At 39.6% G+C, this 135,936-nt stretch overlaps 1 protein-coding gene across 4 annotated transcripts; it reads right to left on the bottom strand.

The window, feature by feature from the left end:
* Nucleotides 1-16,251: 16,251 nt before the first annotated feature.
* Nucleotides 16,252-121,820, bottom strand: CHN1 (chimerin 1). 4 transcript variants are annotated; one of them, XM_067299028.1, is made up of 14 exons: nt 121,791-121,820; nt 121,484-121,599; nt 99,911-99,949; nt 95,828-95,883; nt 88,613-88,644; nt 87,453-87,566; nt 70,055-70,343; nt 48,022-48,099; nt 34,347-34,431; nt 23,476-23,649; nt 22,618-22,695; nt 21,305-21,442; nt 20,145-20,250; nt 16,252-17,187 (listed from the first exon to the last, which is right to left on the bottom strand). In XM_067299028.1, the coding sequence occupies exons 2-14, from the start codon at nt 121,500-121,502 to the stop codon at nt 17,016-17,018; spliced, it is 1,380 nt and encodes a 459-aa protein (XP_067155129.1). In that variant the 5' UTR covers nt 121,503-121,599; nt 121,791-121,820; the 3' UTR covers nt 16,252-17,015. The 4 variants fall into 4 exon arrangements, with proteins under 4 accessions (XP_067155129.1, XP_067155131.1, XP_067155130.1 ...); XM_067299030.1 differs by lacking the exon at nt 21,305-21,442; XM_067299029.1 differs by lacking the exon at nt 22,618-22,695.
* Between the last annotated feature and the right edge of the window lie 14,116 nt (nt 121,821-135,936).

The following is a 135,936-nucleotide window of genomic DNA, read 5'->3' as shown; positions in this document are numbered from 1 at the left end:
TCCTGGGGAAAACTGATCACAGGCAGTTATTGCTCTGATGCATTCTCACCGTTGTATGGGCTGCACTCTGGGAATCAAGATGCTGTAGAAGAAGAGCATGAGACAGTTCCCTGTACTTCCCAGATTTATGAGAAGTCTCTGAAAAAGTCAACAAATGTGTCAAAAAGATCTGTTTTCTTAAATCTACTTGGATTTTCATAAGGTACTCAGTAGAACCCTCCCTTGAAGGCCATTAGCAAAACTAAGGTGCCATGGAGTAAGAAGGAAAACCCTCCCTTAGACAGCTATGGACTTACTGAACTAAAGGTGGCAAATGGCGGGAATAAGTGATCGATTTCTGTAGCAGTGGATTACCACAGGACATGCTAGTGCCTACTCATTATAGTCATAAATCATCTGGAAAAGGGATGAAGAGTGAGGTGCTTGCTGATGATGCTAAGTTACTTGGGCTAGCAAAGAAAAGGACCAACTGTGAGGAATTATTTATATGAGCATACTGATACCAGTCAGGAGCAAAATCGTTAGGTATAGTAGATAGTTCTGTGCAAGGGTCAGCTCAGTGCTCAGTAGCAGTAGGGGGAAAAAAAAAAAAAAAGCAAGTCATTTAGTTGCTAGGAAAAGCGACCAAACAAAGAGGAAAGCTGATGTCACTGTAAATCCAGGGTATCTGCGTACTATTTGCAGTTCTGGTCCTTTGATTTCAAAAGACTTGGAGAAGACACAGAAGAAAGTGACAAGGACAAAGGTATGGATTGACTCCCGCACCTGGAACAATTAGGTAGAGTATGACCCTTCAGTCTGGAGGAGAAACCAGGGAGAGAAAGGGCTCTGATGGGGTCTGTAAGATCTTGAATGGTCTGGAAAAGGTAGATTTTGGATTCACTCACTGTTCCAATATGAAAAGTAGACGTAGAGTTGCCAGGCTTAAATCAAGCCACTTCTTCATGCAGTACTTATTTAAGTTGTGGTACAGGAATTTATGGTTGCTAGAAATTTGTGTGTATTCAAAAAAAATCAGTCTGATAAATTCATCTCATGCTATTTAATACAAAACCAAAAACTATCACAGAAATCCCTGAGTCACAAGTCAGAGGAGGCTGGAATAGTGTCCTGAGGAAATATTGCTAAATGCTTGCCCTGCTCTTGCACTTTTCCCTAGGCATCTGCTGTTTGGAGATGGGACATTGGACTAGATGCCCTGACACAACCATTCTTACATAATGTTCCAAACTTCTTCTTCCAGAAAACATTCTCCACAAAAAGCTTTGCCTCTGGTTGACACCAGATGTACTTTCTTCTGAGAATCCTTTGTGCTTTCTGCGAGTTTCTTGGTGTTTTTTGCTGGATAACTTTGTTTGTTTGTTTTTTGGTCAGCCCCTTCACTAACTTAGCATCTAGCCTCTACATTTACATTTATCCTTCAGTAAAAACTCTCTATCCATGTATAACTCTGTCCTTATTTCTGACTGGCCTTGTTTGTGGCTTGTGTTTTAGTCAGTGGCTCCTATTGTTCCAGCTATCTTATTTCAAAAAAACTGCTTGACTGCTTTCAACCTTTATCCCAGTGACGGGCAGCTGTTGTGCCCACTATAGCTACAATTGCAGGGAGTCATTGCGGGAACGCTGAAAATGCAGCTTTGGATCCTCACGAGGTCTGTCAAGCGTTCTTTGCACACCCAAGGCAGGACTGGCAACTTCAGTCCTAAACAGATGTAGGAGAAGTTTTACCATAGTCTTAGGAAAACTGTAGCTCTTGGGAAACATAAATTTATATCATTTCAAAGGTCTAGCTGTTTGGAATCAGCAGGATGTTGAGTGTGTAAGAGCCCCAGAAAATCTGTACAATCAACACGGGTTAATTCTCCTGTAGCTGGGCTGACCTAGAACAGACCCCTTAACCTGAGAGCCAGCTACATTTTACTGGCAGCAAGTTGGAGGTCTACATTCAAAGAGGCAGGAGTAGATATTTGGAGAAGGCCTTTGGGGAGCTACAAACCAACTGCAAGGAATGTTTGCTGGTGGAGATGCAAGACTATTTCCCTCAGAGAGGAAAAAAAAACCCCAAAAAACAACAAAAAAAATCAAGGCAACCTGAAATCCTGTGGTTAAATATGGACAGAGAAATGAATGCTGCTTGTTATTAACAGGGCAATGTGACCAGTCATGACCTAGGTGAAAAAGCAAAGGAAGGGATGATCTATGCTGTGAGCGTCTGGATTTCATGCATTGCTAAGAAGGGTATTTTTACCTTCAAAGCATTCAGAGATTTTAAAAAACTTTCATTCCCAAGTGGAAAAACTTTTTCTCATCTATCTCAACTCAAAGCTTTTCTGGCCTAGTTTGTGAGGGCCTCCCCAGATCTCAGACAAATCCACTTCCCAGAGTTGTAAAGGCAGCAGTTTTATACAATACAGTCAAGAAAGTGAACAAGAGGGCAGAACAGGTCTCATTCATATAGATGGGAAAGAAACATAGTTCTGTGCTGTCTGAGTTTAGAATACCACTTCTTTAATTCATTAAGAGTGTCAGGACCAAGTTCTGCAAGGGATTTCCCTTGCCCACTCCTAACCTGAAGGAAGTCATCCACAAACAAATATTACTGCAGATAAGCCCCTTTGGCAGGGTGACATCATACAGCCGAATTACAGGTGAACTGAATACCAGAGGCTTTGGACAGAGTGAGGAATAGAGAATTTGCAACACAGTATTTTTCATAGAATCGCCTGCATAGGTGCAGTTCCTGACCACAGTGGGGAAAGAACAGAGGCAGGAGGCTATAACGGCTGCTGGGACTACATAGGGCCACACGTGGGAAGCAGAAATGGAATAAAAAGAATAAATATCACCTCAAACAGAGTCAATAGCAGGGCAAGTTTCCCCCCTCTATTCTCTGAGCTACTCACACTATTGCTGGTGACTTAATTGAGTTACCAAATGCAAAGAGATCCGCACCTCAGTCCATCCTCTAAAGAGTGCACACAGGTCTGCACAGGTATTTTAAGTTACTTACTACTTAAAATTAACACTTTAAATTCCTCTTGGTAGATACTATGTCAGGGAAATTAAAGGCATAAGAGCTGAAAAATAGCAGCAGTGCTCCTTCATTTGTTTTTGGCTTCTAAATGCACTATTTCTCTGTAGTAGTTGCAATTTTTAGTGCAGTTTGGTATCAGAAAAAATGGCATTGCTGGTGACAGTACATTATGGCAGTATTGGATAACAGAAGGCAGATGGTTAGACAAGTATTGTGCAAATTTGTCATGTGTTTGTTACCAGATTGCCCCTAGTTATATACAGTATGGCATACATTTTCCACTGGACGCCATCTCACACTAGTCTGGCGACTCAACGCTATTGCCAGCAGATGGCAACAGATGGTTAGAAAAGATGCAGCGGGCACATGAGCTGCATTTAAGAGATAACTACCACAAACAATCACTTGGAAGAGCAAAACAGAGGGAGTAAATATTTTCAAGACGAAATGCATTCAAGGCATTAACAACAGTCTTGAGATCCTATTGGAGTGTACTTCTGTTTGTTCAAGAGCACATAAGAACATGCCAAGCATTAATACAGACATTAATTTTAAAGCAGTATAAACTGACAGATAAGATTTTAATTCCACAAACTTCAGGAACTTCTAAATTGCAGTTTTCCTACTGAGACACTTCTCAGCTGTCCTGCAAATGTATTTCATCCCCACTGATGTTTGTAGCAAATTTGTTTCCTATGCATCTTTTCTTTGGTTTCTATCATGCAAGCCAAAGGAACTAAACTACCAAAAACCTATTTCAAAAATGGTGATCTTAACCTCTGCAGTTATGAAGTTTGCATATTATAGCTTAGACACAGTGCACATTTGTCTAATCAGAAGCATGCTTCCAAAAAAAAGGACTGTAGTCTAAAAAGGAAGAAAAGAAGAAGGGAAAGGTCCCCATTCAAATGGAGGAACCATGGTTGCAAAATACCTAGTTACATCAGCAGCACAAATGTTAATCTATTGCAGGTGAGGAGAAACACTGATCTCCTTTAAATGGCATCAATCATCCCAGTTGAGCTGCTCTCAGATAAAAATGACACTAATCCTGGACACTTGTTGGCCCAGCTTGAGTAAGGCAGGATAACATTTTGCCTGAATTATGCAGTCAAACACTGAACACAGGTGCAGCAGTGAGAATGGAGACCAACAATAACTGAAGATACAAGCAAGTCAGATGACAGTCTTGAGCTGAGCAGCGACCAAATGTGAAAGGAATCTATAGGGGGGTTGCAGCTTCACGTTGCCTTACCATTAGGAAGCCAGCCTGGAAGATGCGTGTAGCATGTCTGACTTGCTGAATAAGCTACTAGTAAACTCATCAATTTACTACTCACTTGCTGCTCAACCTCTTGTCTTTGATCAGGCTGCTTCTAGAGCTCCTACCTGAGGATGAGGGCTTAAATCTGGGACCTGCATGAACCATGCTGGAGAGCCAAAGAAGACAGTGGAAAAGGACAAAGCCCTTAGATGTGAGGTTTGCTCTGCTTTGTTCCTGAAAGCCACTTCATCAGCACAGGAGTTTGCATGAATTCACCATGCTACAGAGTGGCAAGGACATCAAAGGACCTGCTACATTGATGCATCCCCTCATGAAGATTTTCCTGCCTGGGAGGACTCCTCAAATATTCTGCTTCTATGGCCAGGGAAATCTCACTTATACCTGGATGGGGTAAGAAGACACCTACATTACAGTTATTAATAACTCAGCCCTTTCCCAACAGCACAAATTGCCAGCTAGCAGCCTTCTATATCTATGGAAAATGTGCTCATCTCAGGACAGACTACTATTACTACTTGTTATACAGAAAAATCCCATGTAAGAGATTTATTCCCAAGGTCATTAATACAGGGGAGAGGAGCAATTTGATCTAAGTTGTTATTCCATAACTGACACAGGAAATCCATCATCTCTATGCCTGGAAGTGCTGTTCAACCAATGCCCAGTCTAAGTGGCATATTGCTGCACAGGCCCGTTAGAGAGTTAGAAAATACACCCAGGCCTCACTAGATTAAAATGTATTTGGATCACTGTGACAAGGTGGTGCCAAGATGTGTGTATATTCAGCATCTGCAAAACCATTCCTGCAGTTTGTTCTGAGCTTTGTCTGCAACCTCCAGGTAGGACTTTTCTCTCTGCAGATGCAGAGGTGCTTTGCAAGGCACAAGAGTCCGACAACCAAAAGGAAGATTGACCAGGCAGGGTGGTCCAAGTGTCAGAGCTGCAATTCCCATAAACACCTCCAGCTCTTCTACATGCTGACAGTGGAGTCATCTAGGGCAATGTTTAAGCAAGCCTCAGTCACCTCAGGGCTCTCGTAGAAGTGTCTGCCTCTGGGGATGGTATTATGTCATCATACTGTATTTTGGGTACATATCCTGATTCTAATTTGCTTTTGTAAGTATACAGTTGAGTTACTACAAGTCTAGAAAGTAGAGCTTGGCCTTGCCTGACTTTTGGCACTGTAGCTATATCCTCTCTTACCAGTATTGCATTTCATACACTGGACAAGGTCTGACACTGGCAGTCTTTGTGCTTTCATCAGTGGGACCATGGACAGCATTAAGGCTGAAGTGTGTCTCTGGATCCTGACATTTACATGTTTAAATGCATGTATTTGTTAAGAAGTGGATTGATTCTCCGTTGGAGTAATTTCAGCACAGGCTGTTCAATTTCAGCTTTCCTGAAAGCTAAGCTAGTTGTTCAGCTCCTATGAGGTCTGAGAGAATTTGGCCAATATTCTGTATTTCAGAGTTTCCCTGAAGACATTTTGTGGGTGGTTCCACTGTATAACCAGAGAAAAGAAGAATCGGCAATGTGTGAAGTATGTTTCATCACTTAAAAGCTGCTGCACTGATTACCTTCTTCTCTTATCCAGTTTGCGTAGAAAAAAGTTATCACATCATTTTAGCTCTTAACTGACATAAGCTCTTCTCCAATTGTTGGTTCTTAAGGATGCAATTGACTACAACCCTCGTGCAAAGTCATCACTACTAAACACAGAAGCAATTAGCTCCTGGCACCCAGAGCACCACTGGCACATTCCCCACATAGCCCAGGCTACGGATTAGGAACACATCTGGAGGTCATCTGCTTCCAGCCAAGTTCTCTCATCACAGTAAGAGACAGATGTGCTAAATCATCTTACATCACACCTGGAATAAGTGCAACTAGCATAAACTTTTGTGACCTTGGGAAGGCCTCTGTAACCCTGCAAGAGCCCCAGGATATCTAGTCTTGTGGTCCAGATTCTTTCATGGCTGGTATTTCCTGGATAAACATGTAGAAACAAGTTTATTTTATTTTTAATTCTGAGACTACCCAGAATGGCAGAACACTCTTTCCCTTCACACACAGTGCTTCCCCTCTCTAAGCACTTGCTGATCCCAGAAAACACTTAACAGTGATCTCTGCAAAGCATCCATCTCACCTAGAGCTGCGGTTTTGCCTTTAAAAAGTCAACATTTACCTCATCGTGCTGAGACACCACAGTATTTTAGAGCAGGAAATACCATTTTCTAACCATGCTGTCCATTGGCTCCCAGGGACTGATTTCTGTTCTTTCACATGACATACCTGAATTTGTTGATACATACTTCAGCAGTGACTGACTTCATGCCAAAATATGCACTTTTATTACTTATTTTGGGATGTTTGCCAGTACCTGAACAGCATTTTGTTGGTAATTAATGAAAAATATTGACTTCTGTGGTTTCTGTTGTGTAGCTCTCACCTGTCACATTCTAAACTTATTTTGCCTGCCTCTTTACCAGGCTGTAAGCGCTTTGCCACAATGCATCTCCTACATTAGACAACAATGAATTTATAAACTTGTGTTTATAACTGATCAAACAGAAAAACAAAAACACCCCCGCAACTCAAGAAACATTTTCAAAGTGGTAACCAAAACATTAAAAAAAAAAAAAAATCTGCTGGAGTATACTTTGCAAACAGTGGAGACTAAGTTCCCATAGCCCTAGAGGAGCAGGCACAGGGGCTGCAGAGACAAGGTGCATTTGGGTAGAACTGAATGTGAGCCAGAAGTCAGGAGGCCATTTCCACTCCCTTGTCAGGCCATGCTAACTTTGTATTCAGGAACGCACATGAAATCAAATTCCAGATTTCCCTGCTTGCTAATATTTGGGATTTGATAGAAGTTCAAAGCACTACATTCAAGACAGTTGGGGAATATCTTAGTAAACACACAATATAGCAAGGGGACCACTATAAGGCTAATATAAACAAGTAAGAGCAAAAGCAATATGAGTCATAAGCAACAAGAGAAATTGGTATTGGAACAAGGAGTAGGAGTCCAGCTTAATGGTTCTTAACAACATCTACTTTTCCGATTAGCCTAATTATGAAATTCATCTTAGCAGATAAAGGCCACATTTACACAGACATGTCACACAACTCCCGCTCTTGCTTTCTGTTTTCAAGAAAACAGTCCATGTGTAGATATAGCAGTTTACAGTGCACCAGAAGTACTGTATGGCAAGTGGTTTTGTGGTGCTAACAAATGTTTTGTGTCGAGACAACACGTATAATGCTATACAAAGTCCAGCCAATCAATATCGCCTTCAACAAGAAGCAAGAGAAAAATCCACATGACTGTTTTGCTCGGCGGGTTTTCCTGGCCATCAATTCTGAGAACTTTGTGATATCTTTCCTTTCCTCATGTGCCCTTTGCACATGGAGATTACCGGTGATGTACTGTGATGGGTATTGGAAAGGACATTGCACTGGCAGCTGTCACTCCGGGAAGGCAGCAAGACCCTCATTTCTCCCGTCACCTTTGGTGTATTATGGGGGAGGTTGGGGGAATCAGCATGTCACTGTCTATTATACAGATGATTGGGGCCATTCAAAAGAGCTAGGCTGGGAGAAGACAGCATTTTCACTCTTAAGGTTCTTCTTAATATCTCTTTAAGTAGATATAAGCAAGCTAAAGTAAAGAAATGAAGCTGGAGCTTTGGGCCATTTAAAGCTTATTATGATGCTGAGGATAAGACTTCAGTTACATTGCAAACATTGACTAGCACACAGATTAGATAGTTTTGGTTCTGTTACGGTAGAATTAATATAGCTACAAGAACTGGGCAGGTGTATGGCAGGAGGCCACAGTGACACTGTGCTAGCACAACTGTGCGGGCGGTTTTCAGAACACAGAAGGGAGACAGTAATGAAGCATGCCGATATATATGCCTACATGATTTCTGATCCCTGCCTACAAGTAGTAATGCTCTCTTGTGAAGCTATAAGCCCACACTTATGTGAAGCAGTGTTCAATTTGTTGCCTTCACCTCCCGAAGCATATTTACCTCTTAACTTGTGATACTGAAAAGAGGCTCTGACTAGAGCCAAAGGAAATTTTAGGAGGAGCCTTTTAGTTAGGTCAAAGTTTGCTATTGAAGTTATTTGTAACAGAAGGAGACTTGCCTGTAGATGCAGTGGCAGAATAGTTTTCCATCTTTAATTAACACCATTAGCAAACTGACATGATGGTTTAGCAGTGAGACTAAATCTGGTAACAGAGCTGCAGATGGGAAGAGGGAACATTAGTGGGGGTTTCCTCCCACCAGCATGAGAGAACAGGAATGCCAGATCCCTTTTAATGCCGAAAGAGATTTCCAAGCCGAAGCTTGGAAGCCAGCACAGCACGTGGCACAAGCTAGCCCACACGTCCCACAGCAACGTCTCCCGCGCCTTCAGCAGCCTTTGCCACTGGCACTATTCTCCCCAGGCAATGTCAAGCCATTCCTTTGCTGCAGCTGAACCAAACTTCAGACCAGCACTTCTTGACTTACATTATCCAGGAAGAACTTTGACTAAGCTGTGGCCAGACTCAGCTCTTCCTCCAGTGCAAGGCACACGGGAGCCGTAGCGACACCACATTGCGCCCTGTTTGAAAATCAGTGGTTAAAAAGGAAGGGGGGCAGGGAGGGAAATGGCACTGAGATTGCTGCACACGGACTAGTTTTACAGGATTGAAAACCAATGTATCCACTGTATTTACTGTAATACATTTGAAAATTCTGCTTTTCCTCTGAAAGGCAAGATCCATGGGTGTGCCGGGAAGTAGTGTGAGGAAAGGTCCACAGTTATCCGGGAGGAACAGATTTGCAAGTGACACAGCACTGCAACCCATCTAGGCAGCACAGTCTGCTGCAGAGGCTACGACGCCTCCAGGTACATTTGATTACTAGCCTGTGCTGACTTTTAACAACGGTGCTGAGCTGGGCTTTGAACCTCTTTTTTTCTGAGCTATGTTGTAGCTCATGCAAAACATTGATGTTTAACCCACTCAGCAGCACTCTGAGTGGATTAAAATAAAATATTGGAATTGCAGTGGTTTACGGGAAAAACATCATGCAAGTAACTAGACAGTATGAACAATATGTATAAACAATCATGATGCTGGAGAACATGAAAGAGGATAAATGGACAAAAGTAATCAAAGGAATCTCTCCCCTTCCCCCTGCAGAATAGGTGCTGCAGACAAGCAGTGAGCAACAACGCTGGGCTGTGCTAAACTCTTCTAGTTTCAATGAAGGATCTTTCAAGTAAGCTTTAGGAGACACCAGCATATTAATACTAATCTAATCTACAAAATGAGCAACTGTAATTGTTTGGACAATCCTGTTTGTGTTACTGACACAGTTACTTAGTAATAAGGTATCAAAAAAATTAGGTAAAGAGAAAAAGCTCAAAATTCAAACTCGAGAATTCAAGGGAAGTGAAAAAAATTAGAGCCAACACAATGTTTGAAAATGAATCCTGGTTGGCTGCCAAATGTATTTTTCAAAACAATTCCTAATTGCCTCAGGAAATACATTAATCAAAGGATCCCGGAGGCCTAAAGACCATTTGCTCCAATCCGCTGAGACAGAATAGTGGTGGAGACCTGAGTAACACAAGGAGCTACATTTGTCCTTGAGACAAAACGCATACATGAGAACTAGGAAGGATATCTAACTAAAAGCTCTTAAACAAATTCCTTGAGCAGCTTACTGACGTCACTCTTGGGAGAAATCAAGTAAGAAGAAAAGCAATCCTCTGACCACAAAATTGGCAATAGGAGTTAGAGCTGTTCATGAGCCTGCTGTCTAAATGGTTATACAGAAGGTGGCAACAGGAAAATATCTCTCTGCAGCATAGCCCAGATCTCATAGAGGGAAAAACAAGCCAGTGTTAAGAACTAGTCAGACTACATAAGGACTTTGGAAGAGGGTATAATCTGAAATTCCCATGATCAGAAGCAGGCTGTGCCTTGGCTAGTAGTATCTGAGCAGTGAAGCCATTAAACCCTCATTTCAGTTTTAACTTTCTTTACAAACTGAAGCGAATTGGATCTGGGATGTCAATATTGCTGCAAATAGCGCATGCTCCCACCTTCTCTGCCCACAGCGAGAGGGAGCGGGAGCAGTGGCCGAGCAGCTCGGGAGCGGGGCACGCCGCGGCCAGCTCGGCACTCGCCGGCGTACCGATTTCCTTCGTTTCCTCTGGGCTCGGGCAGGGCCGCAGGCAGAAAACCCTATGAACACCCCCGGTTCAGCCACAGACTGTGCCTGCCGTGGCCATGGAAGCAGAGTAAGGGTTTGCTAAGAGCTGAGTAAGAATTAGACCGTTCGATATGCGTATACACTTCCAGGCTGCGCTTAAGCATGGCATAGTCACGTTTCATTGAACACCACATCAGCAGCGCTAGCAAACACCGTGCTGCAGAGGGAAGACGCTGCCCTTCGGCAAAACTTCCCGGTAACAGGCGCCGGGGCCAGCGTTCCAGTGCCGCGCTCGGGCCCGTCCCTGCCGCCGCGCTGCTCCGTCACCCCGGGAGCACGTGAGCGGAGCGTGAGGAACTCTTGCCTCTCCCGGTTTGCTCAGCAATCATTTAATCCTCAGCCTAGAGCCTAACCCTCATTCTCTGTCATTACATAAGCTTTCTGGGTCTGATGTGCAGTTGCTAAGCAGTAATTTTGCATGACTAAAAAAGAAATCCGTGATTGCTAGGTTCACTAGATGATTTTTTTTTCCTTGTTGCAATATAATTATAGCTATAATAAAAACATTTCAGAATGGTCATCAGCATGCAAAAACCGGGTCAAGAACAGAGAGGAGATATCATATATACCTTTAGGAGATGTTACTTTGTCTTTTGCCAGTGTGTGTGTTTGTGTGTGCACTTGTGCGTGGGCGGTGGGAAACCGGACAAATTTGGTATTGCGCAAAATCCTGCATAACAGGGTTCCACTTCCACCAGCTTTGTGAGGCATAAGCAGAAGTTCAGAGTCTTGCTTCAGAAGGCAGCTTGCTTGAGTTTTTCTTGGTGTGCTCCCTTCTCTCCCGCCTCCTGACCCGGGCTGTGACCTAACTGCCTTTTTACTGACATGCTCTCAGCGAGGTGGTGCCCGCGCCTCTGCACCGCCACGCATTGAGCTGCAGGCAGATGCCCTGGGGCCCGGGAAACGACGAGGTTAAGTCATAAACTACCAATAACTCTTGTTTATCGTGAGAGATCAATTAGTTTAGAAAACAAATCAATTTAGCGATAACATTTACTTCTTACAGACCTAGGATATTTATTGTACTTTCATTTTGCTCATACAAATATTAAAGATACTAGCTTTCTGCACTTTAATTAAAAAACTTAATACATGTAAGTCAAATCATGTAATTGCTTATAGATGTAATTGCTTCCCAGTTCGTGAAAAACAGCATCAAATTTACTGTAAATACAACATTTATCTGTGTGCTACTTGCTTTAATGGTTACCAAGCAGTAAAGATCAAAATTTCTTTAGAATAATAACTAAAATGAAAACAAGATTGAACCAGAGGCTTTGAGTACATGATTCTTAATGTAAAAATCACAAATCAAGGATATTTACAAGGAAAAGTCGCCTCATACAGGACTCCAGGAATTCAAAGCCAAGCAAGTATTTAATTGGCTGTTGTGGTCCTTCATCCCATGTACATTGTCTCTAGCGTAAAACACGACCTGAGTATTTGAATCTGAGATGCAGATTCCTAAATGAAATAGTACAAAGATGTGAGAAGCAGGTCAGGGTCCAGTCTGTGTGCACACAACACACTGACAAAACTTACTATTAAGTTATCACCTCAATGAGTGATTTTAGTTTTATTATTACAACATAGGCAAAACACTCTAAACTAAAGAATGAAGCAGATAAAAATTAAATCAAATACCCTCTGCTTCACTAGAGAGCACTGCACATCCTGCAGTGGGCAGTTTTTGTCCATGTTAGGGCAAGCAGCATGGTTACTAGACATTTTCAGACCATCTTAATTATTCAAATATGATCACCCTGAGATTATTTGGTGTTAAACATATTTTGAAGTTTTATCATCACTACTTGGCATGCAGTTTCCTTCATATCTCATCAGAATTTGTGATCCAGGGAAAATAAAGTATGCTTATTATAGCAGAGACTCAGCCACCTGACCTCCAAGCTCCCATGCCTAGTGGCTGCAGTACCTGTTCCTTAGCTTGCTCTCAGGGGAGGGTGTGTATCAGCATTAAGGCAAAATTATGTTTGTTCAGCAGTTTTTCAGAGCTGATCAGTGAACTGACTGCTCTTCTCTCAGCAGTGGGTCCCCATTTAGCTTTTCTCCTTTCCACCAGGAACTTTCATGATCGTAAGTTACTTATTAAACTTTGCTATGGGCTGTGGAACAAGTTGCACTGAACTAAATTTAACCATACCTGTGATGCTGCGAGACAGCCCTGGCAGCGCAGCCTACAGAGACTGTCCATTTAAAATCGTGCTTACGGAGAAGAGGCATCTCCAGCAGGATGCAGGCACTCAGTAGTAGCTAACAAACCTGTTTGCCCTGCGTACATTGGAAATATTGACCATCTCCAGAGTGACCCTAGGCTTGCTATTTTAGGTGCTTTTTCTCTGACTCACTTTGGACCTGATCCAGTTTTGCACCTATAAGTGGCCATTGTTGCTCCTAAGGGCAGTCAGAAGCATCTGCAACATGAGCCAAGCAGACGTTACTATCAACTGCACCCATCTGCTGGTGCACTGAGATGGAGGGGGTAGGTATTTCATACAGTTAGACAATGTGATTATCCTAATTACTTCTGTTTATGAGTTTACTACATGTTTCCTGCTATACACTTTAAAAGAGGGTTTCAACTAAACAATTCAGGTTTGCTCACACAGGAATACAGGGCAGTGAATGCCTTTTACTGTTGCTCCTGAGGTGGGCCAAGTGCTGCTCAAACTTATTCTGGCTGCCAAAGGATGCAACGTGTCATCACAGCAGCCAGAACTGCTAATGCAAAGCCATCCCCTTTTCTGGCTGTGCCGTCATATCAGCTGCAAAGTGCTACTGAAAGGTGCTTTGACAAAAGGATGCTTTTGCCATGGCTGGCTGCAATGGTGTTAAGTGTCAAGGACAAGCATGCAACGAGTAACGCAATCTCTAACAGCATGTAAACACAGCAGTGTAACAAGTGAGTCAAACGTGCATGCAAAATCCTGTAAGCATTATTTAAAACAAAAAACAAAAACGCAGCTACTGATCACAGCCCTGATGATGTAGGAGCACATCCGTGGGAGGGTGCTGCACCAAGAAGTTGAGAGCAGAGCACTTGGCAGAGCACTGTGGGAGCAGCATGTTAGGACATTGTAAAAGGCCAGACAGAGCCACAGAGGCATTGGAAGGTAACCTGGAAGGGACTCAGGATACATAAGGCCACCAGGCAGTACAGAAGGGAGGAAATGCATCACACGCTGGTGAGACAGCATGAGGAAATGCAGTGTGCCTAGGAGCTGGCTTGGAAACAGGGTGGCCAAAACCATATGTGGTTGTTGGAGAGTGCAAGGCAGATGTGACTTGGGAGCATATGGACCATAGCTCTCGGACTAGGGAGGCAGCTCTCCAGCTGTATCAGCTCACTGAGGTAAATAAGGTAATAAATGTGCACTAATTAATACATGAGTTATAGCAGTAAGTCATTTTTAGTACTGCAGAAGATGAAAAAGGATCATGCTTTAGATCCCTCCAAACCTCTCCCAGCACAGCCTCTCCATCAGCCCCCACACCAGCCTCCTAGTCCGGCAGCAGCTCTCCCCACATGCTTACTGCTTGCACACACCCAGCTTCACTCATTTTCTTCCTGGGCTTCTTCACTCCCCACATCCAGGGCAACTGCAGTAGAGCAGCCTTCCCCACTCACCTCCCATCCCTGGCTGGGCAGGTAAGGAAGGGGTGGGATGCAGAGCAGCACCTTACTGCTCAGAGCAGGCAGAGCAGCTGGTTGTAATTGCCAGGTAATTCCTCTCCCCCTGCCCCTCCTCCTCCTCCTCCTCCAACTGCTGTTGGCTCCCTGAGGGGTGAATGGTGACACCTCCTAGCTCCCTGAGCAACCTGCTCTCCCTCAGGGCAGGTGTTGGGGACAGGAGCCCAGTCGAAGGGATGTTGCTGCTTCCCCTTTTTGGCCCACAGGTTTCATACCACAACTTCCAATGGCTTCAGACCCCACTGGAGTCTCATTCCTTGGCAAGGAAGTCAAGTAGAAACATTGCATTTACAGAGAAAGATGCCCCATCCCTGGCTTTAGTGACTGTGCCCGTACCTATTGTATGCAATACACAAATGCAAAGGCAGCACAAGTTCTTCAAGGGACCATGATTTTTCAGTGCTCTCATTCACTGTGTTCACTGAATATATCAGGGCTCCCTGCACCCATGTTTCCTCCATCTCTGCTGTGCCACTTGCCATTTCCCTGTGTTTTTCAGGAATTCCTTGTGAAGCCTCTAATCTCCTCCCTTACATGAAGGGAGCTTACATCTCCGTGACCGCTGTCGCGCCTCCGCAGTGCTGTCCCATGTTCTCCTTATCAGCATCTTCTGGTATCTCCCTAAGGCTTTCTTCCCTGCAGGTCCCTGCTTATGTGCCCCACACTCAATCACTCCTTTCCCTGTTTCCTTCTTCTATTGACAAACCTTGAAGCTGGGCCTTATGCCAGTCATCGGTTCCCCTATTACAGCTACACCATTTTTACAGGACCTGTTGCTTCATTCTCACACCTAATCTTCCAACAGAGTTCACCCCACTTCCTCCATTCTAGCTTGTGTTACAGGTTTCCACACTTGTTTTCTTGTTTTATAGGTGTCCACTTTCCTTGATGATTAGACATTTCCAGTGTTCCACTATTTATCAATATAAATAGGCTCCAAAACATTCCTTGAAAGTTTTGAATTGAATCAGTGTGCCCCTTGCAATTGATCCAATATTAATATTTCATATATACAAGACAATGAAGAATCAGAGCTGAGTGGGTAAAATGGAAAGATAATTCAGTCACAGGGAATGCAACTTTGTCTACCATTCCCAGCTGCAGTAGTAGAGCCAGAAACCCTAAGATGAGATGGTTTTTAGAGCTAGGATGAATACAGCACAAAAGATTCTAATAATGTCAAACAAAATTCAGTTATAATACCATTTTTTGTCAGAAATTGTAGACACATTTGTAAAGACTGCAAACCATCTCAGTGTAGCACTCCATATGAACCCACAAAGCAATGTCTACTGTTTCTGCCACACTAAGAAGCATTTCTGAAAATACAGTGACTGTATGGCATGTCTAGCTCATAGAGGCTGCAGAAAGGTTGATAAGTGATTTGTATGCGTTGCTTTATCAGAGAGAATGAATAAATTATTTATTATTTTGGGTCATTTTCCTTTCATTTGGAAGATACAGGATTGCAAGGCAGGCAAAAGTGCTCAGATCAGTGTTGAACAATGTAAGCATAAAGTCTGTGATACATTTGCATTTGAAATTCAGTGGTGTGTTCATCTTCTCTGGGCATCTGCAATTGTGTAATGGTAAACTGCAATACTAGTTTGTATATAAGTAATTATAACTGCATATATCGTCTATGAAGTAGTGGATGCCCTGACAGTATTTTTTTGGTTTATTTAAGAGTTCTGAGGCATTCCAGAGAAGCATTCTGGAGAATGAAGAAAGTTTTCAAATAAAATAAGGAGAAATTAATGAGAACCTTAACAAAGTTGTCAGGCTCCAAAGTACTTAGATTAGAATGGTCTTGTCAAGAAACAGTAAAATTACCTTTTCCTTTTTAGACAGAGGTTGTTCAGCACTAAGAAAGTACTAATGTAAACAATGAAGCAAACAGTATTTTAGAAAGACATTCATTAAGTAAAAATAAATAACAATGTTAGAGTTCTAAAAGCAAGATTTAATAAATTAATATATGCATGCCAGAAAAATACAAAATTACAATTGAAATAGCAATAATAATAAAGGAACACTGCTCAGCATTGCAGATTCACTGCAACCACCATAAACATCATGGAGAATTACTTAAAATAACATTTAAAGTACACATTTTGTTTCTGTTAAAAACAAATTACTATATGATGAAAGAACAAAAAAAAAAAAAAAGAAACCCAGGAAGAAATCAGACCAAAAAATGGCAGAGAATGATATGAAATGTCAATGAACTGCCAGATGCTCCATTTCACATAAGCTGGCGTTCTTTTTAGTATCAGAAACCAATTACATAGAACATAAAAGCAAATTCACAACAGGTTTACACGGAGAAACATGCTGAATTACAATCACAAACTATCCAGAACAAAGATGCTGCACCAGTTCAGTTGTTTCCTTCATGGAATGATTCTCACCAGAACAGGGAGAACAGGGAGCCAATCATGCAATAGGTTTAGGTTTTTTTTGTTTTATATTTTAAACATGATAAACACCCAGGATTACTAGTACTGGAAAGTATGTGTTAACTTTTTTCAACATCAGCTGAATGGCACTACAGAAACGACAAAGAGTTCCTTCATTTTTATCCTGAATACATCAAAAGCTCTAGCAAATACGGAATTCAGCTACAAGAGCCATTAAATTACTTAAAATATTCCTTCATCCATAGAACACTGTTGCTTCCTTTTTATTACAAAACCCCCAAAATATTCAAAATAAAATGTCTTCATTTTTTATAAGCATCTCCACCACAAGTCTCTGATAACGGATGTCATTCAATGCAGCCATTGCATCCAGTTCTGGTGCCCTCATAAGAGTTGGTCCAAAAACTATGCCCAGATTCTCTGCACTCATGAGATTTTCCTTTTCATGAAGCGTTACTCTGCAAAAAAGACAGTGTTTTACTGAATGCAAGATTCCTTCCATGCCAAATAATGCCAGCGTATGCTTGAAAAATCTAGGGAAGGAAGAACTAGCAACCAATTTTTGCCTTTCCCAAAAGTCTAGGAGAGGCTGCCCTTTGTAATAGGATATATACTGAGGTGTTCTGTGAAACATCCAGACACTAGTGAGTGCAACCACTGTGCAGTGGTTTATGGTGAGTCAGATGTCTCTGTCCTTATACCATGCATACAGATTAGGTTTACTTCCAGAAGGAGTAATTTGTGGTAAGGAAGGGGGCCAATGATTTGATCTGGACAAATTTGGACAATTTTGCTTTTGCTCTTTTAAGTCTACACCATTCAGAGGCTATACCTATGGGACAGCGGACTGTACTCTTAAATATCCTCTGCAAGTTTGTTACTACATTAGTAGTTTCATGGTCACTAGAGACATACTACTGTTGCTGCATACACAGGATTCTGCTTAGACTCCCTTGATTACATGACTCCGCACGATAAAACTATTTCTCTCGCACGCATGCTACTGCAATGCAGGTGAAGCATATGTGAATCATGGCTTTACACATTACCAACTAACCATGATAAGTTGGACTGAATGTCCCTGATTCCTCTTCAATACAAATTACATCTTGTGGCATATACTAAAGCAGCTCAAGAAATCATCACTTTGGGGCAGCTTTGAAACCATCAGGATCTCACTGGAACCTCATTTTCAACGCAGTCCGAGCAGGTTATTAAACCTGTGCTCTGACAGACCTACGTCTACCCTGTCTTCTTCCATGGTCCTTAGCAGCTGCCCAGCACCTGCGGTGGCCTTCCATTGCTGGTAGCCTGGAACCTGTTTTCCACCTGCAAAGATCGGGGAGCAAGGGAGGCAGCATTTTGTTTCACTGCCGAAATCCAACCTTTTCAAAGCTGTGGGCTGAGGCTCTGTTTTGGGGCATGTTTGCAGGCTACCTGCAGAAATATAACTCTTGACCAAGAATCATACCCACAGCAGAAACTCCTCTGCTGGGGCTATTGCAAAAACATTGTCCACTCCACAAATACCAGGAGGGTCACTGTTGCCCAACCACAACAGTCTCCAGTGTCACAGATGGTATTTCTTATGTGAGTATGCAGCAATTTATGCTGTCCTGCGCTCCTTTGTCACCATATGGGCAACAGAGCATGCAGTACCACCCAGGGGGAGCAGATGGAGGGACTTTGCACAAACAGCATGGTTGGGGTGTCACGACGTTGGTTGTGCCCATTACTGCTGTCTACTGCAATGAATGGAGGATACAAACGTGTCTCAAAGCCTACGCTTCTGCTTTGATTTATGCTGGTGAATTGCCTCACTCAAGGAAACAAATTTGGATTATGCAAAAGTTTCAATACACACTATTGCTTTACAAAAAAAACAAATCCCCATAAGGATTCTCAGAAACAATGTAGTATCCAGGGACAGTAACTGCAAGAGTTAGATTATTTCTCCTTGCACCACTGTGGTATCTTGTGTTACATTAAAAACAAAACCCCCCACACCTTTGACAAATTTATCAAGATTCTTCTCCCTTTTTTCTTTCTGCCTTAATTTTTATTTTAAAGCAAGCTGAACTGCTGCTTTTTAGTTTATAATTATTCCAGATAAGGGAGCAGTGTCTGATTACCCGAGTTCAGCAACAAGACAACAGCTTATCCTGCACTACAGCTCTTTTTAGCAAGGGTGTTAAAATAAAGTTTAAAAATCAGTGAATTATGTCACCCTTCTAATTTATCATTCACCTATACCAGAAATAAGATGTACAAAAGCAACTTGCTAATTGGGTCAGCAATGGCAACTCTTGAACAACAGTTTAAAAAGCAAACAAACAAAAAAAAACAAACTTCACTTGCACTTCACAAACAGTAAGTTTCTTTGGGTGTTTTCCCCTCCCCCTCCTTTAAGTACTTTGTCACTGAGTCTCTCATCCCTGTGTCTGTTCTAAAACATTAATTAGAAACATCACTGAAATAAATGAACAAATCAGACAGAAACCCTGTGGCTGAATTTTGCCTGAGGTGCTCAAAAGAATCAACATATTCCTACTGTAGAACTACAAAGGAAAAAGAAAAAAAAAAGAGAAAGAGAGCTTAAAATAAAGCCCTTTTCTAAAGAAAAGGAGTGATTCTTATATATTGACAATAGGCTTATATCACTTGAGAAACTAAAATGGACATGCTAACAAGCCTCATTCAATTTTTCACCCTACTTTCCTAAAAGAAATAGAACTTGTGTAGTTGTGCTCAATATTCATCTGTCAGTCTCTCTCTAACAACTTTTGAGCCTACTGACCAATTTCAACCATATCCAAGGGAGAAGGAGAAGTCTCAGACAGATGTTATTTTCCTATGGTTTTGAGGAAGTGGCAGGTGGAATAAGGGAATCCAAGTTAATGAGGAATGGCTGGCAGACCATACAGCAGGTGTGACTGAATGGCCAATTAACACACTGTGGCTAATCAGCATCAGCTCAAGTCTAGACATCTTTTTTAGGGTGTCAGAGATGACCAGGGTAGAAGAGGCTTAGAGGGAAAGACATCAGTCTGTAGCAATTAAGTTTTATTAGTTCCTTGCTCAGGTAATGATTTGTTACTCCTAGAAGTACTAAAGGCAATTCCTATTTACTGTAAATATTTATAGGGCAAATTTGTTAGGCAGACAACTTTTTACTTCAGAATTGTGGGTTTTGGCTTATGTTCTTCAAGTAATTTGTGAGTGCTCTAAGTGGGAGAAAAAACAGTGTCTACACATCTATTATTGTGCAGTCTAACATTCCCTCCACAGCCTCCAAAAGCAACTCAGAATTTGCTTTGCAGAATTTTGTGGGTCTTGCCTAGACTTGTCTGGAGGTCCTAACGTGAATTTTGTTAAAAATAAGTTCAGCTCAGTTCTTTCCAAATAGTCCACCTACCTCTTCAAATGCGCCATTAGATACCTTAAAGTTTCACAGTGTGCAGGCGGCAGTAGTTTCAGTGCCTCATGGAGAATTTCCAGCTGTTCATCCGGATCGGTGGTTTCTGAAACACAGATGTTTAATTGTCACCACATATACAGCCAAAATTCAGACACAGAAGGCCAAGAACGGTGGCCTGTAGAGGAGATGAGGACCTTGCAGCTGAACTGGATTATTTATTGCCAGAACCTATCCAAATCTCAGTATGGAAAATTCAACCACCTAAAGAGGTGCTTAAAGCACGGTCAGGAATAGCATGATGGGTTTTTGACAGAGAAAACTCCCTACTACAAATTGAACTCTAACAAAAGATTCTCTGCAGCCTACTTAAAAATAAAAATAAAATAAAAAATAAATCCCCTGGTAGTCATTGATGGCCAGGCTAGTGTTGCATAAATAATCTACAGGTGCAATCCTGGAACAGCAGAAAGTACTGGGAAGTTTGCCATCAACTTCTTTAGCTGTGTCTATACTACTTGGAAAGAGCCTTCTCCAGAGCAGCAGGAAGCCCATCTTTTGTACCCATGGCTACCTCGCACCTTTCCAGGTGTGGCTGATGTGTGCTAAATTGCAGCGCATGCTTCAGGCTGATATGATTTTTGGGAGAAACGTTCCAGCTAGGCCTACAGCCACACTTGGAGGCTGACTGTCTACAGGGTTAGTCTTGAGGGTGGCCTTATGGTAAATGCTTCTCAGCATGTAAAGACACAGCCAACGGGACACTGAAAATGGTTACCTCTAGAAACAAATCACTTTTTATTTTATTTTTAAACACTTTCATAGATGACCTTGTTTCTGGCAACACAAAAAAAGAGACTTTAATTACCACTATCAAGTACTAAGGATTCATGCAACACATGCAAAGCAGTACGTTCTATAATGTGATGAAAAGGAAGCGTTCCTGATGACGAAGCAGAAAAAAAATGTGACCGTGATCATATAGTGCCACAGAGTCATGTCAGAATGTGCAGTGCATATTTAGTCCTGCAATACTCATTAAATAGGGCATGCAGGGGAAGAGTTGATGGGACAGCTATTAAATCCATAGGCAAGTCATGCACAAAAAGGAAAGGAAAGAGACTAGGATGAAGAGCAGGAGGAAAATGCTTTATACATACTTGCAGACTCTATAAACTTTGGGTAGGCGTCATACGTGATAAGTGGAATTGGCAAATCCCTGAAGTACAGTTTAAGTGCACCAGTGATAATATTGATATCTTCATACATATTCACAGAAATATCTGCTTTTTCCCCATCTGTGTGGAGAAGGCACTAACATTAAAGCATTGGAAATGTAAACAGATGTAAAATAGCATTCAAATGAAAGACTGTAAGTTGCTTAAGCATTAAAATGGGCACAACTACAGATTTGGGCTTTTATATGCAAAACAGGTAATTTTTTTGGTTGTGGGTTTCATTGTTTCAGGATGAAGATCTCAAGCCTTTTACACAGAATCCTATCCTTCCTTCATTTCAAATGATTACAAAAAATGCTGCGGAAAAAAACTGCCTGCCTGTTCTAACAGTATCTATCTTCGAGAAACGTGTGGAAGTTTAGCTATTTCTGTACACATCACATTGCCAAACAACACATTTGTCAGCAGTGAATGAGAAATTAGGGGAGTCTGGGAAAAAAAGAAAAAGGAAAGGAAACCAACTTAGTACATAGCCTTCTCACTTTATAGGAAAAACATGTGTTCACCATTTAGCTTCAGCTTCCTACCTACTCCTGACCACAATGGACACAGCTCCAGAGCTTGGCTTCTGCAGCACATCCCACCCTGCTCGTGTTGCAGAGGGGGCAGATGTTCTGTGAAGAGGTCCCGTCCTCCGCAGCAAAGGAAGGTGGATAGCTTCCAGCACAGATTTTGGCCTTAATTTCTACTGGGATGGGGGAACTGCAGCTGGAAAGCCTTTGCTTCTCCCACTGCCTTTTGTCAGGGAGGAGAAGAGTTTGCTCTCACTGACTTTTTTTTTTGACCATAAATACTCACAGTAACTACAAATAATTCAAACTTCATTTGCACTCTCATGTTTCTCTTACTATTTTGGAGTTTTCATCCAGAAAGACAGGATTTAAATTGCACGACCCTTTTCAGGCACTTCACCTATTGCCCTATCCTTCCCACACCCCCCTGGGTGTAGTTTTACTTGTAAACTAGGGCAATAATTGAGAAAGCTTTGTTCTTTCCTCTGTATAACATCATTACTGAAATACAGATCCTGATGGAAGGAAAGCAGGTTTTAACAATAAAGGCCACAGTGGGGTTCACATACTGCTCTGATGGGGGCACTCTCCTTCCCCCTTCTTCTAGACCACCAAGCTGGCTCCTTCAGAAGGGTGACGCAGAGGAGCATGAGGCAGGTGGGGGCCGTGCAGAAAAATTGGGTATACAGAATACACCAACATAAAGTGCAGTAAAGAATCTACCTCTGTCAAATGCCATTTTGACATCTTCAATAAGATCACTGAATCCTGAGACTCTGTATAGTCCTTCAGAATTAAGACCTGCAATGAACATTTTAACAAGATTAAAATTGGTATCAATTTTACATTTTCCTTCAAACCATTCTTTCTTTGCCATGTTCTTCTAAGGGAGAAAAAGCAGACTGGTTTTTAAAGCCTTATCAGGCTTTTCTTTCAGAATGAAACCTTTCCTGGCCCTTTTAACCCTGACCCCTGCCTTAGCTGCCTTGTTATATCAGCACTAAATTATGTTTATGCAAAACGATTGCAGAGCTGAAGAAACATATGAAACCAATTACAACCTATTTAAAAAATAGATAACTGAGATTAGCATATTCCATATTCAGTCATTATTTCAGAATGAAAACAAATATTCTAATTCTAGAAAAGAATATTCAATGTGGGCTAGGGGAACTACCAGGAGGAAGCATATCATTATTTAGCATGCATTTAACTTAATTTTTTAAATAAAATTACTGGCAAGATAGGTGCTGGTATGGAACTATAAGGCAATAATTGTCCAAAACATTTCCTTTGGTGCTGAGCATTATAAAACATAAATTACTTATGTCCCTGCTTGCTCTGTGCTTTACTTAGGGTCATATTAAGCAAATTCTAACAGAGTTTGTAAAAATTATAAATGGGTATGAACCATGAAATAATACAAAGTATGATATTAGCTCTGCAGGGTAACTGACAGTCATAAAATGGCTTGTGCAAATTTGTTTTGAGCCATCATATGTTCAGCAGAAACCCCGATGATCCAGATCAATCTAAACAGATTATCAGTAAAGTAACCAAAGCCCATTAACTATGCCTTACCTCTAGATTCAATTTCCCTAATGCACATGTCTACTACCATTGGTCTCTTAGTGAAGTGTGCTTTTACTAGCGTTGTAAGGTCACAGCTGTACACTTTTTTGACATGCTTCAGGTCTGGCTTGCAGTCATTTGGGACCATCTTGGAACACTGCTTGTGCACATTTAGACCACAATCTGAGAGAAAAATGAAAAGATGATTAGGCTACTGTTTGGTGAAAATGTGTCATGAAGTCAGTATGCGCGGCTCCCAGGATCTGATCTCATCTTGCAACTGCTGCTCCTGTACAGACCTTGCAGTGGTCAAACGCATGAGGCTGGGGCAGACCTGAAGTAGCATGTAGTAGTTGTCCATAGATTTTCTTTCCAAAACATTTCTTTTATCCCTAGAAGATTTAACACAAAGTGATAAACTTTCCATAGGGTTTTTTGAATCAGGATCTAATGCTCAGTAATGTTCCCCTCTAGTATTTTATGTGTCTCTATGATGATCTAAACTTTCTTCCCAAGATGTTACAGACACCCCTAGCATTTACACTTTTCATGTAGTGCTAGGCTGTGGCATTGACACATTCTTCAGCAAGCTTGGGCCAGATGAAGGTACAACCCCATTGCGCTGTATATTGGCAACACAGTGCTAAGACCTTAAACATTTCAGGAAACTCTACTGTCTTGCCAGGTGAGGTGGTCCATGTTTAACGTTGTTAGTGACATGGCCCATTCCCCAGCTTGGAGGGATAAATAGAGGCAGAGATCACTGAACTGCCTGTCGTTTTGCTACTGAGCAGTTGACAAAGGAATTTACTATGTCACAGTAGTTGTAATTCTGAGGCAGTTTCATAGGGCTTTGGAAACAGTGTTGGCAGTCACTAAAACAATTCTATTTACCTTAAAAATGACTTAGAGAATATTTGTTGTTCAAAACTTAAACAAACAAATCTGCAACTTTATTGTAAATATACTAAGAATGAGATTTAATTTAAGTAAAATTTAATTGAAATCAGATTACAGAAAAATGTCTGTTCTGTCCACAACCATGCAAAACATAATAATCAGGGTTTGGGGAAAAAAAAACAGGAAAACAACACTAATTATACAGTAAAGATGGGTAGAGCAATTCAGTCCCTTTTAAGCTAAGCAAACATTGCAATCTATGATATCAGTCAGTAGGCCTTGTGCAATGAGCCAGCCTTCTGCATTGCTTGGACCCAGTGCAGTCCCAAATGACTTAATTTTCATTTAAATTGCTCATGTTTTGCAGTGGAGACTCCCAGGTGTTTGCAAGAAAATAGCAACCAGCAAGAAGCGTGGCACTGTGCAAACACAACTTTTGCCACGGTCTAACAGGCATATTGTATACACTGAGGTTCCAGTTCTGCAAACATTTCTCTACATAACTTCATTGCCATAAGTAATCCCATGAATTTCAACAGCAACAGAATCAAGGAATGGAGGAGCTTGGAGGATCAATGCCTTGACGAAAATCTGCACTTTCTCCTCCCACTGTGGTACTGAATATCTCTCTCTATATATTCCCTTCGTTTTTAAGCTGCTATTAAGCAGGTACCATCCATCTGATTCCTGAGATACTTTTGGTGATACCTGGATTTTCATTAACGTCCCATAGATTATTTGACTTTGTTCTTTATGAAATAGTAAAACTCAAAGTTCATAGCCAAGTTTAATTTCCACTAGTCACCACAGCCTGCTGCTAAAAGCACTTTGTTTACTTAATAGGCCTGTAAAGCAACCTGCGTTGTCACTTAGACTTCTCTGTAAAACACTCAATCTCATGGCAGCAATTAGAGTTCGGCATGTCACCTTCAATCAGTCAAAACCTACACAAATCCTGCTCCAGATGAAATGGCTAATTAAAATTCTCTTTAGCTATTTCTGTGCAGGAACGACTCCCTTCTTTGAGAAGAGTGATTAATGTGCAAGACAGGGAACTGCAAATTCTGAATTTAACACCTGTTTGTGATTTTGTTTTGCAGACAACACCCTGGCCAAGTCATGCAATCTGAACCCCTTCCCCCTGCAGACGAGGCAGGGCTGGGGTGCTGCCTGGCTGCTCTGCTCCACCTCCGTGCCCCAGCTCTGGGGCTCGCTGTGCTCCACAGTCCCTTCCTGGCTTTGCCGCGGAAGCTGCATCTCGCAACTGCTTGTAGAGAAGTTCAGTCTGGCCACTTAGGCTCTTTTAATACTTGCTCAGTTTCTCCATCTGTGACACGGAAGAAATAACAAGAGCAAAAGCATGTGCTTTCCCCTGCCTGTTTTAGTTAAATCACACGTTTACTCAAATGTTCTAAAATCCTTCCTTGGAAGGTGCATGACTACAGTCAATAAAGCCAAACCTTTCAAATGTAGTCACTACCTTACGTATGGTTCTGGTGGGTGGAATGAAGAAACTCTGAGCATACAAATTAGTGAAGTCAAGGGGAGCTTTAAATACGCTTTAAATATGACCAGTATTATATTTAGTCTGAACTCTGAAAAAACAGGTCCCTCAGTGCTTTTAAATTGAGAACCTGAACTCATTGGAAACATTTGACCTGAAATATTTAGTTCTTCAGCTGTAAAATGGGAAGGGGAGTATGGTCTTGCCTTCTCTGGGTGTTGGAGAAACAAATTCATTAAATGTTTATGAAATGCGGAGGAAAATTTCTCATCCTTCAGAGTAAGGTTTGAACATTGTGCCATTAGTAAGACCAATGGTCACACATTTAACAAGGGGAAAACAAAATACTGAATAGCTGCTATTTAGCAAGTACCATCCATTCTGCATTCAGAATGAGAATGAGGTCATGGAGTAACAATAGTATGTAGTCAAATAATTAGAGGCAGTATCTTAAGGCACACACAGAAGGGAGGCAAATTAAGAAATTTATGAAAGCAAACATAATTATTATATGTAGAATTTCTAAAATTGCTGCAAGAGACACCTACTCCAACATGTATGAAAAGTTAAATAGTAAAACATTATACAGAAACGCTCTAATATGTCTGTCAGAAACGATGTGTAGAAGATTGGAATTGCTGGGTCTCACTTAAAAGAACTCACTAGCAATTTTGTGAGTGCAAATTAGTTACTTCACACAGATAGCAACACACAGATAGCTGAGAGTTATGTTTATGGGAATCCAAGGATAATTAAGACTATAATACATTAAAAAAGGGAAAATATGCTTTCAAGTATCTTATACTTGACTTAAAACAATTACTGGATTCACTGAGATCATCCTAATGGTATTTATATACAAGAAAGGTTTATTTCATTAAAATATTTTCCTTACAGAGACATTTTCAACCTGAAAACCTTGTTTCCCAAAAATAATTATGTTACTGCTAATCTCAAACATTCAAATGGGTTTTGGAAGTGACCTCATTAATAACAGAATAATAATTACAAAAGAAAAAGTCGACTTTCCTCCTCTTTTGTTCTTCCTTTATACTTGATCGGATTTTATGCATCAACCTCCTTCTCATGGGGTTACAAACGCTCCTGAGGAATATTTAAAACCTAAAAATATTTCAGACACTTAATTCTTAAAAAATACAATAACACTATTTTCAATAATAATATTGGGCTGTGCAGTATCATTCTAACAATCAAAGCTCTTTTTTACCTCTTATGTAAATGTAGACGTTCACCTTACTTTCTTTAGCAATTCCAAATCAATAAATAATTCCTGAAAATTTCAGTGAATTTATAACAAGAAGTTTTTATTTGTTCTAACAAAGAAGCTGAAACTCATCAGTGTTGTGCTTTTTACTGGGTGGATCCTTTTTCTGGGCTGACAATACTTTATGAAAGGCAGAATAGTCACGTTTCAGTCACTAGTCTCTGATTTAAGTTGATAACCACAGTCAAACACTGATAGAAGGGTAACCATCTGTCTTGCTAATACAAAAATGGTAAAAAGCATATGGGCAGGAGGTCAACCCTTTTTTTCTATTGAATATTGTGGAATTCAACAGAATGTGCCAACCTTCTACTGTAACTATACTCAGCTTACTTGTCCGTATAGAAAACAGGAATTATACTGCAAATTGCATATTATTAAATGAAAATGCCTTCTGTTCTCATTGCAGATGCTTCATGACATCTTAGAAACCCATTATTTTAGAATCAACTAAGAAGGAACAAGAAAGCCTAGTCCTGAATCTCTCTGAGTGCTTCCACATGGTCAGGCCTCAAAACTGCTTGCCTTACTCACACATGAGCTTCATCATTTGGCTCAGTTCCTTGAGTAAGACCAAGAGGATTCATGTTATTTCAAATTTAGATTCCATATATTTTCACTTACATCAAAATAAATCCATAATAACTAAGTTGACTTCAGTAGCTTTACTCCTGATCTACTCTAAAATAACCAAGAGTATTATCCATTTCTTACAGAAGTTCATCAGACCTTATCCACTGACTCTTTACAGGACTGGAGAGGAGCTAAAGCAAAATCCCCCTAAAGTGTCGTATCTGCTGATAAATCCTTTAATGATACAGTACTGATTTAAAGGATGCAGTCATGGCCCCAAGCAGGTCAATAGAAAAACTTCTGCTGACTTTAGTTAATCAGAATTTCACCCTATACAGAGATGAATTCACAGGACTAGACTTGCATACTACTCTTTTTTTATAGTGCCATCAAACTGTGGCCATCTTTCACCATAAAATACAATCAGAAATTCAAGAGCATGAAGGAAGTTTGGAAATTTAGGAAAAGAAGAGTAATTTTAGATGACAGTTCTAAAAGTTTCATATAAGCTACCCTAGCCTTCATAGCATATTGATCTAGGAGTTCAGATGGGCTATGACATTACTTCTATGAGAGATATTAAATTTAAAACCAGCCTGACAATACTTTCTTATGATACCTGGAAAAAGGTTTTGTAATTTCTTAGAAACCGCTAATACTGATGTTAGTCCACTGAGCCGAAAGAACAAATAATGTGTTCATATTAATGCATGAACAGAGCCAAAACATGTATGTACATTAATACTGCCCCATAAGCACACATTATAAATATTTGCAGAGACTAAAATATACTTACTTAGCTGTTGCTTTTTGTTATACTGTTGATTTGATTTTAGTCTGTTTTAGATTTCTTCTCGTTTATGATTTACTGGTTAATGTGGCCACTGATCATGCTCCATAAGAATGATATCATATACTATATACATCACTCTAATTATATTTTTGAAATATGCCAAAGAAAATTTATGCATTTTGTCACTCTGAGGAGCAGCTTTAAGAGCTAAAAGGTAGATTTACATTATCCGCAAGAAGTTTTAAAGGCTCTTCAGAGGTTTATGCTAAAAAGTGTGGGAGTGGTGTGAAGCATGGCTCTGAAGGCTCTGGTTTCCCTCCTAATCTTGGCACAGTGTGGCACCCTGAGCAAGCCACTTGAGAGTTGTGCCTCCAGTGCAGTACCTGACAAATGGGGTAAAGCTGCCACCTTCAGAAAGCAGTCTCAGTTGTAAGGTGATGGGTTCTACCCAAGTAGAGATAGGTCACCTACTCCAAGGAAAGCAAAGACAGGCAACTGCTTACATGGGTGGCAGACTGAGACACTTCAGAGCAAATGTATCAAGGCAGCAAAAATAGCATTTTATATACAGCCTCAGAGAGTGGTGCTGCCTCACATAAAAAGCAGCAGCCCAAAACACTATCAAAAGGATCTAGTAAAATACATCAAAAAAATCGGAGTCTTTCCTTTAACATAAGCTAATTAATGCTCTTAAACTAGCCAGTTCTAAAAAACCCCTCTGATTAAATGACTTATTCATTAAGAACAATAAGCAAAAGGATGCTGAAGAAGGAGTTGATTATACAGTACCTTGAATGGTTGTGATGGGGTGGGGAGGGGGAAAGGATAACTGCACAAGCAGCTTGACAAGTCTGGTTGAGTAGTACACCGACACCGTTGTTAACGCTGTGCTCTAGTCTCTAATAATATGCACTAGTCTCCATTAATGTTACTGGGCGTTACATGTACGTATCATTCATAAAATGAACTTCCTGATGCCTATCTGCAAGTTTTCTTTGGCTGTTGTTATAGCTTCTCTCCTGAATACATTCTGGGCAATGGAAAAAGCCCTGTAAGCACAGAAGAGCCTTACATAGGTGGAATGTAATTAAGAATATATTTTTTAAGTTTATGGATCTTGAGCTGGGGTAAACTCTTACATCTTCATTAGCTTCTGCTGAGCTTCAACATTTAAATAAGCTGGTGGTACAGTAACTTTCAACACTTCTTCAGTCATTTCTACTTGTGGCAAGGGCCCTAAGGAAAGCACCCTGGAGATGGAGCACTCCGTCAGAAAAGGCAGATTCCTTGCATACAGATGAGTCTTCATTTGACAAAAATTTTAAGTGCCTGTGGTTAGGATGCAAAAAATGGAAGCATGACCCTCAGAGGCAGATGCCTATTTTAAGGATTCACTCTAAGAAAATAAATCTTTCTTTAAACAAGCTGATGAAATATAGATCAAATTTCAGAGAATAAAATTTAAGGAACAAGGAATGATTTCTGTTTTGCTCTGGATATGCATACAATAGAAATCAGACTAAGTCCATTGATTCATTTCCTACAGGATCCAAATCCTGGACATGAGCCTAAGTCTTAATTATGGAAGATAAGAAAATCTCCTGCATTTTATATCCTCCCTTAATCCTGAAACATCTGTAGTCAAGATGGCCAACGTCTTACTTCAACCAGTAACACTAACACTCAGATGGCAAACACAGTGGCTACCATTACCTCTGGTCTTCATGGAAGGGAAAAGACATGGAAGGGAAAAGTTCCTCTTTGTCTGTCATATAGTCTGCATAAGGTTAAGCTAGGGATAACCTATCTTCTAGAGGATACCTGTATGGTATCCTGTATGTATCTGAAAAGATCCTGAACGCACCCAAGGCCATATTTTGGCTGGGGAGTCAGTCATGTTGAACTGAAATAAAGAATAGTTCAAGTTGCTAAGGCATTCTAGCTGGTTGCTATGGCCTGATATGTAATGCTAGAAATGTTTGGCTCTGGTTTATTATTTTTCAAAGGATCAGCTTGTTTGTATAACATAACCTAATCTATCAGCCATTAGAAACAAGCTCTACTTTTTCTTCCTGTCCCTCCTACTCATTTCTGAAACAGATGACATTTATCTTTGTTGTGCAGTCTTGGACTGTCCCACACTTTTATTCTTCCATATGTTTTCTACGCTTCTATTGAGAACAGGATTTTAAATGGTTGAGCTTAGCAGCAATACATTTATATTTGTTAAACTTATCGCTTCTGTACAGCTAATAGATTTCTCTTGAGAAGTGCAATTATTTGTTTTAAAAAGGAATGCTTTAAAAAGTATAAAATTACATATGGTAAGTGCAGTTTTGCTCATAGGTATTTCAATGATTACACCGACCACAAAACAAATTCTGTGGATTTCTCTGGGGTGGCACTGAACCCTATCTGAATGCACGTGGGCTGCCTCCTGCTAAAATCTGTAATTTTTTAAAGTAAGAATCTACTCTGAAAAGCAATGGCCTCATGTGGCTCCTTGCTTATTGTGTCTCAGTATTAAAACTGCTCAGTTCAGGAGCAAAATGATTATTCTTTTTTTAAACTAACACCCATGTAAATCCAGCCAGCCCTATGGCACTCAGCCTGGGTTCTTCCCTGCTTATATTTTGCCACATGCCACAAAGGCCCTCACTGTATTTGTGCACCTCTGACTTTCCTCTGATATGCTTAGATCTGTACAACTTCACACTCTGATGGTTTGTACAGCCTTAGCTGACAGGAGCAGGTAAACACTTCTGTAGATAAGGCACAAAAGGAACACTGAAACTCAGCTGTTTGGATGAAATAAAGCAGGACTAAAATAAATAAATTGAAAAGATCCAACCAAAAGAACTCCCACCAAACAAACAAAAAATTCAAAATCCATAATCCAACCTAAACCACATCAATGAACACTCAGTCAACCAGCCTTCCCCCACCGATTTTCAAAAAGACAAAACAAAACTCAAAGAAAAAGACTACTGTAAATATCTGCTCCTTATCTAGTTGCTATTCTTCATTTGTACTGATGTCCTATATAACCCTCCACCACAGCATGTGCCCAGGCTGCCTCTGAACTGCCAGTGCTGGTGACTTAGCGCAGGGCAGACACAGCAATGGCTGAGTCTGTCCTGCTGCCTCCCCCTTAATGGGACCGTGATCGGAGCCCTTCTCCTCCACCCAGCTGCTAATTTTCCTGAAATCTTTGAGAATAAAAAGATCTTTGAAGCCCCAAACTCTCTGTCAACTATTGTTGAAGTTGGCCGGTGGCTAAAAGTTAGCCATGTGGTGAGGCTAGCACGTCAAGTGAGCCTGACAGGATGGATATGCTGCAAATAATTTCCTTGGGAAAGCCTGATATTCCTGCCCTTCAGCCTCAAGCAAACAACTCAGAAGACACACGGGAAACAGATCTGCCAGGCTTAGGAAGTGAAGTGTTTATAAATCTGCTTTTTAGAGAAGCTTGTTTAATTAATATTTCTTTTAGGGAATTTGAAGGCATATTTCCACACCTCTCGGACAATGACATTCAGCGTGTGTGCTGGATGCCCCTTTGTATTTCTCCCATTTCCTCCACATCAGACTCTCTTGTCTTGGAGAGCACCTTTCCCGGCTACCATTATTCATGCTGAAAAGGACTGAATTTGGCCTCCATTCAGAATACGACATCTTGCCGTAGTGAGGAGGTTGCTGATGAGTGACCCATGCCACCGCTCCTTCAGGAGAATGGAGCCGAGCATTTGGCTAGTCGGGGTGCTGCAAGAGCAAGGAGGGTCCTGTGGAGCCTGCAGGTGATCTCACCACCGCACGTCTTGCCCTTTGCTCTTCCTCGCCCTGCCAGGACTGTCCTGCACATCATGAATTCACCGCAGGCTGCGGGTCCTGCGCAAGGGCTCTGGCCATAGCCTAAGAAACCTTTGCCATGCTGTGCAGCAGCCCCTCACAAATGCTTCAGCAAGCAAGTGCAGTCTTGCAACACGCGGTTTTAAAATGTAAATAAGATCCCTGAAATTACTGGAAGCTATCGACACTGATATGACAACCTTAAACAAGAAAGCAAGCCCTAATTATAGTTTCTGAAACTATGAAGTCATCTAATATACATATGTTCCTGTACAGTGTCAAGGAGGAAAAAAGAAGACACACAGTACTTACTTACTGTCCTCATAAGAAGAAAAGAAAAACAGTTTTAAGTTTTTGGAAACTCACAATTGAGAATAATCTGTATAGAAGTAGGAAATCAGCTCTACTGCAGTTACAAAAAAAAAGGCAGCACAAAATCATAAGCATGTTAGGTTTAATTATAAAAGCAGTATTTTTTGTTCATTCCACAGTGCCATGTAGCATTGTAAACCTTCATACTGTTCATCTTTATTGACCTTCTGGGATCAAAGCTACTTAACATAAAATCTGAATATACCTGGTATTTTTCCTAAATGCCAAAACTGAGGAATCTACTTCAGGTGAGAAAGGAAGACAGTACATTTTCTGGCTCATAAATACTTTAATGTAAAAATGCAACCAAATAAGTCTGTAGATGATCCAAGAACAAAATCAGGCTTCCTCTTTCTCTTCTAGCACTGTACACCCTGTGCAAAACCAACAGCACTAAAAGGTACTGAAAGGTACTAAAAATCTTGATTCACATTTAATTAAGTGAAAGACATGGCTGCAATCCTAAATAATTATGGGGGGGGGAAGGGAAATACTGAGAAAGGAAACGCCATTTTTACATAATCATTTCTTAAAATAGAACTGCAGTCTTGTTCAGTTGTTTCTATAATACAACATCCTGGCCAGTGCAGAGTGTATTGATAATGACACAATATTGCATTTCAAATAATTATGGTGGAAGGATTTTAAAATATTTTAATCACATTTTGGCTATAAATTATTTTAAATTTTACATTATTCTTACAGTGCTGTGATAAAATGCTCTCTTATTTGCTTGAGACAAGATTCTAGAAAGCTTTAGACAGAGCAGATTTTCTTAAATTAGCTTGAAAATTCAGTTTCCAGGGCAACATATGCAGCTCTTTGTACATCAACATTTCTTTGTACCATTTTTATAAATGTGGTTGCTAGAATGTCATAAAATACTTTTTAAATACAGTAAACTATTTTTGATCACTTTGATCCTTTTTGCCTTTAAAAAAGCTGACTGTCCTTTCTTTTCAGAGGATATCAATAAAACTGTCAAATTATTTTACTTCAGAGAGGTTTAATCCCAGAAATGCCTGCAGTGACATCCATGTGTGCAATACATTTATATAAGCATCTGAATGTTTATGTAACATTTCTGTACACATCTCTTATTCGTCATCTTTTTTCTTACCATTATTTTAAGTTTGTAAAGATGAGATATGACTTAGGGTCTATAGCACACTGGGAGTCTGCCGGCTTACACGTAAAGTTAACCTGAATACCTGCTTCAAAACAGTGACAAGAAATTTACTGATTGCCTACCTTGCACATCATGACCCGCCGTGAGTTTCTCTCACCTACCAATACATACAACTGTTACAAAAGAAATAAAGCTAACGACTCCTCTACCTATTTTCTCCTCTATTCTGAGAGGAAAAAAAATCCCATGATGATGATTACTGTTATTTCCCCTCCAGGAGCACTTGAGAGGTGCTTTGCATCACTGCAGTGATGTTACTGAAATCATCTGCAGCAGAATGAGTATGTTTCCTTCTCTGATTTTAACAGGGGTCAGACCAGACCCTTGCCACATGGGTTTACAATGGAGCAGACAGCAAATTAAATAGTTACAACATTAGGACTGTCTTAGGAAAAGAAGACTGAATCACTGTTACCTGCACATTTTACTCCCTGAGCAATGAGGCCCCACATAAAGTTGGCGCAGTATTCACACCAGTGCGGGCCCCTGAACGTGTGCACCTGGAAGACAGTAGCAGAAAGGAAAATTACAGAAAATGACCCAACTGTTTCACAGACATCAATATTAATGTGTCGAAACAAGCCAGAATTCCTCTTCTTAGAAGGTACCACATGCATTCACTGAAAATTTTTCTTTCTGTTTATCACCGCAGGAAAGGAAGAAAGAAACATAAGAATGATTTAACTGCCAAGGCTCTTGCAGCCCTATGGAAAATGTGAGCTTTCCATCCTGAGAGCCATGCTGAGAGCAGCACGGAGCTGGAAGGGTTTTGCTGCAGGGAGGTTCCTTCGCCCCAGCTGGCCTGGGCTCCTGCAGCTGGACGACTCCTCACTGCTGCGTGTGTGGAAGGGGAGCAGCCGCAGGTCACAGCCTTCTCCCTCCATCGGGCTGGGATTTTAGCCCAATGATCAGAGAAGCAACTCTCTTGCAGCAGCACAACACCCAAAGTGGCCGAGCTCACTCCTCTCAATTTGGCATTTCTTCTGCTTTGCCCTCCCCTCAGTAACGTACTGTGTGAAACCCGTAGGGGACCGCAAGATTTGAAAGTCTCAGTCAGAAAGTCCAGCCAGGCAAAAATATCCGTGCAACACAGAAATACTGAAAACACACTTAGGAGCTCTCTGGTTTAGAGTAACTATAAAAAGAAATTAATTTTCTTCAGGCTAATGCTATATATTGAAAACCTAAATTAATCTAGTAAGTGGAAACAAGAATGTACTCAAGGAAAAAATTCAAGGCTAAGGAAGAAAAAGCCAAAGCTCCTTTCAATCCAGGCTTGCCTGTCAGTTACAAATCCTGCAGCTACCATTAGCTACTTCTGATTTTATTCTGATAAAGTTCCTGTTGTAGGAAACCACAGGATTCTTTGCAGAGAAAATCATTACTTAACCAATGTAAAAGCCTTTGAGTGTCTATTTAGAATAGTCACTGACTGATGAAAAATCAGTAACTGATGATCATAAAGTAATGAAATTTGAAATATAATAAAAATATTTGACTGAAATGTAATAAAAAACACTTTAGGCTTAACTCATGCAGCTCTCCAGAGTTCTTAGGGGGCATCAGAGCAGGCAGTAATCTCATGTACATGCAATGCCTGGTCATATCAGTGTGAAGCAAAAGAACTAGTTGAAGTGCATGCGCCTCACATTCACACCGTACTCCGGTTATAAATAGCCAAACGTGAAGTGGCCTGACCGAGGTGTTGAGCATCCCCTGTGCCACTGATTTAAATAGCAGCTGGATCCAGCTGACACTTACCTCAAACAAGTGACAACACAGAGCAGCACACAGAAATTCAGATGAAGCTGCATTTTTGGCTAAGGGAAGGTCTGCAGCCTTTTGGACATTTGCAGCCCATAAAGACGCAGCAGGAAGGCAGCTTGCTGTATTAGTCTGGAAACTTACTCTTGAATTCACTGAGCAACATTTCACATGTGCGTGTCTGTGCTAAGCCAAGCTCGTAACTGCCTCTGGCCCTACGGTGCTGAGCACCTCTGGAGGAAGTGCTATGGTACAGATTTTTACATTCTGCTAGCACTGGCTGCAGCTCTCATCCCTCAGCCGTGCTATGCGCTATGCTTGCTGCCACCCTCCCCGGCCCCCGCTCTGCTCCGAGGCCTAATGCACTCCACAAGCCCCTTTCTCCCTGCGAGGCCAGCTGACGCCTACAAAGCGAAGGATGACAAGGCTGTCAGCAGCTGTAATCTCCATTTCCTTTCCCTCTCACCACAAAGAGATTTTTCACACCTTCTCCTCCATTACCCCATCTGCACTACCCACATCCTCATTGCTTTCTTCCTCAGCCTTATATTTTTTTTCCAGGCCTTTGGCAGCTTTTCCTTCCCAGAATAGGTACACTCTAATATCCTCAAGCAAAATGCTGTGCTTTAATGCCACACAGAACTAAGAGAACTTTTTTTTGGGGGGGGAAAAGAGCTTCCTTTCAGTCAGCATCTATTTTTTTGTGATCAAATGAACATTCCCAAAAGAAAATACTTATTTAAAATATTTCTTAGAAATATGCTGAGGAAAATTGAAACAAAAATGATCATTCAAATTTTAATTAAAAAAAAGAGAATCTTTGTTTCAGAATTCTTTTCAATTTTATAAAAAATTCTTTTTGCCTTTCTTTTGTTTTAGTATTTCTGTTTGTAAAGCATTGGGACTTTTGTCTTGTTCCTTGAAATGCTCTGACACTTTAACTTCTCACTCTAAGCAGAACAGGAACAAATTCTGAAATGTTAGTGTTTCTTGTCAAATAAAAACAATAAAAATTCTCTTTACCAGAAATGGTACTATCATGTGCTTCTCCACTCACTCTTGCCACTTCATCGAATTCACTGAATGTGCCATTTGCAAGAGCATTTCTAAACTATGCCAGGATCCCTTCTGGCTTCTGTCCTCTTCACTGCTCTCTCCAGCGATGTGACACTCCCCACATCTCAAGGTGCCCAGTCTGGCCAAAGCCACCTGGTGCCTTGGTCAAAAGCCTTTCCCTTTCCTGACATCTCGCTTTCCCCATGGTTTGCATGATTCCACCTTCCCCCTCAGCACCTCTTCTTCCAGGTCCACCACATGCTAAATCTGCCACTCCAACCCTTTGCCTCTCTTCACATTCATTTCACTTCTCACGTTTCTAATAACAATCATCCACTTGGATATAAAATATTTACCTTTCTACTACAGCCTGTTCCCCTGACATTGTCCTGGCTCTCAGCCCACCCCTCAGGCTTATTCTACATGACTCGTTATCAACTTCAAAATGCTATGGCCAAAACAGACTTCCCTCTTGCCTCCCCCTCCTTGCTTTGCAGCATGTACTGGTCGCTCTTCACAAGACCAAGAACTACTTTGCCACTCAGAATCCTTGGCCAGGGATCATTAGCATTTTCTCCCCTGATCCATACATCCAGGCTTCATCCAAATTCCAAAACACCTTTCTTTATAATTTTCATAAGAAATCAACTTCTCAGAACATTTATCCTGAGCCTCCTTAGCTTTACTCTGCCCCATCCAAATTATACTTTCTTCTCTGTTATTCTGATTGCAAATTCAAAACAATTAAAAGCTTCCTCCTTTATCTGATGTGCAGTAGGACGGTTCTCTGGCAATATGAATTAGGTGGCCCATAGGTCCAGGACTTCCTTCAGTCTCCTGTGTGCAGAAGGCCACAGGTTCAATTCTGAAGCCCCTTTTTGAGTTTCTAAGCATTGCTGTTTTGTCACAAAGCTAAGTGGTGCCAGAGCGTTCATCTTCCCACTACCATGGAGCAGAACTAGAGTCTAGCCCTGTACAGGTCTGTGTGTACATGACCTCTGGAAATCAAATCAGATACAGTAAATGATGCCAGAAAATAGCAAAAAATTGGCCTTTAGAGGTCAGAACAGCACTCCAATTCTGTTCCATCCCATAGAGTGGGACCTTGCAGCAGGCTAAAAGAAACATGTTTGCATCCCTTTCGCTGGTTAAAGAGATAGCACCTGCAAACAATATTGCATTTATTACATGACCCTTTAATATAGCATTCTGATTTTTATATTTAATTGCCCATTCTAAAAATCTGCCAAGTGACTTGCTTATTTTCAAAACTAAAACATGCTTTCCAGAAAAATTTCTGAAAACTCACCCAGCAGAATTCCAGATATCCTGACTTAAATTACAAGGGTTTTTTTTCCCCCTTATAAAAAGAGCATCTTGCCATATGCAGATTTTACTGTCTTATAAAATGTGAGAGAACAGGTTTGCCAAGTGTGGTTTACATCTCCCAATCATCCCATTCTCACTCCCACCCCCAAAATCTTTTTCTCCCTCTTTCCATAATGCTTCAATCCTGAGTGATGCTTTAAGAAGTCTACAGACAATGGGGGGGAGGAAGGGGAAGAGAAACTGTTTTTTAATCTTAATTTGTAAAATTTCAGGGGAAATATAAAATTTAAAAGAAAATGGTAATTCTAGATAATTTTAAAGCAAAATACCTACTTCAAAAACTAGATAAAATCCTACTACTGAGAAGTCTGAGAAAAAAAGGAGAGCCTCACATTGGGTTAACATCTAGGCATTTCTACTTCGAACTATCCCACAGTATCACTGAGGTATAAGAAACACAGAACTACTGTGATTTTTATGTAGGAGGAGAGTTTTCTGCTTAAGTTTGAAAGACATTTTCTTATACACAGGGAAAAATAGCTTAACGCCTGTGATTAATAATTATATGTGTTATAGGATTTTATTTATTTTTGTTCTGCATTTAATTAAAACAGTGCTTAGAACAAAAGAGAAATTTTTAGGAGAAGCAAATTAAAAATGACTTGATGACTCTGACAACAAATTACACCATAAGCTGCAGATTCTTCAAGCAATGTCTCACAGTGATTTCTAAGGCTCTGTAAAGGTCACTGTTGAAGTTAGTTACCTATACATCTCATAACTCCACCTATTTTTTAGGTGGAGTTTGCCCTTTGTATTTCCTAGGCACTTCGTTAGATAGCCTTGATTGCTATCTGAAAGTCAAGACTGAGCCAGCATATAATCAGTAGTCATAGCTGGGAGAATTATGTTATATATCTTTTCAATAGAGGGGAGGAAAAGAATGAGGAAATATCAGTAAAGTGCTTTGGAAACATGATGTGAAAGAACACGACGGATCTGCAGAGCTTTAGCGAAGCAAGAGAATGGAAGGCTGGGTCTGACAAAATATGTATATGCAAAATCAATGCTGAAACACAAAAAACCACAGTCTCTAAGACAGCACACAAAAAAGTCTTCCCTAGTTAGAGGCTGCTGCCATGGTCTCCCAAAACGCCAGTTCTGTCAGACAGTATCCGTTCTTTTTACAAAGCAGTGCAGCCTTTGACATGGCCCATCCACACTGAACTGCTGGTAAGAGTAACGTGTTTTGGAAAATCAAGGCACTATAGTCTGTGTTGGGATGAAATACATTAACTAGGAAAAGGACATAAAAAATGTTGCAGACCTACCTTCTTGAACTACAGTGGTCAGGCACAGTCATCCTAGCTAATTTGCAATTACAGCAATTAAATTCTGTCTGTTGGGACCTTCCCAAGGTTTTAATTGGATACAGGAGACATCATAAGTTTCAGTTAAAACGATGAACTCAGTCTCTAGTACTAACGTCTGTCCTCCCTGTCACAGCTGATTTTATCAGGCACTGAAAGTATCCATGCTGCCACCCAATAGGCATGCCCTCTTCATCCATCTCTGGTCTGGACAGCATAGTCAGAGACGTAAAGGGTGTAGGAAAGATATCAATAAGAAAATGGATCAACTCAACTACCCGTTTGGCCCATGCTTCAATTTAATCTTTACATATATTATAATGATTAAACAGTGCCTCTAAAACAAGGATCTCAAGTACTCTAAAATATTTTAGTAAACGACATGCCTCCTGTGAGGCAAATATTGCTGCTGATGAATAATCTGAGAAGCGAAAAGACTGCCATGACAACACATAAAGCAGAGCTGTATCTACGAGATAATTGCTTTCATATGAAGATATAATAGAAATTAAAGTAACTGAGAGTATTGGAACATGCCTTCTCCAAAGACAGCTGACTTTGCCTATCCTAGCTGCTGTGTTGACTATATTGAGCCAATCTGGATCTGTGCCAACAACTTTGTTCAGCAGCTCTTGAGCTGTGGGGACATTGTGTTTGCATGCACCGTCATTCAGAGAGTCGAATATAAATAGCGTCTTTATTGGCAGTGGGTACACTGACATGAATTTTGAGCAGGCAAACTTTCTTCCAGGTCCTCACTCATTTGGAGCCAGAAGCGCTGTCATGTCTGGTTTACTTTCTGGTTTGTGCTGATCCTGTCAGCAGAAATGAGAACAACTGGAAATTGTGTTTAAGCTGTGCTCTGAGAGAGCCACAGCAAAAAACAGAAGAGAGAGTAGCAGGTTGTTGGATTTTTTTCTTGTAAAGTAAATGAAAATGGTGAGCTTTCTTTCAGGATGGAACAGCAGATTTTCCTTAAACTGATATCTAGAAACTGATATATCCTCCATTTTAATTCCAGGATCAAGTTACTTAATACCTGTGTCTGTGTACGGAATTCCGAAACTGGAGGTGAAAACTGAAATAAAATTATTAAATTTAAAATTATAAAAAAAATAGGCACACACTATATAATATAGTATGTATAATATACAGTCCCAAGAGATTCCTGAAGAGATGCGTTTGCAGTGATGCTATGGCTAATTTGGAGGAAAGCAGTTGATGATGACAGAGTATGACATGTTATATAATCTCCTTGAGGCAAATGTCTAGTTTGCCTCAGTAAAGCGTTTCTAAGCTTCACCACAGACATGAGCTGGTCAGTTCTTGGGGCTGTGCACATGGAAGACTCACAAGATACACAAGTAGGGAGGTATTGAGCTACTGGTGCGGTGGGAAGGGATCACAGCCTAAACAAATTACAGATTTAGGAAAAAGCTGGGGGGGTTTTAAGCAGAGGCAAAGCTTGAAACCAGAGACTAATGCTTAGAAATCAGAGAGGGTAAAATAATTTTGTGCTATTTGGAATCTGCTTTGGAAAAGCTAGGGCTTTTCCAAAAAAGTAAAAAAGTAAAAGTAACATTAAATAAATACTTTAGGTGAATAAAACCCACCAATGCCTAACACCTTTTCTGTCCTGAACTGCCTTATAATACACAATGAGTTTCCAGAGCAGCAATACAGAACTGACAAGATCTTTTCAGAAGTTTTGGGGAAGTTTTTCTCAAGTTTTTTTCTCCAGATACTTTCCCTGCCTTTGAACATTTTTTTTTCAAGTACTAAAAGTCTAAAAGAAAACTCAGATTTCCTGAGGTTTTCTTATGTTTGAGAATGTGTAGAGACTCTCTCAGGAGACTCTGCTAGAGGTACCCAGTTCTCTTTCTGAATATTCATTTGAGTGAGGTGACTCACTTGAAGTTTGGAAAAGATGTTCAGGGTCAGGTCTGTACCTAGTGAAAATCAGCATACTCTAATCAGGGGGCCTAGAGCAATTTACCCCAAATCAGCAGGTGCCTCAGTTTTCAGAAGATCAGAAATAGAAACAAGCTTGTGTTAGAAGTCACAGAAAAATGGATCTGCTTAATAGAAGTTTGTCATAGTTTGTGGTCTTTTTGCAGCATGTCTCCTGCATCCCATCTTCCAGTTCTCAGTGTTTAGACAAGGCCTTCATGAGGAGCTCTTGTTAGAATAATACTGTTTGGCATGGAAGTGATTTGTTATGACTTTTTACACTGGAAAAACACCTAGCACAGATGCAATTACATTGCGAAAATATGGGACAGGACCAGGTTAGCTTATTTGTTTCAAAGAAGTACTACAAATTTCGCTGGCATAATAACTCTTGCTAGTATCAACGGTCAGCCTGTTAAAGTGATTTTTAAGTCTATCTATACCGGCAAAGCTTTTCTTGTGGAGACTTGTCTTCACCTGAGTCTTCACTTTCTGGACACTTTTAAAGCTATAATCTGCCCCTAGTTATTGCTGGAAAAGCACATAGTCTCTGCTCTGGAGAGCAGTGTCTGGCCTTTTAAATGGGTCATCCTCAAAGAGATAGCTAGGACTCTCCTTCAGTGTAAGAGAGATATGAGAGAATCATAACAAATAAGACTAATCAGCATTTCTGCTAACTTAGCTTAAGTAAGAGTGGAAAAACTCCTCTCCTCTCTGGGATAAGAGCTGGTTTGAAAGAGAGTTACGTTTGAATGTTGATCACTGATTCACTGGTCTTACAACTCTTATTTAACAGAATTAATTGACTGTGAGATCTCAGGTATTAGTGAAATAGTGACTAAGAAACAGTGTGGCAGTAGCAAATACTGCACAGAAAGCTAACAAAAAGCCTTCTGGAGACATTTATTTTGTGAAGAGTGAAAGAGAAATAAGACAACATCCTCAGGAAAATGATGCACAGAAACGCGGATTTCAGTTCCCCTTTGACAGGCATGGACACCTTCTTGCTTCAGTGAAGCAACACAGCACTCATCTAGGTAGAAAAGTGTTTTTATATCTTGGAGTATCAGCACTTATGAAATACCTGCAGAATGCTCTCCTGGCACAAGTTATCTTCTCAGCAATCAGAGATGTCTGATGAAATACCCAAAACAAGTCAAGGGAGATAAAAATCCTCCAGGGCCCATGAATCACACAAGCTGGAGGGGAGTACAGACCTTTAAGGTTATCTAGCTGATCTCCTTGATACTGTAAGATGTTTCACTGTTGTATGCAGGTGTTTTAAATTTGGCAAGTAATGGGGAGGTTATTCCACTGACTAATATGTTTCACTACCAAGAAAGCTTCCTGCTATTCATCTCAAATTTTCCTTCTCTTCTTTCTTTTAAGCTTTCACCCCGTAACTCCTGATTAATACTTCTCTTCCATGACTGCCCTCCTTCCCCCTAGTTTACATCTTTTAGATATGCATGGTTTTACTGTTTTCTCCAACCACATACAAATAGCTTGTTTGCCTCAGCAGGAGGCAAATGAGTGAGGCCAGTGCAAAAGCACCAGAGTCCAGTGTCAGCAGGGAGAAGGTGCAGAAAATGTTCCATGTCAGGAAGGAATGGAGCCAGGGCATAAGGCCCTCCTTAGGTATTTCTCTTTTTCAGCAGCAAAAAAATATGGGATGTAGGGGGAAGGTGGATAGATGAGGAGGTGCTGGAGTCTCCTCAGGACTGAGCAAGCGGAATCTTATGTATGTCCAATTCTCCAGTAAAAGCACTTCAGTGGAGAGAGAAGAGATGGGGTATCCCACAGTAATCCTAACCCCCAGCAACTCAGACTCCCCTTCTTGTCTAACACACACACACATCCCAACCTGGAGCTCCTCTCCCTCATCTCCATAACCAATCCACAGATTTTCAGCCTTGCCCCAGCCCCCTTTGCCCCTCAACTGGAGGTTCCTGGTGGTGTCAGGACCTCCTCCTCCTTGCCCGCCTGCCCCAGTTCTGCCTGCCCAGGAGGGGCCCTGCTGCCCCCTCCCCCCCCAACCCCTCTCTGGAGCCACTTGAAGCCCCAGTTGGTGACAGCCATCCCTCACCGCATTCCCTCCATTTCATTAATGTGTTGGCTCCTGAGGATTCAAACAAAGAGCCCACCAACTCAGAGGGAGGTGTATTTACCAGAAAGCCTGATGGGGGTTCTCAGGGCTGAAAATACGGTGAAGCCTTGGCAAACGCCCCTGTTTTAGGCCATCAAAATTCCAGGAGGTTTAGAGAAGGGGAAGTATTTATCAGGGTTTTAAAACCAAGAAAACTAATTATAAAAGAAGATCCACAATCTCTTATTTTAATACAATAATACCTCGGTCTCTCTTTATTCACACCTGTAGGGCCTATGTCCTACATTTGTCTGTTCAGAAAAACAGCTGAGTATGACTTGAAACTAGTGGACTTTAAGAGAGTTTTATCCAAGAGACCTATTACAACTTGCAGTGGCAGCCATTGTGCTCCTCCTTTTGTGGACAATATAATTCTTAGTCTTAACCTTAAAATTTTTGAATAGCTCAGATCTCAGCTATGTAAGAAATTGTATTTGCATTTACAAGCTATCACCATTGCTGCACTTTTGGGGCAAGATAAACAAAATATGAGGTTTATAAGGGATAGAGAAAAAAAACATTCTTATTTAAGGGTCCAGCTGTAGAATAAGCTTGTGGGAGTAATTAGGTATAAATTTACCCTGCCCACTTCTAGGAAATGTTACAAAACTATCCCATATGATACAGCTTTTCTGCCATAAGAAAAACAACAACACTAGCTTCAGTTACACCCCTCTTCAAAGATTTAAAGAGCAGCCTACGCATCTTAGAGCTTCCAGATGGAAGATGCTCTTCTTCATACTTATTGGTGGAAAAACAAACTGGACATCTATCCGATACACATGTCCATATAGATACATACGTGTTTTAGAGAGTGTGCAATCTTCCTCTGTAATGGATACGAAACTGAAGCAGAGGAAAAGCCTTTCTATGGTGGGAGGTGGGCTTGAAATTGCAGGGATGGTGAAGTGACTGTCTTGCTTTGCTCTGACAATTTACTTTACAAGAGATCTCATTCAGTGTGCTGGACTTTAGAAAAGCAGAGCATACAGAGAGAAAGAAAAAGAAATCAAATATGAAATAGACAGACCCAATCAAGTCACACTCACGATCCCAGTTCACCTTCAAATCCTGTTATTTAATTAGAGCTAAATAAAATGCTGTGTCAAACACTGTAGACAAAATCTCTTTTAGCTGATATATTTGAATTAATAGAATCTTTTATATTCAATTTATAGAGAAGATTTAACTAACACAGAAACATTAATAGAAAACTTTTTATAAAATACAAAAAGCCCAAATGCACTTTAAAAAAATCAAGTATTTTTAATATCCACCTCTCCTCCTGAGGAATATGCATTAAAAACTCAGTCAGATCTGCAATTTATAAATCATCATCCCTTTCTTTACTTATGGAGATTAATTTAACAGAATTCAGCCCCTGTGTATTTGCATTTGAGATGTGCTCATATCAGACCATAACTTCACAATCAGGAGAATATTATGGAGCTTGAAAAGATCATTATCGGCTAGCTCTGCCTGCAGAGCTCAGAATCACCCCCAGTGGGTCAGGCTACCCACTCGAGGCAGAAGATAATTCAAATTCCAGCAGATTTAAACAAGATTAAAACCTCTCAAAACCCAACCATGTCAGCACTCCTAGCAGAACTGTCTTTACATTCTTCTTTCAAACAACCCCCCGAGCAAAATGTAGATTAACAGAATTAAAAACAACTTTTGTGTTTGTCCTTTCTCTAGGCGTATTCACAAGTCTCCAGTTGGTACTTCTGTGGAGGACTATTAGTATACGACTACTTCATTGCAGCATTCCTCTACATGATTTAAAGTTTGCTAGAGGCAACAAATTTCTGAGGGTTTAAATTCCACCTATGTCCCAATGCCTGGTATTTCTACCCGGCTGGTGCTGGCCTTCTAAGGCACCTAGTAGACGAGAACACAAGGTGCAGAGACTGAAGGGGAATTTCAGTCTCCTCATCTGTGGCCAAGTTTCTTCAGCATTTTGCATACCCCAGATCATCTCCCCAGTGGCTGTTGCTATGTTCTTCTCTTTTCCAAGACAACAGTACCCGGTGTTGGGGATTAACGATGCTCTATCTCTCCTCCCTCTACTGGGATGTTATCGCATTTTCAGTATAAAAGGATTTCTAAGACCCCTCCACTTCTGTGACTAATCAGAGAAGCAAAGGGTTAAGGGTCCTCATCTGTTGCCCAGTGCTTACATAATGAAGAGAACATCAGGCCTAGGGGCACCAACTAGTGGGTGTCCTCCTTTTTGCTGGTGGAGTCTCCGGGGACTGCAGTCACCGTAGGTTAGCTGAGAAATATAAATTTATTTAATTTGTTTTTTTTTTTAATTTTAAAAGTCAAGCTCCAAGAAAAGGCCTGGAAAAGAATCTGGGACTGACATTTCCTTCCTTCCTACATGGGTGACACATTTGCTACTTGGCAGGCAACCTAGGATACTTATTTAGACATTTTAAATGATGACATCTATACATTTGAGAAAAAAAATCTGACATGCAAGGAATGATAAAGCAGAGAATCACATGAGCTACTGATGGCCATTCATTTCATATCTATAACACAATAATTATGAAGGGTTTATATAGTTATTTGCTTAAATGGGACAGTGGCCAAATTTAGAGCTTGTTAACATCAGCAACATTCCTTTAGCAGGTAGGCTGGTTGCTGCATACCCTTTAAGACGTAATGGTTTTGTTCTGTTCTGTTTTCTTACAGTAAAAACTACCTGTGTAAGCTGACTCCATTTTACTGACTTGAGAAAACAGTACTTTAAAAGATATATTTTTCTAGCAGCTGTATGTATAAGAGAACTACAGTACAACTATTATAAAGAAAATAACCTTTGTGGAAAGTTTGTGCTGCATCTATGACTTTGGATCAGTCTTACAGTTCATTTTTGAAAAAAGGATGGAAAACTCACAGCCTCAAAACTTTCCAGAAACTGTTTCCAGAAAAAACAAAAACAAACAAACCAAAACTAATGAAAATCAGGTTATCAGATTATTTTCAAAACAGATGTGTTTCAGACTGGTAAAGGAAAGCAACTACAGAATAGAGATATATGCAAAATTAAATACATATTACCCTACATACACTGTAGTACATGGAAAATCAGTATCTGTGGGCATCTGCAGGAATTATCTTCCAATTCTAAGGAAAAAATCAAAGTTGCGAGGCACTTCAGGACCTTGTGAAAATATGCTTGGGATTTAATTGACAGCCAGCAGGATTATTTTGTGCCAAGTGTTCACATTAAATGCTTTTTTATATAGCATTTTGTACATGGTTTTCAATTTTGTGCTTTACTGAAGAACTCAAGTCAAACAAAACATCCTGATCATATAAAGTTTCCAATTTTAGTGGTCATCTGAACTCAAAAGCCAGAGGGTAGTCTAAATAAAATCAAATGGACTGTAGGTAAATATACATGTATGCATATGTGTACATTCACACATACACGTGTGATGGAAATCGAAACTGAAAATAAGAGATAATTAAAAGATGCTTATATGATCAGATGCCTATATTATATTAATGATTTCCCCTTGTCCTAAAATAAATAAAACAAAAGCTACATAAGAAAAAACACATTTAAGGTAAAATCTAGGCTTCAGGTAATATATATGAAGTTTGCATTGTCGCCTGCATGAATTCAGTAAAACAATAATTCACTTAGTTTTGCAAATAAAGACTGCCTATTATGCGATGTAATTTGACTGAAAAAGGTTGAATTACCAAATCCTTCCTGGTCACTTATTACAGATACAGGCACAAAACATGCATATATTGTGTTGACACGTGTCTCTCTTAATAAAGAGTATAATTTAGTTAAAAAAAATTAAAACGATGATTAGAAGCTACCAAAAAGACTAGGCAAATTTTAGTAAAACAAAAGGTAGTTGCAAATGTCAGCAGCTCTAATAGCCCCATGGTAAGCCATGCTCCTTTCATCACAGTCAATTCATTAACACAGGAGAAAAGCCAGAAACTAAGGGAAATGCAGACCATCTGCTTAATCCAGATGCAACAGAACATGCTTCTTATATCCAAAGCTATTTACCAGTGACAAACTGGGATAAGTTTAATCCTCTAATCAAAGATCTAACAAAGATTTTTCAACATCATAGCATCATAAGTAAAACTGAATTAAAATAAAGAAATTGAAAGAAAACTTTCCCAGTTTTTCTCAATGTTAGTATCTCTCTCTCTCTTTCCTTATAAAACAATTCTAATTAACACAGATATCCTAGATACAGCAAATAATATCAAAACAAATAAATGCATATAAGCACTCAACAACAAAATCCTCATTCTTTTGCTGATATGTTTCAAAAATGTCTAATTGGCTTAACTGGCAGTAAGATTTAATTGAACTATTTAAGTTCTCAGAAACTGCATATATGTTATTTCCATGCAATCCTGGACTCATTTTAAAATAAAAAACAATAGGCTCTGTACCTTAAAAATAAATAAGTTGCATAATTTCTTACCTTGAAGTTATGAATCTTCTCATATTTTGGAATATGTTCGTTTTCTTTCAGAGTTGCTCTTCTGACAAGTGATGTCAGCTGCGAATAAGCAAAGAGTTTAAGAGGTTGCCAGATTGTCACAGATGACTTTTGAGAACCCAGTTTCATCCCCAAGGCTGCTATCAATAAATCTTGTTGACGGCTCTCTTGTTTTGAGTTGTGAACTGTAGCTCTGTTAGCTTTTTGCCCTGACCAAGACTCTTTGGATGGCATTTTGGAACTGACAGGAAAGAAAAACAGAACCCTGTATTGATCTGTACTCTGTACTTATCGGACTCAATTTAAAAAATCAAAAACGAACACTCCTGAAAGCTATACCGCTCGGAAGAATGGCATGATCATCACAATGTACTTTTTGTCAAAAGGCTAACTTAACGAGACAGGTTCTTCTTGCTGCTGATTTTTTTAAGGGGATCTGGTCTGATCGTGAAAAACTTAAGGGTCTGGAATACAGATAAAAATCGGAGTCAGTGACAGCGTGAGCAAGCCCAGAGCCTCTTCATCCATTTAGCAAGTCACGTTACTTTTGACTAAAAGACGCATTTCTAAAAGCTCAAGCTTCCTACTCAAGAAAGACCCTGATGTCCATTTTGAGTGAGCACTGCTGGCATGCTGCGTGCGGAGCGGGGCGGTGCAGAGCAGAGCAGGGGAGGGGAGGGGAGGGGAGCGGGGCGGGGCGGTGCAGAGCAGGGGAGGTGAAGGGAGCGGAGCGGGGCGGTGCAGAGCAGGGGAGCGGGGCGGTGCAGAGCAGGGGAGCGGGGCGGTGCAGAGCAGGGGAGGGGAGGGGAGGGGAGGGGAGGGGAGCGGGGCGGGGCGGGGCGGGGGAGTGGAGTGTAGCGAAGCGGGGCGGTGCAGAGCAGGGGAGCGGGGCGGTGCAGAGCAGGGGAGCGGAGCGCGGCTGCTCCGCGGCGCGGGGTCCGGGGGTGGCTCCTGCGGCCGGCGGCGCGGGCGGCAGCAGCCAATGGAGCCCAGGCGAGCGGGGGGCGCCGTCTGCCGCGGCTCTCCCCCACCGCCTCCCCCCGAGCCTTTCTTGCTGGCTCAAGGAAAAATATCAGCAGGAGGATAACGAGCAATGAATGAGTCATGCGGCATTACAAAATGGCATCTTTTTGCATCCCAAAGCTAGAGGATTTCAATACATTTTCAGAGGCGCACACGCAAGGCTAATACTGTGAAAGGAAAAATCAGGAGACATTAAAGAAAACAGCTCTCTTCTGCCCTCCCCCCCAGTCTGACGTGGGCATGGCACCTGGAGGTAAAGCTGAGAGTAGCTCTGGCATCAGTTAATGTAACTGCTGATGCTCATTGTTCATCCTTTAAAATTACATTTTTCAATGTTTTTCATATAAAAAGATGCTCATCAAACTCACGCCATGTGACAGCCTCCTCTTCTTTCAGTAGAGATGAGCACAAAAGCCTCTGGAAGTTCTTTATACCACCCTTTCCACCAAAGACCTAAAACCAGATTTGCTATGGCACCTCTCTTTCGGGATATATGCACATTGACAGAAGGTGACTGACAAACAGTCTCTAATCAGACTGAAACCTACGGCCTGGACTGATGCAACTGATGAAGAAACGTGCACAGCACAGGACCATCCGGTCCTTGCGAGCTCTAACACAACCAAAGGAAGCAATATTTCACACAAGCCTAATTAAATCGTTGAACTTACTGCCACAGGATGCAGCAGAGGCCAAGGTACAACGGGCTCAAAAGGGATTAGATGAGTGCCTGGAGGATATCGATATCCACTGGGAGCTATGCATTGCCATCGCCCAGCTCAGGAGGTCCCTATGGCTGCTGACAGCAGAGGGGTATGCCGCTAGGACCACTCTAGTCATGCCCTTTTTCTTCTAGTTCTCTCCAAGCATTTGCTAACAGCCCTTGTCAGAGACAGCAAAAACGGACCTTTGCTCTGACATACGTTACGCTGTGGGACTGACAACATTCTGCAATGTTCAGGACTCAGGAGGGACCTCTCCATGTATACAACTGGCTTGTGCAACTAGCCAGAGCGCAACCCTCCTCTCCCTTTCCTTAGACTGCCTACCTGCAGCACCACACTCTCCCCTCTTCAGCAGAGACGACGGAGGTATTTTTATCTCTCATGACTCAGTAACAACCAAAGACAAGCAGTTTGTCGCAGGCTTCTGGGTGGAAGTGGTGTGCGTTCTGCAGCTGCATCACAGTGTTACCATTTAGCTCAGTCCTGCAGATAAGGCTCAGCAGAGTAATGCTCTTCCACAGTTTCCTTGCAGGGCCACCAGCACCCTCTCTATGGGTCTGAAAAATCTACAGGGCTTCAACATAGGAGCAGGTTGCAGGGATTTTGGTTCTACAAATACGCTTCACCAACCACTGATTTGTACTGCAAGTTAATAGCTAATAAACAAAACACAGGCTATAGGTTTTACAGGATGAAGCTGTCAGCCCTTAGTGGCTCATATGCAGGCCTTGGGAATATGTGACGCAGTTCACGGTTTCCATACAGACAGGAGGTGGTTAATAGGATGTCGAAACCTGCTTCCAAACTATTTGCAGGGTTGGCCCCAGCCACCGTTCTGCTAAGAAACTACTTCCTAATAGTAATCTCAATCTGCCTTGCTTGGTTTTAACCACTCATTTCTGCTGCAAGTGTATAGATGGTCTTTTCTCACATTTCCCTGCATATCCTTCTATATATAGTATAAGTCTACATTGCAATAGGAAAAAAAAAAAGAAAGAGGTAAACAGTAAGATATGGCAAAAACTGGCTGCAGCATTTAAGTGGAAATAGTGGGAAAGTACAGACAGTAACTCAGGGGAGGAGGAAGTAGACAGGCCTTTGAGCTCACTCGCTCCTTTCTCTCAAGCTAAAGTCACTTCAGAGTTCTGTTCCCAAGCACTAAACAGGGCAAAAGTCCTCGTGGAACAACGGACCTAAACCTGACCCAGAAGAGCAGAGTCATCCTCTCTGAAAGGCAAGAGAACAGGTTCAGGAAGCAAATTGGGAAGTTCTGGAAACGTAATGATGTTACAGGTTTCCTTGGAACCCTAAAATTCCTCCTTTTTTCACCCAGTGTTAAAGGGAAAAAATAAATCACCAAAACTTCATATTAGGAAATAAACTCTTTGAACATTGAACTTGTTGGAAAACAATATATGTCACTATTGAAACAAGCCTACCATTTTTAAGAGTACATTTATACTCAGATCCTATCAGAATCACACCCTTATTAGCTTTTGTATAACTTCACTTAAGCAGCAAGATAAAGCATTCTGAATTTTCCTTTCAATCTTTGGTAAAGTGCATATTTGTGTTTTGACAATCGTCAACTTCCTTTCCCCTAATTTTGAAGAACTGATTTATTGTCAATTGCACTTTAGAGTAACATTAGTAGAAAATGATTTCTGGATCCTAGAAAATTAAATCCCAAGAATGCCAATAAAAGGTAAGCAAAACCACACAACAGGGAAAGGTCATATCTCATGGCTGTAATTATGAAAATGCTTTATAATCTGAAAGGTTATAAGATTGTGAATTTTAATTCTAACAGTAATTCATGTTAGAGTAATCTAACTAAGACTGGTTATTGGTTTTACATAAAGCCGCTTTACATTGTTCAGTGTAAAGCACTTTCTGGTATTTACAAATTTAGGAATACTGTGCATACATACACTTACAGTCCTTTACATGTGCTATATGCATTATATTTGTGCACGCCAGAAACCTAGATTAAAAGAAAGTTAGAGCCAAGAAGTTAGCCACTCAAAAGTTCTGAAAAAGAAAAATCTTATCTATTTCCCTAACATATTGTTGTAATTAAAATTTATCCCCATATAACAACTTTAAGATTACATAATTATGTAATTGCATACTCATTCTTCAGCCATTTCCTAACTTTGGGAGTTTGGTGCTGCAAGCTAATGCTCTTTTTAACACAGCCTTCATCTTCTTTAGTTTTGACAACTGAACTGAAGAATAAGACTTGTGTTGCACACACCTTGCTGACTGGAGTTTGGGTCACGCAGGTCCAGATCTTTAGATTAACAGGACCTGAGCTAATAAAGTAACAGGGAGCAAACCACTGTCCTTCAGGAAGCCCCACCACTACAGAGAAGAGTCGCAATCTTTCCCAAAGCTGTTGAGAACAAACAGATGAAATCAGAGACCTTGGGGGTCGGTTCAAATTCTGTGGGAAATGGGTCTCTCCTGATGTCCTCTCATGCCCAGGAGCCCTATTCTGTTGTTGTTCCCAGCCTGCAAACCTTTAGGTCCTGCTTTTCTTCTCACACCCTTGACTGATTCTTGATTCTACATCTGCTCTCCCGCAGCAGCTCCTACACTCCTACCATCCATCCAAGTCCCATCTTAGCAGCCCTTTTATTTTCCAGCAGTCACCTTCAGAACTTGCTCTGCCTGAAGTCTACTTTAATGGGGAAAATTATTAGATACTGGCTACTGTGTACTGAATAAAAAGGAGGGAGAAAAGTAAGAAGGAAGATCTTTTCCCTTCCACTTTTTTAAGTTTTGATTTTTTTATTACTTGTTTGTGACATGCATCTGCAATCATTTGCATATTTAGGGAGCAATATGCTGTGCAGACTCCAGAAGGAAGGAAACTGGAGGACTGTATTTCTTTAAATTAAATTAAGGATGTGATTTCATGAGATTGAGGTGAATTGAAAATGGAACAACTGGAAGTAACAGACAAGCAAATACTCAGAAAAGCACACAGTTTGAGCAGCCTTTTAGTCCTCACATTTTAGTGACTTAAACGAGCACTAAAAAAAACAAAACCAGCAATACAACAACCTTTAAACCAAGCCAGATGTCTAGAAGTCGTACATATGGACTCAAGAAAAAAAACCCAAAAGACTATAACTTGCTATTTCAAATGTTCTCATTTGTGATAAAACTTCAATCACAAGAATATTTCAATCGTGTCCTACAGTGACACCACTTTCTTTACTTTTCCCTTGAGAGTAGTCCTTTAGAGCGTTTTAAGTAGTCCTTTAGAGCGTTGTAGAAACAGCTGTTTTCTTGAGCAGTGTTTGTTCTAAGTGTTATTTGGATAATATGTGTATATTTTCTGGTACAAATCTCAGAATCAGAAGTCTTATTATGAAGACTCCACAGAAATGTTTTTAAAGTCATCCATGGCTTGCAGTAAATTCTAATTAGTCATTCTCTGAGCTCTTTGAAACAGTCACATTATGTAAAGTTTAATACAGTCACACAATTCAGGCAGCATCAGACAAATTCTCTCTCTAAAAAGGCAAATCAATGCATTTCCCATTTGTTGAGTAATAAACTAAAATTACTCCAGAAAAAAACAGAACATTCAAGAGTCAGGTTAGCTCACAAGTCCTAAAATGCCCAGGTCAGACTTGATCAGACATCCTGAACTCCATGTGCATTTCCAGTATAAAATGGTTTTTAGTTTCATGACCACCTGTCTTCTCTCTCAAACACAGTATCATGTTTTCTTCAGTCTTGGAAATACACATGCAATGTTTTCATTCTCATATGGTATTTTCATGTTGTAATGACTAAATATGCCTTTATTGATTCAGACTTTATGTATAATACAATCTCTTCCCTCTAAGGAATGCATTTCAATAATAATATTAACCACCAGTTATATTGCATGCATTTTTTTAAATCAGAGATGATGCCCTATTGTACATATGTCAAAGAATGAGATATTTGACAAACAAACCTGGATTGCTATGCAGTTAGCCACTGTATGTTTTGTAGTGTTCTGTTTCACTGTATAGTGAACTTAGCCAAATGCATATGCTCAGAAAAACCTTTCTTGCCTGAACGCTTTATGAGCACATTTTATGGTCTCAGTACACAATTTTCAAAAGCTAATCAATCAGATAGTGAAACTAAGCCCATTTTCCTTCAATGCATTTCTTCTTGGAGAAGGTCTGTTCTGTGCTAAATATAATTTTCCCATTTCATTTCATTTACGGAGTTGTTCCATGGGGGGAAAAACACTCCAAAATTTCACTTTTTATTTAAAATTGGTCATAAGCTATTTTCATTTCATTTTTTTTTTTCCATTTATAAACATGCTAAAGATTTTCAGGAATAGCCTCTATCCACAGATAGACTGTGTGAGTGGAGGGTGGAAATAGTATAAAAAAAAAAGTTCAACCTGAAAGCTAACATTTCAGAAACTTGATGAATGGGACCATCGTGCAGTCTTTCCTAGCATGGTAATATTTCTCCTGCCGCCATTCCAGCATAGCCACATTTTCATGGCACATGGATAACATCAGGTTCACACAAAGCTCAGTTGTATACCGAGATGCTCATTTGACACATAACTCCTATTGAAGTCAGCAGAGTTACCCAGAGGTGAGTTTAGGTTTAGACCTGGCTGAATGATGAAAACTTACTGCTGAGCAAAATTCTGAAAATACTGGAGTTATTTTTTATTAAAAAAAATCTCCAAATGGACTGGTTTCTAATTAAATTTGTACTTTTTTTTCAGTGAGATACTTATTGCAAAAACTAAGAAATGGCTATTTATATTTTCAGACTTTTTTGATAAAAGCATATATAATCTCCAGAGCAAGCAATTTTAATAAGCATTTTTATATCTAGAACTTAAAACAGGTTTTAAAAAAGCCCTTTTAATTAAAACCTTAATTAAAAAAACTCAACCAATGTGTTGGCTTAATTTAAAGCATGACAGTTAAAAAAGAACATCCAAACAGAAGTTCAAATTCCTGAAAAAAATGTTGCCCAATATTTCCAGGGATAAGCTGTTAGAAATTACTGCAAAAAAGTGAATTAGTTTGGTATTGTACTGTGCATTAAAACTAGAGAATATTAACACTGTTTGTGTTAGGTTCATACTAATATGCTTTCCAGAAATACCTTGACGTACCCTTGTTTTCATGACAAGCAAGCGTACGCTTTAAAACAGACCTTTAAGAAAGCCAACATAACAGTGCTTTTTCTGTAACCTACTGATCACTGCAGCTGATTCAGATCTAGGACAGTCTGGCTTATTTTGTTACTGCTAGCGTGACTGGTTATAGATTTACTTCACGCAGTTATCAAGATGGGCCTTTTGGAAATGACAAGTGGAAACTGCACACTGGCAAAAAGCATCCACTATGACCATTTATCTCTTTCAGTAACAGACTCCAAGACAAAAGCAATTAACATTTGCTTTTCTGGATAGTGATACAAAAGCAAGGTACTTTTCAATGGCAAACAAAAAACACATTTCTTTTCTTAGGGAGGGGGGCTATTTTGATATATACCCATGGATCTAGCAATGGTAAAAATAAAATAAAAAACTCAAAATATCTCCAGTAACAAGTTCAGCTTTTGTTCTGGTTCAGGATGACTCTGTTAACATCAAATGACTTAGCATTTGGTGAGGTCAGGAAGTGGCCCAGCGTGTCCACTGATGCAGGAGGGGAATTTGAGGGATTTCCTTAATATTCCATAGACAAAAATATCCCCCAAACACTATGAGGGTTATGTTTAATATAAATGTCCCTCTGTTCTGCGTGTGGGTATGTGAGAATATGTATGTGGGTATGTGAGAATATGCACAGATAGGGACTTGGATGTTGCAACAAATAACGCTGCTCAACTGGGTTTTAAAAACAACAGGTACAATTTTGTTATGCTGTATAAACAGCCAGTAATAGATTTCAGCACAAGGTAGTGTCTGAACTAGATGGACCAGATGATGCTAACTGCACTCCTCGTGGGGCTCCTGCTTTTGTCTTGGTTCAGGCCTGGAAGCGGCTGAGCCAAGGAACTCCTCACCTACAGTCAGTGCACCACACGGACATGGGACGTCTCCCACTCCCCTGCCCACATCTGTTAAAGTAATCAGCGACTCCAGGCCTTCCCCTGGCATCAGAGACTACCAGCCGGTCTGTAAGGGGCAAGCAATGACTGTGGAACAAAAGCACAGCTGTTACCAAGCTGTGTGAGAGGGAGGCAGGATATGTCAATCAAACACCTTGCAAAAAGATAGCCAGCAAGCTAAAAACCAAAATCTTTTCATTCCTAACTCCTACTGTGGTGAGGAAAGTATTTCCCCACGGCAGTGGGTTCAAGCTGAGGTATCACACTAACCAATTTTTCTCCTCACTTTTTGCAGCTCATTATTACAGCTTCTTTCTTTCCTTGAGAAAACAAGCTGAATTAAAAGGGGGCCAACTCCAGCCTGATCTGGTAAGTACAGAGGGGACCAAGGGCAGGTACAACGTGGAGATCACCATCTCCCTGCCTCAGGAAGCCATAGCTGCATTGTTTCTGAGAGATAGGGCGTAAAACAGTCACATAAGCAAGGAGAGGAAGCATCAAGAACCAGCAGAACTGGTCTCCAGTAAATCCTTCAGATGAAGCCTATCTTTTACAGCTTTGTTTTCAATCCATTCCACCCATCCTTCTGTCCTTTATAGCTTTTTTTTTTTTTGATCCATTCAAGCTACCTTTCCTCTTGCCAGGAGCCTGGGCCAGGAAGGTGGTAAGCTAAATGGTGAATTAAAGCAGCTGACTATATCCCTTGTACTCCTCTCCAGGGAAAAGGCAGAAGCAGAGGAACAGAGAGGACTAATCCTACGCTTTAAGCCAACCACTACACTGATGGGCATTGCTCTGAGAGCTCTGTGTCTTGCAGCAATGAGACTTCGGGGAGGAGCAGCCAATGGTAGCAAGGAGGTTTGCCTAAAGAAGAGGCTCTGACCTTGATGAGCAACACGCAAAGGTTGTTCTGGAAAGCGTTTAAATGACAACGGTTCCCTTCAAGGAGTTCTTTCTATACCAACTCCTGTTCCCGAGCAGCTTCTCTATCTCGCTCCAATTTAATCATCATTTTCTTTTTCTGCTAACAGCATTGCATTTTCTTCTATTTCTTTGTTAGTGGCTTCTGTCTCCTGGCTGGCCTACAGGGAGCTGTGCCTCTGTGACCAGGACATGGTTACTGCAGTGAGGTGTCACTCCAGCAAAAATCACTTGACTTGTGACACTTTAAGGCAAATTTTATTCCAAAAAGAACTTTATAGTCATTTATAAATGCTACAAGACAATGTGCTCTATAGGAGTGATAATAGTCAAAACCTAATGCAAATTAGCAGCTGTATGAGTATTACTCTTTAGGCAAATGTTCTTTGTCAGTAATATACTACATTAAACATTGTAAGAGAAATTAGGCTGTTAGACTAATTTCTGAAACCACAGGCAACTGATGATGATTTATTTTTCATCTGACCCACACTGTTATAAGGATTTCCTCAAATTAAATTAAATAAAAGGAGAAGACACATCAAAAAACTCAACCAGACCCTTTGGTGAGGAACCTCATCTGTCTTCTGGCAATGAAATGTTGATGGGGGCCAAACTTTACAAAATATAAATAATTTACAACACTTCCTTTGTAATATCAAAAAGCATATTGTTAAAAGCAATTTTTAGAATAAAACTCTATACCTTTTTTGTAACTGAAAACATATACACTTAGGTATAACAACAATCATGTAATTCACAGGGCCTTTCTATTATTATATTTATAAGGGATTTTTACTCATGGAACAGGAGACTTGAATATTGGTATAACATGGGCAAGCACTATGGAAATTTCTTTTTATGTCTCATTAATATTTTCTTACCTGATGTATAATATTCATTTCACATTAGTCTTCTCTGGCAGTCTAATGTCTCTAATATTAGCTTTTTTTGTCCTACACAATAATTCAGTTTAGAATGATTCAGTACATGTTCTAATTGAAAACTGCAGCTCATTAATTTCTAAACATTCTTCATATTTTAGACTACACCTGTTCCTTTGGCACATCCTCTATTTTGAATTCATCCACTTCTTCCTGAATAAGCTATGTTGCTATGATACACACAGTTTCTTTCTTCAATATACTTTCAGTACATAGTCATACTTATTTAGCATAAATAAGACTGAGAGTGCAAAGTCTCCTAATCCTCTTTAATTAACACTTGATGAACCATGAATCAAGGTGAAAATAATTTCGACTCTAAAAGAATCCTGGAGTTGTGACACTGACATGAAACATTCCTGCAAAATTTCTAATGGTGAAATCATACTCATGGACCACCTCACTGTGGAAAAAAATACAAAATGTGCTAATCCCAAGTGTCTGTTAGCACTTCTTGCAGACCCTGATACCAATTTTCTAGCTGCACCCAGGTCCGCAGGCATAGCTGCGCCAGTGCTGTAGGTCAAGATCTACATTCATTATATACAACATAATTAGGCAGACTCAGAAAATGAAGCAGGCTGCTCATCCTTCAAATAAGTCTCCCATGTAGGCTCTTAGTATCCTTGCATAAATCTCTGTTTAAATGAGGACTGATTTAAAACCTGCAATGAATGAAACCAGAGTCTGGTTCCTCACTTTCGTCAGTGGAATTACACTCTGAAGAAGTCCCAAAGTCAATTTATCAGGTTATTGCCACCCATAAATCTCCTAATCCCTGATTCAGGAAGTAACACATGCCTAACTTTTTCACCAGGATAACCCACAAATTGATTAAAATGTTGAGAAAGGACTAGAATTAACTGGCAGAAATGCCTCCAGAACACCCCTGCAGATAGACTAGACATTAATATGCCTTCAGATTTCAAAGTAAGGGAAATCATGCTGAAAGAAAAATTTGTTCTTCTTTTAAAAGAAACATAGCATAGAAGAAAATTTGAAAACCACTGTGATGAGTGGAACTTATTAGACAATGGATTTTGTTAAATTATTCAGATGTAGTCCTCTGTCCTTTGCTTTCTTACACTGACCACTTCTATGAAAGAAGTTGCTGCCCTGGAAACCGGGTGGCTGGGCACTGTTTGCAGTTAGCTAACAGTTCTTCCTACAGCACACTGATTCCTGCTAGGAGCTGAAAAGAATCATTCTATACTGTTGACCAACATTCCAATTTTCTCATTTCTCCTTTTCCACATATGGTTTGTCTTTCCTATTTACTCCTTTTTAGTTTCCTAATTAACACTTATAAATGCCTCCGTCATGTGAAAATTTTCATGCAAGGGCAGGAAGCATCCCATTTCCCTAAAGGAAGCTATAGCTGGTAAAAATTCTTAATCAAGACAGGTATTCTAGAAACTATTGTCTCCAGTGGCCAAACTGAGCATCTTTGAAACAAATTTAAATAATGCCTTTATTTGAAAAATGGATCATTTTGAATACGGGCTGGCAATGCAATTCCCCATCATAAATTTGGGCTACACAAATTATTTGCCTTTGGGGCAGAAGCAGGAACTGGCAGGTGGCCAGCTTATACAAACTCTATCACAGTGGAGGGACCTTGGGTTGTTTTTTATTCAGCAAGTCTGTGACTTCTTTTAACATAGTTTTCAGGTGATGTCAACTTTTAGTTGAAATCTACTAGTCCTAGGTCCCAGTCACTAACTCAAAGATTTGGAATGTCAGAGACATATGATCTTCAGACAGGGAGATTTTCTTCTGAGGATAGGGCACATCAAAGATAAAAAAATAAGCTTGGGGTACAGTTTCATTTCTTAAATTCAGTTACTGAAAATGAACAAAACATTTGCCCAGCATAACTTCTTCTTCTTATTTAACCATGTTTATCTCATCTTACTAGGCAATTTTTTATTTGTACTGCCAGCATCAACTAGCATTCTAAGTGATATTGCTTATATGACTTCTAACATTGTTATTGTTTGCATTTTCAACGATAAAAATACCCCAAGAGGATTAACCCGTAAGCCCCACGACAAGTTATCTAGTAAACTCTCAGCATATCAACTTGCTGAGCAATGAGTCTGCTTAAAGAACTTCTGTTTATGACAAGGTGATTGTCAGCTTCCAAGCAGCAGGCTGCAGCTCTGAGACAAATGCTAACGGGGATTTGGAGTCTGAAGCGAACGTGAAGCTGTCACTTACAGACTGAACACTTCCAATTCTGTGAAAGACACAAACCTACATGATACTCTTGGAATTTTTAACTATTTGTATTGAACGCATTCTTACTCTAATCTTCAGCCAAGTCACAGAAATGCTTGCGTGCAAACATAATTCACTATCATATTAGTTTTGGTAAATACTTCAAGACTTTTCTGGCAATATAAAATCACTGCAAACCCTCTTCAGCCAACACTATTTGATACATAAGGCATAAAGCTTTTAAAACATTTCACAATTACATGTAGAAAGGAAACAGGGAATATAACCTTTCATATTTTCACAGCATTCATTCACTCTGCTCTCATTTAGGAAAGGGAAAAGGTACTTGCCTTCAAGTGCTACTAATCTAATCCACAAATTGGAAACCATAAAAAATGTATTAATTCACATACACTTAATGTTTAATAGGAGACGTTATCCTTTGTGATTCTAGCCTTAATGTTTCTTAGGCAACCTATTTCAACTGCTTTAACTCTAACCAAATACAATAATAATTCTCACAAAAATTATACCAGCTAAGTGCATTATAATATGATCTTCACTATTAGAAAAACATGATCCTGCAGTTATTTTTCAAGTTGTGTTGAAGTCAAGAGTATCAGTACTAATACGACAAGGGTTAGAGCAAAAACAGTTCTCAGAGAGTCAGATTTTTCAACTTGATGGCTCTTAGTTGCTTAAACATTAGGACTGTAATAACAGCAAATGCCAGAAGTGGCACAGTTCCTAACTGCTGATGCCATGCGGACAAAAAGGTTAAATATAGAAAAGTTCTATGTTCTAAAAGTTAACGTTCTAGCTAAGACTTTGGAAAACTCTCAGAGTTGCTGTCTTTGCTGACAACTAGTGTGACAGGTTTGAAGTAATAAGAGCAAGCAGTTTATTGAGCTTAGTAACAAAACTGCTCTCCTTACTTTGCTCATATTTGGAACAAAAAAACATTCAGCTAGAGATGAAAATGAAGCAGGAGAAATTTTATCTGAAAATACCTTCTTCTTGTGAAAGACAAAAAGGAAAGAAACAAGGGTTAGAACAGATCAACTCTTGCAGCATTAACCACAGGGTAAATGATTCTTTCTTTTTCCTTTCATAGACTAATACATCCAAATACTTCATTTAGCCACCTCTAACTACTTCTCTTTCTGCTCTCAGTTCTAAAACAAGCACTTTACTCTTCATGGGTCTTATGGTTTGGTAACCACTTATATGAATGGGCAATTATCAGTGGACCAGACGTGCCTGCCTATCATGGGATTATCCAGCTGAAAAGGGGATGACACACCAGACCTCCATCGCTCTATGGCCTTTTGATCTTTGTATAGAAGCCAAATGATAAGAATTTGTATGTGTGAGCATGTAAACAGTGACCAGTGTAAACCTACTTATTTCCCCCCTCCCATCTAATAAAAAACCATACCACATTGCAAACAGTAAGGAGAAAATGGAGCTTGTATGAACAAGGATAGAAGTAAGTGGAGAAAATGCATGGTACGCAGACTCTCTTAACACAGAGTTATGCAGGGTATAGCGTTGCAGAGGGTATAAAACACAAGACATCTTGGATATTAGTTCACAGAAAAAGGTGCCACTAGCAACACTTCCTGCAGCCCCTGGCTCTTCCTTGCGAGTCTCATATTCAGCTAGTGACCAGACCTGACCCTGCTTAGTTTATGAGATTAGACACAATCGCAGCCCAAGGTGATTATCACCAGCTATACAGTGTCACATTATAAAGTCTAAGTGAGGTAAGAAACTTGTAAATAACAAAATTATCCCTTTATAGGTTTCTTAATTCAACAGTCCAGTCTGTTTCCTGTAGAAGCGATTAGTAATAGAAAATAATTAGGAGATGCCAGATGGGAGGAGGAGTTTAAAAAAAAAAAGAAAAAAAGACTCAAAACTCACACAGCTAAGGAAACAGAACAACAAATGGCAGAGCTGCCAGCTAGCAACCCACTGCAGTCCCTCAGAGTCCTGGAAGCTCTTTGCATAAGTAATAAATGACAATCACATGCCTCCTTTAGCAACTGCTCTGAAAGGATACCCCACCTTCTCTTTTTTGTGACCACTGGAAAGATTATGCAGTCGTGAGAAGACATAAAAAGTCATGGAGAAACCACAGTTAAAAAAAAAAAAAGCCTTCGTTTCCTTATATATGGATGTGAGGCTTACCCTCTGTACACACAGACAGCCTTTCTGGAAAACACCAGTATAAGGTCCACAGGGAAAGGAAAGCAGCAGACTCCTACAGAATATGAGGACTGAAGCCATGGCAGCCCTCCCTTGCTCATGAGGATCTGAGGTGGACCTCTGTATTTCCCCAGCTAAGGTCTGCCAGGATGGGCAAATCTCTCTTCATCTAAAGAGCACCTGAATGTAGCCATCCTCTTCAAGAGCTAAGGGACATTCCCCCTCCCTATGATCCTGCCTGCACTAGGCTATGCCAATTAAAAAGGAGGGAAACTTCTGCCACTGAATAAGAGAAGCTGAGGATATAGTGTACTTCTTGAAGGACATTGGGAAGAACTGCATTTTACTAGCCAGGGCCTCACACCAACTTACCTCTCACAGCACTCGGAGAAACACAGGAAAAGAATAACTTATTCATCACTAATGGCTTCATTTTATCAGTAACAACACACCTGGTGTTCTTCAGACTGAACTGCACGGCAACTGCACTGCTGTACAGCCTTTCTGACAGTTATGCCCGGCATTCATTTTACAAAGGCTTGAGGAGGCACAAGGCATATACGGGGGGCAATGACTCCCGACAGTTTTGCTGAGGGCCTGCTCTGTGAGTTCGAGGGGACATTCAGGAACCGAATTCTTCTCCTCAGGACTGGACCCCTGACTGCTCATGGCAGCTGGCCATCTCAGTATAATTAGACACTGCACTAATGTATCTTCCTGTATAAATCTCACATGCCAGATCATGAAAAAGCCACGCTTACATGATAAAGCACAAGGTCACATGACAAATCATCTCAGCAGGTTGTCGAGTGACTTGTATCTATGAAAAAAGGCTGAAGTGTGGTGCTTATCCTCAACCGTGCGTAGCTACAAAACGGTAGGGAAACATCTCTGTAGGAGTAGCAGCATGACAGGAGGTGTGTTGTGCATTTGAAATGCAATGTGACTTAAACCCCTCCTAGATGTCTGAAGTTTGTGCTGCTTTATTTATTTTTAACTTTGAAATACTAGACCAATAGTAAGCACTCAGGCTACCAACACAGGCATGCAACTTTCATTTCACATTAATACCACACATCATTATGTGGGCATTAAATTAACTGTGCTTTGGAGGTAAAGGCAGGCAGGTGAAGGTCCTGAGGGGTTAACTGGAATCAGCTGGGACCCTGTTTGTACAGTGAGGCACTCACCGAGTACAGCTGGGCACCTACGGGGAGCTCCCAGGGAGAGAGGGATGGAGGAATTCAGGCCGGGGCACGCAGGTGAGCCACGAACCCCGATTAGCACTGGAGCCAAGCTACAGGCCCAGTTAGAGACCGTTAAAAAAAGTCTGGCCTGTTAACTCACCCTTGTTAAGCATGAGCTATTGACAAGAGAAAAGGTAGATATTCTGTGACCTGGGAATTACTATTGGCAAAGTTTATGCCTCGTTTGGGAGCTCTGAATCTTAGAACAAGATCAGTATATATAATCTTCTTAATGTATCAATTTTACTGCCGCATTGAACATAAATAAGAGCTTAGGTTACTTTAAATGAGTATGAATGGAAAAAGCACTCTGTAGTTTGTAGCAAAGATAATTTTCTTCATGCTGATGCCTGCATGCTGGACACCAAGTGCAATTAGCTTGCTTTTCTCAGGTCTTAATAAACATATAATTAAATTAAAAATTTATGCTTATAAAAACTTTTCATAACCATTTGCAGTCTTATTTTGAAAGATATATATGGCATATATATGCCATATACAATGGCATATATGGTAGCAGAGCCCTACCACTATAAATGCTAAAGCACAGAAAGTGAAGAGGAGGAAGACTGAGGGTGGGGCAATCTATGCTGAGTACGAAGCTGCTGATAAACTGGAGTAGCTACCTAAAAAGACTTGTCTTTCATTCTGTTAGGAACTTTCTTGGTATTGACAAAGTTGTCTGTGCTTTGAAGTCTCTGCTGAAAGATGGGCTAAACCCAGAAGAAATAAATAGAAGTTTTTGCCTTCCACAGAGTTATGTTTTATTTATAAATTACATTAAACTTACAGAGTGATTGTCATGGACACCCGCGCAGGGACTGGAAAGGAACATTTGTGCAAAAAGAGTTGACAGTCTCCTCAAGTTAACCCATAGGATTCTTCAGTGTTCAGTGTCTTTAAATGTACTTTAAGGTAAACATTTATCAATTGTATTTTTAACAGGATTATAGCTTTGTTGCTAGCCTTGTTCTGGCTACAGCTGGTCTAGAGTTTTATATATTACATGCCCCTCTCTTCCTGATAAAATTAAGTCAGTTCTAATAAGCGAAAAAAACGCATCAAACAACTTCCAGCATCAAGATTTCTCCACTCTCAAAAGTATACTTTCTTTCCTGATAATTAAGACAATGTCCCACTATCAGTCCTAGTACTGGTATTACTGGGCACTGAATAATGTTGCCAAAGGCTATCTTCTTCCATCACGGACCTTGCTAAGGGGGCTTATGCTTTTATGACAGACTATTGTAACTTCCTCTGCTAGATTTGCTGATACCCTTTCACTGAAGATAAAATGAGCCTTGGCGAAGGAAGCCTTTTAAGCAGATCTTACTGACTAGCAGATCTGAGTACGAACAAAAGTAGTAGTGTCCTTAATGAAAATATACATAGCAGTTCAAGGTTGGAAAGTGAGACTGGTCTCTCTGTGAACACACATAACTATGACCCTTGATTTTGTATGTGGAGCCTGTTATGAATCCATTAGAAACATACACAGAAACTGCAATTAACTTTGAGCTCTTTGGATTATCTTTGGAGGCAAACTTAAAAGTATGTTTCCTACTATAAACATGCGGATTTATGTTTCCAAATCTCCCTGACCAGAGCTGCAGACAATCAGACAGAATTCATCATTATGGAGGAAAAAATGGTATTACTACTATAATCATTAAAAATATAACAAAAAAGTTCTTTTGTTGGATGACTGCTGCTATGACAAACCTCTCAACTCCTTCCATCTTTAGGAATTTAACTGGATGCAGTAGAGTCTAGAAGGTTTTTTTAATTGATTTGCAGTTACTGAAAAGTTTCTTGATGAAATACTACTTATCACCAATGTAAAAAAGAATAAATGCTATTCAGTTGCTATCCTAACATTAACCTCAGCATTTCATTCTGAAAGAGTAACTCATAAGTGAAATTTTCATTTTTTCATAACTAACATTAAATCTTGGATGAAGCATTCACACAATTCCTTATGCCAGTATCTTAAAAGTATGTCAAAATGAAAAAAAGTTTTAATTTCATGTTGTGCGGGGCTTTCAAGAAGGATTTTGACGTATATATCTGGCTATTTATTAATTTCAGAGAGCTACTATTTTTATAAGGTATCTAACTGAATTAAGTCATCTGCTCCAAGACCATAATTACCTTTGAGGATGAAGAATTTGCAGAGATCCATTAGTATTCAAGGACATGGGAAGAGCAGTAAATGTATGATAATACCCAGTATGATAGTGGGTATTATTTCCACTTCCTCATTAGGCCATACAGACCTAATCCGAATGGGAAACCCTCTTTCAAAAGGATCTCAAACCTCTTTCTTAATACGCAGACCATGATGGCTGCATAATTTTGAGTTCTGAACAACCTGCAGACTGTTTTGGGAACCAGCATTATCTTTTTAGCACAGCAGCTACAACACCTACTCAGGGCATTCAAGCATGACAAGCACTCTCCTGTTTTCAATCTCTACTCCTCCAGTTATCTATTAATTCTTTAATAGGTCATTAAAGTCATAAATCATTAACCAAGAATTATTTTATTTTTAATATATACCTGCACATGGCAAGCAGTCAAATTCCTTCTCATAATCAGTGAAGCACAGGCTGGGTGGTGGATTAGATTCTCATGCTTTCCCCATTAAAACTGTATCTTAAATCACACCACAATATGGTCTCTTGCAGGACTCAGTACTTATGAGTACTGCGATTTGTGTCCTACAACCCTCATTTAATGATTACATAATTTTTGTCTTTTCATATTTTACCATCTTTAAATCCCTCCTCTTTTCTAAGGCTCATTTTTAATGTATTGCACATGACAATTCACCCAATGTCCATTGAATTCTTCTACTATAAATTAATTGCTGAAAAGAGTGGGGAACAAATAAAGTAGTATTAATGTATACTGGGAGACACCTAACATACCTTTGTGGCATTCCCAGTCACTGACTCATACCAGATTCACTGCTAGGCAAAGGGCTCTTTAATATTTCATTTTCAAGTTTGAGGTGTGTTCTCTGGCTGCCCACTTTCATCTACTTGATTTTATGACAGACAGTGAAATTACATTCCCACCAGCTGTTCCACAGTCAGAGCCTGTGTGTCTCTTCATTCCTTTTTCTCAAGAATTTATCTTTTATACACCACTTACATAACACAGGATTGGGCAACAGTCGCAGTTGCAAGGTTTAGATTCAGATCTGAACATTCTCAGAATCTGCAAATCTGGGAAATGTATTTTTGCTCAGGGTGATCTCTGTTCAAGACCCAGGCTTTTCCCTCTGCTTACTGATGAAGAAGCATAAGGTGAAAAGTTAGGGAGAAGACTATGATTTAAAACTGATAAAGATGCACAACTGCCAATACTGCACCTTGAAGAAATTTTCTTCTTCAGCATCCCTAGGACAATGTTGTAGCACACAGCTTTGGCTATTTGGATCATAAGGCAATGTTTTTCTTGTTGTACTTTGGACAGTTTTCTTTGCATTCTTTGTTAGAATTGTCAATATCAATTCAGTAATATATTTCATATTGGATAACAAGAATGTACTCTTCCATCTCTCTCACCAAAGAGAAACTACTTGACCTATTTATAAGTGTGCTACAGGAAAGCTTCTTTATACCATAGTTAAATTATTCAAATGTCTGTTCATAATAAGATAAACGTTATTATAAATTTAAGCTTTCAAAGAAATATCAATAAAAATCAGGAGCCTGCAAAAAGACCTTCTGAGCAATTCAGTAGAGCATTTCTATCTTTTTCTTGTTTCATTTTATGTATTATTATTTTACCCAAAATACTTCTAATCTAGCAGAGATACTGGGCCTTCTGTTTAACTGGAGATGATGTAATCTCTCCTGTGTTCCTCTCTGGTAGAGTATTACCATTTTACAGTAGGTAGGCTTTTAAAAAGGTCAGAGAATCATTTCCTGTCATCTAGCACTTGGAATCATGTTTTAAATGCAAATAACTCATCCTACAAGCATATATATCATGACTTTACTGTTTTTTATATAACTAACTGACACTGGGAAATTCCTACCAAGTGTGATGCAGCCGCCCGTTTGTGCAGTCCTCAAATCACTCAGTTGTATTAGTCCCATTTGAACCTGAGCCAGTTCACCCAAGCTGTCACGGTGACAGCATCAGTGGGTGTGCAAGTAGTCAAGCGCCCCAGTGAGTGACAGGAGCGTTTGGACAACCCCCCAGGGTCTCTTCTCCCCCTTCTTTCCCCCCATACCTGCCTTGGCTCTCGGTGCACCAACACACTCGCCATGAGATACCCAGCAGGGCCATTGCTGGGTCTCTCTCCCTTCCCACTCTCCCCTGCCCTATGATGTGCAGAGGAGGGAGAAATGATTCAGCAAGCTTCACCTGGAACCTGGGGCTTATTCCAAGTGCGGATGTTGCTACTGGGACTAGGTGTTTGTAATGCGGTTGAATGCCTTGTACCCCTTGGAGATTCGCTAGGTGAAGTGGCATGCTGGACTCTCTGTGTCATCTTCCAGCAAAGGCCCTGAGAGGTGTAAAATCAACAGAGATGTGCCCTCTGCTCCATTACAAAGACCACTCTATGCCCTCCCTGGGTAGCCTAGGATAGTAATCCCAACTGGATGATAGCTTTGAAGTTAAATAGAAATCTCTCCATTTAATTATACTATGGTGCCTTGTTGTTTCCACTCAGGGGTTGGCATCAATATGTTTCCAAGACAAATAAAGTGAAAAGACTCAAAAGCCGGGCTTCAGGCCAATCAAGACCATTGCAATTGAACTACCCTGCACGTGAAGCAAGTTTAGTTGCTTATAACTTTCAAACAAATGGTGTGGGATGCTACAATTACATGACTAATCTCTCTAAAGGCTTATCATCTAAAATTTCAATCTGAGACAACTACTTAGTAATTCTTGAGCTATTTCATGAAAAATGTTTCATGAGAATATGTATGTTTTGTTGATGAGTTTGACATAACACCATGCATTCTATAGAAAAAACAGTATCCTTCAGTAATAATCACTGAAATCCCTTTACTATGAAAACTTTTTCACCAGTCTAAGAAATGTTGTCATAGAAGAGAATTCTGTTGACACTTGAAAGCTGCTATTAATTTTACCAAAGAAACCTTAAATAGTGACTTCCAGAACCATTTGTGACTTTGGGGAGATTTTCACCCAGCCTTTGCATTACAATGAACCCTCTGTGATAACATGCAAAAAAAATTCTTTTGAAACAGCACACTGCAAGTCAGTGGCTGTCAGGAGCTGTAACTGGTAAGTCATATCTCTCCTGCTAGTAATTAACAGGCAAGAAGGCAGATATTTAACATGGTCAGCTGGCATCAATATGCTCACCAATATTTCTTGTGTCAAAACCATCTGATCACAATAGGATTTAGTGTATTTTAAGTTGGGCACTTCATCTCTCAGTAAAGTCAGTGCAGCATGGTAGATTCTGCTAGAGGAAGACTCAACCAACGTTATGAGCTTCCTATCTCTGTGGACTCTATACGGAGCTTAGTATCACAATTTAGTCATGTATGTTGGAAGCCCTCAGTGTGACCTTTCCTCTCCCTCTTTGAGGGTGTCAAGACAAGCTGAGATCACAGACTTATATTTCTGACTGGGAGGAGAAACAAATGATCCAAACTCAGGTTAGTATTTCTTCTGTGTGCTATAATAGTATATTAGATACTTCTAACTTCATTGTGAAATGAGTGAAATAGGGGAGCATATCAGTGTTATACACGCACTAATACGTAGACATTTAGCAAAAAAATTCTAAAATACATTTTTAAAAGACTTTCATATGTGGGCTTTTCAATAAGCAGAAAGTATTTAGTTTAAATTGATGGAATTTATGTTTTCTTTAAGTTTAGTCCCTGTCACATGAACAAAGTTTCAGGCAGTTGCTTTGTCTGCCTGATACTGTCACAGCCTCCTTTAATGTTTCTATTTTTCACTGGTTCTAAGATTTTTTTGTTGTTGTTCATTTTTCATTTTTTATCCAGGATGCAGTTGATAATGCAACTCTCTGAAGAGAGCAATCCTTCATAAGTCTGGCTGAGGCCAAAAATAGTTCTGTCAATTTCTGACAGGCTGAACTTAGTCAAGTGAAATGTTTTAACATTTTATCATCTTAATGAACAGGCTTATTTATAATGTGGACAACTTTACTGTCATTGTATGGAGACGGCTGAGTAGATTATGGAATGCATTTTGTTTGATGACTGCTGAATAGATTAAAGAATATATTTTTGGACCAAAGGGCAATTGTCTTAGACACTGTAAACAATTTTAAGATGAAACACCCTTAGCCCATTTGAAATAAAGGAGAGACATAATGGTAACATCTATAACTCTGAAAATAACTGAAGAAAGGGACCTGACAATGAAAAGTAACAAATCTCTGAATCACAGAAATTTGCAGTATGCAAAAATTACCATTAAAAAAACCCAACAAACTATAACCATTTTAAATTTTACTGTTAATACAATACTTTACATAATTATGTATACTAAATATCTACAGATACCTTTAGTATTTTATAATAGAGGGGGGCCGAAAGTATAAATAGAAAGTCTAACAGAAAAAAAAAAGCATGGGTTAACAATTGCTTACCCTCTTTTCTGCTACCTCATCCTCTCCTGTAGACTCTTTGCCATCATGTGCATCTCTCAGGGTTGGCATATGTTTTTTGTGTGCTGGCTCTCTGTTTAAAGTTGTATATCCTATGTGTTCATAAATTGGATTTATTGTCATCTTGGCAATGTATTCTGCTGCCTTGGTTTCAATATAAAGAGTAATCAATCCATCTGTCACCAGGTCATGGATGGACTCAAAACGTTTCTCCCCAACAAAGTGCTTTCCATCGTAGTAGAGTCTGAAGTTTCTGGTTTGACTTCCAAATCTGCCTCAATGAAATGGGAAAGTATTTTTTAAAGAACAGTAAGCAAGAGTAAAGAAGAGAAAGTAAGCCTTTGCAAACAATAAAAATACTTTATCACTTAAAGCTGCAACTAGGCTCTGTGTCTTGTCCAGACGAGAACTGCAAAATTCAACTACTAAATACAGATAGGAAGGAGAGATTAACAACTGCGGATATATAGCCAAACCAGTGACTGCCCCAGAAGGAGCTGTTTGTTCTCTTATTCTTTTAGACCTTCCATTATCCTGTGGAAAAACTGAAAATTACTTCACACTCTATATGGCTTTTTTTAGTACTTTGGTACTGCATCGCTGTACTCAATTTGCTTGGCTCTGATATGAGGAGTTCTCATAATAGAGTCCTCTATTACAGCTGATCAATACGGAGTTTTGATGCAGTCTTAGACCTCTGAACCCCTGCTTTTTTGCTAAGAGGCCATTCAGGGTTCAGTTCAGCTTCAGTGCCAACAATCACACTACAGCAGAACCACTGCCAGAACTGGAGCAGCACAGGACAAAATGGCACAAGGGCAAGCATTCTTTATTGCTGGCCAAAGGCCAAGGACTAACTCTTCAAGCTTTGTACAAAAGTCCCTCTGTGTTATGCTTGTTAAGTCCTGAGCTTCAAGCAAATCTTTATAATATACAGGATATATAACCTATAAGCTATCTGGCGCTAGCAATTCTGCAGTCTGGGTGGAATAGGATTTTGTTACAGTCTTTTAACAACCATAAATAAGAATGTCAATTTTACCTGAATATTAGCACCTTTTCTAAATTTGTACTTTGAATCTGGAACAATTTTCTGCCTGGAAGCAATCTAAACATGTGAAAGCACATCAGTGTTTGCATTTGGCAACAACCAAAGCATTTCCTGCAGAGAAGATGGAAGCAAGAAGCTGCTTTCACAGCTCACTCCAGTGTTATTCCTTGGTCAGACAGCAGCAAGCGAGGCTGCTCAGGGTACCGGGCCCTTTCATGCGGTCAGATGCACCAAATAAATATTAAAAACAAAATCTGAAAGGATGGATTGCTTTTATTTCATAAACAAAAGCTTCACAAGAGATTTTTATGAATAAACTGAAGCTTTGCTGAAATGGTTCCATTTCAATGGGGCCTTGCTGAACAGGGGAAAGCATAAATTTTATACGTTGCCTCAGGTGGAATAAAGGTATTCTTCTTCCAAAAAAGCCACTATTGGAAATATGGGCAAAATCATTTGTTCTCTTGTTTTATGAATAAAAATGCCCAAACTTCCCATCCCCCTAAGAATAATCTGACACTGACTGTAATTTCAGGAGCTGTTATTTTTAAAGAGCACTCAAATGTGAGGCAACGTTCTCCTGAGGGGACTGTCAGCAGAATTCACATCCTGCTCAGTAATAAAAGAGGACACAATGTGTAGAAACTAAATGGGCATTTGACTGGAAATGAATCAGGTACTTCTATTCACATTTTTATGCAACACACACTAAAAGTTCCCTAAATGAAAATGAAGAGCAATAAATTACAAAATGATAAAAAGAAATACATTTTTACCCAATGCTAATTTAAACATAAGCTACAATTTGGACTGAATACATGGTATTCAGAAAGGAGAAAGAATGTCTTAAGTTACAGCATAGGGATAGGAACATGTTCAGGTTCATTCTTCGAAGCATCTTTCTTCAAGGCCCAAGACAGACCACGTCTTTGAGAAGACTAGGCACAAACCAGTTCTAATTGAAATGCTATTTCACTACTGAATTTTTTCTTCTCTCCTACAGATTATTTTCTGTGGGTTAAATCCAGAAGCTGGATATGACCAATACCATCTCTACATCTCCTTGTGTTCTTTGTCTATATATATCCACCATTTTAATCTTCTTCCATTACAACAGTAAGCTTTCAGAGGCATGTATTGTCTCTAAGTTTTGTATTCATCCAGCGTCAAGCACAGTAAGGGACTAGTCTATACTGGATCTCGTAAGTGGTACAGCAACATAAATACATACGTTGCTGTACAAAGCGGCAAAAACTGCTCAGCTTCAAATGTGTGGCAGGCTGGTCTTGACCATGAGATGGATTCCTTGCATGCTCTCCCTCCACTGTCAGTGAAGTCAATACAAGCTAACAGTGCTCAGCACTTGGCAGCTCCAAAGTGAGGAACTTTCACAACTTTCTGCTAAAGCCAGTGGGAATAATGCACATGGAGCAATACAAGCACTATGATGTTAGGATTTGGCAGGAGAAACTAAGTAGGTTTGAAGGTAAAGAATACCAGGCCTTACATGACAATATGCAATAGAATGATTTTTATTAAGAGGTGTATAGCAGGTGAAATGCTGTTCCAATCAGTAACATATGCTCTGACAGTACTTATAGCAGTCTTAAACAAATTGAAGGTCACTTATTGCTCTTCTTGGCTTTCTAGAAGAGAAAACATTACACCAACCTCATCAAGAGAAGATAAGGTACAGAAAAGCTTCCCAGAGCCTGTTACTAAGTACACATGATGTCTTGATTTAAATAACATCCTTCAGGGTCTAAAACAAAGTTCTGAAGAACACGACATCCAAATACTGGGAAAGAAGTTCTTAAATTTTAGAGGATTAACCCTTTTCCCATTAAAGTCAAGTAAGTGCATGCTCATATCCCAAGTTTATGTTTTCCTGAGAAGTCCCTGTGTTGTATGTCTGTTCGGACTGCTGTACACACAACATGTCTTAGAGAGCAGTATTATAAGGAATAGGATTGCAAAACGTACACAACCTTTATCCTGCTACTCCTACCCACAGGTCAACACACAAGTATCTCACAGATAACATTCCACAATTTTAATTCTTTAACAGCACCCTATTCCTAAACTCATCTCTCTTGTAAACCTCACAAGTAGACTGAAACTTCTTCCTGCATGCATCTGGGGAACGGTACATTAAATTTATTTTGGCATGTGTGGCCTTCTCAAGGTATGTTCAACTTTCTCAGTTTAAAATATATTAACCTAATTTAACAATTACCGCTTAAAGGTATTTAGATAAACAAATTAGTCTGCATCACTGTCATAATCATTTGCAAAAAGTGCTTGCATATCAACAGCAAAATGTGAAAATTTAATGTTTTTTCTTTATCTGTTTTCCTGTTTTTCTAAACCAAACTGTTTCTTCTCTATTCATTTCTTCTTTTACTGTGGGAAAATATATTGTTTTACAAATAGAATGGTATTAGCAATAAGGGGGAAAAAAAGGCCACACAAATCAAAGAACGACCAATCTCTTTCAAAGATTCCATCATCATTAACATGTCTTTAACAATCCTTAGTTTTATTTCTCTCAAATTCATTAAAATTTCTTTCTGACTGCACAATGATACTATTTTGATTAAATTACAATATAAATGCAAATGTACATGTACATTTGCAAATGATCAATTAAATTTTCAGTCCCTTCAGCCTTATTTAATATGGTTTAAATTTTTCCATTAGGAAGACTATTTCCTTATGTTTACCTTTGCTATAATGTTACTGCAGCCTGGTTAATTATACATCACCGTGGAAACTAAGTAGAGCCAAGATTTGATATTTCAACTTCCTGATGGTCTCTTCCTAAAGGGAAGCATTAGTACCAGCTGGTTTTGTTTAAGAAACAGAAAACAGGACACAGACAATGTATGTTCTCTTTTGGTTTAAACAGAGGAAGATTAGATGTTTTTCCAAGAAAAAGAAATAGACCTCTGACATGTCAAACAGTCTCATTGTATCTATTGTGCACTTGTTTGCAAGCAGCAGGACTAAAGATAAAAGACTTTTTTTATTCCAAGTTGTCTGAAAAGCAATCACTCTGTCTAGTTCCTTTGGTTGCCAATAGGGCAGAGTGGGTAACAACGTGGGAAAATGGATTAAACGATAGAGCAAATGCGGCTAGTAATAAAGGCCTGAAGAGTTGAATTAGGTATCATTCCATGAGAAAGATGGGGTTCAGACTCTCAGCTACCTACTCTGTATGCAGCATTCACTGATGAGACAAAAGGAAGACATTAATGACTAAGAGCCCATCTGCACTTTCTTACCCTTTAAGAAGATGCATTTTAGAGTCCAAATACAGAATTGTACACTAGCTATTCACCCCTTTCACAGGCTGTTTTATGATGAGAAGAGTATCTAGGCCCAAAGTAAAGATAAAAGCATTGTTTAAAATGCATAGCTGAGGCCAGACCACAGTTAAATTTAACACCCCTCAGGGCTACTCATGTCCTCATTACTTTCAATGAGTTTCACTGAGCTGAGAAAGCTTAAGTTCCGTTCATGTGAATAAAGGTTACTTGGACTTAATCTTCTGTGGAGAAAAAGTGTCTTAACTTGCTTTATGGCCAAAAGGTAGAAGTCTCACTTAAAATTAGCTGTCAGGATTTGAGCTCTAACCTCTGAAAACTCTCAACCAATTCTTAAGACTAGAGACCCAACAGTCTATAAAACAGGAATGTCTCCTGGTCATGCCGTGCTCATCTGAAAGAAAGTAAATGATTCCATGGATCCTCTTTTGGCCCATTTCCTTGTCAAAGAGGATCCTAAAAATGCAAGTGCTACATGCTGCCGAAACCTCTTCTACACAGTTATCCCAGAAGGTCTCTGACTACTGAAAGCAGCTCATTGCATTTTGGGTTTTTTTTTCCTATTGGCACCTGAATTTCTGAGGATGGCCAGGAAATTGTGCAACTTGGCATTGTCCCAAAGTGCCTGCCTGAGAAATAGCCTCATCTCCAATAATTTGTAGGTAGCAGTGGTTTTCAAGAACACAATAGGCATAAATGAAATCAAACACATTGGGGATTGAAAGTAAAGGTGCATTTTACAAAAGGGGAGCCAAAAAAACTCAGAGTCACTGGTAGAGAACAGTCACTACAGAGATTTTTCCTGTACCATTTGGAGAGGCAGCACTGGCTGGCTGGCTGGGGCATGATGAATGTTAGTTAGGTATAATGTTATCCCTAAAACTTCATCAGACCTGTGGAATGGGCAAATGCACCATAAGTGGAAAAAACGTGGCATGCTTCAGAACAGAAAACTAGTTCCAGAGCTGGACCTGGCACGTGGCTACCCTGTGCCAGGCTACCCCAGTGCAGACACAACCTTTGCCTCACTCTGTCTAATTAGGATCAGGTAAAAAAAAAATCAAAACTGGTGCTGTATCATTGACAACAGCCTCTCATTTGAGACTGAAAATTTTTTCATTGCACCGTTCCCCAGACTTCCTTCTCCAAGAGCGAAACAATGTGTGCAAATAGCATGCTGCAAATAACATAATCAGTGTGCACCAGAGCAGTGGCACCTTCCTATGGATCATGAGCAATGTCAGAGACAACACAAGTGAGAGACAATGCTCTAGGGCAACAGCATAGATAACAGCTGCTAAAAACAATGAAAGCTAGAAAGCCTTATCAGCTCTTGGGACTATAATGGTGTGTGTTTCACAAATAAATGTAACAAATAAGTTTTCTTTTTTTCTCAATGTCTTATTTTAGCAGCCTCACTGATTTTCAGCATCTCACACCTTGAACAAATGCCAGCTGATCAAGGAACATGTATGTCATTAATACGCAGTAAGATCACTTAACACTTAAGATCATGCTTAACAGTGTTCTTGACTACTAATAGATTATTTGAAAATAATATGGTTGGTTTTGAAATGTAGCTCTTGTACAGGTGTATTACCCATTCTTGGTACTGTGTTTTCATGTCCTGTTCCATTTAAACTTGATAGAAGTCACTGGAATTGATTTGATGATTGAATCAGAATCAATATGAAAGCTCTGGGCAATGTTTTACTGCTTTCTCTATTGGATGTGCTTCCTGGGAAGAAAAGGATTAATTCCTCACAAGGCTAATATCTTATTTGCTCCCCACTGTAGTTAGCGATTAAGATACACTTGAAGTTATATCTACATGGGAAAGTAGTAGAAGCTTGGTATTTTTTCCTTAAATGAAAGCAGTCCTTTAGACACTCATATTGACATGCCTGGAATAAAAACCTTCTGGAAATGTTACCAGCAAGAAGGTCAGTGATTTTTGCAATTTCACATTAAGCAAATACTTAGGCTCCTTTACCAAAAATTTCAGACTTAATTTTAGTGCGTGACTCATGCTACTGAAATTTTTTCTATTCTTTTAAAACGGAACTTCCAAGTTAAGATACTACCTATTACCACTTTCTGTTCAGCAAATTTCAAAATATGGATACAAATTTTACTCTCTGCCCACATATAACATGTTCATTTTGGGTCATATATGATATTCTTTTCCAAATAAATTTAGATGTAGAACAACATCAGGCCTGTAATGAAAATTCCACTGCAGTCTTTACTATGGAGAAGGAAGTGCCATAGCATTATGCTCAAACACGCTCATTTTTATTTCATTTACAGCAGTTTCTCCTAAAAGGATTTAAATTACTCATTACTGTCATACTTCTTTGCTTGTACAGGTTTTCTCATCCTAAAAGCAACTTGCTCCTGCAAATGGATCTTACTAAGACAACATGCATATTTTTATTTAGTACATCAAGAAAACCTGAGTGGATGACACAAAGTTAAAATACAAAGAAGCGTCCTTATCATAAAATAGCTCTGCAAGTGTAATTAGTTTATACCATTCAGGCATTATCTATGATCTGCTAGGATGAAAAACTAAGAACTACAGGTTTTTGGAGAGGGGAGTGGGAAAGTATGGTGGTGGTGGTGGTGTTGCTTTTCTTTTTGTAATATACTCCACAGGGAATTCTTCAAGGTCTCAAATTTTATACTGAAACATGTCATAATGGCTTCTTTTTCAAAGCTTCCTTTAGATTAAAAAGAACCACAGTAAGATTTTTGTTCCAGTGAGATTTTGTCAAATCTGAACTAACTTAAACCACTATTAAGCCCAGATTTAGAATGCAGGTTTACTTAAAGCTATTACACAATGTGCAACTTATTTAAAGGTCATTTTCTCAATGTATTCTACCTCTGAACTTCTAGAAGGCACTCATTTTTTTGGAAAAACTGTGATTTGCCAGCATACTCATTCTGCTCTCTAAAATGATTTTTCCACAGAGCTGCATTCCTTGGTAACAAACAAGCACAGTAATACAGGATGAAACATTTACAAACTTTTTTAAAAGTTAAAAAAAAAAAGTAAAGTTTTCTTATTGCTATGTGCAAAAACGCAACCTACAAACCTGGTTCTATGTATGGTAATGCAAAAGATTCACTAAAGCACAACCAAAAAAGCCATAGGTAGGTGGGTGTTACAGTAGTGGCAGGTACTATTACTTCCAGGATGAAAACCTGAAGCACTTCTGATACATATAGCAATATTTGATGGTTCACAAAAGCAAAAATCCTTTGTGGAAAAGACTTATAAAGATTATACTGTATATAAAAGATGTATAAAACAGAAATAGCATTTTTCATCAACAGATTTCAGTGTGCTGCCTCCATTTCCATATGAAGAAACAGAGTGGTTAAATAAATTGACCACAGCAACCGAGTGGGCCAATATCATAGTGTAGCACCCAAGACTCTTGGTTCCTGTGCGCTCTATTAGACACTCCCAGTTTGCAGTGCAAGTGCACAATCCACGTGGTGCATCCACGAGTACAGAGACTGTAGGCAGAGCCAGAAACCAGTTTCTGTGATTTGGCAGGGCAAGCTGACACACAGAGGGAAACAGCATATGAGGTGACTGCATATTAGTGATTTATGACATGACATCTGCACACAATAGTCTGAATATACTGCAAAACATTTAGACTATTGTATGTATGATAGTTACTGAAAGAAGTCTAGATTGCACTATCTAGCAGCAGCTAAAAAATAAAAGCGTTGTACTATCAAGTCTTTTGAAATAAAGTTACATTTTAATGCACTAAACTAAAATCAGAATTAAACTATTCAGGGGAATGTATTAGATGCCTTAGCATTTTCAAAATAGTGTTACGTTGGTAATGAAATCAATAGACTGCTTTACATGGATAACCCCCCATAACATCTCTTGACCACGGTTACTATTCCGCAGTGTTTTACTATCTATAAGAATTTAATTCTCATAGGAAGATGCCTGATCTGCTGTTAAAATGTTTTGTAAATTTACAGTGGGAGAGAACAGATGATAAACACTCACTGTAAAGTAATATGTCCATTAAAATTACCTATCATACCAGAGATTCTTCATTTTAACAGGATTCAGTGAAACAGAATAAATTTAAAAGATTTCATCCAGCTGGTACCCTAGCTTGTTGAGAACACATGTAGCACATACAAATACAAACACACATCTAGCTTGAGTATTTAGGTATGGCTTGAAAGAAAAGAATTTTTTTTTTGTCTACCAACAGCTCAGCAATAAAGACTCACAGTTTTTCTATTATTACATTCTGTTTTTCTAGAATAAAATTTCTTCCTTGGTGCAAGTGCAGCAGTAGCTAGGGAAGATCTCAATTTATTACTGAAATGGTTAGAGTCCATTTACTCATCTCAAGTTATAAAAGAAAAAAAAAAAAAGACCTTGATTCTCTTCCTAGCACCCATCAAATCAGGAGTAGCTACACTGAACTCAGCTGAGTTACATCTCCCTCATTGAGAAGGAGAAGGAAGAGAAAAACTGGGCCAAATAACATTTATTGTTGTCAGTTGTTTTGGTGTTTGAATAATTCATAAATGTTTTGATGAAAACTATTATGAGATTAAACAATATGAGGCTATTGGTGTTATTTTGAAAGCATATTTATACCGTGCCGATAGTATTTACAGCTGAAGGACTTTTTGTACTTATTGATGAAGCATAGGAAAAAAGTTGTCTCCCCAAACACACAGATTTATATATTTCAAAAGCATAAAAAAGAACAGGCCAACTAAAGGACTAACTCAAAAATACGCTTCTAACTAGCACTTTCTAAAAGCAGTAGAGCAAAAAGGCAATCCAGTAGAACCTGCAGAAGAGAGAAAAGAGATCTCCTTTTTAAAAGCGAGAGAATGGGGAAAAGGAGAGAGCAAGGCCAGGCACACTATGTACATGTAAAGATATACATACTCATGTTTCATTATCAACTTATTGTATCATATTTTGACTTTTTACTACTTCAACTATGGCAGTGCCTAGAAGCCTCAATCCAGATAGACATTATGCACCATAAAAATAGCCCAGGAAAGACTCCCTCTCAAGAGCTGTGCCTGAGGGTCTCCTGAGAGATGTGGCACAACGTTTCAGTTCCTTGTCTAGGCTCCTCCTCGGCTTCATACTGAACAGACACGTGAGACAAGATGGGAAGAAAGTAACAGCCTCTCTGATGGAGAACTGAGGCACAGAGAAATTTAAAGCCTTGAGCTAAGCCATACAGGAAACTGAAAAGTGAACCCAGACCTTCCCGGCTCCCTCACAGTGCCTCATCAAAAGCCCAAGCACCTTCAGCGTGCAACAGGTTACGGCAGGTCTGTGTGGCTCAGCAGGAGCCACAGTCAAAGGTGAACAGTATGCTCTGCAAGGACATGATAAAACGCACATAAACTATGTGCACTGAATACAGCTCTTGGACAAGTTACCAAAAAGTTCAGAACACCACCAAAGCATAGACAACTTCTCTGAGAGGAGCTGAACTTACACTAGCAGGATAAAGTCTGCAGCAAACTGAATTGCCAAAGATAAATTAGACATTCTAGGCAAAAGAAAACAGCTGACAACAACAACAGATGGGAAGAGGAGGGAAGGAGAACAGGAACACAGCAAGAAGACATGAACCATAAGGAAAAAAGCATTCTCGCCTGTGGGAGGGCCTAAGTAGCCAGTTAATCACCCATTAAGGTTAGTAGCTATTTATTATTGTTCTGTATACTTAAGCGAAGCCATCTCAGTAGTGCCCAGGCGCACTTATGCAAGACAGATCCTGAGCAGGACAGCCATTCCAGCCGCTCTGGTCTGCACTGCCTACAGCAATTATCCTGTACAGATCTCCACATTAACAAAAGGTGAGACTTGCACAGAGCACTAATTTCCAAGGGGAGCATATTCCAAAGCCAAAGCCCCCACCTAACACTATTCTCTTTTCACCTTCTTTGCCATCATCTTTTTAGCTGCTTTGACCTATCCCTCATTGGGATCAGTATCCAAAATACTCCAGCCAAACAATCAAGGTATCATGAGAAATGTACCCACATGGCAGAAATAAGCACTTTCTGAGCTAACATGAACCCAGGAAGGACTACTCAAATCCAGTGCGATTTCTGTTTTCATCTGATAGCTTACTGGCAGTTCATGCACAGAGCAAAATGCTGATGGAAGCAGTTGCAGCAATCTGCCCTATATAAATGGCAGATAGCTTTAATTTGCATCTGCTGAGCTTCATCTATTTGTCCTCTTGAATAGTAAGCCATTTTAGACAGGGATTGGGCCTTCCTCTGCATATTTTGGACACTAACAGAAAACAAAGTAAAGGACATCTCACTCAGGCCTGAATCCTCAGACCAGGTTATTTACTGGTAGCTGTACATTCCACTTTATTGTTGAAGTAACAGCATATATATTATTTAATTTGAAATTTTATTTAGAAAAAGAAACTTCCTTTACATAGAAGCTTATTTAAATACAGGTCCAACTGTTTTATATTAGAGTATAAAAGTGTGCTCCAAAATTTATCAGCACACTCAATTCCCTGAGGCTAGCTCTAGCTCGTATGATGTATCCAGCCAACAGGATGACAGGTTTAGTTTCGGCAGAATTTAAGCTTTCATAAAAGAAGTATTTGGCTCTTCACAAGGAAAAATAAGCCCAGCGCATTAGCTGGCATACCTGTTGTGTCAGCCTGTTAAAACAGCTTTAAGCATGAACTGTTTCCTTCATCAAAACAAAGCCCCAGATACTGCGAGTGGCTGACTTTTGAAATGCTCCCGCGAGCTCTGTGCGCCTGGAAGCCTGGAGGGCAGGACGAGCCCTTCCCTTCCCCGAGAACTGCAGCCGCCCCCAGGGGAAGAAGCGCCTTTGGCATTTGATGCCGAATAAAGGAAACTGATCAAAACGCTGAAACATATTTACCCCACTGATACCTTTTGTCACATTTCGGAGCAATTCTCTTCAACCCAGCTAAGCTTTCAAGTTGGTGCGTGTGCATGCGTGTGCATATGCATATACACACAGGTGTGTAGAATTTCCCAGGTTTCTCGGTTGGAGAACAACTTGTGTAGATATTTTAGAAAGGTTTCTAGAAACTGAAATCAGCCCTTGCTACTGCCAGTGTCTGGCACAGGGCTTCAATTTGGGTAGAAAATACACAGATAGAAAGACAGGCAAAGTTTAGTCCTTAAAATGGTCTTTTTTTTTTTCTACCAACTAACATAATGTTAGAATACTATTACTATGATAAAGCGAAGGGATGTACTACTACTATTGTAACGCAGATCTCCCCATCCCTGCCTACTCATAGATCAGCTGTGGATTCAGGATAAGGTGTGGCCAAATTTTGCTATATTCATAATTAAAAAATGTAATTCCGCTTTTACCACAAAGAAAGTTGCTTCAAACAATTGTCTGTCCCTGATTCCTCTCCTACATCCCAACCTGCACAATGAGTCTTTCTAGCAGAATGCAGATGTGCAGTTTTGATCTCTGAATTTGTAGCATTTTGCACACACTGAATTTTATGCACATTAAGTAATTGCAGGGGAGTCGATGAATGTTCTGGAGGAGCACTACATGGGTGTCCCAAAAGAACCTGCTCTAAGGGAACAGCATACCACTATCAAAGCAATTGTCCTCTGAAATTAAAAAGGTTCATTTGCATCATTATACTCTAACAGTCTGTCAGTTATGTCTCCTTTAAAACATTAGTGGCCAATTTGTTAAGGTCATTTCATAATTTAGGGAGAGAGAGAATCAATATATCAAGTTCTTGGACAATACATGAAACTGCTTAAATAAACTAAGGATTAATAATTTTTTACATTAAGTTTGCCTTAACAATTCTCTCCTGATGCCACATAATCTTGAATTTGTGCCCTAATCACCTAACGTAAAGAAAGTGTGATTCATAATCACAGCTAACATTATTACTTTTTTTTTTTTTTTTAAATCATGCTGCAGAACCTTATTTCAATTCATTCTCAATATCACAACAATAGAATTTGCAGGAAGGGAAACCATGGTAACCAACTAAACGTGCTACAGCAGATATCTGCTCAAAAGAACATGCAGTACCATCACACTTCAACGCCTACCACCAGTACAATCTCTACCGATTTCCTTTTTATCCTCACCCTAATTATTACACAAGCTTTCAACCACAAAAGGCTACACTGCAAACCATGTCTTATTGTTACTGTCATTTGCTATGGGTCCTAGTATTAAATACTGCCCTACTGTTTTGCCAAATTTAAAAGCAGATCTAATACCTCCAGGAATTAATTAGAAATTTTCAGTTCTTTTCATCTGTTTGGAACATCTAATTAACATTACAACATATTTTGTATATTTTTATAGTCACAGAGACTCCCTGATATGTATGGACACACATATATATCTACAATAATTTTCTCATGTTAGTAATTTTTTTAAACTTTGCCTCAGGGTTGCAAAAAATTGTCAGTGGTATTTTTTGATTTAAAATTAATTAGTAAACATTGGTGATTTCTGCTCTGCTCTTTTTTAAAAATAAACTATGAGAAACCACATTCATGATTAAGTACATGCATTTAAGATAGGAGGGTTCTGGTTTTGATGCTCTCATTTGTGTTTATGCTTCATCCTCTTTCATCCAGTGTCTGAACTGATAGAATTTCACAGGCCTTCTTAGCCTCTGAACATCAATTTTATTTGAAGGACAGCTCTGAATATTTAACCAAACTCACACACTTAAAACAACATTTAGATTATAATTTTCTTTTTCTCTTAGAATATATTTCTATCTTTGTGAGAAATTCTGACAAATTTGTTTCCTGGAAACGAAACCTCTATTGTTTCATATTTCAATTTAAAAGGGTACTTAATCTGTAAAAAAAAAAAAAAAGAGTGATGATGCAAATTAATTGAACAATAATGGAGGAAAGTAGAAAAAAATAGCTAATCAAAAGATAATCAAAGGCAATTTCTTATGTAAGTGGAAAGCAGATTTTATAGCAACTCACAGACAACCTAGCTAACTGAAAAGTTTATTGGGTGAGAATCACTTGCTCCACCTTATTAAAAAAGATGAAATATTCAAAATCTTAATTTTGAACTCAGTTAACTGTTCCACAGCATTGCACTAAGAATATTTGACTGACTTGGTTAAGACCTTAAAAGCTATTGTTTGTCCTGTCCTCTGTCATTTAATGTGTGTTAGGCTATGTCTGTAGCTGCAACTCAGAAATAAGATCTTTAGATTTACTAAAGTTAGTTCTATAAAAGCATCAGCCTAATGACATTAATAGGATTTTCTGACATGGGTCAAAAAATAATTTAGAAAGATCTAGAGAACAACGAAAGAAAACTTCATGGCCCTGGTCATCCTGAATAGGATGTTAAGTTCTGGTCGCCTCATCTCCTAAAGATCATCCCAGAATAAAAAAAGGCTCAAAGAAAGATGACAGAGATGATGAGAGGTATGGAAGAGCTTCACTGCAAAACCTGAATGTATAGCCTAGGATTCATTCTTCTCCTTACAGATCGATAGGAGGGATGTGATTGGCATGGAAAAGGTAAATGGAGATCAATTGCTCACTGTTTCTCTTCATATAAAAACTAGGGAGCATAAAATGAAATTATGAGATAGAATTCTCAAAAAAAAAAAAAGGGGGGGGGGGATGCTTCTTCCCCTAAGACTTAAGCCAATGAACTCATTCTACAGTTGCAGACAGCAAAGTCTGCAAGAGTTCAAAAATGTGTTCAGAAAGCCACAAGGAAAAAAAATATATATATGTATCTATCAAACACTATTAAATACCAGAGGTAACAATTCTGCCTCAGAAGTCCCTGAGCAGCAAATCTTCAGAGGCTGGGAGAGTACACCAGAGAATTATCATTATACGTTTATCTTGTTCTTATACTTTTCTTCCAACATTTACTATTCATAGCTATCAGACAGCAGATACTGGACTGGACTTTATACCGGTCCTTTGATCCAACTCAGTGTGTTCATAGTCAGAAAACTTATTGATATTATAACAGAAGTATATAATCTAGGAGAAACTCCTTGCAAACATTTACCCAGATCTCTTCCCAGATCTTCCCACTTCATGTTTGCAAAACAGAAAGGCAAATGAGCAGATATGAGAGAACCACTTCAATCCGTAGCCCATACAGCCCAGAATCAGCCACAAGAAGCACAAGTATTAAGTGACATACTGATACAGGGTCTACTGCTGACATAGGAGAAAAAAGGGAATGTGACCTTCATGCCCCAATGTTATTTTGGCAGAAACTAGCTTTGGGGGGCCTTTAATGTGCTTGTCCAATATATGTGCAACCATGAAATTCAGTTTGAAAATGAAAATTAGGCAAAATAGGCTATGAATTTAAAGCATAGACAAGTCCTGAATAAGGCACCCCTTAGAATAACTTAAAAAGAAGTGAAATATAGAAGAGCTGCATTAGGAGTAGAATGGTGCATGGAAGAACCTTTATGCACCAACCACATTTGCATTCTGTGCATTTTGGCTGTAGCTCAGTATTATTGTCCAGTCTCTTCCAGATTTCACAAAAACACATTTTTTATATCTGTAAATTCTGTCTCTCTACAGAGGAGCTATGATTTATGATGTCCACAATTTATTCTGTATCTTCTAGTAAGATTAAGTTGTTCAACAAGCAGGAATCTTCAGAGCAGAGCGATGACAATCTGAGTATCTCTGGAAGATGCCCACTGTTAAGCACAGCCTAGAACTGAATGAGCAAAGAGGACAGACACAGAACAAGAGAGAATGCGGATGCTTTTACCCTATAACATAGTCAATGGGTATACCTCAAGCACCTAACATTATTTTTCATGTTTTACTCAATGTTTCCATGTCTTTTTCAAAGTATGTGTGAAAAACAAATAGAAAACATTTTATCTTTTTTCATTTTATGTTTTCTCATTATGTTAATTACTGCAGGATCAGAATGCTTCTCCACATTGCTGGGTTCAGTTCTTAAAATGCAATAAAGTCTGTTCTATGTCTGTTTCTTTATCTAAAGCTAACAGCTGACCAAGTTTTCTTTCCTCCCACATCTTCTAAAAGGTAAAACAAAGGTAAAGAAAGAAAAGCAAAAATAATATATAAGTGATCTTGAAATTAACATGATTATGTGAATGACAGAGTAACATTTAAGACTAGCATGAAAAGATCAAATGGAGTCCCACAGCCAGACAGAAAGCATGCAATCCAAGACCCTGAAGTCAACAGAAGTCTTCTATCTAACTTGGAAAGGACTGGGTTTTTGCCCATATATACCACCTTCCCGTCAAATTTAATTTCTGGCCTTGAAAATGACACTCAAATTCTTACTGGAGTTGTCTATGTTGCAGATAAAGGTACTCCTCCCTCCTGGCACTGTAGCAATACACATCCAAACAATGGTCTCGAAAAATGTGATAAACTACAGGTAAATTTATGTAAACTTATCACAACTCACAGCAAATTTCCCAAAGTCAGAACGAATGGACAAAGGCTGCAGAAATTATCTAGTCTTTAAGAGACACTAAAGTGAGAGGATGATCATGCTGGATATAAGCATATAAGACTCAACACACTGAGTGAGAATATTGGCTAATGGGTATATTCTGAGGATATAATCCCAGGGAGAGGAAAAACCGAAACTGAGCAAAACACTGCCTCCAGTCAATGGAAACGCAGATTCCTGCGTGGGAAACACAGCACTGCAGGAAGTTCTCAGCAGTTCAGCTAAGGAGCAAGAGCACACAAAGACCGCATTCGTATACTTTAAAAGCCAACAGCTAGACAACATAGCATTACTTACTGTGGAATGGAAAGTGGCATCCTAGACTACCACCCTTTCTAATATAAGGGTCATCAAGCTAGAGCATAAACACAGTGAAACGGCTGCAACAGGTTGCATTTTCAGATTCTGAGTTGTTTTGCCAAATGCTGAATTTCTTCAAAATAAATAAACAGTAACAGCTTTGCTACCATTTGAAACTGTTTCCCAAACGATCATCAACAGCTATCCATTCTCTTTTCTGTTGAGTGTAAAAATGAATTTTTACTGCTTTCAAAAAGCCTTTTCAGTTTAAAGAGATACCATGAAACCTAGAAGAGACTTATCTTATGATTTGCTGGACTGGAAGAGCATTTGCAAAAGCAGCTACACCAATACATCCTGCAAGATGCTCAGCAGCTTCATCATTCACAGCCTGCAGACTCTGTGCTTTCTGCAACATCAGGAGTGAATGGTAGGAGCTCTTTGTCTTCAAGCCAGATGTTAAGACAGCTGTTTTCTTTTTAGTTTTGAATGAACATTGTAAGAGCAGAAGTAGATGAAATTGGTATTGCTTATTAGACCTTGCTTATTGCTTCATCACAATGTATTATTTCAGGATAGTCTTATTTTAGTCATAATCTTATTTTTCCCATATAATACTTGGAGTAATTGCTTCTCTTTCAACGTTTTTCTGCCCTATTTAGATTTCAAACCTTGCTAACAATCAGTGTCTCCCCTCTGAGTTTTTCCAAAGGTGCACAACCCAGGCCAAAATAACCTCAATCACTCTAAAGGTAATGTTAAAGTTATTCTTTTTTGCAGTGGGGATACTATCTGATCCACTTGATAGAATTTTACGGAGCAAGTGCAGACATTGTTAGCTAACAAGTGTTCACACAAACCTACTGGTTTATCGGCCAGTAACAATGACCTGAGAAGAGCAAAGGAAGGAAAACTACGCAACAACACAATTACAATTATCTTGACGGTGCAAACAATAACAAAAGTTAGAATTTCAGAAACGGTTAGGAAAGGATAAAGATACCAACCCTGTAACTAGGCCACAAAGATACAAAGCTCATTAGATGTTGACTATGGTTAAAAAAAAAAAAAAGGAATTTTAAGCATTAAAATCAACACCACAGTACAATCTTTTGAATGTTTTTTAAACTCAAAAATGAAATATTAATTACCAACCTTAATGCCAAAGTGTAGGTTCCAGGTTGCCGTTGGCTTTCACGAATGAGATAGCTTCCCTCTGCAACACTTAATAATTGGTCAGCTTCCTCCCTTGAGATCATACCATGGAATCTAAGGAACAGAGGCATTTTGAAACGCACTGCTTTTCAAAGTTTTAAATCACCTTTTCCCCTTCTTTTTAAAAGAAATGGTTATAAAAATGACTACTTTGCAGGAACACATGCCTTAAACTAATCTCCCTTTCTGCCAACATTTGACTGGTTTTAGCCATCAAAGTCACTTCAAATGGTTTAGGAAGGCCTCTCTTTATCTATGAAACAAGCTTACTGCTTTTAAAATATACATCCATCAATTTAATATGTAGAAATAAGTCCATTTTCTGCTGTGGGCTTAATGGTTTGTGCCAATGGTATCCAACACAGTATTTTGCAGCACTCAGGGGCATTATGCAATTTGCTAAAATCTTGGGGATTACACACGATCTCAGCAATTAATGGTGTAATAACCGAGCTATGCTACATATTTTATACCAAAATAAAAACAAATAAATTCTGCTTTGTTTCCCCACACTAAATCTAATCATCATTGCCATAACAGTCTGAAATAGGACAAATATATATATATAGTACATCTATATTACATTTGTGTTCCGCATCTTTTTTTTTTTTCCTACAAAAAACATTTGTTGCAAAAGCCAGCCTCTGAGTCAGAATAAGCAAGCCTTTAAAAGTGCAGCAACATTCATTTTTCTCAAGGTAGCATTCAATACTATTCATATCCATCAGAAAATGCAGCTGTAATTTTAGACAGACAAATGGCACTACTGTAATAAGAATCTGATACTGCAAGGACATGGAGTTGCAGCAGCCTGGCAGAAACAACTAAGCTGAGGTGAAAATGCAGTGACTGCTCATGGTACACCCATGAAAATGGAAGATCTGACCTTGCCGGGATTGTGCATACAGAAAGCTGAGCAGCTCATGGAGCAAGCTACTGCAAGGGAAAACAGCCTGGGAAACAGGGCCTGGGACATCCAGCCCCACATCCTTCTACTGAGAAACAGGCAGAAGAAACACAGTGTCCACAGCAAACACTTTCAATGTTTTCTCTAAATATTATCAACCAACAAGTCACTTTCAGATCTGTATGTTACTTACTCTCTTCCATAATATTTGGGTCTGTTCTCTACCTATTGAAAGAAACAAATGGAAACTGTGATGTTACATTTTAGTATGTATATCAACATAGCAAGCATACTGTCTACAATACAGTAAAATAGAAAGGGATACAAATGCACTTCTGAATGTATAGATAAAAATCATTTACCATCCTAGGATTTTTCCTGGGGGAACTGCGGTCTGAAAATACACGGTGAAAGTGAACACGGCACTTCAGGAAACGTCGACTCCTGGAAGGCTCAGAACAGAGTGTGAAGGAACGAACTGCCCCTATCACACGTCATCCCTGGGGCTTTGCTCATACAAACTGAGAGAGTCTAAATATTGCTTGTACAAATTGCCAAAAAATGAAACACCACCATTTCACAGGTGTAAATGTATTATATTGTTAAGTGCAGTAGTACAGTGAAACATCTACAAAATTCTTAAATTTACAAGATAACTCCTATCATAAAGCTATTGGCGTCACTGCTGGGAAAAAGTAAGTCACTATCATACTCCACCAGAGCGAGGGCAAGTGGAAGGTTAAGTGATTATTAGAAAGTGCCTAATTCTTGAACTACTCAACCTCACAGAACTGTGTGATCTGCAGTATCACCTGAAAGACCTACAGGTACATGTAACGCAAGACAGTCCATGCTCTAGAGAGCAGACCATGCAAATGGACACAACAGGCAACAGGTGTCAGAAGAGGTCAATTTGCCTGCTAAGGATTCAGATAAGTAACTCATCTGCAATCCTAAGGAACTTCAAATTTCCCACAAGTCAGCTCAGGAATCAGATTATCCTCCCTTGCTAAGTTTAATGGAGGGAAATCTTTGGGGAATAAAATTCAACAGTTATGCAACATGAACTGTAAGAGTCTAAAATGATTCAGTTATAAAAAATGCAAAATATTCACAGTAAATTATCACCTCAGTTTCATTTTCCTATCTTTCCAGAAAAATGCCTTATAAATTAAAAATAGCTCTTTTCTCCAGTTGTCTCAATGGAATATAGTTTTCAGACATCCAAAATATCGAAAAATATATCTGGATGTACAGTCAAATAACAATTCTTCCATAATCCCAGGAAATAAAAAGCTGTTGTGATGGTTCATCACTTTAGAAAAATCATTCCATCACTGGAAAGACTAATAATGTTCTAAAATATTTCTTTTTCCTACATAAGAACAAAGAAGAGCTGATCAGTATGGTAACCATTTTCAAAGATCCTGAAGAGACCGGATCATTTCAAAAATGGAAAAAGCTTTCAAGGTTACCAGAAAAGTTTATCAATTCTCTATTTCTTCAAGAATATTAGGCATACAATTATTTCCACTCAACTGGCTAAACAAGCCTAAAGATAAGCAAATGCACAAGTCCTTGAAAATCTTGCATATTTTCTTGTTAAAAGTAGGCTATTTATTCCATAGGAAGAGAAAAATATGAAAGCAGAAAGCCAAAAATATTTTATGATTCTACAAACCTGCAACAATTCATATCTTAGCAAGTAAAGCTAAGTTTAAAACTCTCAAGAAAAGACACTGGTCTCAGTCAGTTTATAAAAAAGAATCTGGTCATGAATTACACTTCCTATACCTATACATATATATATACTGTTATATGAAGTTTACTCAGCTTAGCAACTTAGGCATAAAAGAAGGCTTAGCATTTTTCTAACTTTAGCTATTCTTAACTGCATCAGAATTAGAAGCAATATGGGGCTTTCTGTGTTTTTTGTGTCTGTTTGGACTTCACAAAATTCCTGCCACACTTTATTTCCATAAACCAACTGGAGGACCCAGGTATCCTCCAGTTACATGTGATCACTGAAAGCCAAAACAATTTCACTCAGAGGCTTCTAATGGATCTTCTTTAGCCTAATGCTCATACTCCTCAGCTATAAGTAAAGGAGATAGAATCAAAACATCAGCTGGATTGGACCTAAAACTCATGTAAGAAAAAGAAATGCATTTTTAAACAGAAACAAAAAAGTAACTAAGGTTGTTAGCTGAAAATACAGTCCAATTGTTCTCTGCAGAGCCTCTTCCTCTTTTGGCAATATTTTGGGGCCGCAATATTGTTTAGCATGAGTAAAGGTAACCTTAGCTAGGTGTGAAGCCAGTGAAACCAAGTCTATGAATAGATAATGGTGTAGACTTGGCAAATGCCTTACAATAACCAGTCCTTTGGAAAAGAGCTTGCTTACTATAAAACTTGGGAAGTTGTTCTGGATGAATATCATACATATAAAGCCATCTTTGAGAATAGCTCTAACAGAGATGCGCGTTATATATTCCCAGTCTATGCTACACTTGTTGACTATTCACAGAGGTCATTTTGACAAGACCACACAGGGACCCTGTTTAACAGGCTTGTTAACTGTTAGCACTGGATTAGGATGAAGGAAAGAAAATGGCAGGGATCTTAATTATCTCCATCATTTGACAGGTTTAATATCATATATAATTATTTAATATTTATCTGAAGTATCTCATGACATTAAAGGATTCTCTAAATATGCACATACGCATGTACATATATAAAAGATTATATGCACAAAAACAAATACAAATTCCAGGAAGGTAATACAATATTAATTGGAAAAAGTTATAATACGTATGTGACCCTAATGCAGAAATCAAATATCCTTAAAATGTTATGGTATCATCAACTTTGGAATTTATAAATGAACATCTTGCAGTGTTAAAAGCCTTGGCTCTGCTGCACCTTTATAATAAAAAAATCCCAGATGGATGCAATGCTCTTTTTACCTGAATGTAACTCCACTGATCTGAGTGCTACTCTGATATGAAACTGGAGTAACAGAGTGGAAACTTGAGTTATCTGTATTTGAGAAGCATTTTCATGTTAAGTAGGTCATTCTGTTAGCTGTATCTCCAAGTATCAGCAATTGTACGACACGTGTCTTTACACCTTAAATAAAATGTTGGGTTTTTACAGTGTAATTTCCAATTATTCTTTAACAAGTGCTTTTCCCTCTAATCATCACTCTTGCTTATTTCAACAAGTGGAATACAATAATGCAAGAGGAATAATTTATGTGCTAATACCGAATTACATGTTATTCCCTCCCACTGACCTCTTTGATGCACTCCGGACCAAAACTCTCTTTCTAATATTTATGAATTTGTTTATACAGCTGAATAATTCAACCACTTAGGAAAAGATTCTGTTCCCCACTGACTCATGCGTGGCTGCTAATAGAAACCCAGCTGAGAAAGAGCAGATCACAAAGCTCAACACTAGCAGGAGAGGCTGAGACCACAGAGAAAGGTTAAACCGTTGCTACTCACTGAATGTATTTTCACTTCAGATTTGGCTCAGCTGCATAAAATGTTCAATACTTAAAATGAAAAACAGTTAGCTGCATTATAATAAAATTAATGTAGAAGCAAGAAAAGGCACAATAATAGTGTATTATTTCAATTTTACCTTTATTAGTTAAACATAAGCTTGAAAGAGCTGTATGTTTTGATATATGGATTCTTTAAGAAAACGTGCTTATAATATGTTCTGTTCAGCAGCTAAGTATCTGCAACTGACTGATTCTTATATAGCTCTGTGTTATTTAGCTCAATTCTTACTAACTTCTTTCTCAGTCTCTACAATAGTGTTTGTGGTGCAGACGCAGGTTTACTCCGCAATTCAAAGGCTGGGATGAAACTACATTAAAATCAAAATGTCTTTCTTCTTTCTTCGCTCCCCCTTGCACAGGGATTAATTAAAAGTTTATCATATGTTATAATTTCGTTTAGAATAAATTCATGGCAATTTTATATTACAGTCAATAATGCGTTGCATTTCTGTCCTCAGTAACGACAGGACTCAGAGGAGCGTTTTGACTGCTTGTGGCACTTTGTACAGTTCCTCCAGTCACCCCCACTGATTCTGACAGACTTCATGATTACAGAATCAGGTCAGGAGGACCTCTCCAGGCATGAAGGCAGGAAGCTCAGATACCCTCTGAGGAGCTTAGGCCATTAGTTCATGCAGGACACCACTCAGCCATCAAAATTTCCTCCCCAAAGCAGTCTAACTTTTCAATTTGCCACCTATATAATAGCTAACAAAATTTTGTAATTAATAGTATTAAAATTCAGTTAGAGTGGTCAGGATAAGCTGTATTTGAAGAAGCTTCATATAGATGCTTTTATATTTGCCTGGCATGAATAGGTATCTTGTTTGATTCTGAAAATAAAGTAAGCTGGGTCTGGTGATACCTGAAGGATTTCCATCACCCCAGCAACAGGAGACCTTTTGAATATTCAGATACTGCATAGGTATTTATATCTCTGCTTATTCAACTTGATAAGCTAATATTATTCTGAGAAACATTATGAAGGAGAACTTGGTATAAATTCTGCTTCTGACTTCTCATCACTTAGGGTATAAAGACGCCAAAAGATCTCTCTGCAGTCAAACTAGTATGGGATATAATGCCAACATTATATCCCACATACTGAATATGCTGGACCTCTTCAGTCATTTTACAGTTTCACCCTGAACAGGTTGGACATAGGCACTGTGCATATCTACATGCACAACTGTTATAATCATTACTTTATCTGCTGCAAGACTTCCTTAACTATACTGGTATTTTCCCAGTTCTTACATTTCTTTAGCTTTTTCTTTTTTTTAAAGAAAATTAAAGGGGTATAGAAAAATGAAGCTTCTAATCCTGTCAGAATTAAAACATTCAAACTTGAGGCTTCCAAAACTTCTAATTGAAGAAATGCTCATCACCACAGGAGACAGGCAACTTCATGAATATACATTATAAGAAGGTCTGTCATTGCGTGAGTAAATAATAGCAGGGCTCTGTGAGATAAGATGCATCAAATAAAAACCTGCAGCGATTGCACAGACAATGTCAGCACCTCACAGTGAACAGTGTCAGAAGGTTACCAAAAATCCTTTAAGTATCTTACAGTGTCCATATAGACATATACCTACACACATACTAGCACTTCTACCTGTGAAACATCTTTGGAGAGGGAGAAAAAAAGCAGTTATTTAACAGCACTTAGCAACAGTAAACACAATACACTGGAGGAAGAGAGTAAAAAAAAAAAATCCTATCTAGGTAAGCATATGCATAACTTTGAATACAAGGTAGGTTTGGCTGAGCCACACAGGACTCTGTCAGTTCCTAATTGCTTTATGTGCCTGTTTTGGGTCATGCCCAAATTGCTCCAAAGAGCTTACAGACAACAGCGGAGAGGTGTGTATATGTGGACAGACAGAACATGAGGAATCAGTGAGAGAGCCAATGGTCTTGGCACTCTATTTTCTGTCCAGGTTTTTGTAATACTTTTCCTTTCAGAGATCCTTCTACTTCCTGAAGAAACAGTCCAAGAAGAAAAAGCGGGAGAGGAAGGACACTACAGGTAGTAAGACAAGGAAAAAGAAGAAAAGAGAAATACCAAGAGAAAATGATGCTCCCCCTAATATTGTGCGAGGTTCCAGATGGTGTGGAGTCCACATCCATCCTGCACGACTGTTAGATAAGGCATGATCAGATCCAACAAAGCACTTGAACAGATTGTTTGTTAAGTGAATAATCCCACTGAAGTCTAGAGGAATATCTCCATGCATGCCAGGAAGGCTGGGTTATTATTCTTGAACTGGAAATAGTCTTACTGCTTGCAGTGGGCATTCATACTCTTTAGAGTTATGAACATGCGTTAGAAAACCAAGATCCTACAAGACTTCAGATATTTTGTATAATAATGCAATGAAAAACCCTAGCATAGAGAACACACAAAATGGAAAAGAACCCCGGTAATAACATTGCAATGTGTAACAAAACTGGAAAAGCTTGTTTTTTCACAGCTCAGGTCTTATCTTCTATAAATCTCTTCTTCAAATCTCCGTCCCATCTTACTGGGTGCACATAAGATCTCTGCACAGCAACCTCATGAAGAACCCTCTGCACAGGCACTCATTAGCAGTGGCAACACTGGTTAAAAGGAATCTTTCTGCCAAGCTGTTCTTGTAGAACTAGTGTATTGTTCTTTCATACAGCTACATCCTGCTCAACTGCAAGGAGCTATAGCTGCATCTTTTATAAATATACAAATCTATCAAATTAACAAAAGAAGACATGAGTGTTTCCACTAAATGAAATATTTCACTTCCATTAAATCTCTACTTTTTATCTTAGCAGTTGACAGACTACTTGGTAGAATCACAATTGGGCATTTGAAAAGAAGACAGCGAAATGCCTGTTTAATTCTGTAAAGTAATCCTCTTTGTGATCTAAACTGTGAGCTATTAATGTTCCTGACAGTACTATGTCCCCCTGTATTTAATACTATGTCAAAATGACTAACATATTTCAAAGATTAATTTCCTTTCTCTTAGCACATGATAAAAATGCTTACATTTTATTGCAACAATTTAATAACTTCCAGTGGTTATTCAGTATGAGCTGTGTTTTGTAATATTGTTTAACAAGTCAAACCTAACATTTCAGCATTTTTGAAATTGAAATTGATGCTTCCCAAGTTCCCAACTGAACCCGTAAGACAGATGCAGCTATGAGCACAAGCTTGCTGTGGCGTGGATGTTTGGTATCAGTTAAAAGCCACCACAGTTCTGAAGAACTGCTAGTCTTCTGCAATGCCGCCGAAGGCACATGAGCAATTCAGTGCCTGTCCCAACAACTGATCCCACGAGCAGGTCTCAACTTTTGTATTACTGCGTATCAACGGGATCCCACTGCTATTGCTTAGAATCTTAAAAGCTGTGGCTCTGCATAGCTTAGTTACTAGGATTAATAAGCCCAACTACTCTGGTTCAAATAACAATGAGAAGAGGTTTCAGTCTTCTGCCTGCTGATTTATTGCATGCATTTAGCAGCAATATGTGTAAGAACACATGCATATTTTCTCTGCACAGTTCTGCTCTTGTTTCTGTGAATTTCTAACCCCAAAAGGAGCAGAAAAACATTTCCTTTCATTTAAGAATCAAAACCAGTAAATGATTCTCAGATATACACATCATATTCAAAATGCTTTTTAATTCTATTTTTAGATTAAATGGATTTCCAGGTACCAGTGCCCCCAAGGCTACTTTTTCTAATCACAGTGCCAAGTCTCTCATGTAACAGTTGTTTGGGTTGTACAACATTAAGTAGAGACTTGGAATTAGTGAACTTTATAAAACGTTGAATCTTTGTGATACTCACCTCACGAGTGCAGGTTATCCTTCTAGGATGAGGAGCTTCCTGTTGCAACTGATACACTGAGAGAAGACAGAAGTTAAATTCTGATTAATACAGAATCATTAGGCATTTTAACATTGAATTTTGCTGTTAAAAAAAAAAAGGAAAAAGAAAAAGATTTCTTGCAAGATTTTATGCAGGGATACATATACCAATGTCTCCAAAGTTACCTATGACTGGTTACAAAAGAGTCAATTGCTAGCCAAACCAGTTAATAGAGCACTAGGAAGTCACTGGGTAAAATTAGGCAAGCTTCACTCATGCAGATCAGAAAAGAAACTGGATAAACAGAAAATTAAATTTTATCATATGTCAAATCATGCAGCTGTCACACTTTCTTCAGTAAGCAGCTAGAGTCCCATCCTTCTATGCTGGGCACACTTTCAGTCACCAGAAATCTGTTGAAATTTCACAGGAATCACTCAGAAATTTGCAGAATCAAATCCTCTGCTTTTGCCACTACTCAACACTGATCTTTTTGCACAAAGTAAAAAATGGCCTTTGCATTCGCAGATCTGAAGACATTAGCAGTTAAGTAGCAGAGTCAAACACGTAAGGCCCAAATTGTGGGGCCTTACTAATATCTTCTAACCCTCCCTTCCCACCTCCTCCCCCCCCCTTTTTTTTTTTAAATAAGCCTCACCAGGCCAAAATGAATCTTAGAAGCCAGTTGTAAATTTAATGGTACTAATGTGCTGACATAATAATGTACTACCAAAGGAGTGACTCTCAACTTCTTCCACAAAAGGAGTTTGGTAATTCACCTTCAAAATGAGGCTGTCAACACTAATTTAATATTTGAATAGTATTCTGGAAATTATCTTTCAGTTGTTAGTACTAACACCAAGGTCTGTTAACAAATGCTGTTGTCTCCTTCAGATAACAAGACCATACATTAATTTACCCAATAAGATTTGATTTCATTATGCTTGTCATTTGATCACAAGTCTTTTCCACAGACCAATATTGTATCAACATTTTAAGTTACATGAGAATGGAGAAAGTGGCAAAATGCCTGATGATATGGCAAACATAAGATTGGTTGGAAAAATTCACTCCCTTTTGCTCCAGACAAAAACACCAACATTTTATGTTCATGTTACTGAAAACCAATCGGTATCATTCGGTATTGGTATTACAAAAATGTTTTTTTGCAAGTGATGAGAAACAGTACATTAGCATATAAACCAGCAAGCTTCATTTCAAGCATAGCAAGACCATTTATTTGCCTAGCACGCAGATTCTCTAGCTTCCATTTAAAAAGTTGTATTTGATAGCACTAGCCCTTGTCCATGTCCAATTCTGAGAACTTCAGAGTCAAGTTCAAAGTTAAAAAAAAAACAAAACACAAAGTGAATCTGGATGTGTCTGAATGTCACAGAAGAGCACTGGAGAATCACAATCAGCGTGCTCTGCAGAAATTGGCTAAAAATTGCGAATCGTTTCCCACCTTACTTTAAGCAAGCCTGAAAAGATTTTCTGGAAGAAACTCTTCGAAAGACAGTACCTTTTCTCTTCTTCTGCTCAGAAGCCCAGCAGGTAGACTAGTTAAATTACAAAACAGGCTCCCTATCCTCCTCCCATAATTGATGTATGCAGTTCAAACTGTTCAACGCCAGCTTCCTTGCAGTAACTGTTGCCAGGGCAGTCAAACAAGACATTCCTCTTCATCCATCATGAGACAAAAACATAATCAAACTCCATGATTGTGCACTTAATTCTAAATTATGAAAAAGGCTCACTGTGGTGAACCACGATGCTTTAGGAGACAGGGTGCACAACACATTTGCACATACCCATGCCTTCAGCTCCTGACAGGCTGCCAACGGGGCATAAAGAGCATATAAAGATTATAGATTATGGCATAGAATAAACTGAATAAAGAGGCAGTGCTCCCCGAGTTCACAGAGGTACAGCACTATGGTTCATTTTTAATGCTTACAACTAAAAGCAAAATATACAGAAGTCAGTAACAAATACATAAATGTGCTGCAGTCATGATTAATGATTTTTAATACCAGGGAGCAAAAGTGTATCAATTTTGTCTTTTAGCCATCCTCTGTAAGACAAAAGTTTGTTCGAATTATTCCATGTGCAGCTGCTTTAATATTAACCGACTGACATGGCATATGACAAGCTACTGACACAATAAATTATGATTCAAAAGGCACAGACAGGCTTTGCCACTAAATTTACAGATTAAGGTCTCAACCATTTCAGCAATTGCATACACTGGCAATTGTTAAAAATAGTTCACAGTCTAAGAGAAATTAAGAGTCTTTAGCCTTTTTTTTTTTTAAACTTACTGCCTTTCTGTTTTTTTCAGTTAACATAAAACGCATTTAAGACACTCTGATATTCCTAGACTTTTGAGACCTATGCAGTTTTGTCAGCTCCTACAATCTTTATTATAAATTTCACAGTACTTGACTATTTACTTACAGCATCATCTCCCTGAAACTTCTCATGAGACATGCTCTCATTTACAAAAGTATTCTAATCCTCAAAGTTGCATAGAAGATCTTGAAACACTTAATTCTTTGATTTAACAAATCAAAAATCAGAAACCAAAATTAAAGCCAAAATCAAGGCCTGTTTATGATTGTTAAGGCCTAACTGTGAGTGATGAACATGTGAGGTTGGCAATGGCAGGGATGGAACAAAAGCAGCTAAACTCTGTAAGCCATTAGCAGAAGGGTGATTTAGGTGGTGGAAAAGCTCTTTTGCCAATGCTCATTTTAATTCTACTAAATATTTTTAGCTGATTAAAAAAAAAAATTTCTAATCTGCTCTTTTACACTTTCTCTCCTTTTAACATTGGTTTTCACCAAGCCATTAAGACTAACCTAAAATCTCTGATTGAAAAGAACCTCCCATTCCAGGGTAAAATTCTTTTTGAAATAACTGAATGCTCTCAGAGGTTAGCTCTCCCCAACCTATAGTGAACAATATTTTCATCATATAAAATGTTGCTTGAGCAAATACCTTTAGCCACCCTCAGGACACCAAGCCTCCAGAATATATAAAAAAGAAAATGTAAGTGTAGGTCTGATACTCCTAAAGTGATGTAAACAAACAAGTATTCTGCTTTCAAAATCTGCTTTTAACAGAAGACGACTTTCTTGCTTTTTTGAAACCTCAAGATGTCTAGCACCTGCCCCTACCTTTTCTATTTACAGACAAAGAAATAGAATTTACAGGTGAGACACTGTGGGAAACTATGATACTTTACTATGGTGCCTTTTCGTTCAGGCATTTTCTTCAGTCTCCTGGAACCTCCACCAGCACTGCCAAAGAACAAGTTATCCTGTCACATGGGAAATGTTTGTACTTCAAATTTATTTATTTATTTTAATTAGGAATGAAAAAAAACACCCTGTGAAATTCTCAACGGAGAGGAATGGAGTTCTGATCTCAGGGCAGTGTGTCTGGGCTGTTGCCTCACATACGTGACTGAGGAAACCTGCAAGTCCTGCTTCCACAGAGCTAGGGCAGGCACCCAGGGGAGCTGCAGAGCCAAGGCAGGCAGGCTGGTAGGAAAGCAGGCCCTTCTAGGGGGACTCGAGAAAACCACCTTGTGATTCCATTGGCACTCCACATCAAAAAATGCTCTTATTTTACTGCATCAGCAAGTTCTGAGAAAAAACTATTTATTTTGAATTTTTATAACCAGCTCTAGTCTCAACTCTAGTGATACATGGTACCAAATCATATGAGCCTAGAGGTTTCCAAGCGATAGTAACTTTAAGGTGAAAATGGAGTTTATGCAAGCCCCAGTCTACGCAGCCAAACCCACACAAGGCAGCCTCACACGAGGGGGACTGCTCACACTAGTAAGGTGCATAGAGTCTAGCCCTCAGAAAAAATCTGCATCCATTTGGCCTTGAGGATAAATGACTGCCACTGTCTCTAGATAATAATGAACCCTTTTACTTTTGACATTTCTTAAACTGATATTCTAATGAAAAGAAAAATTATGATTACTTTGAAGCACTGAAATGAAATACTTTCAACTCAGACTTGAAAAAAATCTGTTGAGATACTTACAGTAAGATTTCCAAACAGGTGGTCTGTATTCATCAGTATCTGAAAGAACAATGACAAATCTCAATGTTTTATTAGAAACATTTTAAAACAGAAATAAGCCTGCAGAAGCACTTGCAGATTTATTAAGATAAATACTGCACCTAGATTCTAAAGTTACTTTTACTAGTGAAGCAGAGAACAACTTGTTAAAAGTTTCCTCCTCTTTACTTAAAATGAAAATTTATTTTTTGAAGCCTGATAGAATAAAAGCTATATAAAAACCATTTGCAAGATGGCAAACACACAGATCAGAAGCCAAAATACTAAAGACATAGAAGGGAGGGAAGCATATTGTTTTATTATGTATATATTTGAAAGTTCGCTTTTAAATTACACTAAAAAGATTTTTTTTGTCTCAGTTTATACTCCAATAAAGCAGTTTTCACCCAACTCATTCCTGCCCTTAGCTTTTTCCTCTTCTGGATAGCAATTAATAACAACTCTTAAAATAGTATCACAGCATGTAATAATACTGAAATATTTTGCAAAAGAGCAGTGTTTCTTTCATACGGAGTACAAACTCCACTTTGAAGCAGTCAGTGGGTACTAAAAGCATATGTCTAATCACAAATTTTAATTGTCAAACAGAAAATTTTGAGAATTTTTTTTTTAAGTTCTGTCTCATTTGTGAATTGCTGACGACTGATCTGACACTTTGAGCTCAGGGCTCTGTCACTAACTTCATCTCCAGTCCACTATTTCACCTCTCTGCCCACAGAATCCCAGCTTTAATTCTGATCCTGCAAGGTACTGCGGCTTTCTGCAAGATGTTGTCCTTATCTGTCGTGAAACTGCTGGGAGGCACTTGTTACTCGTGATGGCGAAAGGTCCAGAGGTGAGCCAGTGCAGGCTCTTCTCACTGAAGGATGCAGTTCTCAGCACCATTTGCACATGTCTGCTCACAGTGGTACTATTTGCTGCATCCAACATAACCCTAATTTCCACTTGTTATTATGAGGTTACATTAAAGGACCATCTAGGAACCTGTTCCTTGAGTTTTGGCCTGTCAGGCATCTCTACTCTAGACTTAAGCCCTCCAAAATCGAGCCTTAAGCTGGCCAATTTTTTTGTTTTTGCCTCCCCTTAGCATAAGCAACCTTTCTTTGAATACTTGCTTTAGTCCATCTCTCCTATCTACAGTTATGTCAAAATATCTCTAAGTCAGAGCTTAGCAGAATTAGATGCTTTCTAGTTTAATTGGCAAACATTTGCACTGAAGCTTCCCAGATCCACTCCAGCATGCTCTCTACCCTGGCTGAACCACCATTTTGCTTGATTTTTTACCTTATATTTTGCTACTACGTACAAAGAGGGTGCAATCCTTACAGACTGCCTCGGTGTTAGCGGGTTTTATAAACTCATTTTTTTGTTATTATTAAGACAGCACTTGGGTCAAACTGCCATTGCCCAGAATATTATTTTTTTGATCCTTGGAAGGCCCTGCAGATGTGCTCCAATGTCCTGGGGATTTGACAGAATACCTTACAACTGTAGGGAGCTCTTCAGCTGCCCACACTATACTGTGTCAGTGAAAGAAAATCACCAGCAACAGACGCATCAATGGTTATTCATTCCTACTTTGATATTTTTTAATTAAAGCAGTGCAAGTAGATTAATTCCAGAAACATTGTAACATGATCCCTTAGCACTGTATGTCACATGGAAAAACGGCAAAACCTGTAAGTAAAAACAATGGGTTTGTCCCAGAAGACTATTTTTACCCCATTAGCTGCTTTTTTTTTTTTTGACTATAGTCTATTTACAGGCAATATGTGCATCAGTTTGATTTACAAATAAATTATTTAAGTACAGGACAATATGCACAGTATTTGTAAAATGAGAGCTAACTGTTATGAAAAAACAAATATTTTGGCAGCCTAACCTACCTTTGCTTGCACTCAAGCTGTATAAGTGTTACAGCTAAGGGTAGCATGATTATAAAACCAAAAAGCAACAATATTTGTGCCAAACAAAAAGCCCCAAACTTTGTTAAAGCCAGATAAGAACAGCGGTAACTTTCATATAACAAACATTTAACATTCAGAAACTGGAAGGAATGATTTATGTTATGCAGCTGTGCATAAGTATTTTGTTAGAAAATCTGCCTGTAAGCTTTACTGCCTTAACACTGTTAGAATACCCTTAGGCCTTCCCACATAAGGCAATGAAAAACAAAAGGTCATTTCTATTGTAAATTAAAAAAGTTATGAGATATAAAATACTATAGCAGCAAGTACAACGCAGTAACAACAGTGAAGGAGCGGGTCTGTAGTTTTCGTTCCTGTGCAGGAGTGCTTCTATTATTAAAATCACTCTGCTATGCAAAGATAAAATAGAATGACTATTAACATCAGATTGGTCTGATGGCAGTTACCTGTTCTTAAAAATTAATTGTTGTGGTCCGATTTAGCAAGCCATCAGTATTATGAAACGCACAACTAGGAAAAGGGCTTGATTTTCTTATAATGCAAGTTTCCATGTATGGCATCTCCAATTAGGCATCCAAAGTATCTGAAAACCACTTTAAGGCATGATAAAAGACTAAAGAAAATGCTGAACCCAAAATACATTTTCTCACTAACACTGCACCACCTTCTAATTAACACAATAAACTCAGTTCTCAGGTTCTTCTACAGCTCCCAGCAGTGTGGTATCTGAGCTCTGCTAAGTGTTTCCATGATAAGATCAAATCATTTTCTACAAGCTGTGCATCATGTTCTATCTTAACTGTATTTTCTACCTTAAGTGAGACTCAGTTCAACTTAAACCTGATCTTCTCCAAAGGTCTGGAGTACCAAAGAAAATACAAATGCATAAAATGATGCTACAAACTCTGCCCAGATGCAATCCTACCGACAGCAGTGAGACTTTCACCAGCATGAAGGCCATGCTCATTGGCAAATACATTTTTAGCTCAAGCACACTGTCCATGTACGTAAATTGTAATTTCAAATCAAGCCTGGATAAGCTGATAGGTGCTGAATAATCTTCCTAACCTTTAAAAATGAAAACATTTGATTATTTCCTGCTATTCCAGGCAGTGACAGCTTTTGAATTCTTCAGAACTTTGCTCTGATTAGAACGGAATACATGTAAGATTTTATTTTATATAATGTAATGGGATTTCTTCAAATTCTCTACCCTGAAACCACACTGATATCTAAAAATTTTCCAGCCTGGCCAGAAAGAAACAACTGTCTGCCCAAAACCTGCACTGACATTTAAGCTCCTAAATAGACCTGTCATATTATAAATAGATATGTATCTGTAAAGAAAAAAATAAGAGTATTTTAAACTGATATATCACTTTAAATCCTACTGAGACCCAAAGCAATTTACAGGGTAAGGGGGTGTGGGGAAAGAATGCTGCAGGATACAAGAAAATACAGTCACAGGCCTTTTACCTTGAAAGAACAGTTTTTACTCTTGAACCAATACCAAAATCAAGCTAGTCTTGAAAACAAGCATCTTATCACAGACCCACAGCAGCTGGTGTGTCATGACAGCAGGAAGTCACTGTAGTGCTTCCAGTACAGGCATGGACCTACATTTCTTAGGTAACCTACATGACAGGTTACCCATCTCTCAACTTTTTCACCAGCACGGGTTTGCCAACCCGCCTCTCTCTCCGGTGCCCAAGGACAGCCACAGATCCTTCGTTATTTCTTAAATAATTCTCAGCACTTTCTTGCCCACACCTTCTTTCCTCCCAAATACACTTTCCTCGGCCTTAGCAGTTTGCAGCTCCCACAAGAGCTCCGGTCTCGCCCCAGCGCAAGGCTGGTTCGTTTCCCAGCACAGCCCTGCCACGACTCCTCACCCAGCCCATGCTACCTGCTCAGCACCTCCATCCCCAGTCACCTCGCCTCTGCTCAAGGCACCCTTGAGACTTGCCTAAAGTCAGGTATTTTCTCTCCTTATTTCTCCATGTGGGGAGAAAGCAGAGGCAGAAGAACCTGGAACAGCTCAATCAATAGACCCTTTCCAGGCAGAAATGCCACAGCGGGAAGGAACATGCTTTCGGGGCCCAGCGTGGCCTCCTCCAAGAACACAAATTAATGAAAGTTAAAGGAAACTACCCATCTTGTGAGTGAGCTGTCTGCAGTGAAGAAAGAAGTGAAAAGCAGAGCATGACTGTCAGAAATACATGCTAGCACCAGCAAAGGGCTTCTGCTGATAGGAAAATTATACAGCCATTTAGGAGAAGTTCATATACAGATACAAATGCTACAAGAGCATCTCAGATTTTTCCGTAAACACAGGCTTGACTAATTGTGACATTACAACGCAGTATTTCCCTTCATTATTTCTGGTCTTCCTTATCCACTCCCATTTTATCCCTTATATAAATCTGGACAACTTTAGCACTTCCAGAGTGAGCATTTTAACTGCAGATATGAAAACCGTTACTATTGGCTCAAACTGTTTAGACTGCTCGTCTCTGTGTATTCTTTTTATAGAAAGAATAAAAATGTTTACCTCTGTTTGAAATGGTACTTTCTATTTCCCCACTGAAGATCAACCAACTCTAGGGTAGAGCAGCAGTGGCTTAAGCACGCATGGTAACCCCATAAAATAGTTTAGGACTTACTGTGAGGTTCCCTATAGAAAATTCAGTTTTATTTCTCTGTTACTGTATGTCATTCCCGGCAGCACGGTGATCTGTAACACCATGCTGGTGTTCAGTGCTGTCTGAAAAGAAATTATTAGTTTTCTGCTGACACAGCAGCTCTTCCTCCAAACTTTGTTAATATTTGGCAATATCCCATCAGACACAGGTGAGGTCTCAAATAGCTTACCTTGTGGAAGAGGCCAATTCTTAGCCTTGGTGGACTAAAAATGAAAGTGGTCAGAAAATCTGATTTACTGTTTTCTGAACAAATCCAGGACAACAGAATGGTTTAACTCATAAGCAAGGAAAGATGCAAGAAAGTAGAAAACATTCTTCTGTATGCTATGGCCTGGGCCCTAACCAGCAAGCGTTAGCATGTGTTTTAAGATGCTGTATCTCATTTTGTATGGCAGCAATGTGTGTCAAAATATAACTCCTGGAGAGACGCCTGACAAGCAGACGTGCCCATCTGCTGACCCATACAACAGGATTCCTCCGTGTGCCCAAAAAGACCTTCTAGAAAATTCCTCCTCAGCCTCAAAGTCTTGCTTATTAGCACCTTCCAAATGCCCAAAGGATGCACATAAGATTACCTGACCTACAGAAATAAATCCAGAATTTATTTGTTGATGAGTTTCTCCAGTCACAAAAACAGCCAGGAAAACGTCATTCCCTCTCCATTTTCAGAGCACAAGTGCCAACAGCACTGCAGAGATGAAGCTCCAGCCATCACAAAATGTTTTAAGCAGCAGCCAAACAGGCCCTAGCAGTTAGGGCTTTTGTGCACTCCAACTAAAATAAAACTCAAATAGCAGTAAGGTAATTAAGGGATGAATATAGCCACCGCCCTAGGCAGTAGGAGTAAACCAGATGGGCTACAATACCACGGTTTCAGGGTGATGTCTGGCTGTCAGCACTCGCTGCTGATCCAGCAGCGCAGGCAGCGTTTCCAGAGGGAAGCCCCCCCACCCCCCCAACGGGGGGAAGGAGGAGGGAGGGTAAACGCAGAGGCTGCTCTGGGGGAGGCAAGCGGCCGTGCAGGGGGAGCAGGGGGAGAGCGCGCAAATATTGCACTGAACTGGGAAGCGAATGCACCAAGGCCCTTGGTCACTCCTGGGCGAGACACTGGGATCCACTGTTTTTCTCCCCAAATTGCCCACTATGCCTCTGCTATTAGCAGGCAGTGAGTTAAATGATGGTATGTAGCGGGGGGAGGCGCTGCCCCAAGCCCTCCATCAGCGCCCAGCGCCCACCAAAGCTCACTCCCGCTGGCGCCTGGTTTACACAGAGAAAGTCATGTGCAACCTTGCCAGCTGACAGGAAATGTTTTCCTAGGAACAAAGGCTTCCTTAGCATTTAGTTTCTTGACATGAATATGAAAAGGGAAATGATTCTCTGACTCAGTCTTGCCCCATCTTTGCCTCCCCATAGCACAGGGGTAACAAATTATTTCTGACCAAAAAACCTCCCACAGGCTTACAATATGCTTTTTAGGAGACCTCAGACAATCTTTTGGCACATTCCCTTTCTCTTAAAAACTGCTATATGGCTGCGTTGTTACAAAAAATATTCTCATTTCATTTGGGTTCAAAGTTGACTGAATAAAAACATGTTAATTCAAAAGTAACCTTGATCTATTAGTAATTAATGTCTTTGTTTTTAGGGACAAGAACCCTATGGTACACGTGATCCAGATCCATTTAGAAAACACAAGGGATTTCATTACTACAGCAATTACATCATCACAGAATTTCCTTTTTTGATAGGAAGATACCTGCAAAGCTGAGGATATTTCAGGCAGTAAACACTGTATTTTTTCACAATTCCAATATATACAATATACAGTATTACACTCAGCAATGATGACTGATACTTCCAGATTTCTTTCAGTATTGAGTCTTTGATGCTGCTTTAATATTGTCCTTGACACATTAATTCCTTTGAATTAGGGAAAAAAAAAAAAACTTAGCAAATTTTTAGACATGTCAACACCCTTTCTCAAGCAGCAAACCCCATCACATACCGAGAGGTACTCGAGTGTAAAAGCCTTCAAATATATCACAAGCTTTGCCCCCACCTCCCCATACATCTAAGCAGTCAGACTGGCATTCAGGTTAACATCGAGGTAGATGTTAACAGCTCAACACACTTCCCAAATGTGCACAGACAGCTAAACTGTTCTTCCCTGTGGCAGGTCTCCTGTTTGGGGCACCCTGTCCTGACTGAACAAGCCACTTCGTGGGGAACAGGCATTACGTGTAAAGTAATACCCAGGCTCAGTGCAGGGACAAATGGCCTCGAGGTCCAAGGAGGTGCTACCTGCACCTCTGGCCAGGCCAGCACACTCGCCGCCCCAAGGAGACGGCACCCTGCAGGGTGCCCCCAGGAGCCACGTCTGCTGCACCGAACCACGTCCAGGGTGGCCTGGAAGAAACTGGCAGGCACACGGGGCGCTTCACCAAGGAAACGATCCAGTCCTGTGTCCAGGGCTGCAGGCAGCGTGCATGGCCACCAGCGACAACTCTCCTTATGAAAAGCTCTTCTCCTTTGCCTTGACCTTTGGCCCAGGCAGCTACTGTCCTCAGTTCCCGTATTACCCAATGCATGTGGGCAGGTTTGGACTTTTAAACCTAAACTATGTTTGAATTATTTGAGCAAGAAAGCAAAAACAGCTGAACGTATTTTCTTCACATTCTCCAAATTACCATCTGGGAGGAGCAGAAGAATACAATACAATTTGAAGGAAAGTTATAAACCAGTGAGAACAGGAACTTAGAATAAAAGCATCCCTTCAGCTGCAGCATGGCACTAGATCACACAGACTATGGAGCAGGAATTTTTTAATGGGACAAAACTTATTTTTCTTTGCTCTTTGGTCTTCTTAAGTTTTTGCTTATACTATTCCAAACAAACATAACTTGGCTTCCAAGGTGTGACATTGGAACAAAAATGGTTCAGGGAAAGCAGCTGTGAGGTATACCCATGAGAGCTTGAAGGGCCACTTCCATCCCTCAGCTGAGCTGACCGAGTGATCGCTTTGCTCGTGGGAACCAAGAAAGCACTCTTAGCCAAAGCGACGGGGCTTCAAGAAGGCCATGCGCTGAATAATTTAGTCGGCTTTGGGGGGGGGGGGGGAAATCACACTACCATCCTGGTTTCTATGAACGTCTGATCTGGAGACAATAAATTCAATGGAAATGCTTCTAATGGGGTTGAATAAGACACCCACTGACTAGAGTTCAGAGCCTTTTATTGGCAGATTTACTCTTACTGCCTCTCTATGAATAATAGGGAAACTTTAATGAGTAATCTTCTGCTTACCACAGTCCCTGCTGCTGTTAAATAAACTCATCTTTTAAGTTATTAGACCAGGTTGCAGAAGATCTGTTTCCAGATTTTCATTTAATTGAAGCAAGGAAAATACTTGTTTTTCCTCCCCTTTGCCAGATGAATACAAGTGGCATCTGACTACAAGGTTATTTTACAAGTGGTAAAAAGGTGTTAAAAATCCACTATGATTAAAAAATATATATATCAGAATTGAATTTTACTTTGGGACTCGTAGCAGCTGGAGTTTTCATGTGTGCAATGATAACAAGCAAAAGACAACTGTGGGCCTCTTTCTCTCAACTCTAACTTAAAAGGGAGGAAAATCCACTTCCCATGAAAGCATAGTTAGCTGACTGTTTAAGAAAAGTTTCAAAACCTCTAAAATTACTTCTTAGGGTTGCTTTAAGTATAAAAAATATACCTCAGAGAGGTAAAAAAGTGCCACCTTGTGGACATTTAACAAATAGAATTTAATTTTACTTTCAGTTTACAGCAGCCTCCCTCAAACCTTTGGGACAACACCTGCCAATTTCCAACGTGTCTGGGAATTCCATTTTCTCTTCTCAAATAAAAAACATACCATGGGAATCACTACCTAACACGGCTCTGCGGGTTAAGTTGTGGATACTGATGACATACTGCCAGCTGTCTACAGCCCTCTGCTTTAGATCTCTATGGGACCTATGTTAGTTCTACAGACCCACAGGTTTTCTGAAATGTCTGGTTTACATAACAAACCATTTTCTACTGAAAATGTTGCAAAAATTAAATATGTCTCTTAAATTTATCTATTTCAGAGAAAAAGAGTCCGTCAAGTTTTTTTTTTAACCAATTATGGTAAAACTGAATGTTGCTGCCCCAAACTGCTGAAACAATACAGACTGGGGACAGTTCCCTGTTCTTCTTAAGTGTTATTTAAAAGGTCTTTTCCAAACAAATTTTTCAAGTTCAAGAACAACAGAAATATGCCATTACTGGATGAATCACACTCTTTGGATTTGACAGATAATTTGTCCAAATATCTTGCATTTAAGATGGTAAAGTCTTAGAGCAATTCAGAGCAATGAAAGGTAAAACAAACTTGAACACTGTAATCAAACTTCCCAAGTTAAAATCTAGGCCAGTTTTCACTGGAGACACTGACAGACTCATTTTGATCGCAGTCAAAGAAGTTTCCTTGGAAAAAAACAGAAACACCTATCAAAGCTGTTTTTCTTAAACTGCTTTGCTTCCAGCGTAGAATAATGGCCAGGATGTATTACAGCGAGGGATAAAGTAGGAGAAAACAGTATTTCCCCTTCTGCATTTCCCTTCCCTTTTTTTTTTTTTGTTGTTGTTTTGAAAAATCCTTTGTCTCTTATTTTAAAAATCTTCCTGCCCAGAGACCCAGTTCATTTTCCATCACTCTTGTTTTAGTTCTTCCAAATATTAATAAAACCAGCAAAGGCACATCAGTTTTACCACAACTTCCAGCCAGCAACAACTTCCAGAGCCAGAGCATGAAGGCATTTGCAAAAATAGATGTTTCTGTCTTGCTCTCTCTAACATATCCAGCAGGGAAGTTTGCGTGGAGCTTGACTATTCAAATATTCTGAACAGTCACACTAATAATGATAAAGGAACAATATGATATGTTATGAAAGTGTCTTCTAACTGTAAATTAATCCCCTCCCCTGAATAAGAAGTCTGTCCAGTCAAGTTCCAGTGGAGGAAACCCTAAATAAAGGAAGAGCTTTCAAGCATCTCTGAAATATAACCCCTCTACCCATTACATAATACCCTAATTCACTGAATGGGGAGGCAAGTTTTATTGCTGGTAGTCTGGTTGCTTTGCATTTTTTTCACGTACAGCATGAAATAACAAGCATACATTCACTTTCCTGCTCTAAAATCCACTTTTAGATACAGTGTTGTGGTTTAATAAAAGGTGAACCACAACAAAGAGCACAGTGTTGACACTGCCTCTCTATCCACTGGTAAAATCTACTGGGAACTTGTCACCCCTTGTATTTTAGGCCAAGATAGCTGCTGTGCATTCTTTATCTTATTGTGGGAAAAACAAAATAAAACAAAACAAAACCACCCTTTCACCTACCCAGGCAAAAAAAGTTACTCAGAGAAAATTAAGAGCAGATCCTGATGGACTCACATGCTCTCAAGCATGTCTCTTTTTTTCCCCAGCTATGTCAGATGGTCTAATAGATGCTATCACCTCTCTTTCCCCAAACTCGACCCATTTATATTCGTAGACCATCAGAGTTACAGAAAACCTATTACTATCATTATTAGAAACAGATTTTTCATTTTCTAAAATGATCATCAATAAGACATGCTATTGCTCATGCAAAAACATGACTTGTATTTACATTCTTATTTCCAGAACAGCTGCAATACATCGACACTCATGGTAGGAAGGAGGAAGGCAGATGACCAAATAAAGTACCCTTGCCTGGAATCACGATCATTTTACACTATCATGAAGCAAACTCCTAAAAAGTATTATTGGCAGGCTCAGAGAAAGGGAAATGGACACAATGTGGTTGGATGACTTTTTTTTGAACTGGAATTACATTTTTACTCGAAATGTCATTCTCCATTTGCTGCGAGTTTTTCCCCAATTTGAAAGCTAGCAGTGTCATTCCTTACCTCTTTCTGTTTTCATATATAACCTCCAAGAGGTGTCTGATGACATGAAGTATGATGCTCCAGCTAGAAAAGCTGAAAAATTCACCGTAGTCAAAGAACTATAGCAAAAAAAAATCTACCCATCAGCCTCTCCTATTTATTGCATTTAGCCCATTTTTTTCATAAATCTTTTCCCCCTTTGCAGATTCACCCGCTGAGCTAGGCAAAAACTAGAGAAAGGAGAGGAAGAGCATATGTGAGCGAGAGTCCGGCTGCAGGGAAACACTGCTCCGGGCGCAGAGCCGGCATTGCCCAGCGCGCTGTCAGGCTGCTGCCGCAGACAAAGGACCCTCATCAAGGCGGTTTCGCAGCTCTGAAAGTGCTGCGAGGAGCGAGGGACTTTCTGCACAGGCCCTCTGTGCGCCCGCGGTTCTCCCTATGTTTGCAAGGATGAAAGCAGAGCTCCGCAGCTGGGGAAGCCAGGAACAGTCTGCTGAAAGAAGAGCTGGAGACAAAGGTCTGCCATCGCCCAGTGGGAATAGGAGAGCTGTCTGGAAAACTCAGTGTGATCAATGCTTGAAGACAAACTACAAGTCCTTTTCTGGGTAACTCCTGTTTTGTTTTGTTTTTTTCCCTCTTTTTTTCAAGTATTTAATTCACATGATTTTCTTGTCTCTGTTCTGAAGTTGTTTCCACTAATCAAAAGAAACACAAATTGATCTGCAAATAATGGAAGCCTGGGTTTATTACCTCTTACATCTTATAAATAAAATAAACCAGATATAGATGACATTATTATGGTACTGCGTTAACAAAGAGGTTTTCAACAATTATGATGTGTATTTCTGGAATATCAACACATTCTTCCTGGAAATGAGACCCCCATGGGAATGGGCACAAGCAAAAAGCAGACTTTGTCCTACCAAACTTGATGTCTAAATAGAAAATATAAACGGTGGCTGGCAAGAGAAGCAAAGGCACAGAAAGAGGAAATCACCCTGCAGGTCGGAGACCAGCATCTCTATTCCCTAATCTGGCCAGCCCCTAGGTAGCATTATTTCTCTAGAGAGCAGCTCTTTTGCTGTATTTAGATCTACTCTGACTTTATAAAAAAACCTCTATCACTGCATTTGGCAGCATGGGAAAAGACATAAACAACAGACACATGGAGAGCTGTAGCACGTGATAGAAGCAAAAATCCAGTTTGAAGTTAAAAAAGGGTTCTGGCTTACCTATGTGGCTGGATAGGAACTGCTGGGAGGCAGAATGCTGCAAAAAAAAAATTGTCAAAGAAAACTGATAATATAGCTCCGAGACATGGCAAGTCCTGCCTGTACCTTCTGTGGTTGTTCTTGCACAGAAATGAGAGAAGGAAGAAACCTTCCAAAAAAGGCAGAGTGAAATTCTTTTACATTTAAGAATAATGACTATCAACAGAACTAACTTGTTAACAAAACCTTTAAAAAAACAGAAAAAAGTCCTTCCAGCTTTTCACAAACCTTTCCAGCAGGTGAAAAAAATGCCAACAAACTGAGGAGCTCAATTAGCCTGTGTGAGCTCTCCTTGAGACAGGGAACCAGCAGTATGTAACCCACTCAGCTCAGAGGTTGCTTGGACACATCCACCTAAGCTACAGTTGCAGGAGCGGAGCATCCTCTGCTGCTCCCCCCAGAGCTTGCCATGCCTCAGTACAGCAGTGAAACAGGGGCCAGATTTCACCTACTGTAAACTTTGAACCTGCAGAAGAGCAAGTCTGGACAAAATAATCTTCTTGATTTGGTCTAATGCGTATTCTGGGGTGGATTGAGGGAGGTCTTTATACACTGCTGTTTCAATAAAAACCAAGGAATAAGAGACACTCCACCAAGTTATTGATTAGCTTACTGCTCGGCCATGGGGGGGGGTTGGGAGGGGGCTGTGATCACAGCTTTCTGTGATACCAAGTAAAAGCGGGCAGAACTGCAGTGTATTCAGGAAGTACCCATCAAGCACAATAAAAGAACAGCATAGCTGAACTCACATGATCTCATGATCAAAATAGTCAAGACTTTTTTTTTTCTTCCTTCCTCTGTTTGCTTTTTTGGGTTGGTAATTTTCCTTTGCATACTTACTTACTTGCTGTTATTTACTACATTATACTACTGAAGAATAAACAATAAACAAGCACCTAACCTAATTTCTTTACCATGTAAATTCTGGCATAGAAATAATGTTCAACACAAAATTTTCAAATGTTTTCTCACCAGGAAGAAGAATCACTATTTTACTTAAAATATTTCTCTGCTTCCATTAAAACAGTGAAGCTTCTTTCAATACCTTCAAGCCACATTTATAAATATACTCTTTGAAAAACCTGAAAAGGAAATCAGTAAAATTAATTGCTGTGTCAAAATCATGTTTCCTTTATTGTGTGCATGTTCAGTCAGTATGCCAGAGGTGAGGAAGAGCTACATCCTGTCTTTTTTTTTTAAATGAAAAATGATCCAACACTGCACTGAAGCATTGTGTCCGGATTCATATGGAAGCCATAAAATGCGCGTGGAAAAAAACAGAAGATTAGATTTGGCCCTACCAAATAATTATCAACTTTTATAGTCTGCTCTGGATTGTGTACTTACCAGATATTAATTCAGCACTGAGAAGACTAACTTGTACCCTGCCAATGTGAGAGCCAGAAACTGCTAGGTACTGCACTAAAATGCAGGGTTAATTTTTCAGAATTGCACTATTACTTCCTTCTGCAAGTCCTCCATTTACCCTGCAGTAGGAATAATCTCCTAACTCTTCTTCCACTGCTGCAGCAGTGCTCAAAGACTTTACTATATGATGCTATATAATTTAAATGATTGCAACTGCTGGTGTACTCCAACACGTCTGGCTACAGATGCATGCTACTGCACACTAACCAGTGTGCAATGAAACAATTCCACTATTTAGGAACCAGTGTTACCTTTGCTTTTGGAGTGGGAATTTCCCACTAGCAAGCTGCCCCAGGACATCCAGTTTCTGATCAAGGTCGGAAGTTATGTTTTTATTTCAGCTTCCTGAAGAACAAGGTTACCTATAAGCAGTTGCTCTTGCAAAGAAGGAAGCAGGAAGGAGTGCGAGACAGACAGCAGGAGTGCAGTGGAAAGGCAGCCAACTCCTCCCTTCAGCACCAGGAACATACGGCCCCAACCACGCAACGTATTCAACACGGCCAGATCCCAAAGCCAACTACACTGGTGGGCTTCCCCACAGAGATGTTGAGACCACAAGCACTGCTGTCTCCTACTGCGAGCAGTGAGGTCTAGCTTGCAACTTAGACTCTGTGGCCCATGACCAGAAGATATGGTTTTCTTATGCATTCTCCCAGGGAGCTAGGATTTGTTCATATGAAAAGCCAGAGCACATTCTCACATCCTATGAACAGCAAATAAAGTTTTAGTCAAAAGCTCTACATAGCCCTGACTATGAGCAGCCTCAGGTCTCTCCACAAAGCTTATCAGGGAACTGCTGGAAGAGACACAGAAATAGCTTTGGGGAGCAACCTATCAGAATGTATCACAGAAGTCACCCTCATGGGAATAAAGAGGATTTTATAAGCATGTTTTCCAGAAATTATGAAATCATTTTTCATTCAGATATAGGATGAAGGAATTTTGAATGCTGGAAATGTCAAATGTCAATTAGCTCTTTCACATTCACAGAGGTTGTCACACACAAACTGAATACTTTATGCTTTCCAATTGGATGTGAACAATCCTCCTTGCATTGACTAGAATTGGGACATTGGCCCACAACACCACCATAACATCTAAACCCTTGGGAACAGCGTGGAGATCTGCAGGAACTCTTCCCAGCATCTTCTAGCATCTGGCCAGCTACCATTCAATTACAAGGCCCTAGTAGTATTGTTAAGTGTTTTAGAAGACAAAATATTTCACCGACTTTTTTTAAATGCCTTTTCCTTGTTTCAAAGACAGACTTGAAAATGCAAAATCTAGGTTTTTAATTTTCTACTTTCATTTATAAAGATGTACAAGGCAGACCCAATCCACCCCACTAATATGACAGATTCTCAGTGCCTTTGAAATTCTCCTGTTCTCTCATAGGAGATCTTTGATTTTTGATGAGTTACCAGATCAGTTTTTGATTTTATGAGGGAGCAGGGAGCATCTCATATTCTTCTAATAATTACAAAACTGCCCTTTGGCCAGGCACTGGGCTTGCTTTGTTTTGTTTAAGCTAAAAACATGCTTCTGCTGAACAGTCAACATGATCTCTGTCCACAAGGTGGAGCAGCTAAATAGCACTGGATGAACATGCAAAGCCCCAGGTTTAGAAAAAGGAAAAAGGAATGCAACAATGCACTTTTGGAGAAGTTACATATGCTCGTACTCTTGAAGGATTGTGGTTAATGTGCTTTTCTTTGGGAAAAATAGCGTAGTTTCCCAAAAGACTTGTAGTATGCTTACGCTTTAACTTTACTGAATAAAATAGTATTTAAGTCATAACTAAAGAACTGCCATTGCATGTTGACACATACTTTTCTTGACACTGCTACATACTTATTATCACACGGACTCTGCAATCTTTTAGTACATCTCAAACAACAGTTAAGAACTGTTGGGAGAGAGGCAGTAAGAAAATGAAGTCCCCAAACCCAGCAAGGCGGAAAGGATCAGCTGAATCCAAAACAAACAGAAGAAAGAGGAAAACCCAGACTTACTGGGAAACAGCAGTCCTTGGCTCCTCCTAAGATCTGGTCTGTACATCAGCAAAGCCTGGAAACTTTTCTTCATTCTTTGGATCCAGAGTATATTTTACTTTGACTCTGTCTGCTGAGATGCTGTACTATGCAGATTGTTCCCACTTACTAGCTTATGAGCCGGTCATTTGGTGCCAAGGAGGAAATTTGTTCAGCATTCATTTGTTCAATGTTGTGCCTGAAGTGAGCATATGGCAAGAGAATTTCTATGAGATGTACATCTGACTGGAGAGAATTGCGAAGAGGGGATGCATTCAGAGGGCTTGTGGCAAGCGTCGTTGGCAGGAACCAAAATCTTGCCATGGTGCATTTTAGTTATTTATGGCCACTTTCCTATTTACTTCCATTTATTTAAGAGAAAACAGCTCAATTATTGGATACAATTCTGCCTTCTGGTGCCTGGGCTGGTGTTTTGATATACTCTGATAAGACTAGCAGTAGTCCTGGAAAGCACAGAGCACACCAATAACATTTTCTACACCAATCTCTATTTGGATCAAATTCCAAAATCCCTTTTTAATTATTTACTTCTGCACATAATAGGACCTGACCTTTCCAGTTTCAGCAAAAACGCCAAACGTCCAATTTCCTCTTTTAAGATTCTTCTACAGTATTCACAATTAAAAGAAAATGCTATTTCATACTAGCCACTCTATCAAGCTCGCTTCTAAGTGCTAATTTGAGAAGCCATGACTGAAAATTTTCATCCTCATTTATAAGTGTTAGTGTCACTTCCCTAATATTTTGATAAATTTATAACAATTTCCAGTTAATAGATCCATCTTCTTTTCCCAGTTTCTAAGCAGTTTTCCCTTTCAACTTTTTCCTGACATTGCATTGCCAGCAAAACCTTTTCAAGGTTGCTGTCCTTATTTGCTTCATTAGGTTCTATAAGTTAGGTAAGGTAAGGTAAGCACAGCACCTAGGAGAAAATGATCTTCTGATTCTCAGCACTTGAGCACTTTCCTTCCCAGACCTCTGAACGGGAGTCGGGAGATCAAGAGTTTACCTCTAAGCTGGTTTCCTTTCACGCTTAACAAATCATCTTCATTTGTAAATCTTGTTAAAAAAAACAAAACAAAACACTGGCCTTACCTATGTCAGAAACATTTTACTAGTGTCCCCTAAGTTGTTTTAATTGTCTCATTAAATGATTCCAAGTTTCCAGTGTGACTAGATATTGACTTGTTTGAATCTCTCTCAAAATTAGTCTGTATCAGTTGGTAGTGAATGAAGCCAAACTCATTTAAGCAAGGGGTAAACACTTTAGGATATCTGCTTTATCCAGTTTAAGTAGATCACTTTGAATTTACTGTTTTACTGGTGAAACAATTCTAGTCTAGGCAGTGCAAAATGGAGTATGTATTCACTTTTGAAAGTGTTTCAAGATCATAAGATGAGTGGTAAAGTTCTCTACGCATTTTTTTTTTTTTGTCACAGCAGCATCAGTGATGGGCACTACTTCTCTAACACGCCACGTTTATATTCTCTATATCAAAAAAGCACTATTATAAACGCACTAATTCCGTGAAAAACTTCCATGACCTATTCCAAATAAGAAACAGATTCAAAGAACATTTTCTGATACAAACTGTCCCTTCAGCTAACGGGCTCTGTCAATATGCTTTTACCATCATAGCTAGCCACAAATTTTAAGAGTAGTTCAGGGCCACATATAAAAATACAAAGGAGAACAACCTCAATTGTACACGATCTATTTACATCCTCTTCTAAGAAGGCTCTGCACATAAGAAAAGAAATAAACAGATTCATTTCTGAGTATTTTCGGCCCTGCAGTGAATCCTCAGGTATCACCTGTTGGTGAGCCACTTTTTAGAGGAACACTCACTTTCTGTGTTCCTTTGACTAAACTAACCAAGGATGGTAAAATTTAAAAGCATTTCCCAAGCAGGCAAAACATGTACTTAGAGAACAATGAATTGAATTTATTTCTATACAATATCTTTACTTTAAGATTGTCACATTAGAAAATACGTGCTTATGCTAATATACACATACACATACCCTACCTTTCAAAGCAGCAGTGAGACAGTATCTGTTCTGCATGGAGAACAGTAACCACAAATGAATGGAACTGAAAATAGCCATTTGTTAATTAACATTTCAAATATGGAAGAACCTATTTCAAAGGGTTTGCCTCATGCCCATAGTAGCAGGTAGATCAATAGAAAATTATTTCTATTCAGTATGACACTAGAGCTCATAGCTGTGGAAAGGAATTCTGTTAAGTTGGCAAATTAATACTTGGATGCTCTTTCAACTACATATGGACACCTGAAATGAAAGTGTGATTGTGTTCTGCCTGTAGTAGTGTATTGCTTATTTCTTTTCATCTGATATTTTTCCTACCAATTTCTCTAAAAACTGTCCTTGTTCACCATCTCCTTGAATAACCATAGCTAGCATTTTGACTACAACTCTGTCTCTAATCCTATTCATCAGAGTACAAGCACTTCAAAGATGAAAAGAAAATTGTTTCATTCCTTATTTCTTAATCACCAGTATTTAGGATGGTGAGTTTTCATCCACTGGAGTGCTCTGAGTGAGAAAGCATGTAAGCAAGAAAGCATGAATAACTTATGATAAATATGTTCATGAAGAGCTCTCCTGGCCATTTTGAAATGTCTTCCTATGTCTGCACAAAAGAGTTGATGAGCATATAAATGAACAAAAAAACGAATTCATAAAACATAAGGACAATTCATAAGTACACAACATAACATAAAAATACTCTTCTTTCAAAGAACAATGCTGACTTCCTTTAAATGCGTATTGGGATATTCAACGAGGGACACATACGCTCAGCCGCAGCAATGGGATAAGTTAACACCTTCCCCCTTTCCCCTCTGCATTGTTTGTTTTCTTTCCCATCGTTGAGTCAGCGACGGGGAATGGTAGCGCACACCTCAGTCTCACCACTGCAAGACCCCATAGCTTTGGGGATGAACAGGGGGCTATAGTAAGCCTAGCTATAGAAATGCAACTGCTTGTTCTCCCTCTGAGAACAACTTACTATCCCTCACAGAGATCCAGCAGAGCAGAAGCTGTGGGCATCCTTTAGCTGCTTCCCAGGCAAACCCAGCAAGTAGCTTCAGCCTACCTCCACGAAGGCCACAAACGCAGCCACTGCATGCCGTGTGTCGTGCTGAAATAGCAGGGACAGACACAGGCACATGCCCTACTCCGGCTACTGCCAGCAGGTGGGAACAAATGGTTGAAGGGGAAAAAGGAGCAACACCTTCAGCCACTGCAACCTTTTGGTAAATGAATATGTATCTGCTGTAGGAGCAAAAATGCCACTAGCATTGGACGTCTACTCAAGCTCCCACGCATTTATACACATGGGGTGTGAAAGCCTTCCCTCTTTTATGGACAAATAAGTTTCTAAAATCCCTGCCAACTCTTGGTAGGTAATTAACAAATATGGGTTATCAAATCCATTGCATCTATTATTTACAGAAACAACAGGCTCAGCTAGCAGTTTTCCCACCTCTCAAATACACTGACTGCCTTTCAGTGCTCTACTGACGTGGTGCTAGTACAAGATCTACTTTCTTCTGTTAGATCAAATCTGCACTAGAAGTACATTGCCACTACAGCAACACAAATTCAAGGTACTGGTGAAACCCTACTTTCTACTGGCATCATAAAAAGCCATGCTGCATAGCAGAAACTACCTATGCTCACAATGACATTTTTGCCACCATAAATTTGTGTAAGTATGATCTGTGTTAGGATGACATTCTTGACCGAGGCTGCAGTATGTAGTAGAGGTATGTTTTCAGCCAACAACTCCCATTCTCCCCAGTGTCTGACTGCTTCCCACAGGCTCTTCCTTCCACTCATGGGGAACAGGCTGCCTCCTCTCCTTCACAACACACACTCTAGACTCGTCGGCTGTCCCACCACATTTTGGGGACACAGACAGCTCCCTACAATCTTCCATGTAGACAATGGTGAACACAAAGCATGTAGGAAGGACATGACTGGTAGGATACGACAAGAGAAAGAAGAGAATCATACAATGTCAAGAGCATGGAGAAAGCATGTTATGACATAATACCCCTAAATACTACCTTCCCAGCCCTTTCTTCTCTCTTACTGTGCTACACATGTACACACATTAAATGAAAGGGACCCAGCAAACTTGGCGGATCTTTTTCCCCAAACTGACATGGCAATTGATCTCAAACTTTATACGCTTTGTACCACATACTATCAGAAGCAGCCCTGAAGTGTATGAAATGTGATTCAGTGTGATATAGCATTATGTATTAGGAAAAAAAAATGCAGTACCAAGCCTGGAATTTATGTGAATGTGCAGAACCAAAGCAAACATCTCCCCTGGCACCAATAGACTCAGGACAGTTTTACTGGTATAAGCTAAGTGCAAATTTAAAATAGTACAATTACAGCTGCTTAATCCCTCTAACAGATACATTTATTCGGGCACATTTATTCTGCCTTTCCCCAAATCTGCTGATGCTGCTCTGGTAGAGGCTTACCTTGAAACAAATAAAATATTCTTTCAGTGAGTTACCATGGGTCAGCTGTGGTATGGTAACTGAAAATGCAAATACCAACAGGCAGTCAAAATTCAAGGTAAAGGATGAAGGCTTTCCTTGAAATCTAAAGCAAGCATGCCTTGGTCTGTCTTTGTTAAAGCTACCACAGCACAGAGGACACAGGACAACACATTAGATTGTGATAACTCAACTGTAACTTAATCACAACTTTATCTCCAAAAAAACTGCACCTATTTTCTGTGTTTATCCAACTCTCACTCTTGCATTCACAGCTCAAGAGGCACTCTAAGGCTTTTCCATTTCCAAGGAGTCACATTCATTTATTAACATTTATTAATCTCACTCCTGCTCTTAAGTTACAGGGTTTGACCTGTACCTGCAACTGACAATGTGCAGGATGCCTCTACCTGCACTGACCCCTCCAGAAGTCCAGGGGCTCACAGGGATTCAATAACAAGATCAGGGGCCTATAATGATGGAGATGGTTTGCTCCACTGTGAATTATGATTTATCATCTTTTGCATCCTGAAAAACTCAGGCAGGAAATATAAATTTAAATGACAGCACTGTAGCTAAATCCAATTCCAGATAGATTTTATCTACACAGAAAACTGTTTACAACATGTCCTTGTTTTTAGATGGGGCTTAATAGGCTACAATAATATAACAGGTGTCAAAAAAAACTCATGAAACTGTTTTTATTCTTTTAAGAAATTGCAACAGCCCAAGAATCACGAGATAAATTAAAGCAAATCATTTATTTACACAGGAAGTAAATCCATCGTCTAAACAATACAATCACACTTCACACAAACAGTATTTACGTAAAGCTATTTCCTAGAAATCACTTCTGATGTAAGAGCTTCTGAGCTGCTTATAAGAATAACTATACTAAGCCTGCTAATTTTGTACTGATATTAATCACGTTAATTTTTGCTTTGCCTTGCATTGTTGCTTCTAGGATAACTGGGCAAACTGAGTTTGTAGCATCTTTCTAATTGCAAAGTTAAGATAACACGTAAGAAATCTTAATAACCTTACTTAAAAGAAGCCATATGCTCAACAGTTAAAACTAGAGTTTTTACATGTTGTTTTGCACTATGCGGTCTCAGGCTATGAAAATAACCAAAGCCAACATTCACAACCTCTTGAAACCGCCCTTTCTTGAATTTGCGTTATTAAATACAATTACAGAAACACATCTGATTTTTATGGGCAATTAAGCACTATACCAAAACGCTCCCCGAAGAGCAGGGGTTCTCTCATTAGCCAGTTTATCATTCCGCCGTACAGCTCCTCCGGCGACTAGCGCGCTTTTTAAGGCAGCGTAACTTTTATTTACGCCGCGGCCAAAGACGCACCTTGCGCGCCCAGCCCGCCGCACCGACCCTCCCTCCGCGGGGGCCGCGGGCGCAGCGCGGGAGCCGCAGCCAGCCGGCCACAAAGCGCGGGCGGCGCCGGGTTTTGTTCCCCCCTCGCCAAGCCGCAGCGCCGCCGCCGCCAACTTCGCGGTGTTAACGCGGGGAGCCGCGGGCGGCGGTGGCGGGGCACAAGCCTCGGCGCCGCGGGAGGCGCCCGCGCCGCGCGCTCTGCCGGCCGCGGAACAATGGAGCCGGCGGCCGCCGCCGCCGCCCCTCCGCGCCGCCCCTCCGCGCCGCCCGCGTACTCACCGAACAGCGTGAGGGCCATGGTCAGGGCGCGCGAGCCCCCGGTCGCGGCGGGGCGGGCCGGCCCTGGCGCGCCCACTCTCACGCCGGCGGCGCGCCGGGCTGCGGGCAGCCAGCGCCTGCAATAAAAGTTAGACGCGACACCGTCAGCGCCCCCCCGGGAACGGCCGCGCCGCGGCCCCCGGCGGCTGGGAGCCGCCGCCCGCGCCGCCGCCGCCACCCGCGCTGCGCGGCGGCCACGGCAGCCCCCGCCGCCGCCGCCGCGGGGCCGGGCGCGCCACCCCCCGCCGCTGCCCCCGCCCGCGCTCACACTGCAGCCCGCCGCCTCGGGGAGCCATCTTGCGCCGCCACATGACCGGCCCGCCCGGCCTCCCCGCCCGGCCTGCCGCCGCGGCCGCGGGGTTGCCATGGCAACGGCCCGCGCGGGGGGCGCAGGAGGCCGGCGGGGGCAGCGCGGCCGCGCCGTGCCCCCGCGGCGGGAGTAACGGTCGGGAGGGCGAGGCGGCGCCCCGCCCGGGCGAGGCAGCCCTCAAAATGGGGACAGCGACCTTGCCGCTCTTCCGCCCGCCGCTCCGAATATGCTCAGCCAGCACCGAGGGAAGGGAGTAACTCCCACCTCCCCTTCCAGCGGGGACGGTCTGCTTTTGACCGTTAGAAGGAAAAAAGAAAAAAAAAAAAAAAAGTAGCAATCCCGGTGCTGTTCACGAGGTCGCGGCAGCGCCTTCCCAGGCGGGTGAGGTGCCGGGCACCACGCGAGGCCTCGCCATGGCCGCCTGGGCCGCGGGGCGCCTGCCAGGGCGCCCACCTCTCGGGGCCAGGTTTGGCTTAAGGCCGTGCCCCCCCGTCACTGCTGCCGGAGGCACACGCCTGGATTTTCACAGCTCTGCACCCATGCGTAACCTGCTACAGAGCATTCATTTCGAATGAACTGTGCCTGTGCATGAGCTCTCCGAAGTTTGTTTCTTTTGCTTTACTTTCTTCTTTCCTGATACGCTTGGAGCAATACAATTAAAATGCTATAAATTTACAAACACTCATTTTCTGAAAAGCAATCTTATGCAAAGGACGCACTAAGGAAAAAAATTATAAAAACTTCACCAGGCAAGCAAATGAATTTCTTCACTAGTTAGTATAGTCACCTTGCAGTTATTCAAATATTTAAATACAATTATTTACAATAGCTGTGGTGTGCACCGTTGGGCCTGTCACTAAAATCCCCGTACATCAGTCTCATGACAGTTAGAGGCGGTCAATAATACCTGCTTGCCGTGGTCATGGCATTCAAGAATTTGACGGGTGTTTTGAAAATATAATGAATGCTCATTTCCTATAATTTCCAGGTCAGTTAGGCTCTGAGGTCATTTTTGTCACCTGTGAAACACATCTGCAGAAGAAGGTTTCCATGAAAACTAACCTGGAGACAGCAGGCTCGCTATAGCCAGGAGAGAGCATGGGGTCTCCTGGTGCCTGTAGGCTTCCCATGCCCTTATGAATACTCCTTCAAGGCTTATGAAAGTCAAAATGAATTGGCATGTGTTTCCTTAACCTTCTCAGAGTTGCATGTACCTGGTACAAAAGAAGAAAGAACATTCTTGTGAAAAGCATTACTTTTTAAAGCACAATGAAACGTCAGTGAAAAATTCTATTAAAATGTCAGCAAGCACGCATTCACTGTGAAGAGAACAAAATCATGGAATTTCCCTCAAAATTTTTAGGTGCAAGGAATTTCAGCCAATCCAACTCTCATTGTTTGTAACTGTCCAGGACCCTAAGTTTTGGAACTAAAATCGTTTAATTGAGTAGACAGCATCATGCCTGAATAATCAGCATAGTGTAACTCATTTATACATTTTGCATTTTTAACCCCAAACCAGATATTTAACAGTGACCAGTTAGTACTCAACAGATCTTCCTCAGGCATACTTAGAATTGCATCTGCTTAATTTGGTGACAAAACAGTTTCTCGCTTGTTAGTACAGCTTTGCCACTCAGCTAGAGCTCTGTGTGCTGAGAATTCTAAACCAGCCTGAGCATGAGCAACAAAATTGTTTACTCAAATCCGGTCCATTACAGCTGTGCAAATTCACAGCATTCAATGGAGGCTTTGGAGGCATCAGTCAGGGCAATCAGATTATACAGGTGTTTTTACAAGCTTGATACAGCTTACAGGACCTTCCCTTGGGGCAGTTTGGAGGCTACAGTTTGAAGGTAGAAGGAGGCAGGCATTCAAGACAAAAAGTTTTTACCTTAAGGCAAGCTGAAGGAGAAAGAGCAGGTACATAGGCTGGATCTACAACCACTTTAACTGATGGCTCCATTTACGTGAATACAGCTTGGGCTCAGCAAGTGTATACAATAAATTTTCTCTCAACAAGGCAGCTAAAACTTTAAGGTCTGTCTGAAAAATGAATGTTCTACATAGTAAGTTTCCACCTGACTTTTCATACTATTCAATCTAGTCTTTTTGTAGAGAACAAAAGGGAAAGATTTTGTGGGAAAGATTTCAATATCTGGTTCAATACAACAAAAAACATTTTAAAAGGTGTTTGAGTGCCATTGAAATATTTAAAGCATATGTTCAGTTTTGCAAAAGTATAGTTTTTTCTTGTGACATATTTTGCTTATTGTGCAATGCAAAGTTAAAAAGTAAACATTTTATCCCAGAGTGATTTTTTTCCCTTTATTTCTTCCCAAATGAATACTAGCATCATTGACCAGATTTCTCAAAAGATCTTCATTTTCCAAGTATAAAGTGACAAAGTTTATTGAGCAGCTGGACTACTGAGAAATAATATTTTAATTGGAGGACTAAAAGGAGATTAAAATAGGTGAAAAAAGGTTTGGAAAAAGCCACACACAAAAACATCTTTGCCATTCTGCCTACATAATTTGATCTTTCTGTGCAAAGAGTGTTTTGCTTTGCTTTTTTAAAGTGAGTTGGATCCTAACTGATTTTTTTTTTCTTACATTTCCTGGAATTAAATACCAACCTTTCACTCCAATTTCCTTGAATTAAATGGCCAGCTTTTACTCTTCCACTACTCCAGAATCTTTATTGCTATCTAATTAACTGCTTGTTTACCTTAGAAATGTTTTCCTATTCAGAAAAAGTAATACTAGCTTTCATAACAAGCATTATTAATACTAGAGTTGTTAAGATCAGTATGAGTAATATGATTTGTCATATTAATCATCTAATAACATCTTTGCTATTAAAGCTATTACGACTAAAATGGAAGGAAGTGTGTTGGTCGTTTCACAGTAACTAGTTCCTAGTTCCACAGTTACTAGTTTCACTACTTCCTCCCTGGGGAGAGGAACGAGTCTATGCTGGCCATACAGAGTATATGCCATCTTGCCCAAGGGCCGCTCAGGCTTTTACTAAGGCAAATAGTCTTGACAGCAGGAAGAAATCAAAGGTGCAAATCAGAAAGAAAAAACAAAAAAAATAGCCCAAAGTTCGCTCAGCAAAGTTCCCTTCCCCTCCACCCCCTGGTTTTTGAAAGGACCTGAAATCATCGTGGCAATCTCTATTTAACAACATTATCTTAAAATTACATAATGCCTTATCAAGCCAGCACATCTTAGCACACCAGTAATAACAATGATCTAACAACAACTCTGGGAATTTCGTTACTGGAGCTTAATGAGCACTAACCATCCGCCGCTGGCGCTGGGAGGGGAGGAAACGCAGATGCTTGGGAGCTGCTAGCCGAGCCTCAGAGTCTGCCCCCGTTCAGCCGCAGCAGCACTTACTCCGGAGAGACCCCAGCCCGGGCGGGCGCCCTGTACAAGGGAGATCACAAAAGAGCACCCGATCTTGCACCACCAACGTGGTTTGCCAGTGGTTTAAGTGGAAGCAAAGATGAGCTTATTATTTTGTCTGTTTAGTTCTTTCACTCTTAAAAAGCCCTACTTCTAAAGATTGGTTTGTTAGCATCACTTTCTGTACAAAAAGCATTACTATACTTGCAACCCGACAGGAATATTCTGAGGCATTTTAATATTTACAGGGTGAAAGAATAAGAATAAAGTCTCCAGAGGACAAATATGTATGTAATATGCTATTCTCTGGCCTGTTCATTGGCCTTCATTTAGTTTCTTGCCTTGTCTCCCAAGTTTCAAGGCTTTTTAATACTGCAGTCAGTTACTACTGCTTCATTCTTCACACAAAATTTCACTGCAGGAATTTGGGGTTGATTTTCACTGTTCGTTTTTTCATTTTGACCCTTCTCCTTTTGTCCCCTCACTTTTGATCCTGAGCGCTGAGATGGCCGTGGCCCAGTTTCCACAGCGGTCTGTCTTTGATCCGTCACCTTGTCTAAGGGTCTGGTACAAAATTGTTTCTAATTACCAGGCATTTATTCTTCAAACCTCAACTAATTCACTAATCATATATTGATAAATGAGATTTTAAAATTAATCACTGACATTTATGAAGATTTATACACAACTGTAAATAAATGTTTCTAGCTAGCAAATATAATATTGTTTGAAGAAAAAACTCGAATTAAAGCTGTCCTTTATTTACGGGAAATAATAAAAGCAAAGATATGGTGAAATGTCACATGATGAATAGGGGTAGCATCTTATTGCTGTTACTATCATCATGCAACAGACCCCCTTGACAGCTGGAAAACAGCTCTGAGAAACCTTGTCATGTGCAGAATTTAATTTAGCTTCTAAGGTGTGGTAGCTGGGAGTTTCTGGAGCAGGGAGGGGAGCCACAGCCAGTGGGTGCATTACTGAGCACATCACAGTTCATGGTATTTGCAATGGAACATTTACTCCTTGCAAAACGGCAAGGCAGATTTCTACCGCTTGTTCAGTAAGATAAATTCAATTGTTCTATTTAATTTAAAAATTATCAATAAAAAGTTTGAAGACTGATTACCAACCTTTCTAAAGCTTTCTAGTTAAAATGAATATTTATATAAATGACAGTGATTTCAACATAACATCAAGCCTACCACCAAATACAGAACCGTCATCGCCCACTGCCAGTATTTTGTCTGCCTCAGAGAGAATTGTTTGGTGTTTGGTCTTATCTTTTGGACACTACTGTTGTTCATTATTAATGGCAAAGTCATTTAAACACAAAAATATCCAACACTGTTCATGCAATAAGGGGAGACAGAATCCCTGCCTCAAGTACAGCAGCTATGAGCAGCCTTTGCAAACCAAAAGTAATAGCGTTTTATCCAGAACTACGCTAGTCTGCAGATATCTGTGATAATAAAACCTCTTTTCTTAGCTGTCCAGATTTTTTTCTTTTATTTACAAGGTGCAGACTGGCAAAGTAACAGTTTTTAGGAGGAACTTGCTTGTTGAATTTGATGCTCATTGCCAAGGAATGCAAGATATGCATACATTTCCACCAATTCCTTCTGTTTTAAATCATAAATACCATGTTATAAAATCACATTTGGTATCGTATCTGATCAATAGGAATTGCAGTATATCTCATGACAGCTTAGAGCAGTTGGATGCAAGTAGGTAATGCACATCAGTGAAATGAAAAATGGGCTTAACATGCCAGCTTTTGACTCTCTTGGTCATGAAAAAAATGTTTAACAGACTAACTGACATCAGCCTTTAGAACCTGATTTTTTCTGGTTACATTAAAAGTGAATACCACAAAGCCTAAGCTGGAGCAACATGGGAGTATGCTCTTAATTTTTAAACTAAACTAAAGCTGGTTGCTTTATGTCTAAACTATTTGTTGTATTTTGATTGATGTTATGGGACATTATGTTGTTTTTAAATGACATTGCATCAAAGGGAAAAAAACTCATTTTTGTCTATGCTTCCTTAGCAAAGCCCTTTCTAGAGTAATTCTCAAGGATTTTACATTATGACTCCCACTTAATTGGATTTCCAAAACAGTTGCACAGTGTGGGGAGAATTATGGACAGAATATAGTGGATGCTATCTATGTAGCTTGCAAGTCATATATGATCCTAATCTTTGACGTAACTTCCATTAAAAAGAAAATTTGCACCTGAATTTCTTTTCATAGCCACCTTTTCCCATACAACAGATTAGAACAGCAGCAGCATTTTACAAAAATACCCTCCTTTGCCCCCTCAGTAACATCTCTGCTCTGAAACTGCTGATGTAAATAGACTGGAGAGCTGAAAATATTGGGGTAGATAAATTTTTATCTAAAGTACACCTTCTCTTGCTCCGAATTTGGTAGCTACTTTTAGGTCCTCAAATAGATATCCCTCCTCATCTTCCAGGGCAGAGATCACTTGCAAGTTAGAAAATACCTCATTCCCGTTTTTTCACCTTTACATGAGAGTAATCCCTTTGGTTTTACAGTAGTGCTGTAAGATTGAAATTAAAGATTGTTATAACGCGTAAGAATGTATGAGGCAGAATCCTAGGATGGTCTAAACATTTTAGGCCTCTTTATTAAACAAACATTGCCAAACTCCTCTAATTCTTTTAAACACAAATTTAAAAGCACTTCCAATGCTACAGTTTTCAAGAGGGAGGATGTTCTTCAGCATTTCTTCCTAACTTTCTGTATTTCTAAGAATGAAAGCTGGAAAAGGAATAGAAAATGAAATGTGCTCAACATGTTGACAGTTTGAGCCAGGCCTGACTTACACTGACACTCAGAGCTTTCCCATTACATCAGTTTCCAGGTGATATTTAGAGAAAGCAATACCAAAATGGGCAAGTGACCCTATTGATAACAGCAAAAGAGCATTTTTATTTGCAGCCGATCTGATTATACTTTTTAACACTAGACTTTTTTGTAAGCTTTCTTATTGCTTGTGTGCACAGTTACCAGCATATGCTTCTAATGCAAAAATCAGTTATTAATAAAATTATTAAAATATTGGGCTATTTCAGAATTGCTTACACTTTTGCTGAGATGTAATAGGAACTTACTGCAAGTTACATTTTTAAGTCCTGCATATGAAACACACATGCTTATGTTTTTGATTGCTTGTTTTATTAAGTGAAATGACCAGGCTAATTAAAGAAATTCCAGGAAGTTTCTGCTTTCTGTCTCCTAGGGACAAGCTTCAAGTGTCAAAGGAGATAATACTGATGGCTGTAAAACACCTAAGTGTGTTTATATTGGCTCTAAAATGCAGCTTATAGCTTCTATTTAACTTACATATTTCCTTTTTTATACCATGTTTAGAAATACAAATAGAGACATAAATTGGAGTAGTGCTTGTATATATTTTTAAAAACCTGGCAATTACAAGTTAAAAAACAGATCACAAGCCATTTGCAAAATAGTCTTAGGGATAAACTGGTATGAGTATAATTTTATCCATAAACACTAAAAACTAAGAACAAACTAGCCAGCAAAAAGATACTCCTAGTCCTGACTTTCCAAATGTCTTTGACCCTGAGCAGAAGATCTCGTACAGCCATAGATTATGCCATAGAATTGGTGGTGGTTGTTCTTCATGCAGTAAATTGAGACTTCTAGACCCACTGGATGGCTTTGAAAAGTTGCTAAAGAAATTAAACCTTTTGGTTAGCGACCCAAAGCCTGCAATTCTGAAGTGCTGTGTAGAATGCCCACAAGGGAGATTTTTTTTTTTGTATTAGATCTCCTTTAATTTGCCAGTTTTTATGCCCAGTAAAAGCTGAAAAGTTCTATTTGCTGTATGTAACAGCTCCAAGAAAACATTTTTAAAAATTCTTCTTAGTGCAATTATCTGATTTTCTAATATCAGAGCTGTCAAAATGATTTCTCCATTCTTATGGAATCTCCGTTCTTATGGAATAAAGCCATTCAAAAATAAAAAACAATTGTTTTTAATAAGGGGATTAGTTATCTGGCAATACTCATGCAACTTTCTTTCAGATAGAGTTGCATCTTCTAGGATACTAAGGTTTCCTTGGAAGGCAACTCAAGTTTCAGAACACATAAAATAAATTTAAAGGTACTATTTTAATTCTGAACAGCTTCCTTTATACGAACAAAGGTGTTTTGGCGCAAGTAAAGCAAAATTCAACTCCAAATCTGATGCAACTCATGTGATATTTCAGAAAATAGAATATATAAATAGATAAAACTTGAACTTTGGAAATCTTTCACAAATTTCCTGTTGCATGGATATATGCAGTCTAATTAAATGGAAATGCATGTAACTGCCCGTGTAGTAAAGAATGAACTTTAATGACCTAAAGATTTTTAAGTCCAAATCAAACTGTTGAGATAACAAAAGCATTTGATAACTAATTTCTAGTTCATCCAAGCTTTAAGAGGGATGTTTTCCTCCACCAGGAAGGCTACTGAAGAGAATATAAAACCTCCCAAACTGAGCAAGAAAGCATATTTACTACTGTTACCCTTCAGCTTTACTGCACTCATCAGCTAACTCTGCAAGCAATCAGGTAACAGCAGCAAACAGAAAGCAGCATAGAATAGCATTGGAAACAACTTTCAAGTGCAGCATTGGCTCTTCAGCATTGCAGAGAGATGAAGTTAACCAAAGCAACTTCAAAGAACTGAAGTAAATTTAAATTTTTCTCTTAACGGTTTTAAAGTGTTACTGAAGGGATTAATAGCTTTTCCTGTTAAACCAACAACCTGTTTAAACCAAGTTTTCCTGGAGAGGAGACAAACCAACCTTAGAAGTAATAGTGGGTTTTAATTAGGATTTGAGATTTTCACTCTTCATTAGTTGATTTGTCAGTCTCAAAATATTTTTAATGAACTGTAAGTTCACAGCAGTAAGATTCTTTACCAAAAAGACAGACTAATCTGGTCCCCCTCAGAGCCTGAAAAAGCACAATTTTTTACATGGCCTCCACAGAGAATTTTTCTTCTCTGAACCTGTATCACTTTTTTTTGGTTTTGGTTTTTTGTTTTTTTTTGGGGGGGGGTTCAGTTATTTACTCTTTCTTTAATAAAAGAATAGTTATACCCCTTGACTGTGAGCATTTTGCTTATTGTCAACTGAGACACACAGAAAGCCCCTTACAAAACAAAACCACATCAGTAGATATCCAGGTCCTGAACTGGCAGTACCAGAGACAATTACTGAGACTTAGCCTACTATTGCTTTTCTTTATAGGACTATAAACTTTATTGGTTACTTAGACTCTACAACTTGTGAAAAGCAAGGCTGTAAGACCCAGATAAATCTGTGTATTTCTGTGACTATGTCTTATGGTAATTGCAAAAGAATGTGTGGGTTTAGTTTCCAAATTGTCAAAACAATACATTCTGCTACAGCAAGTCTCATAACCGGCACCCAGCCCTTTAAACTGATCCTCCTTGTTCTTTCATAGGATATCAGATTGTGTTAAAAGTCTAATCCCTATCTTCAAAGTATGGTAACCTGGGACCAACAAACACGATTGCAACAAGCCCCTGAGATGACAGCCGAGTCAGCAGCTCTGCTCCCGAAGCTTACTGGAATTTTGCTCTGCGATAGCAAAGGTCATGCGGATGGAGGATGCGGTATGGTGCTGAGGCACAAGCTCTGTCGGGACTGAGGGCTTTGACTCTCCCCAGCTGTTACTTCCAAGAGCCAGGCAACTGCCATTTCCCTTTCTCTAACATACAATGTCATGTACCTCCCAAATCTTAATCAAAGCTCTGCTGCTCTCTGCCTGAGGGGCAACCCGCCTCTGTTTGCCCATTCAAGCACAGAAGAGGGAGGGAAAAATAGGAAAGGCAGAACTAGAACCTTTCTTATACTGAAATACTGGTTCTTCCTCTACCCCATTACCTATAAAATGACCTATCATCGCCCACATGAGCTGAAATCCTGAGACCTCGATTATCTCCAGCCCCCATTAGTAACTAAACAGCACTCCTCCCTTGCCTGTGAATGACCTGAACTCCCCTTATTTTGGTTCAAAAATTCTGATCACATACCTCTGTCATAGTCGTGTTGTTTGGTGGGAGGAGAATATAAAACACAGAACAGGTGGTGAAACTTTTGTTTGGAGGCTCATCTCTCACCTTATTGTGTGCCTTTTGCACTGCTGGAGTTATTTTCCATTCTGAAATCATGTTTGAATTCATATTGCTCATGAGGTGGTCTGAGGTTTTCTTTGAACTCTGCAGCCATTCAGTGTACTTCTGGACTGGGATGCTGAGATTTAACAGGTGAAGAGAGCAGTACAGTTGTATATGTCTACAGGCTCCTTGCAAGGGTAATCCTTGCTATCCCAGTCACATAGTTTTGTTCCTTTATTAGAGGAGTGCATAAACTGCAGCTAAGTTACTCTGACAAATTTCCTCTCTAGAGGGGAAAAAGAGAGATGAGATGTAGATGGCAGGCTGCTCCTCTTTGCAATTGTGTATGCAGCTGTTTTGTTTTAAACAAAATCAGATCAGATTGCACAGCTTTCATTATAGGGTACACCATCGTTGCACCTAACTCAGATCTGTGACTAGATCCAGAACATACTCTTAAAATAATTTTCTGGCAAAGCAGGGATGATGTTAGAACCCTGAAATGGGGCAGATACTGTGAAACTGAGATACCTTGACTATTTGTAGATCTTGAAGGTTCATGTCTCTTTCTCAAGTCAATCCTTGGCAAATTCAGTTCAAATTCTCCACAAGGTTGGGACATAACCAGTGAATGCCAGTGACAAGCCTCTAGGGGAGTAGTACACAGCTAGAGAATTAGAAACATGCAGCCTGACATGTGGGCACGCCTTTTTTTTTTTTTTTTTAATAGCAGACTTCAGAATTTTAGTTAGGAGAAGGTTTGGAAACTTCCCTGCCTTCAGCAAGAGATCCTGAGCACTCTATGCGCCTGGAAATCTAGTCACATAGGAATTTAACGTCACATATTCAATTGTACACTTACACTATCCCCAATCAAATAGACATATAGGAAACTGAGAAGCTCACATTTTTAGTCCTTACAAAATTCAGTTCCTAATATTTTTCTACATACTATGGAGACATATCATATCAATGCTTTCAGCCTATGCAAATAAAATAACTTCAGAATTTAGAGTTTATCTGCAGCACTGAAGTCATTGGAGCTGATAGGGGGAGTAATTTCCAGAGAGTAGGGTTTTTGCTCGTTTTTTTCTTTTTCTTTTTCAACTCTAGTACAACAAGCAAACGTGCATTGAAAAGACAATTGAGCAAAGCTCTAAGGCAATCACCGTGTCGTACTGCATGAGGAGGGGGGCTCAGACACCTCACAATTTCAGTGTCAGCGGCAGCAAAATCTTCACCTCTAATTTGCCACCTGTTCTTAGACAACAGTTCTTCGGTCCACCAAGGGAAAACTGCTCTATCTTCCACTCCCAGATGGGCATATTTTTGAGAACACCCTGCCTCAAAAACTGTTTCAAAAGCACATGGGACAAAGGAACTTGATTAATTTATTCTGAGAGTGGCAAAAAGAAAAGCATTAGTCTAGATTATCATGTTATACAGCATTGAAATTAGCTTCTACTTTGTACTATATACTACTCATATAACAAAAAAAGTAAGATTGCCTGTGCTCTGTCCAGTATTTTGAAGAAATGAAAAGGATTTTGTAGGCACTATGTACTGATTCACTTACATTTGTACATAGTTTGCTATCTTCAGAAAACATACATGCAAAGTTCAGAGAAATCATTAATACTCAAATGGTTTTCACTATTCTTTCCCCTTTGTATCAAGTTTTGATCCCATAGCCATTTGCCCTTAAGGTTCCCCCCCCTCCTCCTGTGCTCAGACAGAAGCAAGGTACTACTCGATTGTATGAAAAACCATACCCTCCAATGCATCCTGCTGCTCAGAAAACTTAAGAATGAAGGGCTGACACAGCCACAAGGCCTGCAGGCCCCGAGTCTTCACTCAGAGAAAGCCAGTATTCTGGTTTTAAGAAGGTGTCCCAGATCTATGCATTTCAGAGTCCATTTGCCAACGCTCCCCAAACTCTTCCTGTTCTGTCTACTAACATGTGGTTCCTTGGCAATTTACTTCCACCTAAACAGTGCTGCTCTAGTCCCGCTCCTGGTTACGTGCTCCCACCTCCTTCTCTGCAACTGCACTGCCAGTTTTGTGATCCCATGGTACGGGGGAATAAACAGCAGAAGAAAACTCATCAGGAAGGTCTTAACAGCTCTATTTCCCTGACCTGGCTTCCTGGAGGATCAGAGGAGTGCTTATGCTGGTATCATAGAAAGGGCTATGAGCCCGCAGCAGTGTAAACTATTGAATTATGCTCTTTGATGAACTCTGCTGAGTGCAGTTGTTACTCAGACTTTTTAGTCTACTGCAGTTAGAGTATCACAGACAAAAAAAAAAAAAAAAAAAAATCAAAATGAGATTTCTTTATCCTTCCACTGGCTCCTTCACAGCCATTCAAACCAATGTCACGCCATCTTCACTAAGCTCTACAAAAATGCCAGAATAGCAGACTATATTTCTTTATCAGTCAGTAGAATACCTTTTGGAAACCCTCAGTCTAATTATAGCCCTGGTGACCACTGCAGTGAGCATCTTTTGATGGAACAGGATAACATGAACCAGTAGATGGAGAAATTCAAGGAGTGGTAGTGAAAAACAGCTCCATAAACAAACAAAAAAATCTCCATCAAGATGAACTGCTGAACTATACGAAGATGAAACACTGCAGATCTGTGTTCAGTTAGCTCTGTTTATAAAGTGGGGGTGTCCCCACCAGTGGCTCAAATCACAAGCATGGCATGACTACTGTGCCCTATCCGCATTTTACATTAATTAATGCATTTAAATATGGTATTTTCTAAACATTGATATTCTTCTCTAGGGAGCTGAGTAATCAAATAGTGCTGTGAAGAGGCTTGTATAGAATGAAGGGAATGGTTACCCCTTATCTCCTTTGAGAACAAGGAACCAGAGGGAAAAGCTTCCTGCTAGAACATGGACAGGTGAACTTACAGTCAGGGAAGCGAAAGTGGCTTTCAACTTCTCTCCATACAGCATTGGCCACATCAGTATTTTTTTTGTGTTATTATTGGGTAACACAAAGATGCACCCTGCCAACTATGTTTGAAAGTTTATTCAACTCTTAGCAGGGGAAAACTCCACTACCTGCACTGCTAGAAGCACAGGAAGGAAGGGAGTTTTCAAGAAATCTTTCACTAAGATAATATGGTGTTCACACTGATTGCAGACTCGGACTTGTGGATGCTGTACTTTTTACTGACCTCTACCTTCCTTGCAGAGAAACCATCAGAGTTCCTGATCTTCCAGCTCGGTGTTTTTTAGTGCTACTATCTTTGCCCAAGGGGTCTCAGAAGAGAGTGTGCGCTTTTCTCACTTGGGTAAGAATGATATTACATTAGAAGACACCTTAAGACCTTGCTATACTCCTACCAGTTCAATTAGCAGCATCTGAGAAAGCTCAGTTACTGAAACATCCTGTGCAGGCTCTCAAACAAGCCAGTGTATGTAAAGGCCTAACATTTTTCACTTGTGCTGTTATTCCTGTCCATATATTGTTTGTAACCAAACAGCTTAAGTTAAAATAATCTTTTATGAGCATTTTAATATGCAAATTTCTTGATATGACAGAAAAACTTAAGATGCTGTAAAATATGGTAAGAATATCAGGAAAATATGTAAAAGCTTCATGACACTTAATAGAAAAATGTATTTGCTCAAAATACTTAGCAGTTACCACTAGATGGCATTTTGTTCCTGAGAAATCAAAAACTCCTAGGTTTTGAAATACTTGTTACAGACAGCAGGAAGCAGTAGGAAATGGAATTACTTACCTCATTCGGTTAATAATTTATTATCCATTGTCTTGTATAAAGAAGACATTACTAACACAAGGTAATTTTACTTGTAAATTTACAATCCTCTTAATTTAACAGTAGATTGTGACTCTTTTCTTCAACCGTCTACTCAATAGGTAGAGGGCTGAGCTGTGGTCAGCATTTACATGTTAAAATGTGGATTGCACACAGGAATTTCTATGTTATTCTTGGATTAACTCTCAATTAACTCTCAATATAGAGTGTAGTACAGAAAAAGAATTCCTGTTCAGGAATGGAGCTGTTACAAGCTGTGATTATGAATATTATACTTTATGCCAGGTCATTTTAATTTCAACTTGCACAAGTAAGCTGGGATATACAAGGTGAAATTTCCATTCCTAATCTTGCATGGTACAATATATTATACTAACTTCTCATTCAGAGATGCAGTGCAGTTCTACTATGCACGCCCTGGAGTGACATGTAGGTAGCTTTTTTTAGTGTCCATAAGCCTCTCAATATCAGATTAAAAAAATCCCTTACTCTGCAGCAAAATGGGAGAGTGAAAAGTGAACCATTAACTTTTAAGGAGAAAGTTTACAACACTGCCAACTCTTACTTATGGAAAATCTAAAAGCCTCCAAAGAACAATCTTCATATAATTTTGCATGTATGCAAATATAAACATAATTTTATGAGGATAAGTTTCTTCTCATTAGACCATCATAACAGGCTGCTGTGAGCATATTCATCACAACAAA

Source organism: Apteryx mantelli, chromosome 6 (assembly GCF_036417845.1).
Source record: "Apteryx mantelli isolate bAptMan1 chromosome 6, bAptMan1.hap1, whole genome shotgun sequence".
In the NCBI taxonomy this organism is placed as follows: Eukaryota; Metazoa; Chordata; class Aves; order Apterygiformes; family Apterygidae; genus Apteryx; species Apteryx mantelli.
This window is presented reverse-complemented; position numbering and strand designations above follow the sequence as displayed.

Bases quoted from the DNA above. Each gene is read 5' to 3' on its own strand.
- CHN1 (XM_067299028.1), bottom strand. The intron at 95,884-99,910 runs GTAAGTATCTCA...GTCTTCTCTCAG, and splicing joins ACCTGTTTGGAAATCTTACT to TGTATCAGTTGCAACAGGAA. The intron at 20,251-21,304 runs GTATGTATAAAG...TCTGTGTTTCAG, and splicing joins AAAGTTTATAGAGTCTGCAA to AAACCACCGATCCGGATGAA.